Source organism: Prionailurus viverrinus, chromosome F2, assembly GCF_022837055.1.
Source record: "Prionailurus viverrinus isolate Anna chromosome F2, UM_Priviv_1.0, whole genome shotgun sequence".
Lineage (NCBI taxonomy): Eukaryota > Metazoa > Chordata > Mammalia > Carnivora > Felidae > Prionailurus > Prionailurus viverrinus.
The window spans coordinates 2,490,104-2,634,282 of record NC_062578.1 but is presented as its reverse complement, the minus strand read 5'-3'; the positions used below and the strand labels follow the sequence as shown (position 1 = coordinate 2,634,282).

The window sequence follows — 144,179 nt, the reverse complement described above, 5'->3', positions numbered from 1 at the left end:
TCCCAGGACCAATAGAGTTAGCCCAGAGGAGGACAGAGCAGTAATGGTGGGGCAAGTTCCCAGTTTGGTGATTACTTTTTCAACTTCAAATACCATGGTCTGTCCCAAGATCTTTCCTACTGGAAATCTGAAGTGATACCAAGGATCTGTCCTCTGGAAGACACACATCTTCACTGTCACTGCGGGCAATCTTAATTCCACTTCTTCATTTTAGTGTTGACAATGGATGCCATTTCTCTATAATAATCCACGCAAACTACAGGTAATCAATCCTACTCTCATGATACCTTCACAAGTTCTCAAGGAAAGAAAAGTTCAGTGGTTTAACTTCTGCAGAAATATTTTTAAGCACCTGCAGTCATTTATGGTTGTGCGTCCCTTCCAGTCATAGTTAACAGAATGGTGTGTGTGGAAGTATTACGAATAATGTATGGGTAGTAGAATAAATGGATCCTCCTCTGAAACCGTAAGTGATGTACTTGGAGAGGCATCTATTTTTTATAGCAGCTTTTCAGATAAATGCTATGAATACATGATCGTAAAGTATCAAATATTTATCACATAGTTGCTACCATTGCTTTTTAATGTAATTCCAGGAAAATGCCATGCTGATGGTATTAGGACATAAAGTGAGTGATATGCTCTGAATAGAGCAACTGCAATTAGAAGTGAAGACACTAAAATATCTGAGCAATAGTAAACAATGGTAGAACTAAAAATATCTTGTTACGATCTGGCTTGGCAGTGGATCAAAGAATTTAATTGTTTTATTTTTTCTTTTTGCAATTTTGCAGAATTGGAGGCATTTGCTCAAAATTTAGGATTTTAATGGAGCCATTTAAGCTAACAAAGGGAAGTTATATTCTTTTTCTCTAAACAGTGTCTAAGCCTCTCAAATTAGAGTAACGTAAATCCCGATAAACAGATTATATTGCTCACTTTTATTATTTTTTTTTTACCTGTGAAAGGAAATTCTTGAAATTTGGTAAACATTTCTCCAGTGGGAAGAGTGTATGGTCTTATCCTGTTTAATTTTTTATAAAACAAGTATTGAATATACCGTCTTACCTTTGGAAATCATTGCGGGGATTAAGACAAAACGCTTAATCTCTTAGTTGCAGAGTTTCATTTGTACATAGAGTTGTCACATGAAGAGGGTCATGGGATCCTCTTGGCCTTGAAAAGGCTGCAAGAGGGAACAAATGTGCTAAGCTTTGCAAGCTCCTATAAACCCTGATAACTTTTATAAATGAGTATTTCCTTGACACACGGTACATAGAAGCATTTTTTCCTGTCTTCTTCATAAAAATAAAACATTTAAATACATTTCTGACCAATTCAGAATGATGCATTAAGAAAATCCAACAGTGTGTTTTTGCATTTTGTTAAGAAGAGGCTGTGAAGCCTGGACAAGTAAGTAGTCATAGTTATATCTAATTTTTATTGACAAAATAGTGCGACTCATCAAAAAGTTGAAAAATTTATTAAGCCAAATATTTCATTTAAACAGCATCTAAGATCACAAAAACTCTAAATTAATTAAAGAGTTTTCCCCCTACCTGAGAAATTTTTTTCTGATTTAGCTGATAATGTCTTCCTTGAAACAGTACTGTTTCAAGTATTGTTCAAAGTGTGAGATAAGCCTCAGGATCTAGAAAATTAGGGCAAAAGACATATATGTAAAATTCTAATGGAATATAATGGATATCGCAGATATATATGGATTACAATGAAAGAGCACAAATAGTGGAGGAAACACCAGAGACCAACAGAGCAAATCAAGTAATCAGTGTGTGAAATGAAAGTGACAGAGAGGGAGTCATCTGGTGACACCTGTGACATGGGCCAGGAGTTCAGAGACTAAGTCACCACAGGGAACTCATATGTGATCAGTGTGATAAGGAACAAGTGAAGGAACAAGTGTGTGGAGACCGTCTACAAGTGCATCAGGTGACCTGCGTCAAAAACATAGCCTGATGCGCATGTTGGTCTAGGGGCTTCTTCCTTGTGTGGCCATGATGACAAGAAGGATAGAAGTTCTAGGTCTGCAAGTACAAGATAAAAGAGAAAATTGCCGAGTGAATCAAGATCTTCTGTATAATGAAATCATCAGACATAAGGACTAGCAGGATTACTATACTCTGAAATAATTTAAAAATATATTGACATGAGGAGACACTAATATGGAGGGATAATAAGGGAATAAATTTGAGACCCAAAACCATCTACTCTCACTCTCCGCTTGGACCCTAAATATCAAAAACCACATCTTATGCCTTACATTAACATGATTTTGTTGTTAAACTGCTTTTGGTAACACTTTTTGTCACAAAATGTGTAGCTCAAGCAAATGGTTTAATTGTTTATACCAGGGATTTCAGGGAAGACCCATAAACTCTTCAATGGAAAGCATCAATAGACAATTTGTTCTCTACGACTTCCAGAATTCGTCATATCAAAGTCCTGGCCTTGCTGTTTCCACCAATCCTGGGCATCATGACTTGTACCCAATCCTAATCAAGCCTTCACTTTGAAAGTTATGCTTTCAAGAACAAGCAAGAAAAAAAATGAATCATTGTATTCACCACATTAATATGTCAAAAGAGAAATTGACAAAGAGATGCTGAGAAAGTAGTTGATAAAGTTCAATAAATACTTACAATGAAACTTCTTAGCAAATGAGGAGCAGAAAAGGAATCTTAGTACTGTAAAGATTATATGCCAAAATCCTATACTGAGAATTTCAGTGAGGAAGATACTTTAGAAGCACCCCCTAACATCAGCCACAAGAAAAGTATGCCTGTTTACCATGGTCTGAGTGTCTTTGCCAATTAACATTGGCAATTGTAAAAAAAAAAAAAACTGCAAAACTAGTTTACAGAACTAGAAGGAAAAGCTATTGTGGCACTGATAACGATCCATGCAATATCATCTTTGTACTGCAAAAAAAGATCCTGAGTTACTTAGAGCTGTTTTTTTTTTTCCAGTTCTGAAAGGATGTTTGAGGAATATATGGTTAAAACAAAAAACTATGTTCCTGCCAGCCTAGTGGAACATCAAATTTCTAGTGCAATAGGTAGAAAAAGGCTCAGCAAACCTCTTCTCTAAAGGGCCAGCCAGTAAACGTTTTATGTTTTGAGGGTTACCTGTGCTCTTTTGTTTCATACCAAGCCTTAAAAATATAAAAACCATTTTTAACTCATGGGTTGTGCAAAGACCACAAGTCAAATCAGCAGGAGTATGTATGGAAATGCAAAAATACCAAACACCACCAAAAATTTAAATTGACAATATCCGGAATCCAAACAAAGACTAGTAAGCGTGCAAAGAAGCGAGAAAACACAATCAATAATAGGAAGGGAGATCAGTCAAAAGAAAATGATGATGAAAAGACACATGTAATAGAAATAATTGAAAAGTTAATTAAAAGAATTATTCTACCTGCTTCACATATTGAAGAAGTTAGAGGGAATAATGTTACTTACACACATGGCAGTTACATAAAAGACTAAACTGAACTTCTTGAGATAAATACTAAAATTTCTGAGATAAATAATAAAAAAGATGAATTGATAAAATAAATGGAATTGATAAAATAAAGAAAATGTCTAACTTTTAATATTTGTAGACCTTGCTCATGGGCCCTCAGGGAAGCCATACTTTACTAGAGCCAGCAAAACCTCAAAGCATGGGTTCTGTTTCTGCCCTGAGCACATATTGTACATTGCTTCATTAACAAATAACCTAAACAGAAGCGTTCCAAACATAAAGATAAGAGTAAAACCTTTGTAGTTCCCATAAGATTAGAGCCATGCATTCCTGCATATACTAAAGGCTTATGATAAGGTCTGTAATTTTTGGACTGTCTTTTGTCATGTTGATAAGCAACTTTTAATGTAAAAAATGTATATAATCCTGCACCAAATATTCCTTCCCCAGTGCACTCTCTTCTTGGTGAAGATTGTATATCCTGGACAGCTGTCCTAACTGGGACTCATATAAAATCCTCTGTTTTTATTTAAAATTAAAAAAAAAAAAAGAGTCTTGCCCATTTTTGTCAATAGGATTAAAAGAGTAGTCATTGTATAAGAAAAGAATAGTGAATGTGAAGACAGAATAGTAGAATCTATCCAAAATAAGAAAAACACTCTGGAAAAATAAACAGTATGAGTATGTTGTAGAAAGATCAAGAAAATTAATATTCGTATAAATGGAGTTTCAAAAGGAAGATAGAAAGAGAAAGAGATAGAAAATATATTTGAAAAAGTAATAAAACCAACATTTTCCCAAGTTGCTGAAAGGTATAAACCCACAGATTCAAGAAGCTGAATGCAATATAAGCCCAAGAAACATGGAGAAAAACTTATATAGCAAAGCAAACCATACTCACATTGCTTAAATAAGCAACAAAAATCTTAAAGTAGCCAGGGGAGTGGGGGGGGGGGAACACATTATATACAAAAGAACAAGGATAAGAATGGCAGTAGAGTATCATTAAGAAAAAAAAAAGTATAAGCTAGAAGGCGTTGGCGCATATCTGTGAAATAATGAATAGCAGACAAAAACAGTCTATTTAAAATCATATGCCTAACAAAATATCCTTGAAAAAAGAATGTGAATTAATTAAAGACTTTTTCAGGTATGCAAAACCTAAATGATTTCGTCACAGAATTGCATTTCATCAAGTAATAAAAGAAGCCATTTACACAGAAGAAAATGATATTTTGTGGAAATCTAGTTTGACACAAAGGAATGATGAGCAACCTAAATAGTGGTTACTTGGATGAAAATGAGTATTTAAAGCTGCTTAAAAGATAATTATCTGTTTAAAGCAAAATGTGACAACAGTGTAGTGTGAGGTTTATGATATAAGTAAGCATAAAGTCTATGACAATAAAAACACAAGGGCCAAAAGAGGAGAAAGTGTGCTTTTGTAAGCTACATTATATGTGAAATGATATAATATCATTGAATGTGTATGGTAATAGGATAAATGTGTACAAAGTAAATTCTAAAAAATTCTAAAATAACACAGAAAGAGTTATAGCAAATAAGCCAAAAAAAGGACATAAAGGGACATATAAAAAATACTTCATCCAAAACAAAGCAGAAAACTAACGAAAAAAGAAACAGAACAAACTAAACAAGCAAAACAAGGAGAAAATAAAGAGGTTTAAACATTCATTTATGAATAATGATATTGAATGTAAGTTATGTAAATATTCCAACTAAAAAAACACAGATGGTCAGGCTGGATACAAGTAAGACCCAACAATTAATTTCTTCCTACATAAAACCCATTTAAAGTATTAAGACAAAGTTAAGTTAAAGTGAAGAATGAAATCTGTACCATGCCACCATGAATCCAAATAGAGGCAGAGGGCCTATATTAATATGAAATATGTATATAATGAAATATGAATTAATAGGAAATAAAGTTGATTTCTGAGCAAAAAAAATGTTGCCAAGGATACTGGTGATCATTCCATAATGAAAGAAGAAGCCTAGCATGTATAGTGTCAACAACAGGTCTTTAAAAATTATGAAGCAAAATCAAACAGAACTTCAAGAGTAGATAAATCTTCAATTACAGTGAGTTTTCAACAACGTTTTCCAATAATTGATAGAAAACATAAAAAAACCCAACCCTCAGTAATGATGTAGACCCCTCGAACTGCATCATTCACCCACTGATGGAACAGAACACCAATTGGACAGAATGTGCTTTCCTCTCAAGCGTTTATGAACTTCCACCAGAAAGGCAATATTCTTGGCCATAAAACAAACCTTCATCAATGTAAACAGATTCAAGCTGTACAAAGTATGTTTTCTGCCCATAATGGAATAAGATTAGAAATCAATAACAAAAATGCACAGTTTTGGATTGTATAAAAAGGCTACTCAAAGAACTAACAAGTGTGTTTAGGAAGTTTGCAGTCTACATGATCACTACGCAAAACGCAATTATATTTCTATGTTTTAGAAGCATCCAGAAGAAATATAAATTTTAAAATAACACTACTTACACTATTATCAAATACTTAGACTAAATCTGACAAAAGTGCAAGACCTGTAGACTGAAAAATTTAACACATTGCTAACAGACAGAAAGGAGATATGATTAAATGGTGAGTCCTTTGTACTTAGGGGAAAAGACTTAATGTTGTTAAGTGGACGGTTCTCCACAAATTGACATATTTTCAATGTCATACCAATCAAAACGTCAACAGCATGTTTTGTAGAAGTTGAGAAGCTGATTTTTAAATCCATATAAATGCAGAAGACCTAGAATAACCATAACAACTTTGAATAAAAGATAAAAAAATCGAGAAATGATGATAATGGAAGAATTTCAAGACATTGTAAACCTACAATAATCAAGACCATATGGTACAGAATAAAGATAGACTAATCATTCAGCAAAACAGAATAGAGTCCTATGTAGGTAGCACACCAACAAGGTAGGTCACCAATATGACCACAGAGGCAGAGACTGGGGTGATGTGGACACAGATCAAGGAACACCGATAAATAGCAGAAGCCAGAAGAAGCAAGGAAGTTTTCTCCCTCAGGGCTTCTAGAGTGAGTGCAAGTTGGTTGACACCTTGACTTTCTTGGACTTCTGTCCTGACATCATGAGAGAATCATTTTTGTTGTTTTAAGGCACTGATTCTATGGTAATTGGTTCCAGGAGCCTTAGGAAAATCATGCATCTATCATATGACTCAGCCATGCTACTCCTGGATATTTTCCCAAGAGAAATGGAAGTGTATGTCCCTACAAAGCCTTGTATGTGAATGTTAATAGCAGCTTTATTCAAAATAATCAAGACATGAGAAGATTTGGAGGTGATTTACCTCCTAATTGTGATGGTGTTTACTTCTGTCGGCATTTATGAAATTGTCCAGTTTATCACATACCAAAATATCTCAATAAAACTGTTCCCAAAAGATTTTTTGAAACCTGAAAATACATCTTAGGCTTGTGAACAAATTATGCACAAAAAAGAGAGAGGAATGTAATGGGGATATGTGTCCTAGATTTGATAATTATATGTGGTATAAAATTTTCTGTTATGCTAAGAACTTAGTACATTAAGTTCTTTAGAGGCATATGACCCAGTTTTAGGTGCAAGAATCTTTGCTCTCCTCCCACGAAGCCATTACACTTTTATTCCAGCCTAGCTTATCTCTAATCTCTGTTGTAAGAAATAAAGAAGTAACAGACCTCTGAATTTTAATAAGGACACATTCAGGGCCACTGATAAAGAAATGCATAATGCTGGGGTACCTGGGTGACACAGTCAGTTAAGCATCTGACTTCAGCTCAGGTCATGATCTCATGGTTCATGGGTTTGATCCCCGCATTGGGTTCTGTGCTGACGGCTCAGAGCCTGGAGCCTGCTTCTGACTCTGTGTCTCCCTGCTCTCCCTGCCCCTCCCCTGCTTATGTTCTGTCCCTCTCTCTCTCAAAAATAAACATTAACAACATTTAAAGAAATGCATAATGCAAAATGTTTCATTAATATTTGTGTTGTTGTTAGTATACTACTCAACTACTGAATAATTGTTGTAGAGTATTTATGATAGAAAAGATACCTCAGATATTATACATCTTCAAATAACTAAACATCAATATTAATAAGTGTGTAACTGAATAAGGTATCATAAAAGTGTAAAATGAATCCATCTCATAGTGTATGAAACAAAAAAGACAAAATTAAACAGGAAAACAACTTTTGTATGACTAACCTTCAAGAATTACCCATGCTTAAATAAATTGGTATATATACATAGAAACTCCTCCTTGATTTCCTGTTTTTATAAACTCATCTTACTAATATTCTCTGCAATTGGAATTAGAAAGAGGTTTCAAAAAGATTAGGAGGTTGATATTTGCAAATCTCCTTAATGGCACAAAATGTCATATAAATGCTAATTTCCTTGGGTATTTACTAATTTTAAAGCAAATCTCAATAACTCTTTGCATTTTAAGAAAAGCTTCTTAACACAGAAATTCAATTCACATTTTCAACATTAATTGAATCTAAAAATGTGCCTAAGCATATAAAATGAGTATATTAAACCAGTTCTTTCAGTGCCTACAGCACTCAGTGTTAGTTAGTGAGACAGATTTGGAAATTATTAATCCCTATAAGCTATAAATGTTTCATTCAGTATGTTGAAAAATGAACTTACTCTAGAAAGTCAAAACAATTAATGAACCGTCTAAGAGTGTAGAACTAGACATTTCAGAATCTTGATTTATTATTATATCTATGATATTAATTTAGGCAGGCATTTAGACCATTAATTACAAGTCATTTCATTGGTGTTATTTTTATAGAATTACTTGTTTTTAATGTTTCACTGTTTAATTCATTAAGAAGTAAATGGATATATGTGTCTGTGTATTACATTGTGTACGTTATGAAGACACAGAAGACTGAAAATAAACATCACTGTTTCCTGTTTCCTAATCACTGGGTTTCTTTCTTCTGGGATGCCCCACACAAATGGTCATATGTTGAAAATTTGTTCACCGCTGGTTTTATCTCTGTCAATGTACCTTGTATATCTTCTGTTGGCATATACCCAACTGTCCAATTCTCTTTTAAGTGGCAATATGTGGATTGTAACAATTAGTCCCTGACTGGTGGACATTTATGTTGTTTCAAATAACTCGCCAGTATAAACAATGCTGCCAAGGATATTCCTATGTAGATGTGAATTTTCTGCATGCTTTAGCATTTCTGTGCTATAAATTCCTAGAAGTTCCGGTAGTTTGTAAATCTTGGATTTTGATAACTGTGGTCAACCCCCAGGAATAGAGAAGAAAAGGGAGTCAAAGAAAAACATAGGGAAATTGGAGATGCTTTGAACTGTGAATGTGTTATTGGCCTGAAAGAAAAGGCAGCCCAGGGCAGTAGGCAGATGACCAAACAGAAAGAAACAAGCCTATAGCACCACCAATCTCCCTCGCCTACAGGCCCTGGGAACAATCCGTTTTTTTCCTTGAATCCTATGTCTGAGTCTGTGTGTCCCCATAGTAATATCAAAGTACATCTGGGCTTGAGAAGAGCTGGGGAAAATAGCCCAAGACCTATTGACAAATGTCCAGGACCTGATAGACTCATAGGTATCCAAGTAGGACTCATTGACAAATATCCAGATTAGAACCAACTGACAAATTCTCAGAACAGGACTGACAAATACCCAGGGAAAGAAAATGACACTTTGTAAAGCACCATCTCCTCTGGGCTATCTCTCACTGGGACATGACATGTGGACGATGGGAGGATGGGAGAATCCTGAGGAGTGGTTTTGTCAGAGGCAGAGGGTCAAGTTATCCACTGAGCTGACTCAGATAGAGGTTGTCTGGATTTCCTGTTAATTGTTGCCTGACAAAGCAGCTGATAATTGCAATGCTTAAGGGCTCGCAGGAAAAATTAGAAAGATGCATTTTAAAGGAGCACACGTATTTAAAAGGAAATAACAACACTGTATTGCATGTTGTGATACGCCCCAGATGCCCCAGCAGAGCTGAGGTCTTCATTTCCCTAGCTGCTAGGAGGGCTGGTGGCCTACTGCCCCCCCCGCCCCCCCACCGAGGAACTTGCTCTCGGCCACAGTGAGTCACCTCGGCCAAGGTTACAACCCCTCCCCACAGGCAGCAAACCTAGTGCGTATTCCTGGAGGAGGGCATGATGTTCCAGCCCCTCTTGCCTCAAATTAGGGCATCTTAGACAGCAGCCACATCACAGTTCAACCTCTCCTCTAGTCAGTCCTACTTTCCTCACCCCTCCATGTGTTGTTCTTAAGAGCTCACCCCAGGAAAACTGTACTCAAGTTCTGGAGACTTAAGGTGCGTTTCCTCAGGAATCAGACCCAGCATATTCCACAAGAAACAATGTATTATAACAGATGGGCTGAGAAAAATTACCTGCTATCTAAAAGGTAAGGGAATACATTAGCAATAAAAAACAAGAACACCTACTAAAGAAAAAAGCACATATGTTAGGAATGGAACAATTAGTAATATGGATCCTAGAAAAACTAGAGCAATCAAAATTAGGTAAAAAAAACATGTTTGAGGAAAAAGGGCAAACATTTTATGGAAATGGAAAAAATAAAAGACCCCTTCCATCTCAAGCTACTGATGTTCTCCTGTTCCATCTTTCCATACCCACTATCCATCCCTCTGCCATATGATCTTCACCAATGTATTTTTGAAACTATAAAACAAGAAACAATGAAGGCAATAAAAAGAGCTCTCTCTCATTTTTGCACCAGCAAATTTATCCATAGGCATTTTTCTGTACCTATACTCCCTACCTTCCTCCCCCTATGATGCCTTCTCATATAAGATAGCTGCCAGGCATTCCACTTTGCCTCTGGATCCCACTGTTCCCTGTTTGTAAAGATTTTACTCCTGTGGTCATATCCTCTCCCTTCCATCAATTTTTCCTGTTAAGAGCATTGCCTTTAAAGCACACGATAAAACCAATCAAAACACAAGCTACATTTTTTTCCTTTGAACTAACTTCCCTTCCAACTCCAGTGCCGTTCGAGTTCCCTACTTTTTAAAATTTTTTTATCCAAGTTTTTTTGAAATAGAAGTCATTGCCTCCATTCAGTGCTCCGAGTAAGTATTATTCTAGGACCTGGGATATATACAAGATGAAAGACAGCAAAACAACTCTGCTTTCAAGCTGCTTATGCTCTGTGGGCATACTTGCCCCTCCCCATTTCATTCTTTCCTATATCAAGTTTTGAACTCTATTTCTCTCACTGAAATCGTCCTTCTCATGGTTGCCAGTGACTTCAATGCAACAAAATCTAAAAGTCACTCCTCTATCTCATCACCTATCTGTTCTCACTTGACTTAACAGTAATTGTCCTAAATGACCCTCCTCTTCCAGAGAGAATCTATACAGTACCAAAAGAAAAACCTACCTAGACACATTATAGTAAACTTCAAACATACCAGAAACAAAGAAAAAATTCTAAAACCTTATAGAAAAAAGGAGCAATTCACACACAAAGGGTAACAATCAGACTGTATACTTTTTAAAATGTTCATTGATTTATTTATTTTTGAGAGAGAGAGAGTACAAGTGAGGGAGGGGCAGAGAGAGATAGGGAGACACAGAATCTGAAACATGCCTCGGGCTTTGAGCCATCAGTGAAAACTTCATACACAGCCTGAACCCACAAACTGTGAGATCATGACCTGAGCTGAAGTCAGATGCTCAACCGATCTAGTCACCCAGGCACACCAAGACTATATCTTTTTTATCATCTTCCCCTGATTCAAGATTCTTCAGGGCAACCTATTATGTCATCAGGAAAGAATGGTAAAATTTTTTCCTGAAAATTATCTTTTATTTATATCTCTTATCTAATAGTAGTGAATAATACCTCCTAAAATATTAAATATAACAATGACAAAAATCCTTAATTTTAAGTATGAGAAAAAATAGAAATTAAAAAATTAAGAAATGTATAGAAAAGATCTCAAAGAGCCAAAGTAATGTTGGAAAAGAAAGCCAAAGCTGGAAGGATCACAATTCCGGACTTCAAGCTATATTGCAAAGTTGTAATCATCAAGACAGTGTGGTACTGGCACAAAAACAGACACTCAGATCAATGGAACAGAATAGAGAACCCAGAAATGACCCACAAACGTATGGCCAACTAATCTTTAACAAAGCAGGAAAGAATATCCAACGGAATAAAGACAGTCTCTTCAGCAAGTGGTGCTGGGAAAACTGGACAGTGACATGCAGAAGAATGAACCTGGACCACTTTCTTACACCATACACAAAAATAAACTCAAAATGGATGAAAGACCTCAATGTAAGACAGGAAGCGATCAGAATCCTCGAGGAGAAAGCAGGCAAAAACCTCTTTGATCTTGGCCACAGCAACTTCTTACTCAACACATCTCCAGAGACAAGGGAAACAAAAGCAAAAGTGAACTATTGGGACCTCATCAAGATAAAAAGCTTCTGCACAGCAAATGAAAAAATTAGCAAAACTAAAAAACAACCGATGGAATGGGAGAAGATATTTGCAAATGTCGTACCTGAGAAAGGGTTAGTATCTGAAACCTATAAAGAACTTATCAAACTCAACACCCCAAAAAGCTAATAATCCAGTGAAGAAATGGGCAAAAGAGATGAACAGACACTTTTCCAAAGAAGGCATCCAGATGGCTAATGGACTCATAAAAAGATGCTCAATAACATTCATCATCAGGGAAATACAAATTAAAACCACAATGAGATACCACCTCATACCTGTCAGAATGGCTACAATTAACAACTCATGAAAGAACAGATGTTGGTGAGGTTGTGGAGAAAGGGAAACTCTTTTGTGCTGTTGATAGGAATGAAAACTGGTACAGCCCCTCTGGAAAACAGTATGGAGATTCCTTAAAACAATTAAAAATATAATTAGCCTACAACTCAGCATTTGCATTACTAGGTATTTAACCAAAGGATACAAAAAGGCTGATTCTAAGGGGCATATGCACCCCAATGTTTATAGCAGCATTATCAGCAATAGACAAATTGGAAAGAACCCAAACATCCAACAGCTGACAAATGGATAAAGAAGATGTGGGTATATGTGTATTCACAGACACACACACACACACACACACACACACACACATATACAATGGAATTTTACTCGACAATCCAAAAGAATGAAATCTTGCCGTTTGCTAGACTGTGGATGGAACTAGAGTGTATTATGCTAAGTGAAACAAGGCAGTCAGAGAAAGACAAATATCATATGAATTCACTCATATGTGGAATTTAAGAAACAAAACAGAAGAACATAGAGGAAGGGAAGGAAAAATAAGGTAAAAACAGAGAGGAAGGCAAACCATGAGAGACTCCTAAATACAGGGAACAAACTAAAGGTTGCTGGAGGGGTGTTGGATGGGGGGGGGCAGGCCAAATGGGTGATGGGTGTTAAAGAGGGCACTTGACGGGATGAGGACTAAGTGTTATATGTAAGTGATGAATCACTAAATTCTACTTTTGAAATCATTATTACACTATATGTAATATAGTGTAACTTGGATTTAAATTAAAAAAAAATAAGTGTCTAGAATGCAATAAAGATATGGCAAAGGTTTGACCAGAACTAATCTCAGTTCAGTTTAAAATAGTTGAATTGTTTTCACACTACACTATGGTGCTTCACGTTGGCATTAAGGCCAAGGGCAGGTAGCCCCCAAATGTGCCACCTTGGCATATTGATTATTTAAACAATTTTCTTTATAAATAGCTAGTGTATGGATACTCAGACACTCCTCTGTCCTCCTGAAAGCAGAAAACAAAACTCCCATATGAAAAATACTCTCCCTGTCCTAAAAAGTAAATGATAACTTTGTATCACCAGAGAGAGGGACTTAAAACTGAGAAAGCTGTAGAAACATATTCTGTTACTTTTTTCTAATCTATTACCCTACCCCCAAAACTGCTTATAATTCTCTGCTAATTAAAGCTTTCATATATCCATTTTTTTTTTAGCCTGGCAATTTCTCATAATTTATTGTCTCTTTAAGATATATAAAAACTGTCTGCTTGGTCGTTTATTTAGGTCTGAATTTCAGTTTTGGGGCTCTGAGCATATGTAAGAAAACTTTGGTGTTTTTCTCCTGTTATTCTGACTTACATTAATTTAAGTTCTAAACCAGCTGGAAGAATTCTGGAGGGGAACCAGAAATTTCTTCCTCCCCAATACTGGCATTACTCCTCTAAATATTCAGGCTCCTGTGGTTGTTGTAATATTCTATTCTTCAAGCAGAGTTAGCATTGGAAGAAGAGAAAGGGCAATGAGAAAGCAGAGCGAAGGATCCCTCCGGTGCATTCCCTACAGCCAACGATATGCTATCCAACAGACACAAAGCAAGGTTGCCAAAAAGTGCTTGAAAAGAATAACTTTTCAGGGCCTAGTGTTTTGCTCCATGTCTGCCTGTTAATAAACGGTACCATTCATTTAATTGTCTATTGTTTTGCAGGTTCTTTCTTTACTTGTATTAGTTTATTCGATCCTCACAACACATTCCATGGATAAGTTAACTTTAGTAGTTAGAGAAACTAAAAATTTGTCCCAAATCACATAACTAGTAAGAATTCCTGGGCAGTGTTACTGAAAACTCTCTTCATTATTAAGCCGTAAGCTGCTGTCTTCTACTCTGCTACTGTCTGGGACCAATACCTGTCTGGCCTCGAAGGGACATTTTACATAGTTATGATGTGGCTTCATAAAATATTTAAATAGTAGACAATTTGTCACGGGCTCTGGGGCTGGAGTTCTCTCTTGTCCAGCAAGAGAGTGGATGCGGGATTGAAATGCAAGAGAGGCTAATATTCGGGAGGAGCCAAGAGCCCCGAGTAAGGGTCTTTGCTCTGTGTTCATTAGGATCAGAAAGCTCACGTACATGATGTACGTACACAGAGACAAGGAAACCATGAACATTAACTCATGGGCGTGGGGAAAAGGGGGTTTGGAAGACATGCAGTGTTAGGGGTTTGGGTAAATACAAAACAAAATCCTGGTGAGCAGAGGCAGCACCTCTGTTTACCTAAACTGTCCTAGGGGACAAGAAAGACAGCATGCTACCTCAGGGTCAACAAGGCATCTTTCTTTTGCTAATTAGCTCCCCTCTTGGCAACTTGGCCCACCGTGGTCCATAGCCCTTTTTACCTGTTTTTGTCCTTCCTTCCAGTGAAAGCAGCTTTCTGCTATTGCGCTAAATTGGAGGGTGCTTCTGCCCTGAATACCTAATCTTGTTTCCCTAATCTTGGATGTTTTCATTCTGAGATTTCCTGTCCCTAAACCTTCATCCTGTACTGGGGATCTTTGTCCTGTTTACCCAATCTTGGGTGTGTTCATCCTGTGGGTTTCTAATTCTTTATGCCTTGTTAACCCATCAGTGCAAGCTCAGGGAATTCCTAAGCTTATTCCCCACAACAATTCAAGGATTTCATAAGATATCATAGGAAATTAATACACATATTTCCAAGATTTGTATTGTATCTTGTATCCAAGATAAGATTTGTATTATAAATGCATATATTCTATCTAAATTTTAAACATATTTACTAAGTTGTGCTTCACTCACTTGATATATACATTTAAGGCCTATGATTTTAAGGCAGTGTTAGGGTAAATTGATTTCTACTTATTGTTATTATTGCAAGGAAAAATTTTAAGCACATAGTTCCTGAATATGTTCCTAGAATACATACTTTGACATATGTTCAATTTTTATTTATTTTTTTGATGAAGAAAAATATTTTTAATGTTTATATTTGAGGGAGGGAGACAGAGTGCGAGCAGGGGAGGGGCAGAGAGAGAGACACACACACACGGAATCCGAAGCAGGCTCCAGGTTCTGAGCTGTCAGCACAGAACCAGACACAGGGCTAGAACTCACAAACCAGGAGATCATGACCTGAGCCGAATTTGGACTCTCAACTGACAAAGCCATGCAGGTGCCCTGACACATTCTATTTTAAAATAAGAATTTCTCAAAAAAATTTCTATTTCCTTCAACCCCAATTAATTGTTCAAGCCTTCATATTTCTTTTTTTTAACTTTATTTATTTATATTTAGAGAGAGAGAGAGAGACAGAGAGAGACAGAGAGAGCACGAGCTCAGTCTCCTGACCATGAGATCATGACCTGAGCCAAAATCAAGAGCTGGACACAACCAAGCTAGCCACCCAGGCACCCCCAGGCCTCCATAATTCTATAACACAGGACAAAGTCCAACATCTCCCTTGAGATCACAAACAGCAGTTGGCATGAGTTCTAGCCCAGTAGCATCCCTTGCGTTTGAGTTTCCATGTGCAGCTATTGAAAACAAGTGCCTTACAAATAGTGCCTTTTTAAAACATTTTTATCATTTTTTAATGTTTATTTATTTTTGAGAGAGAGAGAGAACAGGAGAGGGACAGACACACATACACACACACACACACACACACACACACACACACACAGAGTCTGAAGCAGGCTCCAGGCTCTGAGCTGTCAGCACAGAGCCTCATATGGGGCTTGAACTCACGAACTGTGAGATCATGACCTGGGCTGAAGTTGGACTCTTAACAGTCTGAGCCACCCAGGTATCCCAATATGGTCTTAAATATCCACTGTTAGGGTAGTGTTTTTGCTCGCTTATGCATTTACAGGTGGTGGCGCTGCTTAATGATGAATGGGCAAGACCCATTCTTGCCAGCAAAACTCACATGTGTTCCGACACTATTGAACCTCAAAATGGAAAGAGTCAAGTCTCAATCTCTTTCCTACCGGGAAGGTTCCCAGGACCATCTTCAAATGTGCTGTTTCCACAGTCCCTATTCTGCAAACTAAGGGCTCTCGGGAAAAGCAGGTGGGAAGACCTGTGGTGTCCCATGACGAAGAATGCCTTCTGAATTTAAATTTGCAAAACTAAACATGAAAGCACAACTGTAACTCTTCTTGGGAAGAAGGAAATTAAGAAAGACAAAGAGACACAAAGAAGAGGAAGGAGAGGGTGGGGGAGAAGAAGGAAGGAAGAAAGGAAGATAGACTTCCAAGGTGTTTTTTCTCTAGTCAGGGAAATATAAGACCCCCTTTGTTCATGCTCATACTTAAAATGTACTTTTTCTTGTTTTCTTTCGTTTATTTTTATGCCCCGTAGTTTCAGTATTCACTTAATTACATATAAGATAGGTTCATAGTCAATTCAAACTTTTCCATACAAATACTATAACCCAAATTGAGAAATTCATAGAGAACTTCTCTCTCTCTCCACACAAAAAAATGACCCATCCGTGCATTTGATAGAGAGAGACATCATCCCTAAATATCTTTGTTCCAAGAATCATGGGAAAAGAAATACAGCCGGAAGAGTGGGAAGGGGGCCACTACTACCCCAAAGATAGCAGCTACCAACAGAGGACAAATAGAGCTGATGGCAACATTGGAGGAGAGATTCAGCAACGCCGCAACGGAGCCTATCTTATCTGACAGAGGTGAAGTGTGGAAACAAGCAAACGTGGAAATCTGTTCAGGTTGTTTTGCTAGTTTTTCACTGATGAATTGCCAGTGGAGGTGGGGGTGGCTGTTTTTTTCAGTGTCCAACTCCCTACTCTTCAATATTGCTTATGGCAGCTCCCAATCAATTGGCTCTACCAGATTCCTCTCCATTTTTCTGGTTTTACTATGGAACAGCTCTTGTACACAGTAAGGTTTTGCCTAAGCAAGTATCCATAGTTTATGATTCATCTTGCAAGTACCAGAGCTCTTCTCCAATTGAGGTACAATAAATCATTGTTGGCTGCTTGTTTGTACAAAGGATAAATATTATGGTCCCTGGCGATGTCTGACATTGATGTATAAACTTTTTAATGAAAGAGAACTACAGCGGCATTGCCTGGGGTGTCTGTGTGCAGAGAGAAAGACAAATCAAACCTAATGCTTACCATTCCGAACATCTCAGTAAACAGTGAGTTAAGCTGAAATCTGTATTTGAGTTGCAGATGGGAAATCTGAATTGGAAGATTAGCACTGGAGTGCAAACTCAAGCAGGAAATTGGTGGTGCGGATAAAATTCAAACCAAGGTCTCAATAAAGCCGCCCGGGATTCCCTAATAAGTTACATAAGCTAAGCAAGTACAAAGTAAGAGCTGTAGATAGACTGGATTAGACTGGGTGGGTAGATGAGTACTGTAACAAATTCAGCTGTGGGAGTCCTCATTAGTAATCTGCGTTAAAAAAAAAAGTGGATTTCGGGTAAAATGTTGGCCCACAATTTTCCTCTCCGTGGAATTAAATGTCTACTAAATAGCTATGTGCATGAATTTCTCAACCTCAGTACCTGCGATTATTTTCCTTTTTTGTTTTACCAAACATTGCAGCCCCAGTCCAAGCTCATTTCTACCTCCACGTGCATTTCCCCTTTCTTAAAAACAGAAACCAAAACAAACAAAAAAACGTATGAAAGCCTGTCTCATTTGGTGTAAGCAACGCAAAAAGTCTGTAATCAGACACCAAAGAAATTTTAAGAAAAAAGAGAGAGTCATCTGAATATATGCTGACAAATAATACCATCCTCCAGCGATATATAGCAGTAAAAACATGAAAAGTGTAAGCTGGTATTTTTTTTATTACTGAAAAGAAATCGATATTTTAGAAGTTATGAAAAAAGGACAAATCAAAAAGAAAAATTACTTAGAAACTAATTCATTAATGAATGGCAAAATCTGAAAAGAAGTAACTCGTGTAAAAGGTTTTAAAGATTAGAGAAAATGTGCAAATTAAATTATTAAATTAAACAAGCACAAAGTCTTTAGATAATATAAAAATTATGGTAAGTGAAATAGATGGAAATAAAAACAACTGAATAGCAATAAAAAAGAAATAAGAAGCTTTTCAGAGAAATTAGAAGGTATAGCAGAAAGGCAAAAAATCTCTAGCATCCATACATTTGCAGTTCACAGAGAAGAAAACGTACACAATGGAATAAAATGAGCTTAAACAGTATATACAGGAATTTTTTTTTGACAGAAAGGAAGACTTCAATCTATATTTGAAAGTGCCCACATTTTCTACGGAAAATCTTCAAGTGTAATCAACCTTGAGAAAAGTTCCAATAAGGTTATTTTTGTGTAAAAATAAAAAGAAAATCCTTTGGGGAACCAAGCTGAAACATTAACCGAGTCATTCATAAAGATGACAAAAGGAAGACAAAATGATTGGACACAGAAACAGCAAAATTTTATAGCAGAAGACAATGGATCATTATATTTAACATATTTCAGGAAACAAAATGTGTGGCATGGCTTTATATGTAGAAAAACCGATGAAAAGTATAAAAGCTGAAGACAAACAAAACGCAAGGACGCAGAATATGAATCTTTATTTAAAAAAAAATTTTTTTTGAGAGAGAGAGAGAGAGAGAGAGCTCACAAGCCAGTGGGGGAGGGGCATTGAGAGGGGGACAGAGGATGTGCCTGCCGGCAGAGAGCCAGATGTGGTGCTCGAACCTATGAACTGTGATGCCATGACCTGAGCCGAAGTCAGGTGCCCCCACAGAATACTAATCTTATGAGCAACAGCAGACTATCAAGGAACACAGCAGATTTTCCTAAACCGTCATGGGCTGGCAAAATTTGACAACTGGCTCTCGGGAGGAAAAAGTGCCAATTTGCAATATTTGCTTATATTCGTGGTGTAAATATTCCCACTGTGATTGTGATTGATTAGACGAGATTGACTATAACCTGTAAGAGATGCTAACGGATCAGCTGTCAACTGCCTGTACGCGGCGACCCACGTTACCATGGGAAGGATCGGTGATGGCAATTAAAAATACTCAGCTGCAGAACTAGATAAAATTATAGAGCTAAAAGTGGCAGAATGTAAGAATGTTGAGATGTTCTTTTATTTTACAAGGTTCAGTTGATTTTAAACGTAAAGAATCATTACTTGCTTTGTTACTTAATTTGACTTCTGAATAGTTCCTTTTCTTGCCTTGAAAAAAATTCCTAAGGTTTTTAATGGCTGACAACATTTAAATGCCACATTTTATTTACATGGTTGCTCTCAGGGGAGTCTAAATAAACTGGGTAATCAAGTAACAGTATTTCAGGTCCATGGGTATAAATTTGTCACTTGTCTTCCGTATATCAGGACTGTTCCAGACCCACCGGAACAAAAGCAAGCATGATGCAATCAGTTATATCTAGAAGCGAAAAGGATATTTCAATTCCTTCTATGTGCTTCAGACTATGTTGAATACTTTGGGAATATATACATGAAAGCTCATTTATATGCAGAGACATTTTAATTTTGTTAAAGATAGGAAACCAGAGATGCAAGGCAAAATTGAAAACAATCACAAAACATACATTCTTAATGGCGTTTTAAAAGTTCCTATGAAATAACAAAGAAGCTAGTGCAAACGCATTGATGAATACAACAAGGAAGTCATTGAAAACAACTTGAAAGAGGGGGGACAGGAAATGTAAAATTTGCCCTCAAATATAAAAATATTCTCTGCCTCCTGGAAGCCTCCTTTATTCCTTCTTCCAAACTCTATTCCAAGGTTGCCACTATTCTAACCGCTATCCTTACTACTATTCTATTAGATTTGCCATTTTTTTTGTACTTCATAAAATGACATAATACAATACAAACACTTTTGTGGTTAAATTTTGTGTCAGGGCACCTGCCTGGCTCAGTCAGTAGAGCATGTGACTCTTGATCTTGGTGTCGTGAGTTTGAGCCTCATGCTGGGTGTAAAGATTACTTAAGAAAAAAAAGAAAGAAAAATAAAAAAAATAAATTCATGTCAACACTGTGGTCAGCCATTCCATTGAGCCATAGAATTACACTGGTTGAGTATACCCCAACTTAGTTGTGCATTCTACTGTTAATGTGCATTTGCCTAGTTTCTAGCCTGAGGCTATTATGAACAGAAATGATATGAATATTGTAGATTGTGGATCTTCATTGTAATATATATGAATTTACCTATTCATGAATTGCTGGGTATAGTGACCACATATGTTCAGTTTTTTAAAACTTCATAGACGTAAAATGTGCATACAGCAAAATTAGGACAATTTAAGTACATTTCCACTGATTGTGACAAATATATACACCCTTGTGACCACCACTCATGCCCATTGTAATAAACGGCACCTGTGCCTAGCACATGGTGAGGTCTCGTCACTATGGGTTAGTTTGCCCGCTGCAGATGCCCCATAAACTGCGAAGTTGCTACGCGTTCTGTCGTGTCTGGCTTCTTCTGCGCTACGTGAAGTTTGAGAGTTATCGGTGCTGTGCATACAAGTGTTGTGTTACTTCTCATTGCTCAGCAGATGTTCGTGGTATTTCTATATCATTTCATGTTTATCACCTGCAAACACACCTGGGAGGTACTCCAACTTTGGATTTTAATGAAGTTGTTATGCACGTTCACGTACAAGTCTTTTTGTAGACATACACTTTTATTTATCTTGGGTCAATGCCTCAGAGAGGAGTTACCAGATCATCTGACACTGTGTGTTTAATTTTACAAGAAATCCTCCAGCCTATTTCCTTAAGAACACTCTATTGAATTACCTTGGCTCTTCTGAGAAAATTAAGGTCTGTATGTTCAGTTCTATCTCCGGGCTGTACATTTTGCTTCACTGAGAAGTTTATCTTTACATCCATACAACACTCTCTTAATTATTGTAGCTTTCAGGTTCTTGAAATTAGTAAGCGTAACTCTTCCAATTTTATTCCTTTCTTCAAGAATTGTTTTAGAGACCCATTTTAAAAACTGTACATTTCCATGCAAATTACAGAATCACAGGGTAAACTTCTACAAGAAATAAATCTGTAAGGATTTTGATCAATATTGCATTAATTTTTTCAATCAGGTTTGGGATAGCAGACGAACAGATTAACAATATTGAATCTTCCAATCCACCAACAAAATATACATCGTTTTTTATTAAATGCTATTTTTTTAAGTAGGCTTTGTGCCCACCACAGAGCCCAACACAGGGCTTGAACTCTCGACCCTGAGATCAAGACCTGAGCTGAGATCAAGAGTCAGACACTTAATCAACTGAGCCATCCAGGTGACTCTAGATGTTGTTTTTTATGACTTTTTCAGTGTAGAGATATTACAAAATTTTATTAAATTAGTTCCTAATTATTCTGTTTCATACTATAATGACTGGTACTTTTAAAAATTTAGTTTTCCAACTTTTGGCATTGAATTTTTATTTTGGCATTGTAATCTCTTACTTTGTTAAATCTATTTACTATTCTAGGTATTTTTTTGTCAATTCCTTAAGATTTTCTACTTAAATAATCATGTCATCTACCAATGGAATTTTACTTCCTCTTTTCCATCTTTAAATTGAACTGCACAAGATTTTAAAACTTTTATTATGAAAAATAGCCTGTTAACAGGATGAAAATTCAGGATAAATATTGGAGGGGGGGCAATATTCAGAAAGTGTCTGACAAAGTAGTCATATCAAGAACATATAAAGAACTCTCAGAACTCAACATTAAAAAATAAACAAAAAGTCCACTTACAAAATGGACCAAAGTGATGAACAGACACTTACCCAACTGGATATACAGAAGTGGATACACACATGGAAAGATATTCAAAATCATTAGCCATCAGGGAAATACAAATTAACACCACCACGAAGTATTGCCTATTAGAGCAGTTAAAATGAAAAAAAAAAAAAGAGCACTGACAATAAATGATGGTAACGCAAAGCGGAAAACCAAACTGGAGGACGGTCTGGCAATGTCTTGAGAAAGTGTAGGTACCAGATGATCCAACCATCACAGTACTGGTGATAAACGGAAACTTACTTCTGTACAGAACCCTCACGTGACTACCCATGTCAGCTTTGTTTGTAATAACCAAAAGTGGAATCAACCAAAATTTCTCTAATGGGTGAGTAGATAAGCAAGCTGTAGCACCTCCAGGCCACAGAACCTACTAGCAATGAAAAGTACCTAGATGTTCGTGCATACTAACTTGAATGCAGTTCAAGGACATTTAAGGTGAATGATAGGAGCCCCTGTGAAAATGTCACTTATGTGTGAAGAATCATGTTTATGCTAAACAGTCTTGAAATGTTTAGCTTATGCTAAACAGTCTTGAAATGACAAAATTATAAGAGGGAAGACTGAACAGTGGTTGTTGATGGTTAGGGATTAGGGGAAAAAGAGTCGTGGGAGATCTTGTGGTGACCGACTAGATACGTATCTTGATTGCGGAGGTAGTTCCACACATCTACACAAGTGACAGAAGGACATAGACTAAAGCACACACATTATACCAATTTCAAGTTCCTGGTTTTGAAATAACCATGTATAATGTAACCACACAGGGAACCAGGTAAAGGTCATGTGAGATCTCTCTGTACTATCTTGGCCGCTTCCTGTGAATCAAAAATTATTTAAAAATAAAACGTTAAATAATGCAGAGACGAATATATTCATTTTCGGTACAACATTTTCATTTTCTTTCTTTCTTCCCATGGCAGTCTCCTTAGATTAGGGCTGCATGCTCCTTCCTAAGCATAGCCTCCTATCTGCTCCTGTGCTCATGTTTAGGGGCCATGTCGTCACTGTGACTGGGGAGACCTACTGACCACTGGTGGGCCAGTACCAGGGTTGCTAAATGTCCTGCATCCAAAATTTCTGACTTTTACTTAATTCCACACCGCAACAAGCTCACACGACCAAAAGCACGGTGCTCAAAATGCACCTGCTGACTAGAGAACCATCTGCTGTATAATTTTTTCATCTTTGAACACAGAAACTATGCCTCGTTTCCGAAAGTTTCCATCCTTCTGGGATTGTCACAGCTGTGTGAACTAGCTCACCACCTTGAAATCTTTCCACCCACGTTTTCATCCTGATTTTCACCTTATGTTGTATTGATTTAAAAGTAGTGGGTAATTCAGTAACTCTCTGTTCCTTTCTAACGTTTTTTTTTTTTTTTGTGTGTGTGTACTACAAATTCTTCCTTCACAGTAGTGTTTTGATTAAAGTGTAGGAGAGAATGCTCTTATAATTTACACGTTTGATTCTCAGGTACCTTGAAATGAGACATCTCTTAAAGTATTCATATTGTGGCTTTCAATTTTCAGCCTATGGAATTTGTAATGTGACCTTTCATGTAATTAACTATTGTATATCTTTCTGAAGCCAAGGGTTAAAATGCCCCATAAAAGATGTTCACATCACTAGTTTCATTTTAGTAGTGCGGACCTGCAATTTTGTAACTACAGTGTACGTGCAGAATGTATTGTCAGCAATAAAACAATTCAAAACCTCTTCCTAGGGTGGTTTGTTTCCGATTATTTAAATTTGCATAATTTTGCAATTCTAATGCTACACTGACATTCAAAAGTCGTGTTTAATTTCGGCACATGTTGATTTTTCTCTCTTTCTCTTAACAGAGCCGTGTAATGTATTTCTAGATTTTAAAGGATGCGGAGTATAGTGCTTTGCGAACTGAATTACGATTGTGTGTTCATTATAGACAGCATAAGCCACAGATCAATATCAGCCTTATAGAAAGTCCTTGAATAGAATATACTATAAGCTCTTCCAGGAAGTAATGCTTTCATCTCTTTACTGTTTCCCCAAGGCAACAAACACTGATTTCATCAATGTTTCATGAAAAGATGAATATTAATATGTAGGAAAAAATGGTAATGATACAAAAAGTGACTCATGGTTTTCATCCCTCTGTCTTCTGGCCCACATTCCACATACTTTCTAAAATACACCCGATAGTAGTCTTTTGCCCAAGTGAAGGAATCTCCTGATGGGTTTTTGAATGGATTCCTATCGTTGGTGGACGATGAATGGCACATAGGTAATAGAGGAAAAGAAACTGAGACATTGGGCTTAATGAAATAACCTCAACTTTCGTACCAACCTTAGGTTATCGGTACGTAAAAAGGATGCTAATCTTTTGACGTCAGATAGAACATTTAATGAAAGTTAGAAAGAGTTATTTAAAGAATGATGGCCCTTATTTCAGGGACGCTTAAAATACACCAACCAGTTTCTACACGCAGTACATGCCCCAAACCTAACTCACACACATTTCTATATTTTTTAAAAAATTTCAATTAAAAATAAAATTATCTTGGGGCACCTGGGTGGCTCCGTTGGATGAGAATCCGACTTCGGCTCAGGTCATGATCTCGCGGTTCTTGAGTTCTAGTCCTGCGTTGGGCTCTGTGCTGACAGCTCAGAGCCTGGATCCTGCTTCCAATTCTGTGTATCCCTCTCTCTCTCTCTCTCTCTCTGCCCCTCTCCCGCACATACTCTGTCTCTCTCTCTCAAAAATAAATAAACATTAAAAAATTTTAACAAAAAATAAAAAAAATTAAATTATCTTCAATAAGTCCAAGATGCAGCATCTCATCTAAACTCCTGCAATGTTATCCTGCTGTAACTAAAGTAGAAAATCATGAAAAATTTTCCTTCACTCACATGTCAGAGAACATGTAATGTGCCTGATTACTCATCTTTCACAAAACTCAGAAAGAGAACAACACTATATTTATAAGATAGTCATTTTTAGTGTAGAGTGAATTGTTGGATGTATTTATTCTTTTTTTAAAAAACAGCACTTCAGGTTTCTATGACAGCAAATATGTTACAGTTACTGAGCACCAGTCCTTACTGAATTAGGACCAGCCTCTGCTCAACAGTTATGGCGATGAATTTTGTTAAGGCCATCCGTTTTACATGAATTCATTTGCCTTAAAAATTTTATGGACTATACTGTTCACTGTTGATTTTCGTCAGGTATGGAATATTTTCAACTTTCATGAAATGTCTGGTTTGGAAGAAAGTCTGTATGAAAATTAAAGAATATGTGTGTAATCTCTAATTCACATTGATAATCCCTCTGCATTTGATTGTGTGATATTCTGACTTTGTCATTTAATTGGCTTCTACCTAGGGAAATTCAACCTTACTTAAAAACAAAAACAAAAATAAAAAAAACCTCATACTACAGGGGTGGTTAGCTGCATAATATCAGAAACCTCACATTCTAGCAGAGAATATGAGTCTAGCAGAGCATCTACCCTTGTCTACATTTCAGTCACCACCTGACGCTTTGCAAAACCACAAACTGAATGTCAGAGATAGATCTTCATTGATAAATTCAGTGTTTTTTTTTTTACTCTCATGATAAGCGTTAGAATGAGTTTACATTGGAATTCAAGGTACCATGGATTATCGAAAGACATCCTCTACTTCTGCATGAACAAGGATAAAAACCCAGCAGGGGAGATTGTGGATACATGACGCTGCCTTTTTCAAAAGCCATAGAAATTCACAGCACAAAGTAGGAACCTTAATGTCTACAATTTTTAAAAAGCCATTTGGTTGCCGCGGAATTCCAGGATGGAAAGCAGGATGTGACATAGTCTAACTGTATGACAAATGTATGAACCTACCTCACCCAAGGGGGCTGGGGGCCTGACCTAAGTAATGAGTATAGTCTGGAAAACTGCAGTCAAAAGAAACTTATCTATACCCACTGTAGTAGAGTTGATAAAGTTTCTTCCGACGAGGGTGTAGATGAACTATTATTACCACTATAATACACATACGCTGGAGTAAAATGAATAAATGGATGGAAGATAGTGGAAGTCACGTTTTTCACTGTTGGAATGGGCCGTCCCAGACAAACAAGGAAGTCTGGAATGATCCATGTAGTCCGAGATTAGAGCTGTGCACGTCATCATGAACATATATGTTCATAATATAAACAGATGGATATAAGATATAAAAATAAATGGATACACATAAGAATATACACATGTATATATACACAAGTTAGGCAATCCACATGCATCTTTTTTCTTTCTTTTTTTTTTTTTTTCTGCTCTCTCAGCTGGAAAGACCTACAAACAGTGACACCGCAGTAGATGAGTACATTTGCTGACATATCTTGGTTTTTAATATCATTCACCAATAAAGGAAGCCAGGGCTCTTTGGAGAAATGGTTGACATGAGGTCTGGGACAGATTATATACAAGATGATTGTGGAGTCTTTTGTAATGTCAGAAAGTAAGGCAATAAGCCAACGAACAAAAGGTGGATTATGTCAAAGGAACATAGGAGCTAACAGAAAGAGCTCCTAATGGTGAAGCTGAAATATTTTGAGAACAAAAGCAAGAAAGAAAGAAAGAGAAGGAAGGAAAGAGGGGGGGAGGGAAAGAGAGAGAAAGAGAGAAAGGGAGGAAGGAAGAGAGAGAGAGTAGAAGGGAGCAAGGGAGGAAGGGAGGAAGGAAGAAAATAACAAAAAGAAAGAAGTATTGGATTATGGTACAATGTATACAATAAATATTTATTGGTCTATACTGACATAAATAAATAATTGAATAAATAAATACCAACAAAAAGACAAGTCTCTCATGCAGATGAATGCCAAATGATTTTCTCCACTATCATGAAGGGGATTATAATTCCTCACTCCTGAAGGTGGTGGCAAATAGAGACTCTTTCCAAAGACTCCAGCAGGGACAGAGAAAATCTGAGTAACTTACCAGTGGAGAGCCTGACAAACACTACCCCAGACAGCCGACCAAGGTCAGTATCAACAGAGACAAGTCAGGTCGATAGTAGGTGCCCTCGATGTGATGTGATGATAATGCACGTTATTGCTGTGTTCTTCATCTCAAAACATTAAGGCCCCGGGATGGTTTTGAAGAAATCATCAGACAAATCTCATTTGGGGAACATTCTACAAAATACTTTACCAGGACTCCTCAACATTGTTAACCTCAACAAGAATAAGGAAAGTCTAAGAAACCGCCAGTCTTGAGGAGTTCTAAGGAGACATTGTGACTCATGTAATGTGGAATCCTGGATGGGGTGCTGGAACATGCCAGTGACTCTCCATGCTTTATTCTCCTTTCCTCCGCTGTTTGCTTGTCTTTTTCATTGATTGTGGCAAATGTGCCTGCAATGTACATTTGGATGTTACAAATACCAGGAACTGGGTTTGGGGCATATGATACATTTAAATCCATTGTCACATAAAAAGTTTTAAAAAATGCCTATATGGCACAACCTCCAAGATTGTACCTGAGATTTGATCTCTGAATTTTTCCATACTAGTTCTTCCCATAAGACTGACTCTTACTGTCCAATGTCGACTGTTAAAATCACAGAATCCTGCCCTGTGGAAGTCTGTCCTGTCTACCTCAGGTGAGTCTTCTTGCAAGGGATGGTTGGAGCTGGTAAAAGAAAAGAGAACTTGGATTTCAGTAAAATTACACTGAAAATTTTATGAATGGCTTGTATGGAGGACTATTCACATAAACACGCAATAAACTGTTGCCTTCAGTCGCTGAAATTCTGGGGTTGTCTTTCCACAACATAGTCTGATAGGTCTTGCCCAACCCTTTGGATGCATTGCGTTATGTGAACCAGTCGACTACAGGAGCAAGAATACCTGGGTGGACAGGGGATGTTAAATCATGTCCATCTTGGACATTTTCTGGTTTTGTAGAACATGCAAGAAAATTTTTCCAATGGACAGGTGACCGTTCTGGTATGAAGTTTAGAGAGAGGTTTATATCGATGATAAAGGATTCAGGGGTCCTTGAATATATACATAGAAGTCGAAAGAAACACAATCTTCAGGAAAGGCAGTTTTCATCAGAACAAACCAGAGGGTTGTATATATAGGAGAGAAAAGAGATATGTGACAATGCTACGTCCCTCCTCCTCAAGAGTCACTTCAACATGGACAGTAGGCCCTTGCCATCCACCCAATGCACCAGGTCGTTGAATATATCAGCGGTGCTTATTTTCCAGAATTAGATGGGACGAGGGATACAAAACTCTGGTTTTCATTTTCTACTCGATTTTTCAATTTATCCTAGCAAATGGAGTCTCGCTTTTTCATAAATGCTTTTTTCTAAACCTCAACATTATCACCGCAGGCAGAGAAAGTTAAAGTGTTGAAGTAGTGAATTTCTGAGTACCTTATTAAAAGATAAAGAGTAAAACTCTGAAATTCTTCATGAAGCTTCTTGGTGGAGAAATTAGCCAGCAACACGGAAGAAGTTGGATGCAGTGTTTTCCCAAAACTTACCTTGTGTGTTTGTTATCGTTACAGAGCCTGCTGAACTAATACGGGACATACATCTCTCAGTTGGAAGTACTTTGCCTTCTATGGCAGAGTGGACGATCGTTTGAAGTTTTAGCCAGAAATTTTATAACCACAGATAAAATCATAGTCCTGTACCTTTTAGAAGATCTGAAATGAAATGAAATCTACGTGTAAATTCTTATATTTCAAATTTGTAGAACTGTTTTCCTAATAGTAATATTCGGTACATTTTTATTCACTCTACTTTTTTTTTTATTTTTATTTTTATTTTTTTTCAGTATATGAAGTTTATAGTCAAATTGGTTTCCAGACAACACCCGATGAATGGATAAAGAAATTGTGGTTTATATTCACTCTACTTCTAAAAGTCTAGTATAGTTTTTGTTTGTTTATAAATATTTTCATATTTTAGTAAAAGCCAACTACCAGTGTATATGATATAATTACCTTACATAAAGTATCTCATATTGTTCTATAAGATAGAAAGGCATTTTTATTTTACTCGTTTTCAGAATATTATCACAGGCTTTCTTTTCGAGCAGTATATGCTGGCGAAATGCTTACATGACACATACACTATCTGTATTCGTGGAAGGCAAGTGAAAAGGCTCATTCAGTTAAACATTCATATTAACCACTGATTTAGAACATGCACAGTGTAAGGGAGGACAAATAATTTTCCCTCTACCCTTATGAGTTCTCAGCTGAAATCTTCCTGTAATAAAAGACAGATTCACGGGAGAAAAAAATTTAATTACATATGTATGTATGAAGGCATCGCAAATATATGAGACTCAAAAGGCAGTAGGTGATTGAGATTTATAAACCATCCTGAGCCAAGGAAGGAGATAAGGGTCTGGGCTTCACAGCAGAGAAGGCAATTCACGAAGGCGAGAAGAGTGTTTGCTAAACAAATGTTGCAGTTCTTACAGTTAAGTACCTCAAATGAAAAATTTATCTCTGATGGTGGCTCTCTCCCTGGTACAGACCCCCTTTCTAATGTAAATTTCCTTTATAATTGTAGATTTCCCTTACAGAAAAGTAACTTCTCCTAGGTTTTCAGAGCTTTCCGGAGTTTGCAGTTTCTTACTTTTTTTTTTTTTTAATTTTTTAATGTTTATGTATTTTTGAGAGAAAGACAGAACGCGAGCGGGGAAGGGGCAGAGAGAGAGGAGACAGAATCCAAAGTGGACTCCAGGCTCTGAGCTGGGAGCACAGAGCCCTATGCAGAGCTCGAACTCGTAAGAGGTGAGATTGTGACCTGAGCTGAAGTCGGATGCTTAACAGACTGAGCCAACCCAGGTGCCCCTTGAGTTTGCAGATTCTCAAAAAATAATCTCAAAATAATTCTTATGCCAAACAGACAAATTTTGGTGTGGCACGTTCTGTCACCTTTCAACGGTGTATTGTCCTGTCTTTAGAATATCTTTTTCTTGAGTGTGCTAGTTGTGGATGGTACGGTTTGCCCTATGAAACTTTCATCATCTAATATTATTATATATTTTTAAAATATTATACTTTGGCTCACAATCCCATTAATTTCTATTAGTTCTATTTCTACTAATTCATAACTATGTGAGGAAATATTTGCTTGAGTAAGTAAACATTTTCAAATGATTATCAGAGAACAATTTTATGGGAAAGTTTGGAAGGCTCTACAGCCTAATTAAGAACAGATTTTATTAATATTTTCTTAGCTCCAGCCCATGTTTAGGTTATAAGAAAAGCACTGATATTTATTTCCTAAAATAATGTACTTTTCCATGTAATGCAAACTCAAGATAAAAATTCCTTTGTGTCTTAATACCTTCAGGCAGAAATGTTCAGAAGCTTTAAAGAATTGATCTCCCTCTTGCAATTTTATTTTTGGAATAGGTTGTCCTTAAGGAAAGGTGTCCTATTGATATTTTGTCTAAATATAGCCACCAGGAAAGAAAAGTGCTTTCATAGAAGTGTAATCAAGTATGTTATAAAAAAAGATCCTTCAGTCTCATTTAAATCATTTATCAGAATTATTTTCTTTTTACCTTTCATAAATCTTTTTTGCAATTAAATAATGAGTTTTAGACAACTACTTTGTCAGAAGCACCGACATGACTTACATCAAAGTCTGTAATAGATAAGTAATAAAATATACTTGAAATCCAATGTCCAGAGTGAGGATATAAATAGAAGAATGGCCTCTTATCTATATTTTTGGATGACATAATGGAAGATACAATAGATCCAGCATTTTTAGCTGAGAATTAAGTATCATTTGCACAATTAAATCTTGACTTTATTCTCTTTATTTTCTAAAATATTTCAAAGTTTCTGAAAAGCACATGACTACTGTATTTGTGTGTCATGAAATTGATTTCTGTATAAATGTATGGTTTTTTTTTCTTTGGAATTATAATAGGAAATCACCTGCTTAGCTTTTTTAGGAGACCGAGTTTGAAAAACATTTATATTCTACAGTAGATTATGCATGAGAAAAATTACAGAAACCAATTGGAAGGCATATAGGCAATGGGAAGATTTTTGACTCACTGAGCTAGTGAGCCCTGTAATGGCTTGAGAGATTATTCATATGTGGAGGTCAATATTGCTGTTAGAGCACTTTTTTCTTATGCCTATTCAGTTGTTTTTGCAGTTTCCAAAACTTCATTTGAACGTTTGAAAATCTGGGGGGCCTGCATGGTTAAACCTCTGGCTCTTGATTTTGGCTTAGGTCATATCTCACGTTCGGAAGGCTGAGCCCCGCATTGGGCTCTGTGCTGACAGCACAGACCCTGCTTGGAATTCTCTCTCTCCCTCTCTCTCTCTCTCTCTCTGCCTCTCTCCTGCTCATGTGGTCTTTCTCCCTGCCCTTCCCCCACTTGTTACCGTTGGTAGTATAGTCCTCAGAATCAGGAAGTGATGAAGGTCAGAGAATTCAGACCGTGTCACTCCATATTACAACTGGAAAAGAATTGTCTGAGCCTCCAAATCTAACCGGGTCAGGTTGAAGGAAAGAAGTCAAATTCCTGTTGGGATGGGCATGGTGGAAATTAATGAGAAGAATTTTAGAGGTCACCCTCTAAAGCTTCAGTGGGTTTGAGAGGTTACGACTTCACTCCACAAGCATGCTGGTGCTTGGTGTTTACTGTAGAAGTCCCACATCTGCTCCTAGGACTCTAGAGATTCCAGATTCCCTACTCCAGCAGGATTACCTCAGAAGGCAGTTCACCATCCTGCTCAACATTCATCTCCGGAGGTGTCTGGCCATTGCATAGGGAGCTCGAGCCATTTCTGCTTAGATGCTCCCTGACCCTAAAATGCCATGGAGACAGAAAAATAGGCTAGCTGTCCCTGAGCCTCAACAGACACTTAGGTCCTCTAGGTTGCTCTTGAGTGGCATGAGTTTTGATTCTGATAGGTTAACTTTCATGTTATTGGATAGATAAAATAATCTGGGCATAAGAGGAAAGAGCAGGGAAAATATTCTAGGAATATCTTTGGCATTTCCTCCAAATCGTATCTCTTATCCACTCTGACTTCTAAGTATGATGTGTGTGATGATCTAGGATAAAAGTCTCATAGAGTGTGTCTGCCAGTGATTATCTCCTCCCAGAGTTCCTCCCGCAGCAGAAAAGCTTAAGGCATAACAGAAATCATATATTGAGTATATCTTCAGAAACAAGGCAAATTGCATTTCAATACTGCCTTTAACATTAGCTAAAGTGCCTTATTAGAAAAATACTCTGTTCAAACATAATTTAAGATTTTAAAATATCATTAATCAAATTAATTTGCTCTAGTATTTGGCTTGAACGGGTTCTTAACTGATAGTAAAGACAATGTAAAAGCCATTTCTTGTCATCTCAAAATCTATTACCTGAAGTAGAAAGACAGTTGGAATTAACGTGTAAAATTCTTTTGAAACTGTTAGGTTAATCATGGCTGTCTGTGGCTTTATTAACCCATAATCTAATCTGATTAACATATAAATTAAAGTCTGCTCTAAATTGCTTTAGCAGCAGAACAGAACAACTGTTGGGGCAGAGGGAAGAAAGTAATCTCTGGAATCAGAAGTTCTCATCTATCCCTCCGAACATTGATTGAACCTGGTGCGGAACATAAAGCAACCTTGATTTGCTTTGTTCCCCGTAAAAGGAAAAGGAAAAATAAAACATAAAACCTAAATAGTTTAGGCAGCATTTTTCAAACTAATCGCACGGAACTCCTTTAGGGTTAATGTGAGGAAGCAAATAGGGAAGAACCAGATGGACACGGGCAGACTCACTTTTTCCTTCTGTTGAATAATTTGTTTTGGAATATTTTGTTTGGAAAAAACATCTATGTCTACTTTTTAAAAATCTACATCTATTTTTAAATTTTCGTTAGTGGCTGGTGGAAACCATTGTATTGTACCAAACGGAAAGATGTTCAGTTTCATTGGCCAAAAAGTATAACTAGATCTTTCCAAAAGTGAAGGAACTCGCTTAATGTCTTCAAAATAAATAACGATGCCTCACTTTTGAGTTTCAATCTTCCAAATAAAATGGTTGAAATGGGCCTCGAAGCCTTTTGCAAATTAAGGGGAATTAGTCGTGCCTTCTCATATCTCCTCTTTGGGAGCGGGTGTAGAGCACTGCGGTGATGGGCAAAACAGGCACTTTTCCGAATGGTATCTTTCCCTTTAAACATAGCTGGTCGTGAACATGTCGGTGGCAATGGTGATTTCAAGTGAAACATATCACCAGTCAGGGATTTTTGTTTCCAGGTAAGAAGTCATGAGATCAATGTTCCCACAAACACCAAAGAGAAACATGAGATGAATTTAAAGACCGCTTATTTGAAGGCTCAAAAGAGCTTGAGAAGTTATGAAGATAAGATAGACTAGATTATAGAAAAGGAGGGACTGTCCCAGGATAAGGTGAGGAGAGAACGTTACCAGTGCCAGCTGGTATCACCTGGACTGAATCACAAGGATCAAGAGCTGGCCCAGGGAAAAGGATCATTACTGGAGAGAAGACAAACCATCTGACTTTTTGAGGTTATGTGTCTGGGGGGTGAAGATTTGAGGGACCCCCAGCACAGCAACAAAACATTACTGCACTGGAAACTGCACAGAGATCTTCACCGCTGCCCTGAAAACTTCCAAGAATCAGAGGGAGCCTCCTGTGTTCTCTAGATTGTCAGAAAACGAAGACTTAGCACAAGCATTGTCCTGAAACAGAGCAGGTGTATTATAGGGAGAGTGGCGAATTGTACTGACTACCTACAGTCACTTTGACAAAGAGGAACTTAATGATTCTGGGTGCAGCTGGAAGATGCAAGATGGCTCTCAGCTCCTGGAAGAAGGCACCCCTGCAGGACAGAAAGAGGCCAAGGACACTGATATTCCTCTGGGCCAGAGTGAGAAACTCAGACACTTAAGGCGAGACAAAAATAGCCAATTTTCCACTCAAGACAATTGGGAAATTAAAGACTTTGTGAGATAGGAGCATCAAGAGCTAACTAAAATTTCTCTGAAAGGAAAAAACAGTTTCTTCTAGAGTCATCTTAGGCTCCTGAGGCAAAACTTGACAAACTGTCAACTAAAAGCCTCGGCAGGCTGCATTCTAGAGTCAAGAATCATTGTAGACAGAGTTTTAGAGAACCTGCTAGTGTCCCCATCCAACCAAGTCCATAGTTTGATTGAGGTGATCTGCCCTAATCTATGTTCACGAAAGAAGGAGGCAGGCATTAGCTACTTGAAACACCTATGGATATTACACACAGTCTAGCATATTAAAAAAAGAAGAAGAATAAGTAACAGGTATTAAAAGAAGCAAAACTGTGTGATCAATAGTAAGAGAACAAAACAGAAAGTAGGAGGAGTCACCATGATCTGGATATCAAAGTTAGCAAGAGCTTTAACTTTAATTAGTACCTTCAAGTAAGAAAAAAAAAAAAGATACACAAGATAGATATAAGAATGGAAAACTTACTCACGGAATTTGAATCCATAAAAAAATCTAGACGTGAAAAAATACTGTATCTGAAACTGATTTTGCTAACAGATGGATTTAATTACATATTGAACATATCAGACGCTTCTTTCCAAGAAGAATAAATCTATAATCATAGTGGTACCTGTCACAAAGCTAAAAGAAAGAACAGAAAAAATATAATTTTGTAAATAGAAAATATAAGTAACACAATAAACCTACAGCATTACCAAAAACAAAGAAAAAGATAAAACGTTAGCATCAATCAGAGAGAAAAGATACATTACATACAGAGAAACAATGATACATGTTTTAGTTGACTTTTCAGCAGAAATTGTAAAGGCCAGGCAATGGAGTAACATCTTTCAAATATTGAAGAAAAGAAGCTATCTGAATTCTATATCCGATGAAAATGCACTTCAAAAGTGAGGGGTAAATAAAGACAGTTTCTGATAACCAAGCGGAGATATCTTTTCCATGAATCTACACGACCAAAAAAAAAATCTTTTAGATTTTTTTAGGGCTGAAGGAAACGGATTTACAGGAAGAAAAATAGAGATCACAAGAAATAATAAATTTGTTAAGTGTCTAAGATATGGATCCCCTCCCCTTTTTTTTTCTTTCTTTAAAAATTTTTTTAAATGTTATTTATTTTTTTTTCAACATTTATTTATTTTTTGGGACAGAGAGAGACAGAGCATGAACGGGGGAGGGGCAGAGAGAGAGGGAGACACAGAATCGGAAGCAGGTTCCAGGCTCTGAGCCATCAGCCCAGAGCCCGATGCGGGGCTCGAACTCACGGACCGCGAGATCGTGACCTGGCTGAAGTCGGACGCTTAACCGACTGCGCCACCCAGGCGCCCCAAATGTTATTTATTTTTGACAGGGAGAGAGACAAAGCACTAGCAGGGGAGAGAGACACAGAATCCGAAGAGGGCTCCGGGCTCTGAGCTGTCAGCCCAGAGCCCCACACGGGGCTCGAACTCACAAACCGTGAGATCATGACCTGAGACAAAGCCAGATGCTTAACCAACTGAGCCACCCAAGTGCCCCCCTGCCATCTTTTCTAATTTCCTTAAAAGATATCTGACTATTGAAAGCACAAAACAATAGCATCGTACGCTTCTAGTTATAATGTATGCAGAAGTATAGGCATGCTTCATTTTATTACACTTTACTTTCTTGCCCTCGCAGATGTTGTGTGTTTTCCCACTGAAGGTTTTTTGGTAAACCTGCACTGAGCAAACCTATCAGCATCATTTTACAAGAGCATTTGCTCACTTATCTACCTCTCTGTTACATTTTGGCAATTCTCACAATATTTCCACCTTTTTCATCGTCATTATATTTGAGTTGCTTCAATCTCACAATGAAATTGTCATGGATGAGGAAAGAAAGTGGTTTCTTGAGACAGAATCTACTCCTGGTAAAGATGGTCTGAAGAGTACTGAAATGACAACAGAGGATTTAGCATATTACACAAATAGTTGATAAAGCAGCAGCAGGGTTTGAAAGGATTGACTTTCATTTGGAAAGTTGTACTGTGGTGAAGTGTTGTCGAACAGCAGCAAATACTACGGAGAAATAATTCATGGAAAGAAGAGTCAATTGGTGTGTAAAACTTCACTGTCATCTTATTTTTAAAAATTGCTACAGTCACCCCAAGCTTCAGAAACTACCACCTGTTCAGTCAGAAGCCATCAACATGGAGGCAAGACCCTCTACCAGCAAAAAGATTACACCTCCCTGAAAGCTCATATGGTGGTTGGCACTTTTTTAGCAATGAAATGTTTTTTTTTTTTGAATTTAGGTATGTACATTTGTTTTTTACTTAGACGTAGTGCTGTCGCACACTCGATAGACTACAGTAGAGTGTAAACATAACTTTTATACGCCCTAAGAAAAACAATTCATTTGACTTCCTTTATTGCTATATTCCCTTTATTGCGATGATCTGGAATTGAACCCACAATTGTCCAAGGTATGCCTGGAAAGGTTTGACAGATAGCACACAGCCTGAAGAATGGGTAAAAGGATTACATTACTGGAAAATTGTAATGGATGGTTATTTGGGGTGTGACGTGATAACACAAGGCAGGATGCACAGTTTGCAGGAGGCCTGTCTCCGGAGCAACAACTACTGGGCACCTGATCTGTGAATGCTGTACAATTAACAAAACACAGATGCTGCTGAGATAAGAGAGTTCTCTTTCAAATAGGCCCAGTATGGTGGGTAAACTCATTGCTGAGTGTAAGCATGGTACCAACATTGATAACCTCCCTGTGGAAATTTCAGAACAGAAAGTCTTTTTTTCGCTGATCATCGATGACCTAGTATACAAAGACTATCACAAAGCTGACTATAGTCACATCTCTGGTTGACTGTGCTTTCTGAGGTGGGTAGTTGCTGATGTTGGTCAACTTGAAGATCATCTCCCCAAGAACAGGCTGATCTGTGAGCATGCCCTTCTGGATTCCACAAAGGGTATAAAACAACTAATTGCTAAGGTTGACCAAGTGACTCCACTGGAGTCATAAAGAGATGAGTAAATTGTTATGGAAATCAGAATCAACATCAAGAAAATTGGTGACAGGGAGCTTGGGTGGCTCTGTCTGTTAAGTGTCATACTTGGGCTTGGGTCATGATCTCGTGGTCTGTGAGTCTGAGCCCCGCGTTGGGCTCTGTGCTGACAGCTTACAGCCTGGAGCCTGCTTCGGATTCCATGTCTCCCTCTCTCTCTGCCCCTCCCCACTCACTCTCTCTCTCTCTCTCTCAAAAATAAATAAACATTTAAATTATTAAAAAAAGAAAAAAAAGAAAAAAGAAAGAAAATCAACAGAGTAGAATCTGTGCTAATTTCAGGCTGAAATGGTAAAAACATGCACTTGTCAAAGCTAACATCCTTTGGTTTAAAGAATGGAAATTAAGCCACAAAGGGGACAGTGACAGTGAAACCACTCTGTATGTAGCTCTCTACTGTTTCCTGCCACTGGGTTGTCCACCTGCCAGCCCGAGTCAGCCTGTTTGGATATCTCCCAAACTGATGGTACCGGACCGTTCCTATGGGCTGAGTGGAAGCAAATCTGTGCTTTTCTGTGTCCAGCACTGAAACTCCTCATATCACACTGAGAATGAAAATGCAGCTTGTGGGGCACCTGGGTGACTCAGCTGGTTAAGCTTCCAACTTTGGCTCAGGTCGTGATCTCACGGTTCTTGGGTTCGAGCCCCGTGTTGGGCTCTGTGCTGATGGCTCAGATCCTGGAGCCTGCTTCAGATTGCCTCCCTCTCTCTTTGCCCCTCCCCCACTCACGCTCTGTCTCTCTGTCTCTAAAAAATAAATTAAAAATTAAAAGAAAAAATAAAATGCAGCTGGTTATACACCTATTCTTAAATACTTTTCAAGTCGTGATAAGTCCACTGTTCACATTATCTAAATATAAAATCCTGCTTCTAAATGTCTGTTTTAAAAATTTTTGATTGAATTTTATTATTCAAAATTTGTAACATTTATCAGTTAATGTTACTCTTTTCCACTTTCAACACATACAGAACATTAGATCATTTAAAAAATTTGTTTTTAATGTTTATTTTTGACAGACAGAGAGAGAGAGAGAGAGAGAGAGTGGGTGGGGGAGGGGCAGAGAGAGAGAGGGAGACACAGAATCCAAAGCAGGCTCCAGGCTCTGAGCTGTCAGCACAGAGCCCTATGTGGGGCTCGAACTCACAGACCACGAGATCATGATCTGAGCCGAAGTTGGACGCTCAACCGACTGAGCCACCCAGGCGCCCCAGAACATTTTTTAATGTAGGGATTTATTGGAGGTGACCACTAGTAAAACTTGGCACGTGCATAGTATTTGTTTATTTTTATTTTTTAATGTTTATTAATTTATTTCGAGAGAAAGAGAGAGGGGAGGGGGAATGAGAGAGAGAGAGAGAGAGAGAGAGAGAGGAGTCCAATGAGATCCAGAGCCTGATGTGGGGCTCAATCTCATCAGCTGTGAGATCATGACCTGAGCTGAAATCAAGAGTCTAATGCTTAACCACCTGAGCCACCCAGGGACCCCTGGTATGCACATTTTAGGATGTGAACACAAAATTCATGCTCTTAGTGTAAATAGCCATCTACCAAAAGACGATTCTAAGGTTTCATTTTCCTTGGCATCTGCACTTGGAACATTATCAGATAAAATTTAAGGAGCATTTCTTTCAATAGAGCTCGCTACTTCTATCACAATAGTAACTTCTATCAACAAAACTTATATTTCAAACTTTTACTGGTAACTAGTGTTGTAAATATCTTATAATTCTCAGACATTTCAAGAGAAATAAAGTTCGGTCTACATTATTCCACTTAGTGATAAAGCTGACATTATGCAACATAAGATTCAGACTAAGGCAGTTCTCTACTTACTTTTAGGTTAAGAATTTTGACTTTGGACTCAAAAGATCTGGCTTTATCTTTCAATGCAATTCCTTTTCAAGTTCTGTTCTGCCTGGAACATTACATAATCATTCAGAACTTTCATTACTGCTCTATAAAGGGGGGATTTGAATACGCAGTCAAGAGTATGACTAATAACCGAGATGATACCTTAAGTGTCACCGCCTCTGACAAGCAGTAAAGTAACAGAGCAGGGAGTTATCAGAGAACGTACTTGAACAGCCTTGACTCTGCCTTTTACTAACTGTGTGGCCTAAGAGTTACTTAATATTATCTCAGTTTACTTATCTGTGAGGTGGTTAAAGTGATAGCACTTTCTCACTGATATTTTTGTGAGAACGGGTAGAAAACTATATACATAAAGCCCTTTTCGATTATTTGGGAGACAACCAGTCTATAAACACTAGCCATCATGGGACTATTAGCTAAACAAAAGAAAGTATAAGCATTCTTTTCCTTATCAGAACAATGTGCTATATATCTGCCAAGTGCTATAGAGAATAACACAGTAAAAGAAGACATATTTTTCTTCATCCAACAACGAGTGATATTTTAAACACTCTTTCTTCAATATCAGTTGAACATATCCACGTAGTACATTATTGCTTATAGAAGGAAAACTCTAGTTGTTCTGAAACTGTAAATGTAAAATTTTAAATGTGATAATTAAGGCCCTTACACATCAATTCATACAATCGCCCGCTGTGGAGTTCATCAAGAAGTTGGCTAAATATTTTACATCACAGTTTAAGAACAGATAGATGATTTTCTTACTGGTAATTGTGGGGCAGGATTACTCACCAAAAGCAAAAGATTTTACTCAGTTGACTTTTATTCCCATATAATATAATTAGTCACACAGATCTATGGAAATGTTCCATACTTTCCTTATTATAAAACTTACTAAACAATATAAATGTATTTACATATTTATCTTATCCGACTTCAGCCAGGTCAGGATCTCGCGGTCCGTGAGTTCGAGCCCCGCGTCAGGCTCTGGGCTAATGGCTCAGAGCCTGGAGCCTGTTTCCGATTCTGTGTCTCCCTCTCTCTCTGCCCCTCCCCCGTTCATGCTCTGTCTCTCTCGGTCCCAAAAATAAATAAACATTGAAAAAAAAATAAAAATAAAAAATAAAAATTTACTCATAACCTAGAGAAAATGAAGCTAAGGTAGCTATCTTGGAAAGGAATTTAGAATGATAATATTTGCTCATTTTCTGAATAACTTATAATAATAATGATTTAATTCCAACCAGACTGTACAATGCTGTTATTTCTTTCTTTAAGAAGTACTATCCTTTAGGAATATATTTTCTTCATCATGGAAACCAGAAATATTAAACCGCAACAGATAGTGATATTAACATTCCAACTAAAGTGATCAGTATTTAAAGATTTGGATGATGTCAGCAATTATACATAAATGTCTCTCCCATTTTGAAGATTATCTGAGGAAACTAATCCATTAATATACTCAAACCTGTTTGAATCTTCCTTGAGGAAATTATCTTCAGAGCCTATGGAAAATTACGTGAATATTCTAAATAAGAGTAGTTTTTCATATTTTGCGGGTGATTATGTTTTTCAAAGGGTTTGCTTCAGAGGAAACTTGGTATCTTACTCTAATGATCAAGATAAATATATGTGAGCATCAAATAGAACACTGTGTTCTTTGTGTCACATATTAAGGACTGAAGGTAAGCTTATATGTGAAGTTAGTAAAATTATTTTATATGTTTCCTCAAACAAGTGTGCATTTACTGCCTACAATATGCTGAATAGTATTTGGTGTTGAATATGCATTGGAGAATAAATCAGGCATATTCAGGCCCTCACTGAGTTCATAGCCAAGTGGGGGGTATGAACTATTTAACAAATTAATCATGCAGCAGCAACTGTAAATGTACAAAATGGGACCATTGCTATGAAATTCAATTTAGATTGGGAAATCAGTAAGATGCTCTTTGAAGATATGACATATAGTCTGAAAGAAAAAATAGTGAAACTTCATTTTGTGTAAATGAAGGAAAAAATAATAGGGCATATGGAATCCCAAGGGTAAGAAAGAGCTTGCTATAGTCCGTGAAGCACGTGGCGGTCACTAACTAGCTGATGAGACATGAGATCAATTACAACTCCAGCATCATGATAGGAATCGCGGCCATTTATTCAATTCATTGAGAAATCAACACTATTGTAAATGCTTTCACCACATTCACAAATGTAAAGAAATATTTATTTTTTAGGTATTTGTTTAGGTATGTATATTTTTTCTTATATGAAATTGAAGAAACTATAATTCAACTCGACACACTAATATATATTTGTTCTATAAGATGAATTGGACTGCAGATAAATTCTTTGAAAACTTATAAGTAACTCATCTCAAGGGAACTGTCTCTGTTTCTCTGCTTGAAACTGTCTCAATAGATAGATAAATAAATATATGCAAACAAGTATATCTACTCATATAATTATACAAATGTATGCATAATTATATACATTACGTATGCACACATTCGTGTACATGTATGTGTGTTTATATATATGTGTGTGTGTGCAGAGTTAGACCATACGGCATTAGAGTATAAAGAAGTGTTTTGATTTTCGCCTTTAAAAATTTTAACATAATAAACTGCTTAAGATATTATGTAAGTGTGAATATATTTTGATTTTAATGATTGCAAGGTAGCCTATTACGCTTACTGTATACGGTTATTTAGTGAACAAATCCTCTTATTTTGAAATTGAGTTATTTTAAATTTACACTGTAAAAACAGTACTGTGATAAACACCTCTCCCTCCCTTTCTATTTATCTATTTATCTATCCACAATTGCATAAAATTTCTGGAGGATGATTCTTAAAGTAGAATTGGTTGATTAAGCAAATTTTTATTTTTAAAGCTTTTTCTAAATATTACCAAATTTCCCACAGATATTGTGATGATGTGTACTTTCTTCTCCAGTGAATGAAAATACCCATTTTGTTACTCCACACTTTTTCTTTTCAGCATATGATAATTTAACTTTAAAGTGTACAAGTCATTTAGTATACATGACACAGTTGTATATAATATAGAGACTTCAAACTATTTTGATATTAACAGCAAAGTAAAGTGTATATAGCTTTTAAACTGTGACTATATATGGAGATAATCCCACAATCGAATTTGGCACATTATATAGGCCTAGAACTGGTTAAAAGGAGAAGGCACTAGGAATAGTTGCCAAGATTCCTTTTTATGATATTACAAAGCATGTTTCATTTTTATTTTTATTTTTATTTTTTTTAATTTTTTTTCAACGTTTATTTATTTTTGGGACCGAGAGAGACAGAGCATGAACGGGGGAGGGGCAGAGAGAGAGGGAGACACAGAATCGGAAACAGGCTCCAGGCTCTGAGCCATCAGCCCAGAGCCCGACGCAGGGCTCGAACTAACGGACCGCGAGATCGTGACCTGGCTGAAGTCGGACGCTTAACCGACTGCGCCACCCAGGCGCCCCAGCATGTTTCATTTTTTAAAAAATGTTATTATTATAATGAAGAGCAAACCTGAGTCATCAAGTGTGTGTTCGATTAGTTGAAAAAAATATTGATCCAAATTCTATTGAAGAAATCAATATTAATTTTAATGTGTTATCTCCATAACTGTTTTGATATTCCTTTATGAGAATTTAAAATATATATGCAGAAAAAGATAAATTAGCATAAGATAAACATCCAGTACATCTGTACCACTATTTACATATTAGTTTGGGAATTTATACATCCTGGCTTCTAGCTATACCTAAAATATTTTGTAACATTCTCAGTCTGGAAAGGGCTCTCCACCTAATTGACCTTAGTTCAGATTTTGTGCATGTGCATATCATATACATATATTCACACATGGTCTTATACACACACATGTTTAATTTGTACATTTTTAATTTTAGCTTAAAATATGCCCATATCATGTTACGGCCATTGTGTACTCCCCAAATCCATACACTGAAGTCCTGACCCCTAATAGCTCAGAATTTGAAGACAGGGTCTTCAAAAAGATACTAATATTAAAATTAAGTCGTTAGAGTGAGTCTTAATCCAATATGGCTGGTGTCCTTATGAGAGGAGATTACGAAAGGCACACTCAGAGAGAAGACCTCTCCACAGGAGAAAATGACTATATACCAAGAATGGATATAGAAGAAAGTCCTTCTGGTACCTTGCTCTTGGACTTCTACCTTCCAGAATTGTGAAAAAATAAATTTCTTTTAAGTCTACCAGTCTGTGGTACATTGTTATGGAAGCCCAAGCAAACAAATACATCTTCTATTTCTTTAAAAAACAGTTTAAAGAAAATGAAAAACTGAAGAATCTACAATAAGAAATGAAGTAACTAGATACAAAATTATTCAAGAGTTATCATTTACACAGTAGTAGCATTTATACAGTAGTTCTATTTAAATCACCAAAATGTGCATACACATTTTAGGTATTTATACATGGATTTTTACCTTAATCACCATTTTCAATTTGCTTTATGGCTAAACACAATACAAAATTAAATAGACTCTCTGGCAATTACCTGTCTGTATATTCATTTCCTAAATCCACTTATTTATTAATATATCTCCAGAAAGGGCTAGATATGTTTAATCCTATAGATCTCATATAGGATATATCTCATATAGGATCTAATCTATGATTAGATTATGTTACAATGCAACATACCAAACTGATGACTTTGGATCATTACTCCATTCAACATATTTACACAACTGAGTTCCTTTGAAAGATGAATATATAACAATTATGTAATTGATAACATTATTCTGACCAAACTGAGTATGGGCAGGAAACACTAGTTGAAAGAATAAAACACACCACGATGATAATATGGCCAGTTTCCACTTGAATGCAGTTGAGTTGGGTGATATTGCTGCTCTCAGATGTGTTTCAGTGTGAGCCCCTTTGATTTATACCTTGGAGTTCATCCAGCTTCTTAAATTTTTATGTCTCTTTCCTCCCTTGAAGTTAGGAAATTTTCAGCCATTATCTCTTCAAATAGAACCTCCTCCCCTTTCTCTTTCTTCCCTCCATCTGTAACTCCCATGATGCATATAGTCATTTGTTTGCTAGCGACTCATAAATCCCTTAGGCTGTCTTCAATTATCTTCATTCTTTTCTCTTTTTGTTCTTCTTAATCAAGAATTTCAAATGTCTTTCTTTTTTAGGTTTGTTGATTCTTCTGCTTAATCAAGTCAGTTATTCCTAGTAAAATTTTGAATTTAGTCACTGTATTTGTCCCCGGTCATGTCATGCTGTTCCAGGGTAGAGGACTGGGTTGTAGCTGGCAAACACAACAAGCTTTCTTACCTACTTTGAGGTAGCTTTTGGTTTTTTGCTTGCTTGGGATGCTGCACATCCTATTCTGTTTTGTTTTTTTTTAAATGTCATAAAGACAATTTGCCCTACATATTGTTATTAACTTAGTTTCTCTGTGGGGGGTACCAGGGCCTGGGCTTCTCATCTGTCATCTTACTGATGTCACTCTCAGGTTGTTTTGTTTTTTAAGCATCAAGTCTTAACTATAAGACATTGACAAAAGTAATTTAAAAAGATACAAATGAATGAAAAGGTATTTTGAGCCCATAGATCAGAAAAATTAATAATACCCAAATTAGCCCACAAATTCAGTGCAACATCTACTGAAATTCCAATGGCATTTTCACAGGAAAATAATAATTCTAAAATTTGTATGGAGCCACTGAATACTTCAAAGAGTCAAAGAAATCTTGATAAAGAACAAAGATGGAGGTATCATGCTCTCTGATTTCAAACTATACTACAAAGCTATAATAATCAAACCAGTATGGTACTGGCCTTAAACACAGGTCAATAAAACAGAATTGAAAGTCCCAAAGTAAACCCATACATACAGGGCTATAATTTATGACAAAGGAGCCAAGAAGGTACAATGGAGAAAAAAAACAGTCTTCAATAAATGGTACTGGGAAAACCGGACAGCCAAATGAAAACTAATGAAACCAGAGCGCTCTCTCTCATCATACACAGAAATTAACTCAAAATAGGTAACAGACTTGAATGTAAGACCTAAAACCATAAAAATCCTGGAAGAAATTGTAGGCAATAAGCTCTTTGATGTCAGTCTTAGTGATGTGTTTGTGGATCTGACTTCAAAAGCAAGGGAAACAAAGGCAAAAATAAACACATGGGACTGCATCAAACTAAAAATCTTCTACAGAGTGAAGGGAATGATCACCAAAATTAAAAGATAACTTACTGAATTAGAAAAGTTACTTGTAAATCACATATCTAATAAGGACTTAATATCCAAAATATATACAAAGCTCACAAGAAAAACTCAACAATAAAAAAAATCACACAGCACAATTTAAAGATGGACAGAGAATCTGGATAGACATCTTTTCCTAAGAAGACACACAGATGTCCAACAGGCACATGAAAAGATGTTCACTGTCACTAATAATTAGGGAAAGGAAAATCAAAATCCCAATGCAACATTACCTTACAGGTGTTAGAACTGCTATTATCAAAAAGATAAAAAACACAAGAGTTGGTGAGGGTGTAGAGAAAATGGAACCCCCTTGGTGGGATTGGTGGAAATGTGAAACCATTATGGAAAACAGTACAAAATTGCTTCAAAAAATAGAAAAAGACAAATATTGTACCATCCACCATTTTCGTGTCTGATTGCTTATCCAAAGGATATGAAAATACTAATTTAAAAAGTTGTATGCACCCTTATCCTTCGTTGCAGCATTATTTACAATAGCCAAAATTTGGAAAACAACTCAGGTGTTTTGATGAATGACGTATGAAGAGGACGTGGTATATTCGACAGAATACTACCAAGTCACAAAGACGAATGAGATGTTGCCATTTGCAACAACATGTACGCACCTTGAAGGTACTATGCCAAGTGAACTTAAGTCAGACAGGGAATGACAATACCACACTATTTCACTCACATTTGGAATCTAAACACAAAACAAAAGAAAAGAACAAATAGTACAAAAACACACTTACAGACACGGAGACAGATTGCTCGAAACTAGAGAAGGGGGTGGGAGTGGATTAAAAATGGGTGAAGTGAGTCAATTCTATGGTGATGGATAGTAATTCGATTTTTGGTGGTGGGGATCACTTTGTAGTGTATACAGATGTCATATGTGGTACGTCTGAAACTTGTATGATGCTATATACCAATTTTATGTTCATAACAAAACAAAACTTAGAAAATAATGGTTATGACTGAAAGGAACAAAGCAATAGACCTTACATAGTAAATCGGAAGAGGAATCAACAAAGAAAAAATCAACATACATCTGTTGTAATTTATACATAAAACTGTCTTGAGAAGTTTTGTTAAATTCGCTTTTATCTTATCAATAGTTAGAAAAGCAAAAATAGATAAAAACAGATAAAATAAAATACCCACTTCAGGCAAACATCAAGTCATATGATATTATCTACATAATCAAGCTTTTTCTAACATTAATGAATTTAATGAATTTGGGATATAAGTCACAAAGAAAATAACATAATTTTAGAAGCAGAAGAAAGCCTAGGTCAGATCAAGTCCAATTTTGTTTCTTTAATGATGGGGAAACCCATTTCCAAAGAATGAAATGAAAGTGACAGAGACGCCCAAGGCTGGTGGTGCTCTTCGGACAATTCCGCAAACCCACAATTCCAGAATCATAAAATTACCAACTTTAAAGCATATGGATTATTTTGCTCCTCTAGGCAAATGATGTTCCATGAAATCACTTCACACCTTTGACTCACTAAAGTGCAGAGATTTTTTAAAAACTCTGTTTAAAGCTTCACATTTGAAGCATTACAAAACATAACTTTAAAGGTGGCATTTTGTAATTATAGAAGTTACCTTCTTGAAGGCCTTTTAAGTCTTATATTTAAGAATATCTTTTGGGGCACCTGGGTGGCTCGGTCGGTTGGGCGACCGACTTCCGCTCAGGTCAGGATCTGTTGGTCTGTGAGTTTGAGCCCCCAGTGGGGCTCTGCGCGGACAGCTCGGAGCCTGGAGGCTGCTTCGGCTTCTGTGTCTCCCCCTCTCTCTGCCCCTCCCCTGCTCACGCTCTGTGTCTCTTTGTCTCTCAATAATAAATAAATGTTAAAGAAAATAAAAATAAATAAAAATATGTTTTGTTTGTCGTAGGTTAGTCATACCCCGTCACTCGGGTGGAAAAGAGTGAGGTGAGAATTTCATGCTGTAAAAAAAGGTCTGATTAATAACCAGGTTTTTATTCTATGACCATCACTTTTATTTTTGTGGTTTTTTTTAAAATTTTTTAACGTTTTATTTATTTTTGAGACAGAGAGAGACAGAGCATGAGCAGGGGAGGAGCAGAGAGAGAGGGAGACACAGAATCTGAAACAGGCTCCAGGCTCTGAGCTGTCAACACAGAGCCCAACGCGGGGCTTGAACTCACAGCCTGTGAGATCATGACCTGAGCCGAAGTCAGACGCTTAACCGACCAAGCCACCCAGGCGCCCCTATTTTTGTGTTTTAAAAATGTTTTTGCCTTTATTTTTGAAAGAGAGAGAGAGAGACAAAGGGAGAGAGAATTTGTGAGTCAGGGAGGGGCAGAGAGATAGAATCCCAAGCAAGCCCTGAACAGTCAGCACAGAGCCTGATGCGGGGTTCGAACCCACAAGCTGTGAGATCATGACCTGAGCAAAATTAATAGGTGCTCAGCAGACTGAACCACGCAGACAGCCCTATGACCATTATTTTTAAGTGATGGCATGTGATAGAAGAATTAGCAGCTTACTTTAAAAACATCTGCCTCATTCGTGACTCCGTAAACAACATACATCAATAAACGTAGCTAGTAAAGACCCATCCGATAATGATGAGAATAAAAGCATAGTAACATTAGGTTAATTTCTGAAAGTGTCCAAGTTTACATTGTTATGGAAATGTAATGAAATCATTTGAGGATGGTAAATTTGAGGAATATTCACTTTAAAACGTTTTATTATGCATAAAATGATTTAAAAATTGTTACTAAGTCTAATGGGAAAGAGATTACAACTTAACTTTGGGACTTTCGTCGGACCTGTTAGACTCGTTAGCTTTATCTTGCACAAAAGTTATGCCCTTTTTCATGTATCTTTTGCTTGCCCCCTGGAAAGCAGAATCAATTCCCACTTCCATCAACTTAAAATTGGTTCAGATGTCAAAACAGATAATGTCACATCTAAACTGGAAGGTATGAACGTATTACTCACATCATGGGACACTCTGTGGAGAACATAGTGATACCCAAGCTCATCAAAACTGGCTTGAGTGAAGACAGGTGCTAGGAGCTCTCCTCTTACAGTGAGGGCTGGACTGACCCTTAGGATTCCCAAGCACAATATGCGTTATTTGTAGTTCCTATTCAGCATCGAGGGAAGGATCTCCTGGGCTTTCTAATCCATCTGATGAGTTATGGGGCAAAAGGGAATTGGGTAGAAATGGGGCTTGAAAGTGTCAATAGTCAAAGCATCAAAAACAGAGTTAGATTCTGTCTTGCATCTTGTATGCTATATATTTTACTCTCCACTGGCTAGATGTTTTTGGTCTGTCTTCCAATCCACTGTTTTGTTCTTCATTAGTGCCAAATTTCCGCTTAATTGCTTGTACATTCAGTCTCGCAAGTAATTATAGTTAAAAATTGTTTTCTAAACTATTTAGTGCTATCATTGGAAGATTTGTCCAATGTATTGTCCAAAGTATTTCATTCATAGCACTGTTGGATTTAAAGGCCATGTGACATTTCCATAGAAGCTTCTCCCTTAGGAAAACACAGGGTGGTTGTCCCACTTTGCCTGTAAAATACGCTAGGCTTTCCTAATTCTCAGGTATTTATTAGCAATCCTCACTGACTAAGAGACCTCAGTGTATATTCTCCTGTTTAGATGTCATCAGTTCTAGAAGTGACTTTTTGCTCTCTGTTTTATCTTTTTGTATTTCTCTATGTGTTGAGGCTCCAGGTTAAAACAGGGACTATTTATTGAGGACTCTTAATCTCCCAAAACTTGTGTGTGGGTTAGTTACACTAAATACAAGAAAAATACTGTCAGTTGGAAACACAATACATGTGGCTCCATAGCAGCTTCAGTTCAGCCAAGGTTAGTAATAATCTTTTCTCTTGATGCATGTGAGGAGGCCATGTATCAATGTATGACTGCAATCCATTTTCTCATTAGTATAATAACTACAAAAAAAGTTATTGTGAATGCCTCAAAACATAACAGAAAAGTTAAAGTAAATGCTAACTAAAGAAAAATGGAAGACAGGAACTTGTCTTTGAGTGCATTTATTCATTTGCACTCCTGATTTTTTTTCACTTCTAAAATTTATTTATTTATTTATTTGTTTGTTTGTTTGTTTGTTTGTTTATTTTTTAACGTTTATTTATTTTTGAGAGAGACAGAGCACAAGCGAGGGAGGGGCAGAGAGACAGAGGGAGACAGAGATCCAAAACAGGCCTCCAGGCTCTGGGGCTTGAATTTATGAACCACAAGATCATGAGCTGAGCCAAAGTCGGATGCTTAACCAACTGAGCCACCCAAGTGCCCCGATTTATTTTTTAAGTGTAAAACTCAGTAAATGTAGAAGTTGAAGGCTGACAATAAATTATTTAAATTGTCCTCTTTCCAAATATCTAAACCATCCCATGTACCACTGTTTCCAGTGTAGCTTGTGAAACCCAAAACTTCTGACTTCCATTCACTAGTCTGAAATAAGTCCAGTAGAGATCGTACTGGTGAGGTGCCAATTCTCTTTCCTTCTTGTATACCGAGAAGTTCAGTTCTTTCCATATCTAATACCACAGTTGGTTACATATTTTCTTATTTATTCCTAGTGTTTTAACTTTCTGATGAATCTTACCAAAAGGTAAACTATCCATATTCCCGATTGTCACATTCATTGGGCTCCTCAGGAGGACTTTGGGATGGAGTCTTTGCCGGAACTGTTAGGTGATCCTGTGAACTGTTCATTGCTAACAGATCAGAATCGCGACGAAAGGATGAAGATCCTTTTCCTTCAGATCCTTTGCTGGGAAAAGCACAGTATCTGACTTCTTCTTTGGTTGAGATGCAGTGTTACCTGTATTGACATTAGAAACTTGTACATACACCTGTAGCCTCCATGGACGGTGATCTATCGTTAATTCTTCTAAGTCATTTTTATTTATTATTAACTTATGTCCAGAAATGTCAAGAATACATCCTTATTTATTTTTATGTGGGCATAGATGTGTAAAATTTAGTTTTTTTGTCATTTTCAGCAGGGTTTAACATGTACCATTTACTAGCCATTTTCTCATCAAATCCTCTCAATTCACTTGAAGGGTCAAGGATGCATTCTGAAATAAACACAACTTTTATTCAGGTTCCTGAGTTTCTTTGTACATGAAACTCTGCTCAATTCCCTGTACACTATTTTCTCTGAAGTCTTTCTGAGAAATATGTTGCAATTCCAGCTTTTCTTTTGGTTCAGACTTTTTCAGGATAGTTGCAATAACAGGAGAAAAGGATTTCTATAAAACAGTGCATTTTATTATTTTCTTTTTGGTTATGTCCCTTTCATATTCCTCAAAGTGAAAAATTAACTTAGATACAGTATCATCAACAACTTGACAGAGATTGCTCTGGGCAGTTTCTGGGTTGCTTACTTAGAAGATGAGTTTTGAGATCTTCAAATTTCTGCAAGCAATATTCACCGTATCTTGTTTCTTCTTCTCTTTCAATTGGAGTTGAATTGGGATGCCATCTGCTTGGGTTTTTTAGTTTAAACTAAGCAATCAGCTTTTGGATGCTGGGGGGCTTATCTACATCAAATAGACTGGAATGCTTCTGAATAATTTATAAAAGGCATATTGGTCAACTGAAGACAAAATGGTCTATAAAGTTGGCTTGTATTTTCCATCTTCACAAAAGGTTTTTTGAGTCTACCTGTTCTTGCTTTCTGGGTGCCAATACCTACTCTTTTCCCCATAAATATGAGGAATTTTTACTCACCATGATATGGCATTTGATAGCACACTATAGGAAGGAATAACATCATGGTCCTTGATAGCTATTTCAACCAATGCTTTTCCTCTGCTCAAACGTGCTGAGTCTAGAGACCTAAAAGAATTTCCATCACGGCTGGGATGAGGTGAAGTGGTTTGTGCAGTATGGACTTGGTACAGAAGAAACTCTTACAACGTTTGTGCAAATTTAGCTTCTTTATTTATTTGAGTAACATAACTGATATCTTTGCTGGGAAAGTCTTCACTGCCCTCTCAGCTACCAGATACCAGATATAGTGACAGAAGTCAGTATAAAATGCTTTACCCAAAATGGCTTATATTTGGATTTTTAGAAAGTGCTTATGTTGCTGTGCTCTGATTTTTTTTTTTTAATTTTTTTCAACGTTTATTTATTTTTTTGGGGACAGAGAGAGACAGAGCATGAACGGGGGAGGGGCAGAGAGAGAGGGAGACACAGAATCGGAAACAGGCTCCAGGCTCTGTGCCATCAGCCCAGAGCCCGACGCGGGGCTCAAACTCACGGACCGTGAGATCGTGACCTGGCTGAAGCCGGACGCTTAACCGACTGTGCCACCCAGGAGCCCCTGTGCTCTGATTTTTAAAAAAGATTGTTTTTCAATCAATTTTTTCCAACATTATTAATTTATATAATGATGCAGAATGCAGTCAGGAATTTAACTTGAACAGATACGCTTAAATATTGCCTCTCCCATAATATCTCTAAGTTGAATGTTACCTAGTTTATTTTATTTCTTCTCTATTTTCACGTGCCATAGGCCATTGGTACTTCTTCAGAAAAAAGAAAAAAAATCAATTATATAACTTTAAAGGAATTAGCGCTTTCATATGGTTGTTTCCATTGAATTCAAATTTCTTATACTGTAAATCGTGTTAATTAGTTCATATATGATTTGAAATCAAATACACAATTGACGCTTTTGGAATCTCTGTCTCTGAAATTCTCTTCTTCGTGTATACCTTACCCTTCTAAAGGCAAAACTAAGTAACTCTCCAAAGGAAAGCTCTAGTAACGATCTCTTCCTTAATTTAGAAGTTAGTCCCTCTCTCTCTGCCCCTCCCCCATTCATGCTCTGTCTCTCTGTCCCAAAAATAAAAATAAAAACGTTGGAAAAAAAAATTAAAAAAAAAAAGAAGTTAGGCTGGAGTTAATGATAATTAAACCTTCATCACATATTGTCTAACTTATAATAGTTTTGTAATATAAAAGAGTAAATAATCTAGCAAATCTATTCATTACTAACTCATCTTGCTTTAAACAAGGTGTTTGATTATTGTAATTTGATTTTCATACAGAAAGAGCATGAAACATAGCTATAGGTATGTCTAGTCATATATTCATGGTTTTATTCTAAAAGAAATTGCAGGCCCCCTTGCTGAAATCTGACAGAAATAAGCCAATTATAAGGTTCAGATGTAAAATGTAGATATTGCATCTCTGCGAGACTCCTCACTGTGGTATTCAGTCACTGACATTAAGCAATCTGTCATTTTCCTCAATCATCAAAATCCCATCTGCAGGTGACAGTTGCTGTCAGAGAAGGCTAGAAACAGCTGCTCCCTAATTATGAGGAATACGAATAGAGGGATGTAAGAAAGTCCAAGCTGGATAATTCTTGAGGCTGGCAAAAATGATTGCTAGGGTAGAATGCAACAGCAAAGGAAAATTTGGGGGAGTATTTCTTACAGAGGCTCACCTACACACGAAGAATCTGCTGGCCATGCCCCCTATAGGGGTGTATTTAAATGCTCTTCTAAATGTTAGGTAGACATAAGCAGGTTGCAAGAGCTTTGATTTAAGAATGTTCATTTAACTAGAAATGAATGGTCTCCAAGAACAAGTTTCAGAAAGTTTTCTTCCTCTGGATTATTCATTTGTTTAATTTAAAAGCAAAGATTTGAGCACACTTCCTTTCAACACAGCAATGGCCACTAATGGATCCCACTGCCTGTAACTAATGAAAAAGAATTTTGGCAAGGCATTTCCTTCTTAATCTATAATTTGCCTTTTCACTATCTCTTTCAAAATAGAAATGGGCTTTCCGCAAAGTGTGTTTAACTCTTACACAATACTAGTGGGAATGCAAAATGGAACTGGTACTTCCAATGAAAGAGAATATGTCATTATAAAATTATATATATTACATAATATATATTATACATAACTTTACCTTTGGCTCAGCATTCTAAGAAATTATAGTGAAGATAAAATGCCAAAAAATCAATAAACAAATGTATGCATAATCTTCTTCTTCTTCTTCTTCTTCTTCTTCTTCTTCTTCTTCTTCCTCTTCAATTTACATCCAAGTTAGTTAGCATATGGTGTAGTAATGATTTCAGGAGTAGAATCCAGTAATTCATCCCCTATGTATAATGCCCAGTGCCCATCCCAACAAGTGTCTTCCTTAATGCTCCTTGCCCTTTAGCCTATCCCACCACAAACAACCCCTCCATCAACCCTCTGTTTGTTCTCTATGTTCAATAGTCTTTTATGTTTTGTACCCCTCCTTGCTTTTATATATATATTTTTGCTTCCCTTCCTTATGTTCTTCTGTTATGTATCTTAAATTCCACATATGAATGAAGTCATACGATATTTGTCTTTCACTGACGGACTAATTTCGCTCAGCATAATCCCCTCCAGTTCTATCCATGTTGTTGCAAATGGCAAGATGTCATTCTTTTTGATTGCCGAGTAATGCTCCATTGTATATATATACCACATCTTCTTTATCCGTTTATCTGTCGATGGACATTTGGGCTCTTTCCATTCATTGGCTATTGTTGATAGTGCTGCTATAAACTTGGGATGCCCTTCAAAAGGGCACACCTACATCCTTTGGATAAATACCTCGTATTGCAATTGCTGGGTCGTATGGTAGTTCTATTTTTAATTTTTTGAGGAACATCCATACTATTCTCCAGAGTGGCTGCACCAGTTTGCATTCCCACCAGCAGTGCAAAAGGGTTCCTTTTTCTCTGCATCCTTGCCAACATCTGTCGTTGCCCGAGTTGTTAATTTTAGCCATTCTGACTGGTATGAGGTGGTATCTCGTTGTGATTTTGATTTGTATTTCCCTGATGATGAGTGATGTTGAGCATATTTTCATGTGTCTGTTAGCCATCTGGATGTCTTCTTTGAAAAAAGTGTCTATTCACGTCTTTTGCCTATTTCTTTACAGGATTTTGTTTTTGAGTGTTGAGCTTGATAAGTTCTTTATAAATTTTGGATGCTAATACTTTATCTGATATGTCATTTGCAAATATCGTCTCCCATTTCATTGGCTGCTGTTTAGTTTTGCTGATTGTTTCCTTCGCTGTGTAGAAGGTTTTCATCTTGATGAGGTCTCAAAAGTTCATTTTTGCTTTAGTTTCCCTTGCCTCCAGAGATGTGTTGACTAAGAAGTTGCTGCGGCCAAGGTCAAAGAGGGTTTTGCCTGCTTTTCCCTCTAGGACTTTATGGTTTCCTGTCTCACATTTAGGTCTTTCATTCATTTTGAATTTAGTTTTGTGTCTGGTGTAAGAAAGTGGTCCAGGTTCATTCTTCTGCATGTCGCTGTCCAGTTTTCCCAGCACCATTTGCTAAAGAGACTGTCTTTATTCCACTAGATGTTCTTTCCTGCTTTGTCAAAGATTAGTTTGCCATACATTTGTGGGTCCATTTCTGGGTTCTCTACTCTGTTCCTTTGATCTGAGTGTCTGTTTTTATTCCAGTACCATACTGTGTTTATGATTACAGTTTGTAATACAGCTTGAAGTCCGGGATTGTGATGCCTCCAGCTTTAGTTTTCCTTTTGAGGATTGTTTTGGCTATTCAGGGTCTTTTATGGTTCCATACAAATTTTAGGATTGTTTATTCTAGCTCTGTGAAGAACGATGGTGTTATTTTGATAGGGATTACATAGAATATGTAGATTGCTTTGGGTACTATTGACATTTTAGCAATATTTGTTCTTCCTATCCAGGAGCATGGAATATTTTTCCATTTTTTGTGTCTTTTTCAATTTCTTTCATAAGCTGTCTATACTTTTCAGTGTATATATATTTTTCACCTCTTTGATTAAGTTTATTCCTAGGTATTTTATGGTTTTTGGTGCAACTGTGAATGGGATCAATACCTTGACTTCTCTTTCTGGTTCTTCGTTATTGGTGTGTAGAAATGCAACCAATTTCTGTGCATTGATTTTATATCCTGTGACTTTGCTGAATTCATGGATCAGTTCTAGGAATTTTTTTTGTGGAGTTTTTTGAGTTTTCCATATACAGTATCATGTCGCCTGCAAAAAATAAAAGTTTGACTTCCTCCTTGCTGATTTGGATACCTTTTATTTCTTTGTGTTGTCTGATTGCTGAGGCTAGGACTTTCAGGACTGTGTTGAATAACAGTGGTGAAACTGGACATCCTCTCATTTTCCTGATGGTAGGGGGAAGCACTCTGTTTACACCCATTGAAGATGATATTAGCGGTGGGTCTTTCATATATGGATTTTATGATATTTTTTTTTTAAAGGGAAATCTCCATTTGGGAGGATGCCTCCCTCTCCGAACCAGAAAGAGGATCATTCCACGTCCAGAAACTTATCAATGGGGAAGGCGCTGATTTATTTTATTTTATTTATTTTTGGGACAGAGAGAGACAGAGCATGAACGGGGGAGGGGCAGAGAGAGAGGGAGACACAGAATCAGAAACAGGCTCCAGGCTCTGAGCCATCAGCCCAGAGCCCGACGCGGGGCTCGAACTCACGGACCGCGAGATCGTGACCTGGCTGAAGTCGGACGACGCTTAACCGACTGCGCCACCCAGGCGCCCCTGGCTTTTATGATATTGAGGTATGATTCTTCTATTACTACTTTCTTGAGAGTTTTTTATCAAGAAAGAATAACTGTATTTTGTCAAATGCTTTCTCTGTATCTGTTAAGAGGATCATGTCATTCTTGTCCTTTCTTTTATTGATGTGATGTATCACATTGATTGATTTGTGGATATTGAACCAGCCCTGAAAACCAGGTATAAATCCCACTTAATCATGGTGAATAATTCTTTTAATGTATTGTTGGATCTGGTTGGCTATTATCTTGTTGAAAATTTTTGCATCCATGTTCATCAGGGAAATTGGTCTATGGTTCTCCTTTTTAGTGGGGTCTTTGTCAGGTTTTGGAATCAAGGTAATGTTGGACTCATCAAATGATTTTGGAAGTTTTCCTTCCATTTCTATTTTTTGGAGCAGTTTCAAAAGAATAGGTCTTAACTCTTCTTTAAATGTTTGGTGTAATTCCACATGGAAAGCCATCCGGACCTGGACTCTTGTTTGTTAGGACATTTTGATTACTGATTTAATTTCTTTACTGGTTATGGGTCTGTGGAAATTTTTTATTTCTTCCTGTTTCCGGTTTGGTAGTTTATATGTTTCTAGGAATTTTTCCATTTCTTCCAGATTTCCCAAATTAGAGGCATATAGTTGCTCATAATATTCTCTTTTTATTGTTTGTATTTCTGCTATGTCTGTTGTGATCTTTCCTCTTTCATTCTTGATTTTATTTATTTGGGTCCTTTCCTTTTTCTTTTTGGTCATACTGGCTAGATTATTTTATCTCTGCAAAAAGGGATTTTATGCTTTTTTCAAGTATAGTATTCTTATTATCATGATTCTAAATTCGAGTTGAGATATCTTGCTTCTATCATTGTTGATTAAGTCCTTGGCTGTCATTTCTTCCTTCTTTTTTGGGGGGTGAATTCTTTCAGTTTGTCGTTTTGGAAGAATAAAAATAACTAATAAAAATTCAAAATCAAAAAATTAAAAACAACACAAACAATCAAATAAAGGAAGCTAGATCCTAGATGTGTTTTGGTATGGTTGTTGAAAAAAGCTTGATAGAATGAGGAAAAACAGAAAAAAAAGAAAAGAAAACATATAAAAATTAAAAAGTGAATACAATAAAATAGAATAAAATGAAATGAAGTAAAATAGGATAAAAAATCTATAAAAAATTGAAAGAATATAGTAAAAATTTAAGAATTGGTAAAAGTGGAAAATAAAAATAAAATCTTTCTTCTTCTGTATCCAACAATAAAGAAAGAAAAAGAAAAATGAATAGATGGACCAGTAAGCAGAATGAAATCCTTATGAAATTACATCCGGTTTCCCCTAGAAGTCAAACTATGAAGAATTTTATAGTCCACACACTAAGCAGGAGAGATTGCCACTAGGTGGCAATGCTTGGCTTACTGGGGTGGATTATTGTGGCACGTGAGCACATGTATGGACATGTGTGGGGGGGTGAAAATGGGGTCACCCAGCATCCTAGTCTCTAGCGCCAGAACTCTGTGCCCTCACCGGCGACAATCAAGCACCCCTCCTTTGTCTCTGGCTTCTGACCATTCCCTGCTTCTACACTGTTGTGTCCAAGCTGTCTGCCTGCCGGGGGACACCTCCTTGCTGAATTTTCATCACAGATGGAGCTGTGATTCCAAACCCCTCACTTCTGAGGGCCCGGTGACATCGATTTACTCTGACCCGCTGGGGGAGGGTCTCCCTGAGCAATGGCTGGGTTTTGGCTTCTCCCTGGGAATGCTCCTGTGATTGCACAGCTACAGAGGCTAACAGATTGTGGCCGGGTGCCAGCTTGCCCCAGAAAGAGTTCATGTGATTGCATAGCGGCGGTAGTTCAGCGATTATAGCAAATCACAACACACAACTGATGCCAATCACCACACCCTGGCGTCTTTGTTCCAATACCAGCAATTGTCTGTCCTCTGAGGCCTGCTGGGACCTTTGCCTATGGGGTAGCCACATGACCTCTACCAAATGCCCTCCTAGCAGGGGAACCACTTCTCCCCATGTCGCCGATGGACCCCTTGGACCTTGCTGCCTTCTCCTGGGGATTTGCCCTTCCCACCAAAGCACTGCCAGGTATTGAGCTCCAGAATTTCTGGCTCTGGTCTCCCCTGTCTATAGAGTCCTAATGGTATTGAAACCTTCTCCTTCTCCTTTCTTCCTTTCTTGTTCAGTCACTTCCACTTTTTCTCTTTCGCTCCAGCTACTTTTGGGGAGAGTGTTTTTCCTGTACTCTCCCTTCTGTCTCCCTCCTCTCCACAAAAACATTTCCCTACCCTTTGTGGCTTATCTCTCCCCCAGTTTACCTCTCCATGCATGTACCTGCCAAGTTCTGTGGCTCAAGTTATGCAGATTGTTGTGTTAATCCTCAGATCGGTTTTCTAGGTGTGCAAAAGGGTTTGGTGCTGATCTAGCTGCATTTCAAGGATGAGAGATGCACAGAACTTCCATGCTGCTCTGCCATCTTGGCCCCTCTCCTGCATAATACTATTCTTAAACTCAATTTTAAATGATAAAGATCAGAAAGAATTTAAATGTCCATTAATAATTAATAAATTATGATATAGCCATACAATGTAGTACACAAAGCTCTATGGACTATTATGGCAAAATCTCCACGAGTCATTATGAGATTTAAAAAATAAGATTAAAGATATCCACATAATTTGAATATTATTGTTTTGAATACCTAAGAAGGAAGAAAGGTAAACATATGTATTCACACATGCATATACATGTATGTGTGTATATATATAAATATATATATATATATTTCAAGTTTATTTCAGATGACTTTATTAACAAGTGACTATGTTGAGTTTTCCTTCCAAGTAACTAGGATAGTTTGGAAGGACATGCATATCAGTGCAGGAAAACTGGTGAACCTGAATCACATGACTGGGCAGGATATCAAGCTCTCTTGTGAATTATCTTCTCTTTTATCTTTAAGTTTTCAATTATTTTATTTGAGTACAGTTGACACAAAGTGTTACATTAGTTTCAGGTATACGACATACTGATTCAACAAGTTTATGCGTTGTGCTATGTTCTCCATAAGTGTAGCCACCTTCTGTCCTCCTACATTGGTATTAAAGCATCATTGACAATGCTGTGCCTTTTATTCCCATGGCTTATTCATTCTGTGACCAGAAGCTTGTATCTCCCTCTCCCTTCACTCATTTTTCTCTATCTCCACCACCTTGCCTCTGGCAGCCTTCAGTTTGCTCTCTGCATTTATAGGACTGATTCTGCTTTTTATTTATTCATTTGTTTAGATTCCACTTATGAGTGAAATAATATGGTATTTTCCTTCTCAGTCTGACTTATTTCACTTAGCATAATACCCTGTAGTTCCACCTATGTTGTCTCAGCAAGCATGACCTCTTTTTTATGGCTGCATAATATTCTACTGCGTATATATACGGCATCTTCCTTATCTATTGATGGACCCTGAAGTTGTTTGCATATTTTGGCTATCGTAAATAATTCTGCAGTAAACATAGAGGTTCATATATCTTTTCAAATTATGTTTTCATTTTCTTGGTGTAAATATTCACTTATATGTTAAAAATGGTTATTTATACCTCCTTCTGTGATAGAATAACTGTACTAGAATTTCCCTGCAACTGAAAGTGAACTAACAAAATATACAAAGCATCGATGTTTAGACCTTACAAAATTAGAAGCACAGGACTATTTCTCAGAGCAGGGAAATCCATGAGTTGAGGCCAGTATATTCTTTGGATCTCCGCATAGATAAAATTTCCTGGAGTTGAAACAATGAACAGACGTGGAACACAAGGAGGTTGTCATGATCCAACTGTACTGAGGAGACAGAAATCATAAGTAGGGGCTCTGACACCTGGGTCTATTGGGGAAGTTCACTAGAGAAAGACCAGAGCTGGGAGAGGGAAAGATGGAATTCTCTATCAACATTCCACTAGGATCCTTGGCTGCGTCTTATCTGTCATACAGGTGCAGCAGCTTGGGTTGACAACAGAATGAAAATGGTAGAGATTGTGCACGCTAGGAAACACAGGAGTTTCAGACCAGCCAGAGTGGCAAAATCTTACCACGTGTCTGAAATATTCAAATAAGACAGTAGAATGGCTACACTGAAGACGAAGAAATGTACTAAAATAAGGATTCTTGAAGGCTGTAAGACATTCTAAAACCATGTCTCAACAAGATCATTTTAATCTGCAAGTAAACCAAAACTGGGGGGGGGGGATATTCATAATACCCATATTTGATCTTCAATCTGTCTCCAAAATAACAATGTTCACAAATATTTAGAAAACAAATTAAATTTAAAACAAGAAAAAAAGCAATAAAAATGTGCAAAGATGTGAAGAGAAACCTCACAGAAGATATACGAGCAGACAAAATACCCTTGAAAAAAATGCTCACCTTCCTTAGAGATCAGATAAATGAAAAGTAATCACATCACTTTCACTAGCATGGCTAACATTAAAAGTCTGGATCATTGAAAAGTTTTTTGACTGGGGCGCCTGGGTGGCGCAGTCGGTTGAGCGTCCGACTTCAGCCAGGTCACGATCTCGCGGTCCGGGAGTTCGAGCCCCGCGTCAGGCTCTGGGCTGATGGCTCAGAGCCTGGAGCCTGTTTCCAATTCTGTGTCTCCCTCTCTCTCTGCCCCTCCCCCGTTCATGCTCTGTCTCTCTCTGTCCCAAAAATAAATTAAAAAAAAAAAGTTTTTTGAGGACTTTGAACAACTGACGTTGCTAAAATTGTTGACTGGAGTGTAAATGGAATTTGGTAGCTTTTTTGGTAATCCCAAGCCTACGCCACCCCAGGAACTAGCAATTTAGGAACTCTGCTACTTGAACGGATCGAAAGGCAACGAAAGCACGTGTCCTCAAAAAGATGTGGGCAAGATTGCTCATGGCATTTTGTTCAGAATCACTTCAAACTGGAACCCCCTTGTTGGTCAATATGTATTCTGGATTGAATTGTATCCCCGAAGTTGGTTGAGGCCCTACCCCCCAGTGTGCCTGTACTTGTAGATAGGGCCAAAAAGGAGGTAGTTAAGGAAATACGGTCATTATGTGAGTGGGGCTTTTTCCTAAGATGATTAATATCCGTATAAGAAAAGGCACCAGAGGTGTCACTCTCTCTGCCATGTGAGAAAACAGTGAAAGAGCACCCCACCCGTCTGCAAGCCGGAAAGAAGGTCTACCAAGAGCTCACTATACTGGCACTCCGATCTTGGACTTCCAGCCTCCAGAATTCTGAGAAAATAAATTCCTGCTGTGTAGGCCACCTAATCTACAGTGTTGTGTTACAGCCCCTGGGCCAATACAAGATGTAGAAAGAAAAATAAACTGTTATAAATAAATAGAGAAGACAAAAATGTTTAAACGTATCTATAGGTAATGCAGGCATCAGCATAGTCTAATGTCAACGACGTCACATTGAGTAAAATCAACCAAACATTAAAGAATATGTGCAACAGAATTTCAGTTTCATTAATTTCTACAGGGACAGAGGCCAGCCCAGTGATTGAGACGAACGAGGGTGGGTGATTGACAATAAAGGGGAAATTTCCGGGATGATGAAATCCCTGTCTTCATTGGAGGACTAGTTACATGGATAATCTTTTTAGCGAATTTGGATTTCTATAAAGCTACATAATTTTCATGGGTCAAAGAAAGACAATCCTAAATTTTAAAGCTGGAGGAGACTTCAGACTTAATCTGGCCGCTTCTTTATTTTAATGAAGCGAAAGCAATGATTCCCCATCATGTTTTACTGGCTAAGTCAGAACAATTATCAAACATTTTTTTTGATTGCAGGGTAGTATTGTTTGTTTTTATTAGATTTTATTTGTTTTTACTTTGTTGTCTTTGATAAGAGGACATTTTACATATTTTTAATAGTCACCTGCAACACCATAAATAAAATAGCAAAATTTCTGGTTACTAAAAAAATCTGAAACTAAGAAAATAAAGTTATTTCTTTATTGCACTGTCATTCAGAGGATGTTCTCTTATTTACTGTCTATATGAGTTTGAACAGGTGGTGCTATTTATCAGTGACTTGTTTCTTTTATTTACGTTTTAAATTGTCATCTGCAAAATGAGAAAGGCCATACTCCCTTAACGGGTTGATTTTGAAAATTACATGAGATAAAACATTTAAATCTTATCAAATGATACTTGACATATTATAAACACTCAGTAAATGATACATAATAATGAAATACATAAATATTTGTGTATTTTGGATGTCTGTGCCAATTCTAATTTTTGTAATTCTCTCAAATATAAAAATGATAAAGCATCCTTTCATTCAAATAAAAAAAACTAATTCAGAGTTATGGAAAGAGTATTTTCTCTGGAGTAGAAACAAAAACAAACAAAAAAAAACCCACAAAAAACCAGTTCGTCAAATTATCCAGAAAAATTCAATTGTTGAATGGGAAAATATTTTGCAATGCCTAACGTATTAGCAAACCCACAAACTGTAGGTTTCTTCCCATTTGTTTGTGTTTTTTTTTCCAACCACAAACAAATGAAAGATAGTACTTACATGATAACATAAATATGGCAGCAGAAATACAAGTGAAAAAAAAAAGAAATTTGCCAAAAGACACATACTGGAACAGCCTCTAAAAGAAATGTTCTCAGTTGCACATTAGAAGACCACAAGGTGAAGGGATCTCACGCAATTTTTTATGGCCAGCAATGGGAATAATCTATGTCTGTAATAGTCCAACAAAAATGTGCTCAGTAGATCAGGGATGAAAAGCCAGGAAAAAAATAAGGAAAATTGAGGAGTAAAAAAATTGATATAAATTATTCAAAATGCTAATTTTTGTATGATATGAAAACTTTAATTTCAAAGTAATCTCAGCATTTGTTTAGGTATAAATACAACAGGTATTTATTGAGTGTCTCCCAACAACACTGGAAAGTAAGCATTTATAGATGAAGATATTGAAATTCAGAAAAGCTTAACAAATTGCTCTAAATTACACACTTGGTATTTACAAAGCCAGGGCTAGAATTTTAATTGACTGACATAAAAAATAGTGACGGATAACAACACAGTCATTAAAATTCCAACGCCTAAACAATCATTGCATCATTGTTAAATCTGTAAAGATGTAAAATCAATGAAATAAACATACACCTCCTGGATGGAGTCAGTTTCACTTACTATAATAATAGTTTGAAGCTTAGCTTACCGATTTAGCCAGTATTGTTATTTACCTTGACAACAGTTGTTATTTTGTGTAATTATTGCTGAGCTCTATAGTTAATTATTATTATTTTTTGTTTACAGCTGCAATCCAATAAACATTTCTGAATGGCTTTAGAGTAGAGCAGTGGCTAAACTGTTTTGAAGAAAGAGAACTTTCATCATTGGTAAAGTCTGCAAATAGATCAAATGATTTAAGGACTTGTTCAGATGATATATTTGTTTGATCTCTTGAAAAAGAGCTCCCATCAGGGGGCATATTTACTGACGAATTTTCCTTTGAGAAGTCAGTTATAAAGACAGAAGACAAGGCCGCTTTTATTTATCGTATGTGGTGGTGATGGAAGAGCGGGCATATTTGTAATTTATATCTCAAGATGGAAGTACTACACGTCCTATACTTCCACACCTCGATCCTACTGGTTGTGTCTGAGCTCTGGCAGGGAAAGAGTCTATTTATACACGTGGAGACTGGACGATAGAACAGCAAATGTGGAGGCATGCCGGGAAGGCCCGTGGCCGACCTAGTCTGCAAAGATGCTCTGCAGTGAGCGTAGAGAGATAACACTGGATTGGAACTGAGAGCCACGTGGATGTGCTCACAACCACATTCCAGTGCTAGGGATACAAAGCAAAGAGAGAGCGTCTCTTGGGTTTTTCTTTTTCCTTTTCTTTCTTGCTTTCCTTTTTTTTTTTTTTTTTTTTTTTGTAATTGGCACTAGATTGTGTTGCCCTTGACTTAAATGACAAAGGCTGATTGTGGGAGAAAACACAACATGTTGCTTTAGACTTATCAAAGTTGGGGTTGTCTGTTCCTTGACTGTCTGGGTATTGTCTTCCCAATGCTCAAATCCCTTGCTTTTATAAGCACCCTAACATTGGTCAGGTCCCTTCTTCCCTGACGCAGCTCATAGTGTTCCAGGAGGCTATTATGACTTCTGTCTCTAAGATGCAGCCCAGACTCACTCTAGCCAGAAACTCCTGTGTCTTGCTACCATTTATTCTTTCAGTGTTGGATATGATCCATTTTTAGCCAATGGACCTTGAGAAAACTTTTAATGAGGGTTTATGGGGAGTGAAACTTTTTTGTCTGGAAAACCTACCAAAAGCAACTCTGGATGAAGAAAAGTGTTATAAGAACTCCTCATGCTATTTAGTTAAATTCTGTCAGAGGAGGACTCTTTACATCTTTACCATCTCATGATATATTAACAAGAACTAAAAGAACAGGCTCAATGCCTCTCATGTAAACTATCTGAAAACTGTCAATATCAGCAAACGGGTGTCTACCGAAGGCATCTTCCTCTCCGTAACACAAAACCCTTCATTGGTCCAGGAAGCACATTTGTCTGCTGGCAGACTGGGAACCTGCCCAAAAGTCATCAAAATAGGACAAGACAAAGTCAAGTTGCAAAGACCTTAGCACTTTTACACTGCTGTGCAAGAGAATAAATGCAAAATTTTCTCCCCAAAGACAAAGTAGAAAGCCAAGGTAATTGCTACCATTCATCTTGTGACCATAAGAGGAAGCCAGTCTTAAGAAGAAAAGCTGAGTGAGAGATGAAAAGAAATTGGTCTCCATGTCACTGTTGAACTGCTGAATCAAACCAACCCTGAAGCTGTTCCTAACTCTGATGTGTAGTCCTTTATTGCCTAAGCCATCTGGAGTTGATGTTTCTGCAATTTATGAGAAAATAAAGCCTATTAAGCATATACAAAAGAAGATATCATGCAGACGATTGGATATATATATATATATATATGCGTATATATATGTACGCATATATATGTATGTATATATATATGTACGCATATATATGTATATATATGCGTATATATAGCCTAGAACCACTTAGGGGAGAAGCATAAGATGTTATAGTTACTCACTGTGAACTGACTCCAGCATGAAAGTCACGGGCTTGAAGAAGGATACCAAGAGACATACGTGGACAGCAGGACGCTCTTCTCTAATCAGTATGGGAGACTCATTTTGCTGCTTCCAAAGGCTACACAGTCCCCAAACCCACTGGCAAGTTAGTGGACAGAACAATTAGTTTGGGATTGGAACCCTTTATAGAAATGCGGCTAAAAATAAGTCACGAAGATGTTCTTAATTATCTTTTTTTTAATTGGGAAATTTAGCATACTGGCATTTATCTGTCTGAGAAGTTATTATTATGGTTGCAGACATATTTTATGCTTACTATTATTCAACCATAGTTCCACCAGAAGTTGGACAAGTACTCTATTTTTTGTAATCTGAATGAAACCCACTGTTTCTCGTACCTTGCACCTTCTCCTTTGTCATACTGTCAGTCATGATTAAAAGCATTAATTGCTCAAATGAGAAAACGTAATGTTCCTCACATTATTTTAGCCACCAGGGTATCTCCACTTCGCTTCCTGGATTTCCCAGGAGATCCGTCTCTTCTTCTCCATTTCCCTTACCCCTCTGTCTATTTTCCTACACAGGGGTTTTTCTGGTGTTCTCATTTCCCATCCTACTTTTTAGATGATCACCAGGATGATTATTCTAATTTATGTGATCCTCCTGCCTTAAAATATAAACGTCATTTTTATCACTTGCAATGTGAAATCTAACTTTCTCAGAACTGAAAAAAAAAATCATGCACGTACCCTAACTTAACAGGATGAGGTGATGTCACAAAATTGTATTTCAGGCATAGGAATACCTTCTGGGTAACAGATGCAGGAATGCTTTCAAAAACCTCTTATCTGCAACGGTGACAGCATTCATTAACAACACTTCCCCTGACACTTCCTTGCTGAGCAATCTTCTACAGTGACTCTGCAAGACCTTGTCCAGGTGTGCTATCCTCTGTGCAGGGGTGCCTCCTCTTGCTCCCTACAAACAAGAGAGATAAAGTGTTTTCTAGAGAAAACCTTACCAGAAATGCTAAAGGGAGTTCTTCAAGCTGAAACAAAAGAACGTAAGTCAGGAAGAGGAAAACATACACAAATATAAAAAACACTGGTAAGGTAAATACAGAGGTAACTTCAGAATACTCTAATGTGGCAATGGTGGTGGTTAAATCACTCATAACTCTACTGTGAACATTAAAAGGCAGATGTATTAAAAATAGCTAGAAAGATAATAAATTGTTAGTGTATACTAATGTAGAAAGAAAGTGTGATTTCAAAACTATAAAAGACGTGTGGGGAAGGTAACAATGTACAGCTTTCGTATGTGTTTGAAGCTAACTTGTTATAGCTTAGAATAGACTGTTATAAGATGTCTTATATAAGCCTCATGTTAACCACAAAGCAAAAACATATAGTCTCTACAAAAACATAAAGAGAAATGAATCAAAGCATGCCATTATGGAAAATCATGACATCACAGAGGAAGACAGCAAGAGAAGTACAGGGGGACAAAGAGATTAGAAAAAAAAAGACAAAATGGCAGTAGAAATTCAGACCTATCAGTAATGAACGTAAATGCAAATAACCTAATTCTCCAGTTAAAACACATACAGTGGCTGAATGAAACCCATCTACATGCTGTCTAGACACATCATCTTTAAGGACAAACATAGATTAAAAATGATGTGATGGAAAAAGACACTCCATATAAATGGAAACCAAAAGAAAGCAGGGACAGCTGTACTTGTGTCAGACAAAATAGACTTTATAATTTTGTTGCTGCTGTTTATTTATGTTTGAGAGCCAGAGAGAGAGAGAGAGAGAGCGGAGAGAGACTGAGACACAGAATCCGAAGTAGGCTCTAGGCTCCGAGCTGTCAGTACAGAGCCCAACCTGGGACCCCCAACTTACAGGCTGCAGGATCATGACCTGAGCCAAAGCCAAACACTTAACCGACTGGGCCACCCAAGCGTCCCAGACAGACTTTAAGCCAAAACAGTAATGAGAGACCAAGAAGTTCATCATACATTGGTAAAGGAGTCAATCCATCAAGGGGATATAACATTAGTAAATATTTATTCAACCAGCATGGAAGTAACTAAATATAAAAAAGAAATATTCATAGATCTGGACAGAGAAAATAGACTGTAATACAATGATATTAGAAGACTTAACTACCCCTTTTCAACAACAGATAGTCAGAAAATCAGTAAAAATTGGACTTAAACTATACATTGGACTAGATGGACCAAATAGACATTTACAAAATATTCCATCCAACAGGAGAAGAATAGATGTTTTTCTTTTTAAAGACATTTTTAATGTTTATTTATTTTGAGACAGAGAGAGACAGAGAGAGAGAGAGAGAGAGAGAGAGAGCAAGTGGGGGAGGGGCAGAGGGAAAAAGAGAGAGAATCCCAAGCAGGCTGTGCACTGTCAGAGCAGAGTCTGTCACAGGGTTTTATCCCACAAACTGTGAGTTCATGACCTGAGCCAATATCAAAAGTAGGATGTTTGACTGAGCCACCTAGGCACCCCAAGAATACACATTTTTCTTAAACATAAATGGAACGTTCTCCAGGCGAGATCCTATGTTAGGACACACACACACACACACACACACACACACACAAAGTCTAAGAAGTTTAAGTAGATTGAAATCATATAAGCATCTTTTCCAATTACAATGGTATAAAACCAGAATTAATTGTAAAAGGAAAACTGGAAATTCAAAATTATGTGGATATTAAAAACATGTTCTTAAACAACCGAGTCAAAGAAGAATCCAAGGAAAAAAATCAAAAAGTATCTTGAGACAAAAAATATGAAAATGCAAAATACCAATACTTATGTAGCAAACTGAGGTTTAAAATGATAAACACCTATATTGAGGAAAAAGATCTCCAATACACAACTTATTTTTCAAGAAGTTAGAAAAAAATAAAAAATTAAGCCCAAAATTATTAAAATGAAGGAAATAACAAATATCAGAGCAGAAGTAAAGGACATAGAGATCAGAAACAATAAAAAACAATCAGTGAAACTAAGAGCTGTTTTCTTTTTTAATTTTAGAAAAAAATTTAATATTTATTTATTTTTGAGAGAGACAGAGTGTGAAAGGGGGAGGGGCAGAGAGAGGGAAACACAGAATCTGCAGCAGGCTCCAGGTTTTGAGTAATCAGCACAGAGCCTAACGCAGGGCTCGAACTCATGAACTGTGAGATCATGACCTGAGCCAAAGTCGGACACTTAACCAACTGAGCCACCCAGGCGTCCCAAGAGCTGTTTTTATTAAATAGACAAAATAGACAAATCTTTAGCTAGACTTACCAAGAAAAAAAAAGAGAACTTGAATAAATAAAATCAAAAAAGAAAGAGGAGCTAAAAAGACTGACATCACACAAATGGAAAGGGTAGTAAGAGACGCTTAGGTGTCAATAATTGGATGTTAACAAAATGCACAACCGAGAAGAGATGGGCACGTTCTTAGGAACGTAAAGTGTACTAAGATTGAATCACGAGGAAATAGAAAATCTGAACAGAGTAATTAATAGTAAGAAAATTGAATCAGTAATTAAAAAGTTCAAGTCCAGATGCCTTCAACTGGTGAATTCTACCAGTCATTTAAAGAAGAAAGATACCAATCCTTCTTAAACTCTTCAAAATTATAAATAAATACAGGAGTTGAGAATACTTCCAAGCACTTTTTTTTGAGGCCAAATACAAATTCCTAAGGATACTTAGGAATAAATTTAACTAGAGAGGTAAAAGATGTGTACACTGAGAAATATAGATATTGATGAAAGAGGTTGACCCAGTAATCGGAAATATATTTCACACTCATGGATTGGAAGAATTAATATTGTTAAAATATCCATATTACCCAAAGTGATATAGAGATTCAGTGGAATACCTATGAAAATTATGCTGGCATATTCAACAGAAATTTTTAAGAAATTCTAAAATTTGTATGGAATCACAAAAGACCCAAATAACCAAAACGATCTTAAGAAAAAACCAAGTTGGAAGCATCACCAGTCTCTGATTTAAAGCCATATTACAAAGCTATAATAATATAGTGATGAAAATAGTAAGGTATTGACATAAAACCAGGCACAGAGATTAATGGAACAGAATAGAGAGTAGAGACATAAACCCACACATATATGGTGAGACAAGAGAGTCATATATGACATATATGACAAGAGAGTCAAGAATATACAATAAGAAGATGATAGTTTCTTTAATAAACTGTTGGGAAGACATGTAAATGAATGAAAGTGGATCATTATCTTACTTCTTACGCAAAATCAACTTCTAGATTAAACTTCTAGATTAACCTAGAACACTTCTAGATTAAAATACAAGGAGAAAGTTCCTTGACATTGATCTTAATAATGATTTTGGGGGGGATATTTAACACCAAAAGCAAAGGCAGAAAAAGCAAAAATAAACAGGTGGGACTACATTGAACTAAAGAGCTGCACAGCAAAAGAAACCATCAACAAAATGAAAAGACAACCTAAGGAATAGGAGAAAATATGTACAAATCATATCTGATAAGGGGTTAATGGGGGAATATAAAAGATCTTATACAACTCGATAGCAAAAAAATTTAAAAAAATCTCACCAAAAATGGACAGAGAAACTAAATGAACATCTTCCAAAGAACACATACAAATGACGAACAGGTACATGAAAAGGTGCTCAACGTCATGAGCGAAATGTAAATCATAACCCCAGTGGGGTATCACTTTACACCTATTAGAATAGCAATCATCCAAAGGACAGGAGAGAGCAAGTGTTGGCGATGATGTGGAGAAGGGGGAACCCTTGTGCCCTGTTGGTGGGAATGTCAATTAGTACGGCCACTATGAAAACAGTACGGAGGCTCTCCTAAAATCAATAAGAAAATTACTACATGATTCAGTAATCCCACTTTTGGGTACGTATCCAAAGAAAATGAAAGAGGGGCATGGAAAACATCTTCACCCCCATGTTTGTTGCAGTATTATTTACAACAGGCAACATATGGAAACCATCTAAACTCCAACAAGAGATGATTGGCTAAAGAGATAGATAGATAGATAGAAAGATAGACAGACAGATAGAGAAATATTATTCATTCAGAATTAAAGAAGGAAAATTTTCCATTTGCAACATGGTTGTACTTTTATTGAACCATACTAAGTGAAATAAGTCAGAAAGACAAATACTATATGATCTCAATAATATGTGGATTCTAAAACTTAACTCATAAAAGGACTAAAATGGAGGTTTTCAGGGGCTGGAAATTGAGGAATACTGGGAGTTATTTACAGGAAACAACCTTCCTATTACAAGATGAATAAGTTCTGGGGTTTTAATGCACAGAATGCTGATTTTACTTAACTGTACTCTGTTAATATACTTGAAAATTGCTGAAAGAGTAAATCTGAAATATTCTCAGCATGAAAAAGAAATGGTTATTACGTGACATGGTCATGGGGTTGGCAAACACTATTTGTGTATCAGATGAACAGCTTGTACATCTTAAGCCCAAGCAATTATCATATGTCACATGTATCTCAATGAAGCTAGGAAAAAGATAATAATAAATTACAAAGGAAAGATAAATCCTTATTTGTTTACAAAGATAAAATAATCAATTAATTATTAATTTTAAAATGTTCATTTTGGGACGCCCGGGTGGCTGTCAGTTGAGGGACCAACTTTTGATTTTGGCTGTGGTCATGATCCCAGGGTCATGGGATGGAGTCCTGTGTTGGGCTCCATGCTGGGCTGCTTGGGATTCTCTCTCTCTCCCTCTCTCTGCCCCTCTCCTCTGCTTGTGCTATCTAAAAATAAAATTAAAATATTTTTCGTTTTGCTGGAATTAGATAAAAGCAAATTTAAAAAGTGAGCTTTTTTTTAAAAAAAGGATAAAATTATAAGAGCTATGTAAGAAAAGTGAAGATTATTATAGACGTTCCCTGTGCTTATTCATTCAAAGTCTTTCCCCTTAGAATGGAATGTCTGTGAAAACGCAGGTCATATCTATTTTATTTCTGAATCTTGAGAATTTTGCAAATAGGCTTTAATTAATAATAATTAAAACCAATTAATTGATGAATAAGTGTTGACATGCCTACTAAATTAATATATGCTGCTCAGCATCTTTTAGGCTTCACGGAAATTATCTGAAGATTCCCATTCAATTCAACAATTGTTTGCGATCACCCTTTTTAAACTGAGATAAAATTGACAAGTAATTTTGTGTAAGTTTAAGGTGTACACAAATTGATTTCATACACGTCTGTTTTGCAACATGATTACCAACATATTGTTAAATAGATCGCCATCATGTCACATGATTACCAAGAATTACCGTATTAGCTCTTTTACAGTATATAACACAGTATTGTTAACTATAATCCCAATGTTGTGCATTAGATCCTCAGAGCTTATTCATCTTCTAAAAGCAAGTTTGTATCTTTTTTTTAAGTGTATTTATTTTGAGAGAGAGAGAGAGAGAGAGAGAGTGCTAGCAGGGGAGGGGCAGAGAGAGAGGGAGACAGAAAATCTGAAGCAGGCTCCATTCTGCCAACACGGAGCCTGATGTGGGGGTTGAACTCACGAACTGTGAGAACATGACCTGAGCTGAAATCCAGAGTCAGATGCTTGACCAGCTGAGCCAACCAGGTGCCCCTCAAGTTTGTATCTTTGGCCAATATTTCCCCGATACCCCAGTCACAAAATTTTTGGTAACTACCATTCTACTCTTTGTTTCTATCAGACTGTCTTTGCGGATTCCGCATGTAAGTGAGATAATACAGTATTTGTGTTTCTCTAATTTATATCACTTAGCGTAATAACATCAAGGTCCATCTATGTTGTTGCTAATGGTATGATTTCCCTTTTTTCTCATGGCTGAATAATATTCCATCATGTGTATGTATATGAGAGTGTGTGTGTGTGTGTGTGTGTACCCAAAACATTCCTTTTTGTTTCTGCTAAAGGACAGGTGAGGTTTTAATTGATTTAACAGCAAGCGGAGAAGGTCAAAGACTATAAAAGGAAAATAGTATCTTCTAGGGATAACGAAGACGGTGATTTGGTTGAAATAGCAGAGTTGTTCTGTGAAGTCATATCAGTCCAGATTGATAAATCAATTGAACACGTATAATGGCGGGCTTTAAACTTCAGTGTCATAATTTTGAGAACATTGTGAAAACAAGGGAGGATCAAAGAAAAGCATTTTGGAGCAGAAAAGAAACTCAGCCACCCAATTCAGCAAATGAAAAGAACTGTTTCTACCACGTGACAATTTCTGTTTTAAGTGCTGGAGTGAATACAAAGAGGAGCAAGAAACAGTTTCTAAATGAGAGCGTTAACACAACTTTCAGCGCCACGAATCTATGATAAGTAGCTCTAATTGGACAACTATTCTGAGTGCCAATGCTGGAGAGATGAAACATGAGAAAGGAAGTATACGTGACAACTATAAATGTACACAAATGGGACCTAAAGAAGAAGTGACAGTAACATTGGAGGGGCATGATAGAAAAAAGGATGTTTGAAGAAAGGCATTGTAGCTTTCCGCACGATTAATCATGCGTAGTTTACAGGCTGAGCATGAGTTTTTTATGTACATTTATTTTGCTTACTAGATCACAAGACTACCTGAAGGTTGGACTTCGTATGTTAAACATTGCCTCCCTTGAAAATGCTTACCAGAGTATCTTATGAATAGTAAGTATTGAAAAGCACTGCTGAATTCATATAAATAATATTTCAGTGCTTTGAGTTGATCAGGTTGGGATACATGTAGACTCTGAAAGAAAGTTTGTTATGAGAAGAAATATTTAGAGAACTGTTTAATTGGTGAGATTGCAGAAAGTTTTCATGTATCGAAAAAGGAAATATAAAATTTGGAGAAAAGATTATATAAATTTTATGCTTAATATCTATTTTGTTACATCAAAATCTGATTATAACTAATAGAATAATTAATTACTTCTTTCTTAATTGGCAATTTTAATTAATATTTAGTTATACCTTTAATTAATTTAATATTTTAATTGATTCTGAGATTAAATTTAATGAATCTTTAAATAATTTAATATAATTTTTAATATTGGCACCTTTACTTGATGAGTTGTATTTGAAAGAAAGACCCAGGCTCAGTCGGTTGAACGTCTGATTTTTGGCTCAGGTCATGGCCTCACGGTTCGTGAGTTTGAGCCCCACGTCAGACTCTGTGCTGACAGCTCAGAACCTGGAGCCTGCTTCGGATTCTGTCTCCCTCCCTCTCTGGCCCTCCCCGCTCATGCTCTATCTCTCCCTCTCTCTCAAAAATAAATAAACATTAAAAAAATTATACTGAAAGAAAGACCAAATTTCTTCCATATAACAACTTGAAAATTGTTAGTTTAAATGCCAAGTGACGGTAACAATCCATTTAGTGTCTTTCAAAATATACCCAAAACAATGTTAACTCCTAAGGTAGTTTCTCTTTACTCAATGTAGACTAGAGATATTCATAAAATTTCAGTAGTATATGTACATAGATCAGAGTCTTTTGGGGCTTGAAGTCTTCACATACTTATTCTGTTTTGGAGGTTGAGTTACCCCTTGGGCTTATAACAGCAGTTCTAGCCTTCTGAAGTCGGTGCCTCTATCACACACACTTTGAATTTGTACATAGAAAATGGGTGCAAAGGCGGTTGGTGAAAAGAGTTGTCAGGGACCAAGTATGAGATTTTCGTTCAAACAGATACTTAGGGAACGTGAACTGAAAGACACACATTTGTTGATCTTCATCGGATCAAACGGGTAGGAGTTGACAAAATCTCCTACATCATTTTGCTCGTGGGTGAAGCCCCCAATGAATCATGCACAGAGAGGCACACACTGTGCTGATAAAATTGTGTATTGCTCCTTCTTCAGGTCTGGAAAACAGCTATTACCCCTTTCAAGTAAATGACTTTGCTGAGAGTAAGAATACGCAGAGGCAGTAGATAGAAACTCTAATGGAAAATAAACCTCTTAGAGCAACCTCTCCCATCTTTACCGAGAGCTACATTTCCATTCAAACAGGTTGTCTTTAGAAAGAATAAAATTCACTCTGGAGTGAATGTGCAAAAATAAAAACAAGTAAATTTGGCTTTTACAGGGTGGCTGACAGCCTTGGGGATAAAATAAGGCTTCAGCTGCCAAGACATTCAGCTGATTTCCAAATTCGACCAAGGATATTGGGGCAAACTCCTTGTCTTACATTGAAGTCGTAGGATCCCAAGTGTATGCAGAGCAGACAGAATTATGGATTCAAACTTTTTCCAAAAGTGTAGAGTGAACAGCTCTATTTGTGTTTATATCTCTCAAGAGGATAAATAAATTAAGTGCCCTCGACAGGATTCTAACCCCCAAAGATAAGCTGGTTGAGCTAATCTTCTGCTTATATATGTAACTTTTATGAAATTAAAGAGGCTATTAGCATGAAAACAAAATTTTTAATTATTTTCCCCTTTACACTCCCATCCTATCCTTAAACTCTCATCTATTATCACAGTTATTACACATTGATAGAGCAAAGCTCCAGAATCAGACACAGCTAGATTTAAATATCTAGTCTGGAACATACAAACTCAAGATTGATGAGCTTCAGGAAGACACTTCTTTGTACTTTAATTTCTTTATATTTAAAATGTAATAAGAAAAAATACTAAAAACTTTGTGTTGAGCATTAAATAAATAGTACAACTGACACCCTCAAAAAGTAGCATGGCTATTATTACCCAATGGAGGACGACACATTTTTTTATTAATATGGAGTCAGTATAGAAATGCATAATGCTATCTATATCTATATCTATATCCCTTAAACACTTGAGGTCAGTCGCATTTATTGAACAATCCTCAAAAGGTTATACTGGGACATTTTCTTACAAAGAAGCAAATGTACTGGAAATGTGTGGCATTTCATTACTTACTCTTTAATATTATGCCTTCATATTAATAAATTATCATTGGCATTTGAGTGTGAATTAGTTTTATCGTTTCTCCCTTTTTTGTTGCTGTGAGAGAGAAAAATTATGTGTTAGAGGCGGTGCATGTGCTAAGAAGATACCAATAAAGGAGGTAGAAAGCAAAAGAAAGAAGGTGGAAATCAGACAAACAGACATTCTCAGCCTCTTCCTCTGGAGTCCCCCTAAAAGCATCCTGGGGTCCAGGAGAGCCACTGGGGCCCTGGGAGCATGGCCAGATACAGCTGGCCACAAGTACAGATGTCTGTGTACCCCTCCAAAGTGTCTAAAGTGATGCAAACTTTACATTTGCTCTTTTGATCCCGGATTACTTTAATAAAAATAACTTTTAATCATACGGCAATACATACACTTCAACATGTTTCCCAGAGTCAGAAACCACCATTCACACTGTAGAAACTACTCAAAATGGAAACAACAGGAAGGGAAAATGGTGTACAAGACTGACTTTCGCAACTCAAACTTGCAAAGTGACAAAAAACATTACAGCAGCATCCCATGTGCAGAAATTCTGGTGTTATGAGAAAACACAGTAATTGGGATATGGGCGAATTATTTCAGTCCATCAGGTTCCATGAAGCTGTCCTTAAAAATACGTTACAGAATGTGATGGTGTTTCTAATATTACATCTATAAAGTCCAGCTCTGAGGAAGCTCTGTGGTCAAAAGAGAAAAAGGGTCACACGCCAGACGAATTTTTTAAAGTTCTTTTTAGGATTGCCTCAGCTTGTTGCCAGCCTTGTGCTGCTGGTCAGTCTGTGTATAAAAACAGAAATCATTATAACATTTTTTTTTCTTTTGGAAAAAAAAAAGAGACAATGCATACTTAAGATTTTATTAGATATTTGAATTTATTGTTTAAAATAGTCTATGAATGAGAAGTTACTTTGCATACATAAAATATATATGACCCAGGTAATAATGTTGCTCAATGAGTCTGTTTTCTTTAGTAATAGTAGTTGATCTAATAGTAAATACAGCCCAGCTCCTTTGTCTATTAGGGGTAAATGAGTCAATTGCATTTATCTACACACTTTTTTTTTTTTTAATGCTTATTTATTTTTGAGAGAGAGAGAGAGAGAGAGACAGAGCGTGAGCAGGGGAGGGGCAGAGAGAGAGGGAAACACAAAATCTGAAGCAGGCTCCAGGCTCTGAGCTGTCAGCACAGAGCCCGATGCAGGGCTCAAACCCACCAGATGTGAGATAATGATCTGAGCCTAAGTCGAATGCATTCGGTGTACTGAGCCACCCAAGTGACCCTTATCTACAGTCTTCTAATGTCACTCACTTGGTGGAGGTGAGGCAGTCAGACATGGTTAGCCAATGGAAGATAAGAACCCTCCCTCCCTCTTCCTGTTCCTCCTCCCCCTCTTTTTTTGTTTATGATGCCGTTTGCTCAATATACTTGAATAGCATAAGTGCGTTGAAAGAACTCACAAGCTAACGGGGTTAAAGACGGCAGAGTCCTTCTTTTCTTAGGGTGGGATTGCAACACGCCCTGCCACAGATAATACCTCATTTTTAATCGCTTCCGTGATTCAAATAACTGACTTTTTATGAATTCTTCCCAACTTGTTCTTTTTGTAATTTTCAAAACCTAAGGTTTTTTGTTTATTTCCATAAGCTCCAAAATACATTTTCTCCAGTCCAAACCTGAAAAACATCCTCCTCACGGTAAAAAATTTACACTTTACTTTTTACTTCTAATCTGCACAATTCTTCGAGGATAGAAATTTCCAATTTTTTCTGATTTATACCAGACAGCCTAAAATACGTCTCTTTTCTTCTTGTTCAGTTAACAATACTTCTGTTACTGCATTTAGTCTATATTTTATTCTAACAAGAGCAATTACCCATTACTGATATTTTTCTTGCATAAATTCTCAAATATTCTAATTTTTAGTTTTAAATCATTTCTTCTTTATGTATACCCTAAAAATTCTTCTTCTCTATATTTGTATTTTATGCACAGTTGGTGGGTAGAATTAAATAGAATACATTTGTAGCAAAAAATATTATTTCTAATAATTTTTTATATTTATTTATTTTTGAGAGACAGAGAGAGACCGTGCATGAGCAGGGGAGGGGCAGAGGGAGAGCAAGACAGCTGTCAGCACAGAGCTCGATGCGGGGCTCAAACCGCATCCCTCAAACCGTGGGATCATGACCTGCTATCTTTCTTTCCATCTACATACCATTTATTTTTTTTCCCTTTTATATATATATTTTTTTTTCCACATTTATTCATTTTCGAGAGACAGAGAAACAGAGCATGAGTAGAGGAGGGACAGAGAGGGAGGGAGACACAGAATCCGAAGCAGGCTCCAGGCTCTGAGCTGTCAGCACAGAGCCTGACGCGGGGTCTCGAACCCACAGTGAGATCATGAACTGAGCTGAAGTCAGACGCCTAACAGACTGAGCCACCCAGGCGCCCCAGTTCCAATAATGTTTAAGCAATTTATTGTCAATCTTGATTCCCTGCTCCAAATTATTATGTCAAGTGTGTTACCCAAGCCATAGTAATTTACATATTTGCCCCGGTAAGAGATGATGCACCGGAGGTCGGCCAAGTTTCTATTTGTCTATGTTGTTTCCAGAATTCAAATTCCAGAATTAAATATGCTTTCAATTGTAGAGTTAGAGGTAATACAGAGTTCACACAGAAATGAAAATGCTTGGTCTGCAGGTCAGTAGCCTCCAGTCTAACCTACCCGTGTCCACTCAATGGCACAGAAACCGGCCAGACCTCTGAAATGATGATTGCTGCTACCTCAACTCTTACGACTGCTTTTATGTGTATTACCACTAAATACTACTAACTGCTTAGTAAATTAAGGGATTGTTTATTTTTGAGCACTATTCATTCTTAAAGAAAAATAAATGCTTTATTGATTATGCATTGAACTTCTAAGTCATTCTTCTGAAAGAAATTAGAATACTAGAAATTTTAAAGGCGTTCACAGTAATTAAATGTTAACGTTGTTTTGATTTTCTATGGTTTATTAAGATTTCTGTTTTTAAGTTTACTGTTGCGTAGCTTTTGTTTCTTGAATTACGTAATTACTGACAGCATGTTATTTCTCCTAGGTTTAAATTGCATTAAAGCACTTGTATGTCTTTATCGATATTCTGTTTCCAATACAAACTGAATATATTCTCCATAGGTACAAAGAAATCAACATGAGAATAAAGCCGGTTTCCCCCAATCACCGGAGTGATGTAAATGACTTTACTTCTGTCTTTCTGAGTAACTTTACAGAAGCACTTTGGCAACAGTAAGGAAGATGGTTGTACATGTTATGAAGTCTTTGGCGTCTAGAGTTATGTAAACTGATGTATGTGATGATACTCGGATGCTGTCCTCCATAGTCTAGCCTTCTGCCGGTGCAGAACATTTATTTGGCCAAACTGAAATGTATTTCTCAGAAGACAGAGAAGATTCTGGGCTTATACAGAACATCTCTAGGGACAGTACTGAAAATATTTCCAACCTATCTTGCCATGACTTTGGTTGTGGCCAGTTATAGATCCAATTGCTGGGATCCAATAATGGCTTTTTATTTAGAAAAAGGTTCTTTATTCCCATTTCCTAATATCTCATCCGTTCCAACTGCTTCTTAGATTTTCGTATCTTATATACTTGCAATGGCTCATTTAAAATTAGTTTTGTTTTCAAACTTCACATAAACTAGTTTAGAAATGTATCCTCACATATGATGTTATGTATAATACTGAAAATTGATAATTATATTCAGGTTCACCAGGCTAATATCAGCAAATTTTACAACTATAATTTTTGAAAAGCCTGTTCTAAACCCACCTGGCATGGTATGCAAATACATTTCTTCCACTGTGGGAGACAGCATATCCGTGGTCCACTAGGGCTAGAAGAAGATATTTATGATACAAATAGACAACATAAGTCTCATACATAGACTATGATTTATTTACAAGAAATTCTACAAATTAGTTAGAAAAACAGGATATTCACTTAAAAATGGCAGAAAAAGCTTGATTAGGAACTTCAAAAACAGCACATTAAGTTGTTTATTTAAAAAAGGTATTCAACGTTATTACACGTTGAAGAAAGCATATAAAAGCCTTAATGATTTCCTAGTATGAACCTAGAAGAATGGGCAAAATAGAGCAAAATATACTCTGCTTGTGGAAGACTCACTGTAAGAAAACCAACAGTTATGATTCAATTAATATGCTCAACAAAAATACATACATATATACATCAGAAATATGCATAATAATTATTGTTGAATTGTTGGTAAAAACCCAAGTGCAGAGACGATGCAAAGGTCAACATCGGAGTAGAATGCCTACATATACGGACCTATATAACTGTGGTTCTTAACATATATGGGAATACTCTGCCTGTGCCTCTGTGAAAGTGCAAACCCTCCCCTTATATGCATTGAAATGGGAGACACTCAGGAACACAATACTGAATGAAAGAAGGCAGACGCAAAAACATATACATTGATAATTGCATTTAATGTAACTTCAAAATAAGCACAATCAACCTAAGCTGCTGCAAGTCAGAAGGGAAAGTGTTCTCCTTGAGAAGTGAGGTGCCGAACATTGGGAGGGAGCATGATTTGAGATTCTGGGCAGTGGCCTGGCTTCACAGGTAGAAATTATTCCTTGGTGATAATTATTCATTGAGCTGGACATTTACATTTTGTGCACTTTTCTGCGTCATATTATAGTTTAATTTAATAAAGCCAAAACCCAACATTTATTTTTGCAATACAGCTGTGGATTTTCTTGAATCTCAATTTACATACAGCCAAACTTCTTACCTGAAATGTTTTCAGTGGCAGTTTTCTTTCCCGACTCATCTCTTTTTCAGACCTTCAGAACCTATCTCAAAATTATTATGAAGACCGAAATATAATTAAAATAATACTCTAAACATTTCTGTACAGCAAGAGGAAACAAATATACATTCCATAAGTAATGATGTTTCCTAAACTTTCCTTCCACACTTCCTTATCATAATGTTTCAATGTGATATTTTCATTTTCCTAAATTGCTGCACATGTCAGAGATATTATCTTCTCCTAAAGTGTGGATTTATTTCCAAGTGCTTTGTAAAATTTATGAGGAAATATAGTTCAATTTTATGAGGAGGCTCATAGAACTCTCTGCCTGAATATCACTTCTTAAGACAGTAATTAACTTGCATTGACAGCATGAACCCATCAAGATTACTGACATTTAGAATAAAAGTATCTGTACACTCACTTACACTCAGCCAGGACCTTTAAAGATACCTGCTTATCTAAGAATAATTGAATGACACGAACAGCAGTAATTTTGTTTCACATACTTACAGATTCTTCATCATTAGGCTAAATAAGCTTCTCAAGAAGTTGAGGAGAAATTACTGACTTAATATGTAAGCTTTTAGGGAGGGGGAAGATATTGTATTTTTTGTACTTAGTATGTAATGGATACTCAAGAGTATCCATTATTTATTATTTTTATTATTTTTGTATTAAAATATATTTATTTATTTTTGAGAGAAAGAGAGAGAGAGCAGAGAGGGGAAGAGAGAATCCCAAGAAGGCTCTGCACTGTCAGCAGGGAGCCCCACGCAGGGCTCTTGCCCTGAGTCCAAATTAAGAGTCAGACACTTAAACAACTGAGCCACCCAGGTGCCCTCAAAATGTTTTTAAAGACAACATAGCCTCCATGTTGTCCTTCAATAAACCCTGTTTATTTTATATTTCTAATTCCTATTAGCCCTTTTCTTCTTATTATAACATTTAAATCTGGAATGCTTTAGATGGTGGTGTTTAAGAGAAACCAATTGGAGAACCAGTTTTATAGCATCTAAAAATACAATGACATCTCCGCATTTCATAGGTAGCTTACTCTTTTGTTCTCATCAAATTCTGTTGACTGACATAAAATACCTTTCAAATATTTTCTAACATGAAGATTGGGGAAAAGAAAGCAGAGTGTTCATGAGTCTCCATCCTGGTTCCAGTATGGATGTTTACTAAATGATCCAAGGAGAAGACGGTGGCTTTCTCTTTTACTAGAGCAAGTAAAGGCTTGGGTCCAGCTGTGGAAACATGGCAGGAAGGTCACTTCCTCGCACATCCCCATCCTTTCTCTTTTCTGATGCCTTTCTGGTACCACTATTGGATCCAATGTTTTAATTATTGTTTAATCAAGACTAGCCTTAGATGAGCCTGGGCCTGGGCCTGGGTTGGCAGGGAGGGTAATGTGATTGGGACACTTCATGCTTAGAATATTCTGGGCTCCCCTCGCAGCTCAACAAGGACTAGCCAGTTTGTCTAGAACAGTTGTCAGTGACAGGAATATAAAAAATACTCTTGCAAAAGACAAACCAGAACAACTGACAAGATCCCATATTATTCTCATAGATGACTGAGACCAAGAACCTCTCGCCATGTTAGCTGGGCTTTGTGGGTCTCCAAAACTTTTCCATGTTGCAGGATTTTGTTGCGTCTCTGCTCTGAGGAGTCACACATAATATTTCACTGACTGTTTACTTGCGGTAAAGTAACGTACACCCTTTGCTGTGCATCTATAGTATTATGGTCACATTTGTAAAAATCCTGAGTTTAGCCAGGAGACAATTTTTAATACATTATACAATGTTTCCCATGTAGATCCTGTTTACTTATATATATTAATCAGATGATATACATAAGGTATCAGAGGCTTGAATATTAATTAAATCTCCAAGTATACTATGTATAATTTTGATCAGAGCTTTGCTCAAGGTTGTATTCCTAAAGGTTGTATTCATAAAGATGTACTCTATGTTATAAATTTTTAGATTTTGTCATATAAAGAAGCTAGGAATGTTAGGATTAACTTTTGGATTAAATCTTATATTCAAATTGGGTAAAACTTCACAACTTTACGATACTAGGGCATTTTTCTTCAGCAATTAAAATAAGAATGCTGAGAATACATGAATTGTCCATTAACTAATATCCTAAGTGACTGCTATAAATTTGAAAGATATTGGGAACCGCCATATGACAACCCTGGTCCAAGAAACTAAATAAATCATACAGGGCTTTCCAAAATTGTTTTTCATCAGGTGTTTCCAAGGAAGCCCAGCGGAAGGGAATCTGCATTCACCTTGTACTTGGGCCTTCATCTGGCTCTTCTGAGTGGGTTTGTTGTGCCTGTTTTTCTGAAGGAACTCTGTTCTTTCCTAGGCAAGTCAAGTGGCTGCACCATATGGTCCGTCGTGAGCAAGTTTGCTTCTCCTGAATATCAGAAGAAAAACATGACCTGCTGTTGTCACAAGGAAGGATTTCACCTGACACTTCCTGTCTGGATGCCTTACATGCTCAATTTTTTAAAATCTACTTATTTTTTAATTTACATCCAAGTTAGTTAGCACCTAGTGCTATAACGGTTTCAGGAGTAGATTCCAGTGATTCATCCCCTATGTGTAACACCCAGCGCTCATCCCAACAAGTGTCCTCTCTGACGCCCCTTACCCATTTAGCCCACCCCCCCAACAATCCCTCCAGCAACCCTGTTTGTTCTCTGTATTTAAGAGTCTCCTCTGTTTTGTTCCCCTCCTTGTTTTTATATTATTTTGCTTCCTTTCCCTTGTGTTCATCTGTTTTGTATCTTAAATTCCTCATATGAATGAAGTCATATGATATTTGTCTTTCTTTGACTGGCTAAGTTCGCTTAGCATAATACCCTCCAGTTCCATCCACGTAGTTGCAAATGGCAAGATTTCATTATTTTTGATTGCTGAGTAATGCTCCTATGTGTGTGAAATGTGTCTTCTTTATCCATTCATCCATTGATGGACATTTGGGATCTTTCCATACTTTGGCTAATGTCAGTAGTGCTGCTATAAACATTGGGGTGCATGTGCCCCTTCGAAACAGCATACCTGTATCCCTTGGTAAATACCTAGTAGTGCAAATTCTGGGTCATAGGGTAGTTCTATTTTTAATTTTTTGAGGAAACTCCATACTGTTTCCCAGAGTGGCTGCCTCAGTTTGTCTTCCCACCAGCAGTGCAAAAGAGATCCTCTTTCTCCACATTCTTGCCAACATCTGTTGTTGCCTGAATTGTTAATGTTAGCCATTCTGACAGGTGTAAGGTGGTATTTAACTGTGGTTTTGATTTGTATTTCCCTGATGATGAGTGATGTTGAGCAGTTTTTCATGTGTCGGTTGGCCATCTGGATGTCTTTGGAGAAGTGTCTATTCATGTCTTTTGCCCGTTTCTCCACTGGATTATTTGTTTTTCGGATGTTGAGTGTGATAAGTTCTTTGTAGATTTTGGATACTAACCCTTTATTTGATATGCCATTTGTAAACATCATCTCCCATTCTGGGGGTTGCCTTTTAGTTTCGCTGATTGTTTTTGTAGCTGTGAAGAAGCTTTTTATTTTGATGACGTCCCTAGTTCATTTTTGCTTTTGTTTCCCTTGCCTCCAGAGACATGTTCAGTAAGAAATTACTGTGGCTGAGGTCAAAGAGGTTTCTGCCTGCTTTCTCCTCTAGGATTTTGATGGCTTCCTATCTTACGTTTAGGTCTTTCATCCATTTTGACTTTATGTTTGTGTCTGGTGTAAGAAAGTGGTCCAGGTTTATTTTTCTGCATTTCGCTGTCCAGTTTTTGCAGCACCATTTGCTAAAGAGACTGTCTTTATTCCATTGGATGTTCGTCCCACTTTGTCAAAGGTAAGTTTGCCATATGATTGTGGGTCCGTTTCTGGTTTCTCTATTCTCTTCCATTGATCTGAGTATCTGTTTTTGTGCCAGTACAATAGTGTCTTGATGATTACAGCTTTGTAATACAGCTTGAAGTCTGGGATTTATGATGATTCCAGCTTTGGTTTTCTTTTTGAGGATTGTTTTGGCTATTCAGGGTCTTCTATGGTTCCATACAAATTTTAGGATTGTTTATTCTAGCTCCCTGAAGAATTCTGGTGTTATTTTGATAGGGGTTGCATTGAATATGTAGATTGTTTTGGGTAGTATCACCATTTTAACATTATTTGTTTTTGGAATTCAGGAGAATAGAATATTTTGCCTTTTTTTCTCTTCTTCAATTTCTATCATAAGCTTTCTATAGTTTTCAGTGTATAGATTTTTCACCTCTTTGATTAGGTTTATTCCTAGGTTTTTTATGGTTTTTGTTGCAATTGTAAATGGGATTGACTCCTTGATTTCTCTTTCTGTTGCTTCATTATTGGTGTATAGGAATGCAACTGATTTCTGTCCTTTGATTTTATATCTTGCGACTTTGCTGAATTCATGGATCAGTTCCAGCTGGTTTTTGGTGGAATCTTTTGGGTTTTCCATATAGAGTATCGTGTCATCTGCGAAGAGTGAAAGTTGGACTTCTTCATTGCCAATTTGGATGCCTTTTATTCCTTTGTGTTCTCTGACTACTGAGGCTAAGACTTCCAATGCTATGTCGAATAATAGTGGTGAGAGTGGACATCCCTGTTGTGTTCCTGACTTTCAGAAAAAATCTGTTTTTCTCCATTGAGGCTGATATTAGTGGTAGGTCTTTCATATATGGTTTTTATGATCTTGTGGTACTATCCTTCTGTCCCTACATTCTTGACAGTTCTTATCAAGAAAGGATGCTGTATTTTGTCAAATGCTTTCTCTAAATGTATTGAAAGGATCATGTGGTTCTTATCCTTTCTTTTGTTGATGTGATGTATCACATTGATTGTTTTGTGGATATTGAACCACCCTGCATCCCAGGTATAAATCCCACTTGGTCATGGTGAGTAATTCTGTTAATGTATTATTGGATCCAGTTGGCTAGGGCTAGTGTCTTGTTGAGGATTTTTGCATCCATGTTCATCAACAAAATTGTTCTATAGTTCTCCTTTTTAGTGGGGTCTTTGTCTGGTTTTGGAATCAAGGTAATGCTGCCTTCTTAGAATGATTCTGGAAGTTTTCCTTCCATTTCTATTTTTTGGAATGGCTTCAAAAGCTGTTCTTCTTTAAATATTTGGTGTAATTCCCCATGGAAAGCCATCTGGACCTGGTATCTTGTTTTTTTGGGAGATTTTGATTACTGATTCGATTTCTTTACTGGTTATGGGTTTGTCCAAATTTTCTGTTTTTCCTGCTTCAGTTTTGGTAGTTTATATGTTTCTAAGAATTTTCCCATTTCTCCCAGATTGACAATTTTATTGGCATATAATTACTCATAATATTCTCCTATTATTGTTTTTATTTCTGCTGTGTTGGTTGTGATCTCTCCTCTTTCATTCTTGATTTTATTTATTTGGGTCCTTTCCTTTGTCTTTTTGATCAAATTGGCTAGGGTTTATCGATTTTGTTAATTCTTTCAAAGAACAAGTACCTGGTTTCATTGATCTGTTCTACTGTTTTGTTTTGTTTTGTTTGGTTTGGTTTGGTCTTGATATCATTGATTTCTGCTCTAATCTTTATTATTTTCTGTCTTCTGCTGGTTTGGGGTTTTATTTGCTGTTCTTTTTCCAGCTCTTTAAGGTGTAAGTTTAATTTGTGTATCTGAGATCTTTCTTCCTTCTTTAGGAAGACCTGGATTGCTCTTATTACTGCCTTTGCTGCGTCCCAGAGGTTTTGAGTTATGGTCATTTTTGTTGGCTTCCATGTCCTTTTTAATTTCATCTTTAACTTCTTGGTTAGCCCATTCATTCTTTAGTAGGATGTTCTTTAGTCTCCAAGTACTTGTTATCTTTCCAAATTTTTTCTTGTGGTTGATTTCAAGTTTCATAGCGTAGTGGTCTAAAAATATGCAAGATAGGACCTCAATCTATTTTTACTTGTTTAGGGCTGATTTGTGTCCCAGTATGTGATCTATTGTGGAGAATGTTCCATGTGCACTTGGGAAAAATGTATATTCTGCTGCTTTAGGATGAAATGTTCTGAATATATCTGTCAAGTCCATCCAGTCCAGAGCCTCATTCAAAGCCATTGTTTCCTTGTTGATTTTCTGTTTAAATGATCCATCCATTGTTGTAAGTGGGGTGGTGAAATACCCTACTATTATGGTATTATTATCAATGAGTTTCTGTATCTTTGTGATTGGTTTACATATTTGGGTGCCTCATGTTTGGAGCGTAAATGTTTACAGTTGTTAGATACTCTTGGTGGATAGACCCTTTAGTTATGATATAATGTCTTTCTTCATCTCTTGTTACAGTCTTTATTTTAAAATCTAGCTTTAAAATAAAACTATTTTGTCTGGTATAAGTATGGCCACTCTGGGTTTTTTTTGTTATAATTGTAGTTGTTGTTGTTTGATAACTATTAGCATGATAGATGGTTCTCCATCCCCTTCCTTTCAATCTGAAAGCATTTTTAGGTCTAAAATGGGTCTCTTGTAAACAGCATATAGATGGATCTTGTTTTCTTATCCATTCTCTTACCCTATGTCTTTTTATTGAAACAATTAGTCTATTGAGTGAATACTGAAATATCTGAATTTATTGACATTATGTTGCCTGTAGAGTTGGAGTTTCTCATGGTGTTCTCTGGTCCTTTCTAGTCTTTGTTGCTTTTGGTCTTTTGGTGTTTTGTTTTGCTTTGTTTTGTTTTGTTTTTGTCTTTTCTCCCCTCAGAGAGTCCCCCTTAACATTTTTTTGTGAGGCTGGTTTAGTTTTTGTTTGTCTGGGAAACTTTCCATCTCTCCTTCTATTTTGAACGACAGTCTTGCTGGATAAAGAATTCTTGGCTGCATATTTTTCTGATTCAGCACATTGAATATATTCTGCCACTCCTTTATGGCCTTTCAAGTTCTGTGGATAGGTCTGCTGTGAACCTGATATTCCTTCCCTTGTAGGTTAAGGACTTTTTTCCCTTGCTGCTTTCATGATTCTTTCTTCCCTGAGTATTTTGCGAATTTGACTATGATATGCCTTGTTGGCCAATTTTTGTTGAATCTAATGGGAGTTCTCTGTGCTTCCTGGATTTTGATATCTGTGTCTTTCCCCAGGTTAGGAAAGTTTTCCACTATGATTTGCTCACATAAACCTTCTATCCCTTTTTCTCTTTCTTTGTCTTCTGGAACCCTATGATTTGGATGTTTTTTCCCCCTTTTTAATGAGTCACTGAGTTCTCTAGTTCTTATATTGTACTCTTTTGCCTTAGTCTCCCTCTTTTTTTCTGCTTCATTATTCTCCATAATTTTGTCCTCTGTATCGCTGATTCTCTGCTCTGCCCCATCCATCTTTGCTGCCATGGCATACATTTGAGATTGAAGCTCAGTTATAGCATTTTAAATTTCATCCTGACTAACTTTTACTTCTTTATCTCTACAGAAAGGGATTCTAATCTATATTAAATCCCAGCTAGTATTCTTATTATCATAATTCTAAACTCTGGTTCAAACATCTTGCTTTTATCTGTGTTGATTAAGTCCCTGGATGTCATTTATTCCTATTCTTTCTTTTGGGGTGAATCCTTTGTTTTGTCACTTTGAAGGAATAAAAGGAATTAATAAAGTAAAAAATATAAAAATTAAAAACTTAAAAACAATACAAAAAATCAAATTAAGGGTTCTAACCTCTAGATGTGTTTTGGTCTGGTTGTTGGAAGAAGCTTGATAGAATAGAGAAAAAAAAGTGAAAGAAAAAAGTGAAAGAAAAAAAAAAGGAAAACTTTTGCAAATTCGAAAAAATGAATACCATAAAATAGAATAAAATGAAACTATGAAAGTAAAATAGAATTTAAAACATTTACAAAAAAGTGAAAAATACAGTACAAAATACAGTACAAAAAAAATAAAGAAAACTCTTTCTTATAAAAACAGAAAATAAGGGGGCACCTGGGTGGCTCAGTCAGTTAAGCGTCCGACTTCAGCTCAGGTCATGATCTTACGGTTCATGGGTTCGAGCCCTACATCGGGATATGTGCTGACAGCTCAGAGCCTGAGTCTGCTTCGGATTCTGAGTCTCTATCTCTCTCTGTTCCTCCTCTGCTTGCTCTCTCTCAAAAGTAAATAAATATTAAAAAATTAAAAAAATGGAATATAAAAATATTTTTTTCTTTTTCTGTATTCAAGAATAAGAAAAAAAAGGAAAAGGAAAAAAATCAATAGATGGACGAGCTAACAGAATGAAATCCTACTGAAATTACATCCAGTTTCCCCTAAAAGTCAATCTATGAAGCACTTTATAGTCTGTAAACTAAGCAGGGGGAGAGACTTGTGGTGTTCCTCAAGAGTGCAGTTGGCCCAGTTGGGTGGGGCTTAGTGTAATGGTTCCATTCTCCACTAGATGGCACTGCTTAGCTTACTGGGGTGGATTGTTGTGTGTGTAGGCATGTATGCACATGTGCAGGAGGGGTGAAAATGGCATCACACAGCTACCCAGTCTCTAGTTTCAGAACTCTGTGCTCTCCCCCACTGGTATCCAAGCACCCCTCCTTTGTCTCAGTCTTCTGCCCACTCCCTGCTTCTACACAGTCTGTGACCAAGCCATCAGGCTGAGAGGCAACACCTCCCTCCTGAGTTTTATTTCAGATGGGGCTCTTTCACAAGCCCTCACTTCTGAGGGACTGGGGCTTTGACCTGCTCAGACCCTCTGGGGAATGGTCTCACTGAGCAATGCCCAGATGCCAGCCCACCCCAGAAAAAGTTTGTGTGATCATGTAGCAGCAGCATTTCAGGGATTATGGTAACTCACAACACACATCTGACACCAGGCTTGACTCTTAATGTCCTTGTTCCAACACCAGCAAATGTGGTTGTTCTCTGGAGTCCGCTGGGACTTTGCCTGCTAAGTTCTGTGGTTTAAATTGGGCAGATTGTTGTGTTATCCTCAAATCAGTTTTCTGGGTGTGCAAGATGATTGGGTGTTGATCTGGCTGCATTTCAGGGAGGAGAGATGCAAAAAACTTTCCATGGTCCCTTCCCACTTTTTATATTTTTAAATAAAGAGCTATATTCTTTGTGGAACTAATTACATTTAGAGGAAAGCATATAACATTTATATTCATACATACCCTACTCTTTGTGCATAATACTCAATGAATATGAAAATATTTCAGACAGAACATACTCATATCATGGCAGAAATCTAGGCATTTATCTCTCATTTGGGAAATATTATGCACAGGCAAACACAATATTTTCCATAATTATATTGTTTCCCAGGCAATGAGACAAGGAAAAACACTGTGTATGTAATGAATACACCAGCAATTTTTAGTACTAAGGAAAGAATTCATATATAATAGTGAGATTCATGTCCATTGTGAAATATATCAGAAAGGAAGTGTTTTGGTCAAGACTATTCTAAAGATAATTTGGCTCATTGACTTTTATTACAATATGTGTTCATAATAACAATCTATCATTTATTATTAGTATAAGTAAATGAGGCTCTGTTAAGAAAAAAAACTACTCAGTAATTTGATGACAAACAATTAAGAAGTAGACTAAATAAAACAGGGACAAATATACAGGTATGTTTCATTAAAAAAAAAAAAAACAACTCAGTAGAAAGGCAAAATGAAAATAGGATTACTCTAGTGTATTCAGAGAATGCAATGTGGTCTGATAATGGGATAACATTAAATAAAAAAAAATTAGAATAGTAAAAAAGGTATGTTAATAGCCAAAATGCTAGCATAAATTGCAAGTGATTGGTAACATGGACTTTATGTCTTAGGGCTTATTAAGAAAGTGAGAGCAAACTGAAAAGTCTAAGTCTTGCTTTTCAGCGCAGTATGGAAGTTTGGCTCTGCACTACAATTCTGGGGTGAATACCCAGGGGGTTTGACAAGGAGTATTAACCTTGCTGATCAGAACACTTTCCCTATGTCGTGCAAGCTGATGGAATTATTATACTTCTTTTCCCTTTATTGCCAGTCATGTGATGCTTCACTCTGTGCATGTGGGACTCAGTATTACCCCATACACGTTAGGGGTCCTTTATGCAGATTTTTGAGCTTGTTTGCAGGGTCCCTTCCTCTTTGTAACTCCAGCACTCAAATCCCATCCACCTGTTCCTCCCCTGACTCCTCCCCTAACAGTCCTGGACTCAGAGAGGCCTTGCCTCTCTGCTTGGGGTTGCCCCTGAATCTTCCTGCTCTGTCCCATGGTCCAGAGAAGCCTCTGAGAGGGAGTAAGCACTGTTGTGAGTTCCCTTTCTTTCTCTTACTTATAGCTCACAGTCCTGTGTGTGTGTGTGTGTGTGTGTGTGTATGTGTGTGTGTCTGGTCTGATATGTGGAAAAAGTTTGAATGTGTATTTCACCCAGTGTTTTCGTTGTTTACAGTGGGAAGACAGATAATGCCATCATATCTAGGACCACCCCATTAAAAATGAGAAAATCCAAACTGGAAGCATCTGTTTTTTTAAATTTATTTTTGTAGAAGTGTCTATTAATGTAACATTAGGTATGTTATGACAAAATGGATTAAAAGTTTCATACCGTCCAAAGTTGTTGTTTGTTTATTTTGCTCTGATCAAAGTAAAATAACTAAATCAGCTTTAGTAACTTCATGTAGTGTCAGTGTATGTTGTTAGCACTTCAACCATTCAGCAAACCTCTACCAATAACTTGGAAACAATTTTGTCTCCTAAAAATTACATTTTAAACATAAAAACATTGTGGTAATTGTTGGGCAATGTCATCGAAGAGAGGTGATTGATCTTTGGGCTGCCCCCAGGGAACTCAGAGGTTCTCCACCCCTTCCCCTGTCCTTGCAATGTGGGTTCCACTTGCCTTTCCCTCTCTCAGAAGCTTCTCTGGGACAGAGCCTCGAGATGCTGAACACACCTGCATGGTGTACCTGACTAAAACTAAGGCCTCTTTATAAACCTGAGATGCTGAGGGCAAGTGTGGGGATCTATTTATCTAGCTGCCCCCCAAGACAAGCCTCATGTGTAAGTTTTCTTGGTTTATTAAAACTTCCACCTATGAACCTGGAGCGGCTGCTTCTTTCCTCAGCCTCTACCTGCCTTGTCCTTATGTTGGCTGGTTTGAGATTACACCAAAGAAGCTTCTGAAAGGGTTGCAAACTAACACTAGTATGTCAAAATTATAGAATAAATTGCTGGCCTGATAATATTTATATATTCTGGTTAAGATTACTATAATTACGCTGGCCTGATAATCTTTATGTATTCTGATTAAGATTATTGACATTTCCAAAGAAAGAACAAGATATTTTGAAGGGGGACTGATTATTTGTAAAAAAAAAAAAAAAAAAATCAAAATAAAAGGTAAGAAATTTAGAAAAAATAAAGGAAGAAAGGAAAGAAAAAGAGAAAGAAAGGAAGGAAAGAGAAAGAGGAAGAGAGAGAAAGGAAGTAAGGGAGAAAGAAAAGAAGAAAGAAAAAGTATATGTAATCACGAAGGCAAAATGCACACTTTTTCAGGACAGGGAAAACTTTGCTGACTAGCTTCTTTCCTTATGGGAAAGACCATGTTTCCTGTAATTACTGATGTACCAGATTATTTTATCTGAAAACATGAAATGGTCCAGTCTGTCAGTCAAGTTTGTTACTGGTTTGCTTTCACAAAACTTTACAATCATGATTTAGCTTCCCATACATGTCTATGTGTATGAGACAAGCATATGGGTGCTCTTCCCAGAACCACTTGGCTTCCTTTTGAGCATTTTGTGCACCCCCAAAGCTTCTGTGAGAGTTTGCTCCCAGCAGCGAGTACCTGTAACTCGTTCTTTCTGGAACGCTACCCAAGGGGAATGAGAGGCTTCATCAGCTGTGTGAATGGAGAACAAAATTTACTTGGGAATTTGCATCCTTACAGGCATGAGGCTTAACTAGTAAGTGACAGGTTGCAATAACAGGTGCCCCAGATGCCTTATTCCTGGGCGGGACAATTCGGAGGTTGGGCACACTCCAAATTTCCTGCGAGTCTCTGACAGAGTACCAGTAGTCTCCCCACTTCTCTGTCCCATTTCCTCCTTGACTCATTTCTTCTGGGAAACTTTTGTAATCACAGATTATTATCTCTGGGGCCACGTCTGAGGAACTCAAGCTAACATATCCCTCTCTTTAGAGAGAGAGAGAAAAAAAGGACTATACCATAGCGAGACTTTGAGTCCATGCTATGTAAAACATCCATGTGAAATCAATAAATAGACATGTAGGTTTACTGTACCAGATTTACAAATTAGATTAAAATTAGTCCTAACCTGAAATATTTTCTAAATTTAGGTTCATAAGCCTCAAAACTATATAAAGGCAAGATCCTGGATAATGATATGTTCACAAGGGGAATAAATCCTCATGGGTGTTTTGGAGAAAATTCCCCAATCTAAGGATCTCTCTCAACCTTTTTGATTCTGTATAAGCCTTTTTTTGTTCTTTGATTTTCTAAAGAACGTTATTCTTTGGGTTTATATTCTACAAACTTCAGATGAGTAAACTGCTACATGTCTATAGAAAACTCAATATAATCTATCTGTTCAATAAGATTAAGGGAAATTATGCCTGTATTACATATTACATTGCAGCAGTTGTTTGCATATTATCAAAGTAGGTCCCATGTGTGTAAATCACCACAAATATCATCATCATCATCATCATCATTATCATCATCCATCTGTATTTTTATCATAATTGGTCAAATCACACATTATGGGAAATAGCAAATAAGAAAAACTTAAATATAGCTAATCAGTATTTGTATCTATTATTTAAGTATATTAATATTTAGAATTTTTTATACTTTCTGTGAAGAGTCAAATTCTGATATTTTCATTTTGGGTCTAACATCCAAGGTACAATCCCATCAGTTCCACAGAGTGGTCCCTAAGTCCTGGGGCCCATTTCAGTAATTTCTATCATATGATTTTGGAGCATTCAGTCAATTAGTAGCCTAGAAGACTCAAAAGAATATTTTGAAATCTATTGATTGTCTCTCATCATATATTTATAAATGCCTTCTAATTTCTAATTGGCCAGTGCTTGTTATCCCCATAGAAAATGTTGCTGGCAGAACATTAACCTTCCTTTACTCACTCAACAAATACTGACTGAATGTCCATTATGTGTCAGACATTACACAATGGGCTGTGGCACACACACACACACACACACACACACACTAAAAGTAAAAAAGAACAGGCAGAACTTGTCCTCAAATTGCTCGTGATCCTATGAAGGAAACAAAAATGTGAAACCAAAAGGCAATAAGATAAATGCTATGGCAGTGCTAGGGAGAAAATAATTTTCATTTCCACTTTGGTATTTCAACTTTATGTCACCCAATAGGTCTGTTTAGGGAGCCATTAGAAATCCTTCAATGTTCTCATTTTGACAGAGCATATTCTGATCACATTGTCACATTCTTCATGTTCCCAGATGTCCTGCTTAACTTTATTGTCCTGATTTTTAAGGAGTTCGTATCGTTCCTGAAGGGGCTCTAAAGATTCTCCATTTTGTGACAGACTGCAACTAAAAGAACCGTGGTATAAAGGCCATAAGATTCATTAATATGCAGATGCTACAAATAAGCTTCACATTTGTAATAAAAGTCTTCAATCCCGCAATTTTTCTGTCTCCAAAAACTCTTGCATAGTTTGCAAAGAAACATCTGCGTTATCTCCAAACTTGTTTTGTACACCGAAGGAACTTGAAGAGTCCAGCAGGGTCTAGCTTCCACAGACCAAGGTAGAAAGGGCTTGGACCCAATTTGACCCCTTTGGTGATTCTAAAATAAGGACACTTTATCAGAAATAGCGGAACTAAACTTGATTGATTTTTGTAAGTGCCATGAAAAATATAATGCTCTAATTTTCCCAGGTATGATAAGAATAATTCAGAGTACATTTTACACTGTTCCTGGTTATGCTCGGTAGTAAATTGTGCCAATCATTATTTAGTATAATTTCAAGGTCAGAATGTTTTGCATACATTTAATCAAGAGCATTACATAAGTCTACTGTAATTTAGTCATTAAAGACTATCATACACCAATATTTGAAGTGCACGGATATTTTAATATGTTCATGCTATGTTACCATCTATTGAATATAATTAATAGGATGAATCTTCAGCATTCAGTGAAGATTGTACAATTGCTGAGATTGTAAAATTTTGGTTAACATAGTGGGAGGGAGAAGAGTTGGAAAGAGTACATTCCCGTGGAAGACGGTGGAGTAAAAGGGGAAAGAGAAAATATTTATTGCTTATTTAGTACTTGTCAGTATTTTATTTAACAAAAAAAAATGAATGAGGTAACACTATATCGATTATAAATCTATATTTGAGAAGATATTTATAAAGTTTTTCAGTGTTTATATTTTAAGGTTTTATCTGTTTAAATTCACATTTTTGAATGTTAGCATGATCTTCTTTTCATAGAATGTACCTGTACACTTGCGGTTCTGGGTAGTGGGTGCTGTCATTATCAGCCCTGCCTAGTGAATCATCCCGAAAAATCTTCAATTGAAGACGGGGATTGGACTTTTGAGCATGGCCACAAAGTTTATGGGAACATAAAAGCGGATTATTCTGGAGTGGTGTCAAAAAGATGGCAGACAAGAAGTTCCAAGCCCTCACTGCTCACGGAAAGACTAAATAAAAAGCAACATACAGGTCACAATGGCTTTGTAAGAACTCCAGAAAGTAGTTAAGATGTGGCAGTAATCAAGCAAATACCTAACCAATAAAAAGCCTCAATCAAAATGCCAGGAAATTTCATGGCATTTTCGCTTGCCCTTGCCATATCCCACCTCTGGTGGACCATGGTGTAGTGGGGAATAAACTGCTCAGTTCCAAGTTCCTCTTAAGGATAGAAGGAAAAGGGGCATTCACTTTTGAATGTCCCCTCTCTGTAAAGACAGCTTTCCTACTAGTCTTACTTTCTAATCTTATACTCTAACAAACTTTTGCCTGCTGCTCAAAAAAAAAAAAAAAAAAAAAAAAGAAAAAAGTGGAACTTGCAATATGTTGGCTTCTCTGGGGGCTGTCTGGGTACTGGTTTGTACTTGACTTGGAGAGCGGAAGAGAACAGTCAGCATAGGTAGGATATTAGGTTGGAGGCTGTTGAAAGCAGTGGTGAATGCCATGAGGTAAAGAGCTTCAGATGACCCTTTCGAAGACTGGAAGAAATGGCTATTTTTTCCAAATTCTCAATTTTCAACAAAGAGCACAAGGCATACAAAGAGACAGAGAACAAGGACTATTTAAAAGAACAACATAAGTCTTTAGAAACTGACCCTAAAACAACCAGGTCTATGTATTAACTGGCAAAGACTTTTAAAACATCTGTCTTGAATAGCTTAATGAATACAGAAAGACATAATGAATAAAATCAGGAAAACAATACATGAACAAAATAAGAATATCAAACAAAGCTATGGAAATTATAAAAATGAACCAAGTAGAAATTCTGGAGCTAAAAAAAAAAAATACAACAACTGAATTGAAAAATTCACTAAAGAAGTTCAACAGCAGACTTGAGCAGGGAAAATTAAAAACTAGTGACCTAAAAGACAGTTTATTGGAAATTATGGAGTCTGAGAGTGAAAAGAAAATGAAGAAAAGTGAACAGAGTCAAAGGAAGTTTTGGGATGCCATCAGGCAGACAAACATATACATTATAAGAGACCCAGAAGGAGATAAGTTAGAAAAAGGGGCACAAAACTTGTCTGAAGAAATATGTTGAATTTGAAGAATACAGAGTATATACATTTGAGGAAAGACATGAATATGCAAATATAAGAATCTCAATGACCTCTAAATAGGAAACTCAAGAGACCCACAGTGAGGCACATCATAATCAAACTGTCAAGAGTCAAGACAAAGAGAAAATCTTGAAAGCAGCAATAGAAAGATAGTATGTAATGAATATGGAAGTCCTTATAACATGATCAGTGGATTTCTCAACAGAAACCTTGTAAGTAAGAAGGGCATTGATAGATAGATAGATAGATAGATAGATAGATGGGATGATATCTTCAAAGGGCTGAAAGAAAAAAAACTTTTCAACCAAAAATTCTATGTCTGGAAAAACTGTTGTTAAACAATGTGGAGGAAGTTAAGGCATTCTCAAATAAACAAAAGGTAGGGGAGTTCATTACTACTACTCATGCTCTCCATGAAATGCTAAAGGAAGTCTTAAAATTGAAATAAAAAGGTAACTGAGAGTAACTTGGAGCAATTAGAAAATATGAAGCTCTCAGCTCTAACTATACATACAAAAAAACCCATTATTTAATTTTGGTTTATAATCCCCCTTTTAATTATTTTATAAAATTAAAAAAATAAAAGACGTATAAAAATAACTGTAGATTTATTTTAATTGGTATGCAATACATAAAAATGTAATTTGTAACATTAACAACAAAAAATTAGTGGCAAAAGTGTAAAGTAGATTTTTATAAGTGATTGAAGTTAAGTTGTTATCACATCAAAATAGAGTGTTACAACATTGGAATGTTTTATGTGATCCTCATGATAAAGATACAAAAAAATCTATAAAACATACACAAAAGGAAACGAGAAATGAAAATGTGTCATTATAAAAAACTCAATTAAACACAAAACAAGTCAAGGGAGGAATTAAGGGACAAAAAGTTAGAGACATACAGAAAACAATTAACACAATAGTAAAAGTAAGCTCTTCTCTATTAGTAATTATATTAAATGTAAAGGGGATTAAAATTACCAGTCAAAAGAATTAGCAGAATGGATAAAACAGTAAGATTCAACTATGCTGTTTCATTTTAGACCTGAGGACATGAATAGGTTAACAGTGAAAGAATGAAAAAAGATATTCCATGCAAATAACAAGCAAAAGAGAGTAGGAGTGGCCATTCTAGTATAACAAAAATAAGCTTTAAGCTAAAAATTGTTACAAGAGGCAAAGAATATTATATAATTATAAAAGGTTCAATTGAAGAAAATCTGAAAATTATAAATATATATATATGCATCAGAGCTCCTACATATATGAAACAAACATAAACAGTATTAAAGGGAAATGTAGATAGCTTTATAATAATAGCAGGAAACTTTAATACCCCATTTCCAATAATGAAACAACTAGACAAATCAAAAAAGTAACAGAGGACTTAAAAACAGTACAGGACAATTGGCCCTAACAGACATATACAGAACATATACAGAACTCACATTTTTGTCAAGGACGTATAGAATATTCTCTAGGATGGAGCAAATGTTAGGCTACAGTTTTAAAACATTTAAAAAGATTGAAATCATATACAGTGTCTTTTATGAACACAATGGAAAGAAACTAGAAATAAATAGTAGAAGGAAAACTGAAAAATTCACAAAAAGTGGAAATAACATTCACTTAGAAAAACAATGAGCCAAAGAAAAATTACATGGGAAATTAGAAAAACCTTAAGACAAATGAAAACAAACAAAAAGATTTAAAATCAGAAACCTATCTTTATACTCAAGGAATCCAGAAAAAGAACAAACGAAACCCAAAGCTAAGAGAAGAAAGGAAATAATAAAGATTCGAGTAGAGATAAAAAAAATACAGAAGTGGAAAACAATAGACAATATCAGTGAAACCAATAATTTGTTGTTTGGAAGCTCAGCAAAATTAGCAAACCTTTAGCTAGATCGACTAAAAAAAAAGAAGATTCAATTAAAATCAGAATGAAAGAGAAAACAGTACAACTGATTTTACAGAAATGAATATAATTATAAGAGAATACTAGGAAAAATTATATGCCAAGAAGTCAGAAAACCTACATGAAATGAACAAATTCTTTGAAAGGTATAACAATCCACTAAAATTAGATTGTTAGAAAAAAATAGAAAATCTTAACAGATCTATAGCAAGTTAGGGTAAGTGAATCTATAATCAAAGCCCGACAAAGAAACGACCAGGACCAGATGGCTTCACTGGTGAATGCTATCAAACGTTTACTGAATAATTAACACCAAGCCTCAAACTCTTCAAAAATGTTTAAAAGAGGCACGTCCAAAGTCATTTTAAGAGGCCAGCATTATCCTGATACTAAAGTCAGACACTACAAGAAAACTATAGACCAATGAATGTCCCAGATGAAGATTGATGCAAAAATCTTCTAGAAAATCCTAGCAAAGAGAACTCAGTGACACATTTAAAAAATTATACACCATGATCAAGTGGGTTTATTCCTGGAATTCACAGAGAGTTCAGCATATAAACCAATAAATATAATATACCACAATAATAGAATAAAGAAGAAAAACCACATGATTATCTCAATTGATGTAGAAAAAAAAGTTGGCAAAATTTAATACCCTTTTATAATAAAAATACTCAGTGAACCAGGAGTAGACAAGCATGAACATAATAAAAGTCACTTACAAAAAGCTCAACGGCTGACATTATATTCAATGGTGAAAGACTGAAAATTTTGCTTTAAGATCAGGAACAAAACAAGGATTCCTGCTACTAATACTTCTATTTAATAAGTACTGGAAGTCCTAGCCTGAGTAATTATACACTAAATATACAGAAGGGTCAGCTGGACTGACCCCAACACCCAACACTCCCAACAGTTAACTTGGACAATTCTCCCATAGGGTTTTAGGGATAGCTTAACCACCTCTTTGGATAAGCACTGGCATCAGATTCCTCTAACCTTTCTCTTCCAAATAGTACCCTTATCCAACATGTGGATGACCTTCTCCTCTGTAGCTGTTCTTTGCCCACTTCCATTTCTTACGCCATCACTTTCCTCGCCTTCCCAACAAAGGTGATAATGTCTCCCTCTCCAAAGCTCAACTTAATCAACAATCTGTCTCATCCTTAGGATTTTTGCTTACACCAGGCCAACTCACCCTCTTGCCCTACATGGAGCCCAACTCTTACATCGATTTTCTCTATAAAACATAGGCCTTTGTCTGCTTACCCCCCACATGGAAGGAGCACTGAGCCCTCATATACCTAAGTTTTGACATCACTTGCCCAACTCACCAGTCCTCGTATACTTGGGGCAGAGTGTAACAGGCACTCGAGTAAAAACCCAGTCTTTATCCCACTGCTGCAGAACTGAGCCAATGTCTATCCTCTTCCTCCTTGCCATCTTTACAAAAATTGTGTTAGGCACAGGAGGAATAGCCCATTCTATCCATACACAGGAGCTGTCTCTTACCTTGAGTCAAAAAGAAGATGGCTTGGTTGGGGCACCTGGGTGGCTCAGTTGAGTAACCGACTTTGGCTCAGGTCATGATCTCACGGTTTGTGGGTTTGAGCCCCACGTAGGGCTCTGTGCTGACAGCTCAGAGCCTGGAGCCTGCTTCGGATTCTGTGTCTCCCTCTCTCTCTACCCCTCCCCTGCTCATGCTCTGTCTCTCTCTCTCTCTCTCTCTCTCTGTCAAAAGTAAATAAACATTAAAAAAAAAAAGTTAAAAAAAAAAAAAAAAAGAAGCTGGCTTGGCTTCCACACTCCAACCACTTGGAGAGACACACTGATTCCCCGGCAGAAGTAGATCTTCAAAACTGTTGAGCTTTAGACCTACTGACTGCTAATCAGGGGAGAACTTATGCTTTACTACGGAAATAATATTGCTTCTACTTAAATGAGTCAGGCCAGGTCTGAGACAGCCTTGACAAAAATCATCAACACAACTAGAAGCAGTCAAAAACCATGTAAGAACGGGGGTTCTGATTGGTTTTCCTGGAAACTAGATATCTGCCTCTTGGTTCTCATGCTTCTCTCCTTTCCTGGGACCTTTAGTGGTTATTGGACTAGCCCTTATTTTTGGGCCCCGTATCTTAAAATATCTAATCTCATTCAGGACCAAATCTCAGCTCTTGTTCGTTCTCTAAGGTCTCAACAAGCTCACGTTTAAGCCCTTGCTTTCAGAGCAGTCCACTATCAATCTTTCTCTCACTCTCAGTTCTCTTGCAGCTAAGTAGGGACAGCTAAGTAGGGCATAGGCCCTTACCCGGCAGGAAGTACTTACGGAAAAATGACTTCTCCCAATCAAAAATAGTTTTAAATAAAGAGAGGGGCAATGAAAGGATTCTATTCAAAGCCCCACCACACTTACAGACAAAACTCACAGATGTCTGCACTTGGCCCTCTTTGGTTTTCTGGGTCAAGGGGCCCTACATTCTCAGAGAATAAATCATAGCTATAAAACATAATCTTCTCTAGCCTGACCACAACCCACATCCCAGACAAGTCTTGGACAGAGGCCTTTGAAAAACCTGCCACCTCTTGCTTTTCCTGGCCATACCTCTCCATACCTGCCATGAGCTCAGCTTCAACACTGTCACATCCTTAACAAACAAACAAACAAATAAACAAACAACAACAAAACTTAAAAGGCCCAGCCTGACGGAAGCTCAGAGCTGACATTTCTCTAGATGTCCGGCCCCTCTTCTCCCTTGGAGAGCAAATAAACTCTGTCCTGTCCTGCTTGGTGCTCCATTCTGTGCAACTCTTTGCCACCTGTGTCACGGGCCACCCTAACAAAGGTCTTGACCATACAGCAAATATGGGGGTACCTGGATCTTGGACTTTCTGGAACTGTGAGAATCAAATTTCTATTGTTTAAGCTGCCTATTCCATGGTATTTTGTAATGCAAGCCAAACTGTCTAAGACACTAGTTAAAATATTAAGGGCAGATTTTAAATATTAATATGTTATTGCAATAGGGGATAAGGTCCATTATTTCTACTTCTTAGAAAGATTCTGAATATGCAATTAGTATAAATGTATATATATAAATATGTATAATATAGAATATACTTAATATAATATATTAAATATTTAATGCGCTTTTATATTTAATGATTTTATTTAACATTTTATACATGTTTAAGCATTTAATATTTTATAGTACTGTTAATTTATTAAACATTTAATAAAGCCAGTATTAACACATATCAATTAATGTATTAAATAATAGAGATATTTACTATATTAGTGTATAGTTTCAATATTTATTAATTAACAAAAACCAGAATGCTGATAAAAGGCATAAATGATATTATTGGGTTTTTTTTCGCACTAGGGGGAAGAGTAAGCAAATCCCAAGCAATTGTTCATAAGGGCTTGAAGCAGGAAATCATTTTTGAGTTCTGCTTTTATGAAAGAGAAGCAATGAATAGCAGAAATATTCCTATAGGCTGTTTGGAAAACCCATCTAGAATGGACATATTGGCAAGCTGGCGACATAGAGACAGACCGCTGTGTCTGTAAAGACAAGAGAATGAGGTGAGGTACTGAGAGGTGTTCGTGTAGGTGGTGTCCAGTTATAAACAACCCGAGTGCCTCGCTCAGGAAATTTGACTAGTGGAAGTTTTTGAGCCCAAACCATGAGAGTTTGAAAAGAAAAACTGTAGAAGCCCAAGAAGAAAAATTGGTTAGGATAGAACCTGAGGTCCAATGAGATTAACAGTCCAAATGAGAGACTGAAGCAAAGCAAAGCAAAACAAAGACAGGAGCACGGGCAGCAGAGGTAGAACGGATTTGGAAATCATTAGGCAGGAGCCGGTGCTGAGGCCGCTCTCATTCAGTGGCTTAGTTTCTCAGAATTGCTGCTGTCTGGGCCTCCACATTAAAATTTCATATGTAAAAAGGGAATTAGAAAGGTGACCTAGATCAATGTGTTAATTTAAATTACTGAGTCATTAGTGGTTCCATGGCTTGCTACAAAAATAGTTTTAAAATGCCCATTCTTAGTACATGTTGCTATTAGGGTAAGGGATTATAGAACATAAGTAAGACCATAATAGTGGGTATGTGTGGATTCCAGAAAACCCAATAAATAATTCTTCTCCAGACAGATTCAGAATCACTTGTGGGTTGGACGAGGAGATTGGGCAAGCAGAGATTAAAACAACACCTTTAATAATAATAGAGCTACAGACAAATACCTACTTCCCTAATTATAGACAGTATTGCACTCATGTCCCTTAGAGGAAGGGTCTGCCAGGAAAAACCTATAAATTGAAGGAACGGATCTTTTCTCTTTGTTTCTTTGTTTCTGTCTCTCTTACTCCCTCCCCTTTTCCTCTCGTCCTCTCGACTTCCTTTTTCCGTTTGCTTCCTACAGAGAGAAATATCTCAAACACAGAGTAAAAAAGGGAGTGTGCTGTGAGTATTGGTGGTTCTATTATACTCACTGGTCAGATAATTGACTGATACTTTTATGGACAAGAATGCATGGCAGAGTAAAGGCCAGAGTGTTTCTACGGCAGGATTCATGCATGTGGAAGGAAAGAACCTAACCCAGGAATGGGTATGCTGTACCGTCACTACGCCACAGAGGACTACAAAGGGAAAGCTGCAGAAGCAATACAAAGGTGACTGAAGATTGACATGGTAACTAACTAATGTTCTGTAGTTTATGGTCCCGGTTATCATGATGACACGTAAGCAGAATGAAAGTAAAAATGTTAATGCTGATATAAGCAGAGAGGTGCCATGATGGGTGCGAAACAAGAAGGGTGTTGGGGTAGGAAGGATGTAAGTAATTGGCACACAGCACCTTTCAGCATATTCCAACCACAGCAATACACAGACTTCAGAGACCAGAAGTCCAGATATCAACTTCTTATTACTGGGGAGTATATTTGAAGTTATTGAATGATTGGGAAAACATACAATGAACAAAATATTTCAGGGGGAAAAGACTAAACATTACAGGTGAGGGAAAAAAGATGGAAATGAAGCAATGAAGATTAAAGTTTTATGATAAAATAATTGGGATACTCACTAAATATTTAAATACTGATAGAATGATTATAGAATACTTATATAACTGAAACGTAATATATATTTATTAAATACTGATGTTCAATGTACAAGATGACTAACAACACTGACAATAGGAATTTTGCTTTACCTCTGCCCTTTTTGTTAAAACATATTTTTATTTTAGAATACTTTCATATTTATGTAGAACAGTCTTTATTTGTACACAAGTTGCAAATTCTGTAGAGTTCCCACCATACTCTTATTGTTTCCCTGATTATCATGTTAAGTTACCATGTTCCTTCCATTTGTCAAAACTCAGAAACTGATATGGTACACTATCACTTTCCTAAACTCTAGAATTTGTCACACTTCCTTCATTTTGGTCTAGTGCTCTGTTTCTGTTCCAGGATTCTATCCAGGGTCCCACATTATTCTTAGCCATCATGTCTCTTTAGGCACCTGTTGGCTGGGAGTTTCTCGGACTTTCCTGGTCTTCAATGACCTTAAGAATTTTGAGAAGTGCTGGTCAGGTATTTTGCAGAAATTTCCCTGAATTGTAGTTTGCGGGATGTTTTTCCCATGTTCAGACTGGAATATACCTTGTTTGTTACGAAGAACTCAGAGGTAAACAGTCATTACCATCACATCATGTCAAGGGTACATCCTCTCAAATTGAGTTATCGCTGTTGATACTCTTGACCACATGGCTGAGGGAGTATTTTCCAGGTTTTGCCACCTTAGTTACTCTCCTCTCCTTGTCATACTGTCCTTTTTGGATAAAGTCACAAGTAGCCTGTACTTACAGGAGGTATGCTGCCCTTTCTTGAGAGTGGGAGAATCTACATAAATTGTTTGGAATTCTTCAGAGAAGAGTTTTGTCCCTTCTCCCCTATTTTGTCATTCATTCACTTATTTATATCAGTATGTGCCTTAGCTTGGGCTGCCATAACAAAATACCACACACTGAGTGGCATAAACATCAAAAATTTGTTCCTTAAAATCTTGGCAGCTGTGAAGTTCAAGATCATGGTCCAGAAAGATTCAATTCCCTGGTGAGGTCTCTCTTCCTGACTTACTGACAGCCAGCCTTCTCTCTGTGTCTTCACCTGGCAGAGAGAGAGAGAGAGAGAGAGAGAGAGAGAGAGAGAGAAACCACTTCTCCTATCATAGCACTAATCCATTCACAAGGTCCCAATCTAAACCTGATTACCTCCCAAAGGCCCCATCTTCAACCACTATCATATTGGGGGTTAGAGTTTCAACATAAACATTTTATGGGAACACAATTAAGCCCATAGCAGTATGGCTATAGTCTATTTACTTTTATTTACTTTTTTTTGTTCTCTAATTAATTATTCCACCTTTGGCTCTTGGGAGCTGTTTCAGTTGGCTCTTGTGTCCCTTTGACATACTCTGTGGGTTTTTTGTTTGTTTGTTTTTTGTTTTGTTTTTAGAGGTGGGGGTTAAAGTGGAGGAGAAAGGCATAGGGAGAGAGAGAGAATCTTAAGCAGACTCATGCTCAGAACAGAACCAGAACCAAGGCTAGGTTCCACAACAACCCTGGGATCATGACTGAAGCCTGGGATCATGACCAAGAAGAGGCAGGCACTCAATCGACTGAGCCACCCAGGCACCCCTGGTTTTAGGTTTTGAGCACTCCCCTAATTTCTGACACTACAAGCTTTTCCAGGCTCACTTGTACATCTCCTGCCCCAGGTCTAGAGGCAGTCATCTTCCCAAAGATCCATTTTTGTTTTACTTGTGCTACGTAAAATATTACTTGGAATTACACAATTATATAATTAGACTTACTGCTCTAGAAACTATATTTTAAACAACTAACATAACAAAATTGAAAAAAAATTAAACATACAATCCTAAAACTGAAAATAACTTCCAGAAGTCATTAGCCTCGAGTTCGAATTCCACCTGAAAATTCATCCTAGATATTCACTTAAGGTCTTCTGTTTCAATACACAGCAAATATCTCAGATCTCTAAAGTTCCTAGTTTGTTGAATTAATACCATGATATTTCACCGTGCCTATTTCATACTCTTAGGAACTTCTTAGCAAGACATTTTAGCCATCCAGTGGTTTAGATTCAGCATATTTGAGCTTAAGTTTTGAGACACTTCCAATTTGTTACACTTGAATTAAAAAACATTTGGGGAAAAAACCATACGTATAGAGATTATTTCAAATAAACTTAATATTATAAATGATATAATTACTTTAGCACAGGAAATAATCTCATATTTCCAAAATATCCAAAGTAATGTTGAGTTTTCTTATCATTTGAGTCTAGTAATTCTATCAAGTCACTTGTTTTTAATTTTTAAAACATTTTTTAATGTTTATTTTTGAGAGAGAGAGAGAGAGAGAGACAGAGTGTGAGTAGAGAAGGGGTAGAGACAGAGGGAGACACAGAATCTGAAGCAGGCTCCAGGCTCTGAGGTGTCAACATAGGGCCTAATGTGGGGCTCGAAACCCACAAACCATGACATCATGACCTAAGCTGAAATCAGATACTTAACCAACTGAGCCACCCAGAAGACCCTAAGTCACTTTGGTTTTAGCATTGAGTTCAAATTATTTTAAAACTATTTGTCAATTATCTTTTCCCTCTTTTTTTCTTAAGATAAACATTAAAACCTTAACATTTCTCCTCGATCTATTTGCCAGAGAGATCATTTCTAAGATTAAACACCTGAACAAATTTTCTTTTAGTTATCTTTCCAAACAGTCTTAATATTTTCTATTGAGACAGCTTGTGTGTGTTTTTTATTAAAAATCTCTCCCAAAAATATAAAAGATAATAAACTTATACTGTTAGGTCCCTACAAGTATTAAAATGGCATCCATCAAAACTTTAAAAACATTATTTTCAGAAGAGATATTGAAATAATGGTTCATTACTTTCATTTAGATAACATTTCCATTCTAGTATTTTATTAATAATCCAAAGTAAAATGTTTTATGACACCTACTTTCTAATGAAGAAGAATGTAGTTTTAATTGGTTTAAAATTATTGAATTTGGCTCATGTGATTTTTTTATGGCATTTTTAAAACTACCTGTAAAATAAAACATACGCTATCTCTGCAAACATAGGAGATAAATGTAAACATTCTCTAATGCAAGGGAAAATATAATAAAATACGAAGTAAAACCACTTCTGTCTTTAACAACATAAGCTATAAAACTTACACATCTTACTATGGCCAGAGTGTCAGAGGGTAACAAGTTTCCTCTGTCCATCTTATGCAGTAAATCAAGCCATGAAAAGAGAAGGGCCTTGGGACACAGACTGTGAATCAGAGTTTCTGGTTTTCAGAGGGGTTAGGACTAGCCGAGAGCCTGTGGTCTATGGGCACTGAACAGAGCCTGGGTGAAGGTTAATTCTATTAATGTTGTTCTCTACCCTAAGAAACTATCATAGGGAGAGAACAATGACACATTTTATGTACCTTAATAAGACATAGATAAAGCAGGCATAAAAAAGCTAACCTAGGCAAGCTAAACCATATATATATATATATATATATATATATATATAATGCCTCTTGTATGGGAACTCATTGTCTGTCCTTATTTATTTTCACAGGCATCCTCTATTACCATTTCCATTTTTAATATCAAAACTTTCAAAACAGTTATCAAAGACTGAAAATCATATAGCTTCTCACTGAAGGATCACAACTCCTACTGCCTCTCATTTCATTTCATTTCTTGATGTTTTCATTTCTTCAATGTTTCAATTTATTTTTGAGAAAGAAAGAGAGAGGAGAGAGAGAGAGAGCATGAGCAGGGAAGGGGCAGAGAGAGAGGGAGACACAGAAACTGAAGCAGACTCCAGGCTCGGAGCTGCTAGCACAGAGCCTGATGCGGGGCTCAAACTCACGAACTGCGAGGTCATGACCTGAGCCGAAGTCGGATGCTCAACTGACTGAGCCACCCAGGCGCCCTACCCCCTGTGCATTCTTAATATCCCAGTTGTATTCAGCAGAGCCAGCTAAAGTCATTGTATTTTTATTGGTTATACATCTCTTTGTAAATGAGAAGTAAACTGAGTGTAAACAGAACTGGTTCATTATTATTATTATTTTTTACCACATTTTACCACATTGACAGATAATTGGCTAATTTTCTAGTATTCTTTGTCAATATGCTTTTCATCTATACAAATAAAAAGCAAGTGCCTTGAAGTCAAGAACTATATTGTCCCTCTTGTAGTACCAGGATAGACACTTCTAAGGTCACAAAGTGATTTTGGCATACCAAATAAAAGTTATGTATTCTTGCCAGCTCCCTGTAAACCCTGGCTGTCGGAAGATGAACCCCATATACCAGTGCTGTCTCAGTCTCCCAGAATTGCCACCCAACAGGTGTCATTAAGACTTTAAAAGGCCAAATAAATAATTAAAAGAATGTGAAAATAAGGAAATCTTAATAAAATATAGATTTTAGTTAAAAATAACATATTGATGTCGGTTCATTAATTATAACAAACATGCCATATTAACAGAAGATGTTAATAACGGGGGGAATTGAGTGTGGAGTCTATGGGAGATCTCCACACTACCTTCTCAATCTGATCGAAAAATAAATTACATTGAAGAAGTCAACGTATATTAAAGGAAAAAAAAAGGAACAGCACACGTTCCCCCATTCTAACTGGCCTAGCTGTGCCACAGAAATAAAGAACCCAGTGAATTCCGTTAGCATGTTTTCATGCTGCATTTCATTTGCTATAAAATAAATCCATGTTCAGAATCAGTCTGGTATGGATTACCATTACATTGAATAAGGTATTAGGTAAATTCACAGAGGAGGGTTTTGGCAGAAACACTTTTATCAGGGAAAGAAAGCAAAGTCCTATCCAGAGTAAGTGCCTATTTCAAAAAAGCCCCATTCCTTTCATGATGAAAGTGTCCAATGTAATCAACCTGCCAGGTAACTGGATTATCTCCTCAGACAATAGTGCCATTGAAGAGCTGTAATCTAGTCCTTGGTCAGCTGAGCAATCAGCAGTGGTACTCAGATTGGCCTTTGTGAGTGGAGGCTGGTACTTCTGTGTCCATTTGCAATGCCCATCTCTGTTGCCAGGCACAATTTTCTCATGAAAATTGCCCAAAATTCTCATTGGGCAAGTCTAGGAGCAGCTAAGGGGAGAAAGTGACTGGCATCCATTAAACACCTCATCTTGTCCGCCTGACCTTTGAGAACAGTTTACAGGGACACTGCTTCTTAATAAGCACTTACATAAATCAAATATTTTCATTCACTGTGCCCATTTGGAAAGGTTCATTCCATACCTTTTCCTAAGATCTGCTTTTAACTATAATTTTCTATGTTTCCTCAAGGTCCCTATTCACTGGGCCAGTGATCATGAATTTATCCATTGTTCAAAATTAGTGTGGATCCATATGGCTATCTCTCTAGCTGAAAAGAATGATCAGATGCCCTGCTCAAAAGTTTACTCATTGGATAAGAGTTGGGAGTAGGATTTCCCTTCATCACTGTCCTTCTGAATGACACCTGAGTGGGACTGTAGTTCCACAGCTGTCTGCTATTGGATGGTGCCAGCATATTCTGGTAAACGATCTGGAAACCATGAGAAACTTTGTTTTTTCCTTAGTTCACCAGTCACAAAGAATATTTGGTACAGGCTGTAAGAAGGAACCTGATGACCCACAAATGGATGTCCATAGGAATCGGAGTCATTTACTTATAAAAATTATTTATGCCCTATCTTGGTCATAATCTCTACTTGTCAATGAAATACTTGGTGAGTTGGAGAACATATGGACAGCTAAGGTTGCATAACAACATGGGGCCCATTTTCAAGCATTTGGCCTCTACCATGTCCAGGAGGAGAGCAGAAGTTCTTTCTGACCCCGAGAAAGTTGAAGTTGAATAGTTGAAGAGGATGAATAGTTTTCTCCAATCTTAAACAACCAAAGAATTTATTCTAACACAACAGAGAAATATAAGAAATATTGCAAAAAAAATCAGCTAGCTTTCTCAGAATGAAAGAAATTTATGACTGATAGGAGTTGTAGAGTGAAGAAATATGAAATTTGGTGAGAAGACAACGACCCAAATATTAGGTTTACAGTTTTAAGTAGGGGAAAAAAAACCTGAATGTCATATAGAAATGATGCAAAAAAGATATTGTTTAGTCCACACAATAAATATTTACTGAATTCGTACTATTTTCCATGCACTGTGAAAATACAGAGGTTATAGAAATAAGAGATATCTTCCCAATCTTCAAAGAGCATTTTTTGTAAATAAGAGAGATGAGAAAAAACAAAAATAAACATCTAGACAATGTAGGTGAAACGTTATGAGAGGTAAAAATACTAAAGCCTAAATAGATTGTAACAATCAATAATAATAACATTTTCACAAAATAGCTGTCAAAATATTTATAATCATACTATAATGACTATGAACCATATGAATATTAACAAAAGTAATTTAGATTTCCAAATTTGTCTTTATCTAGTGTTAATTTGTGAGTCTTTACAAATTATATTAGCAATCGTTTTAGATGCTATGGCTGCAAAACATGTTGCCAAAAAATTGATGTAAAACGATCACTTATTATCACAGTCTGTGAGTCAGGAATTGGCACAACAGGGATTATTTGTTTTCTTGCCACAATATCTGGGTCCCCAGATGAGAGTCTCCACCAAGGGATTGGAATCAGTTGAATATTTAGTCACTCACATGTTGGGTGGTTATTCTGGTTAACAGCTGAGAAGTTCACTAGAGTTGTCTCAAACACTTATATTTAGCTAGTCCTTGTAGTCTGAGCCTTCTCAGAGCATATATTTGGTAGGTTCTAAAGGTGAGTCCCCTTGACGGATTGCTGTGTTGCCCCAATCTAAAAAAGAACAAAATTTTGCCATGTGCAACAACATCGATGGACCTGGAAGGTATCATGTTAGGTGAAATAAATCAGACAAATACTATATGATTTTACTTATATGTGGAATCTGAAAAACAACACAAATGAGCAAACCAAATGCAACCAAAATCATAGGTACAGACCACGTAATAGTGGTTGCTAGAGGGGAGGAGTTGGTGAGGTTGGGGAGTGGGAGGAACAGGTGAAGGGAGTCCAAGAGGTACAAACTTCCAGTTATATATATATATATAAATATATATAATATATTATATTATATAATATATATTATATATTATATTACATATTATATTATTTATTATATTATAATATTATATTTCTATTATAAATATATATTATGTATTATATATAATATATAATATATTATATGTATTATATATAATATATAATATATTATATGTATTATATATTTATATTTATATTATATATATTTATTATATAATTTATTATATTATATATATTATATTATATATTATATACATATTATATATTATATATATTTATATATATATAAATATATATATAACTCCGGGAGACATAATGTATACCTTGGTGACTACAGTCAGCAATATTGTAGAGTGTATCTGAAAATTGCCAAATGTGTAAATAAATACGAAGTTAACTTTGTATGGTTATGGATGGAACTAGACTTATTTTGGTGTTTATTTCACAATATGTACACTTATCAAGTCATTATGTTGTGCAGATGAAACCAATATAATGTTATATGTCAATTATACCTCAATAAAATTTTTTTAAAGAAAATGTGTCAACCTATATGTATCGTCAGAACAATTTCTGTGTTAATGAACAACCAATTTCTTTGTTATTGTAAAATAGATGAGTCTAGTCTTTATCTTCTGAGAAGAGTTTAATTTTTTTTCTGCTATTTGAACCGAATTAAGATTGAGTTTCGAAAATGAATGCCACGATAATTTTACATCAACCCTAAGCTAGATGCTCTCCGTTCACTGAGAATTGACTGAAAGTATTACAAAGAAAAGGAATTTGTCCTTATTTGAAAAGTATCCGCAAATGGACCAAAGTAACTCAGGTTGAAACCCGATAATATAATGATAGTTATTTTCTTTCTGCTTTGAGAATTTGTTCTAATAATACACTGCTTTCCTTCCCATTTGAGCAACACTATTGACCGCAATTATTCTCTGTGTGAGGTGTTTATGGAAAGACCAGTGTGTGGTGATCATTTCATGGCATGCTGTGCATGTGTGAAAATAAATCCTTGATTTTCAAACTTAGTCATTTGTTGCTGTTAGTTTTTTTCATTCTTTCATCTTGAACTCATAATCTGACTGAGACATTAATTCAAAGGCATTTATCTCCAGCAATTTCTAAAGGCAGCAAACCCATCCCAGAGCTCTGTCAGCAATATCTCAGAGAGCTAACTTTCTGAAGTGACCTCGGTGGATGCCACTTTTGTCCTCATGAGCCACCAACAAAGTGTCTGGACATGAACACTGCTGTCTTCATTCTTTGTGAATATCAAGTCAAAAAACTTGTGATGTATTTGTGGTGGGCACATAGTCAACTCTGCCAGTATAGGTTTGTATGACTAGTACTTATTGCTGGCTCAGACATTTCTTCTATTGTTTAGAGAATATAAAAATAAGGTACAGAAATGGGCAGAAGACATGAATAGACACTTTTTCAAAGAAGACAACCAGATGGTCAACAGACACATGAAATGATGCTCAACGTCACTCCCCATCAGGGAAATACAAATCAAAGCCACACTCAGATATCATCTCACGCCAGAGTGGCTAAAATGAACAAATCAGGAGACTATAGATGCTGGCGAGGATGTGGAGAAACGGGAACCCTCTTGCACTGTCGGTAGGAATGCGAACTGGTGCAGCCGCTCTGGAAAACAGTGTGGAGGTCCCTCAAAATATTAAAACTAGATCTACCCTATGACCCATCAATAGCACTGCTATGAATTTACCCAAGGAATACAGGAGTGCTGATGCATAGGGACACTTGTACCCCAATGTTTATAGCAGCGCTTTCAACAATAGCCAAATTATGGAAAGAGCCTAAATGTCCATCAACTGATGAATGGATAAAGAAGATGTGGTTTATATATACAATGGGATACTACTTGGCAAAGAGAAAGAATAAAATCTGGCCATTTGTAGCAACATGGATGGAACTGGAGGGTATCATGCTAAGTGAAATAAGTCAGTCAGAGACAGATACCATATGTTTTCACTCATATGTGGATCCTGAGAAACTTAACGGGAAACCATGGGGGAGGGGAAGGGGAAAAAAGTTAACAGAGAGGGAGGGAGGCAAACCATAAGAGACTCTTAAATACAGAGAACAAACTGAGGTTTGATGAGGAGTGGGGGAGAGGGGAAAGTGGGTGATGGACATTGAGGAGGCCACTTGTTGGGATGAGCACTGGGTGTTGTATGGAAGCAATTTTGCAATAAAATATATTTAAAAATAAAATAAAAGCCCACAAAAAATAATACAATAAAAGTCCACAAAAAATAAATAAGAATAAAAATAAGGTATGGAGATATATAAATGGCAGATGAGCACCTGTAAAGATGGGTAACATCTTAGTATCAGGGAAATGCATTTCATACCAAAAGGATATACCACTTTTCACCACGTAGGATAGAAACAATAAAAAAAATATGGTCCATAACAAGGATTGATGAGTTTGTGGAATAATAGGAACATACTTACCTAAGGGTGAGATTGTTAAAACGATGAATCCACTTTCAAAAAGAGTTTTATTTCTTCAAAATGTTAAGAATAGAGTTATGCTATGACCCAGAAGTTCTGCTCCTAGGTATATTCCCCAGAGAATTGGACATATATGCTCATTTAAAAACTTATACATGAATATCTATAGCACCTTCATTCATAATAGTCAAAAAGTAAAAAAACCCAAATGTTCATGAGCTCATGAATAGGTAAATAAAATAGGATATATCCATGCAACTGGATATTCTTCAGCCATTAAACAAGGATAAAATACTGATACATGCTACAGGATGGGTAACTCTTGAAAATACTATGCCAGGTGAAAGAAGCCAGTCACAAAGACCACATATCATGTGAATCCATGTATATGAAAAGTCCAGAATATAGAGACTGAAAGTATGTGAATTGTTGGCTATTTGGCATGTTTCCTTGTCTTTCACTTTGTTTTAACATATGAATTATCAATTCAACCCCTTAATACCACTCTACATTAGTAATAGCTACTGATCTTTATATAGGGTTAGTAACATGAGCATACAGATGATGCCAGAGACTTCTAAAGTACGTTAAGTATGAACCCATTATATCTTCACAACTGCTGTAGGAAGTAGACACAGTCAGGTCAACATATAAGAAAACTATCGTACAAAATTATTGGGTGATGTTCTCAAGGTCACAGAGACAGTAAGTAGCAGATTGATACTGGTAATGAGGAAGTTTGATTCTAGGATCTTTCCATGGTATGTCTCTTGAAAGTTTAATTCCATTCTTATTTTACGGACGATTTTTACATACTGCCGGTAGTAACTTCTTTCCACTGAGATCTGTGAAGAAATGAAAAGCACTAGGCATTCTGTCATTAAGAAGTTGGTGGTGTGGATTTTTCCTAACGAAAATGAGATCCTTGAGTCTTCTTTGTTTTCTACCCTAAAGGGATCTATATTTTTTTCAACCTCATACATAAGTGTCAAACTTGTAACTTGGTATATGATTATAAAATCATGGCAGGTATTGTTATACTGTGAATGTGAATTATAAAGCCAATAAATAATCATAAAATACTTCTCATATAAGAAAAACCTGACTCACCAAGTATTTGACAAGCTATGCACTCACCTATGAGCAGCTCACATTATTCAAATGCTTAAGCATGAAATCTCTTTCCAAATGAACATATATAATTTCGTATTTGTTTCTAGTCCTCTTTCAGGAGTGGATTCTTTTTCACTCCTCCCTCAATCCTCAAATCGGTTCTCACTTTATTCTTTGGTAAATTGTTTATCTGTTACTCTGCCGCCTTTCAAGACCATTCTAGACATTCATTATTTTATTGCTACCACAGTTTGATCACTAATCCATGGTCTGTGGCTGTAAATTTAGAACTTCTTATGGTTAGTTTTATGTGTGAACTTGTTTAGGCTCTGGCACTTACTTGTTTAATCACACACTACTACAGGTGCTGCTGTGGAGGTCTGTTGTAGATGTGGTTAATATCCGCAATCCGTTGACATTAAATAAAAGACATTATCCTTCATTACGTGGGTGCACCTCCCCCATTGAGTTGAAAGGTCTTGGAAGCTAACAGTGAGGTTTCCCAAAGAAGATATTCTATGTCCTGACTGCACTATTCACCCTGCCTGAATTTCTCACCTGACCTATGGATTTCAAATTTGCCATCTTCACAGTCATGTGAGCCAACTTCTTACCATAAATCTCTCCTTTTTATCTAGATCCGTCTCGTATTGGTCTGTTTCTCCAGAAAGCCCTAAGACAGTACTCTTTTTGCTTCACTTAATTTTGTCCTTACACATTTCTGAAACCAGGAAAATATTTTCGTGACTCCAACTCTTGGTTAGCATTGCCTACATAATCTAATTGAAAAGCTCGGTTCTCTTCATTTTCTGTTAAAATAACCCCACCCGGAAAATAGTTATTCACAGTTATAAACTATCTTAGATGACACCGTAGACACAGGGCTGTTGGATTAAATTTTACTACAACTCTCACAACATTTTGGGTTCCATCTTTATAGTACAATAAACTACCATCGAGACACAGCTCCTGTTAACAAGTGGGTGTTTTCTGTCTTTGTTGTCTGGGCTTGAAACTACATCAGGGTAAATTCAAAGTTCCAATTCTGATGTTTAAGACTACGTTTTCTTATATAATGATAACAACATTCTAATGTATATTGTATATTTGGTTTTAATATTACTTCTCTTTTACTTCAAATGATTGTAACCATCATTTGTTGTATTTAGAAACAAACAAGAATGGTGTAATGTTGAGAGTGATTAATATAAAGTCAGGTTGCCTCATTTCAATCTTGGCTTATCCACTTATTATCTTTGTATTATTGAGTAAGCTTCTGAACTCTCTGGCATTTTTTTTTAATGTGCAAAATACAGATAAAAACAACCTATCATATAGGATTGTTGTGGAAGTTAGTCAATGTTTGAAAAACCTGTAGAATAGTGCCTGGTCCAAAATAATTTCTCAGTAAATATTAGTTACACTCATTATTGCTTTTGCTTTTCCTTAAAATATGTTATTTCTCTGTCACAGACTCTTAACTTTAGTTGGCTTGAGTGCAATTATCACTAAAAAACACTACACTAAAGCTCCAAACTTATACACTAAAATGTTACTGTCAACTCTTATTTATTCAGATTTCTACAGTATCTTTAAATTGAAAGAAAAATGTTGTTGTATATTATACTCTTATTTACATCGTGTAGGTAATAGATCTTTTTCAATGCAGACATAGTCTGTTAATTGATGTTATCCAAGCTGCTGTGTTAAGACTCACTGATCCAGTGGTATAATAAAACAAAATATAAATTGCCTTGGAGAAGCAGAGTTAGCTGAACAAAAGTATGAATACAAGATAATGATCAGCAATTATGTCATTATAATTGTATCTGATTTATAAAAATGCTCATGTGAAATACTTACACTGGGCTTTGAGAGAAATATGTATTTCCAAATAGTATAGCAAATTATAAAATTATGTAGTTTTTTCTATGTATTACTGAGAAGATATAACAGGGCTTGGGCAGTGTGTAAGAGAAGCAGTTAATAAGTTTAAATTACAACAAAATGCAAAGTCAGAAAAATGTGTTGTTTTCCCCCAGAAAAGTAGAGATTTTCCATATTAAGAGATTATTAGACAGTTAACAGTTTGTCTTTCATCTTCACTTCTCATATCATCCTTTGCTTTCTGTTTTGGCATCTGTGTTCCACGTAATAAAGCTTATGCAATTAACCCTTATGATTAAGACCACAGTGTGAAAGGGGGTCCGGGTATGATAGGAGTGATATCACTCAAACCTAGGACTTAAAATATTTGTTTCGTTTTTTCAAATTAGAATCAAAACATATAAACTGCAAAATAAAAGTTTTATATGACTATAGTCATTTCTCTTAATTAAGGGTATAATGATGGGGCGCCTGGGTGGCTCAGTCGGTTGAGCGTCGGACTTCGCTCAGGTCATGATTTCGCAGTCTGTGAGTTCAAGCCTCGCGTCTGGCTCTGGGCTGACAGCTCAGAGCCTGGAGCCTGTTTCAGATTCTGTGTCTCCCTCTCTCTCTGACCCTCCCCCGTTCATGCTCTGTCTCTCTCTGTCTCAAAAATGAATAAACGTTAAAAAAATAAAGGTGTAATGAGATATTTAACAAATATTGAACAACTGCAAAGTGCTGGCTGCAATTCTATTCAAATTAGTACCTTAGTTATTCTGGGCATTTTGCTTTTCCATGCAAACTTTAGAATCAGTTACTTGATATCCACAAAGTAATTTTCTGGGATTTTCACTGGTATTGCACTGAATCTTTAGGTTAGGTTGGGAATAACTGATATGTTGAAAATATTGAGACTTCCTATTTATGAAGTGGAATATCTGTTTAATTTAGATCATCCTGGATTTTTCATCAAAATTTTTAATTTCATCCTACAGATTCTGAGTGTATTTTGTTAGATTTACATGTAAGCATTTTTGGGTACTAATATAATATAAATTATGTGTGTGTGTTTAGTTTTTAAATTCAAATTGTTCTTTGCTGATGTACATAAAATTGATTTGTATATTAGCCTTGAATCTGGCAATCTTGCTACAATCGCTTATTAGTTTCAAGAGTGTTTTTGTAAATCTTGGGATTTTCTGCCTCGGCAATAATACCATGTGAACAGAGACACTTATACCTTCCTTTACAATCTCTGCACCTATCATTTATTTTCCTTGTCTCATTGAGTTATCTAAGAGTTGTAGTACAATGTTGAATAGGAATGGTGAGAAGGGACATCCTTGACCTGTTCCCCATCTTAGGGAGAAATTATCTTGTTTTTCACCATTAAGTCCGATTCACTTCTTTCAACCATTAAGTGTTCTGTAAGCTGGAGGTAGATGTCCTTTTTTCAAGTTGAGAGATTCCTCTGTATTCCTAGTTTGTTGAGTGATAAATTTTAAAAAGAAAACTAAAGTAAGCAAGAGGGAAAACTTAACAAAGATTTTTTTTTTTTTTAATTAGTGTATTTAGGAAGTAAAATTTGAGGAGAGCCTGGGTGGCTCAGTCGGTTAAGCATCTAACTTTGCCTCGGGTCACCATCTAGTGGTCCGTGAGTTCGAGCCCCGCGTCGGGCTCTGTGCTGACAGCTCAGAGCCTGGAGCCTGCTTTGGATTCTATATCTCCCCCTCTCTCTCTCTGCCCCTTCCCTGCTTGTACTCTGTCTCTCTCAAAAATAAATAAAAAATTATTTTTTTTTAAAAAAAGGAAGTAAAATGTGAAATCCAGATGAAATGAGAGAAAATGCTACATCAAGATATGGTAGAAGACGATTCCAGAAAAAAGAACACGGCCATACAAAAATCCTCGCATGTAACGAACTTAATTGTCATTGAGAATTTTTTATTTTATTTTCCTTTTCATTTATCTCCTTTGTTAATTCAGTTTTCTTTGAAATGAAACATTACGTGGATATGATGCTTCTCTTACATGTTGGTTGTTTTCTGGAGACACTGGTCAGGTCTAGGATCTATAGCCCGTGTTCAATCTAGATCTGTTACAAGAAAAACTCTGATATTTGGGCTCAAGTGCTACAACTGAATGGTTAAGTTGTTTTCTTGTAGTATAGGCAGGGTCTTCGTGTCTCTGGGGGAGGGGTGGGAGGGTGGATGTGCACCCAACTCAGAGTGCCAACAATGGGGTGTTACCTTTGGTACAGGCACCTCAGACATGCTCTTCAGAATAAGAAGAGAACTATCCTGCTTCTCTTATCTAACAAAGGAAACCAAAACTAAAACCTGTGGAACTCTTTGCGATTAGAACTTCAGCTTCAAGCATGGTTTTTTGTTGCCCAAGTGCAAAGATTGAAAATTCCTTTTTTGAGATTTGTATTAGTTTCTTGCTGCTGCTATAAAAATACTATAAATTAAGTGGCTTAAAGCAGCACTAATTTATTATCTTTTATTATTTTACAGTTCTGGAGGTCAGAGGTCTGAAATAGATTTTATGGAGTGAAAATCGAGGTGTTGGCAGAACTAAATTCCTTTTGCAGGCTGAGGGAAAATATGTTCTTTGCCCTTTCCAGTTTCTGGAGGCTACCCGAATTTATGGTCACATCACTACAATGTATGTTTTTGTCATCACCTCTCCTCTGACTCTCCTGCCTTTCTTCTTCCCCTGGAAGGACACATAATTATACTGGACCCATATGGATAATCTGGGGTAAACTCTTCATGCTTATGCCTGCCACAGGACTTGACAAACTTTTCAATTTGTTCCTTCAGCTATTAGCTGATTAACAACGCAGAATTGGCTTTTTCCCATGCTCTCTGCTGCTTCATATCTTGGTAACATTTCCAGACTTTACTTAAAGGTGAACTTATTTTTATGTCCTTTCTTTTTCACCTGCTTTATTGGGTCCATTAATTCCTCACTGCTCAGATCTGCTGGTAGCACATCTAGTGTTAAAATGGTGAAATAAATTAACTTGCATTTTTATATGTAGTCATTTATTCCAATAGAGCTTTGAAAGAGAAAAGTGCTAAAAATGTGTATATCATAAACCATTGTGAGTAGGAAGATAGTACATTTACTCTGGAAAAAAAGAAGAGAGCTTTCTTTAAAAAATCTTCTCAATTGTCTTGGATATGACATTGAAAAGATCTCAGAGCGATTAGGTAAAACTGTTATTTCAGAACTATGGATGGATTTACCTTAGATTAGAAGGATTTTTAAAAATCAGTCTTCCATTAGATAATATGTACAGTTTTTGTTCTTATAGCTTAGGATGACTTTAAATTACTGGTATGGATTTCCATATAACATTTGCTCTTTCTGATTTTGAAAGTAACATAGAAAAAGCATGATTCAGGGATACATTGCTGTAGTCTCTGATGTGTGAGCATTTCATATACACACCCACACCCGCAGAAAGCTCTATCATTTATACATAGTTTCATGGATGATCTTTCACTTTTATTGCCTATGGAATTCAATATCCTTAAATGAAGTCTATAACTCTATGTGGCGTGGACTGGTCTATCTCTATGAAATGTCTTGTTAGTCTATTAATTTAAACAACCACCACCAACTGACAGGAACTATTTTTCAAGAACACTGTTGCTTTGTGCCTTTGCCAAAATAGTAAAACAACAAATAATGAAAGGAAGACCAACCACAGTATGGATATCTTTGCAACATTTTTTATATATTATTGCTTTGAGAATGTGTATATCTTACTCTATCATAGCACTTTTTAATGGTGATGAATACAACAGCTATCATCATCAATTCAGCCTCTGTTTCTCCTCCATTCTTTTGATAGGACAATACATATTTACTGTTGAAAATTATTTCCATTGGGTTTACATGAAAATAACCTAATTTCCACATTATCTCAGGGTTCAACATATGATCCAGTCCTGGTCAACCAAATGACTCCATAACGCTCGATTTTGTCATTAGTTTGACATTCATTAGAAAACCTAATTAAAAACTGAGGGGAATGTCTAGGGTTTCTGTGGGACAACAAAGGAATGGTGGTTGGGAAGGCAATGTAAATCTATAGGAGAAATTGTCTTCTCTTTGTTTCATCAGATAGAGCATTTTGATAATAAGTCCAGGACTAAGTAATGCAGAGAGAAGAGATAATGAGACACAGATTCTTGGTTTTATCAACCCTAAATCCCTGTCTTCATGAAAATTCGCAACTTGAACCTCCTGATTTAATGATTTAATAAATTCCCCCCTTTTTTCTTGTGAGCTAGTTTGAAGATGAATTTCCCTCATTTGCATCTGAAATAGAATTGTCTAACAGAATTGATAGTAGCAATTGTGGTTATAAGATTGACACTAAAATTGAGAATCGATTGAGCTGAAATGTCATGGATGGCAATAAGGATTCCCTCACCCTGGCTATGAGTTGGACATCATTTTTAGGTGATGGCAAAGCAGCTGGTAAAACTATTGTCTAGTGAGTGTCTAGTGATCTTGTGACTGAGATAATGTGTAAACCTAGCCTAGAATTTTCATCCTAGATTCAGATTTTAATTTTATATTTAGATTCCAGCCTCTAGATTTGGGTTTTAATCCTAGATTCATATTCTAGCTTGACTTTAGGTTCGAGCTAATCCTAGCTTGGGGCAAAGGAAAAATTAGCCCCAATAATTTGTGGAACAGAATGGGTATTATTAAACTGGAAACAAAAGAGATTAATGTATATCCAGGAGCAGTACAACAAGACATAATGGTAAAAGACTAAAACCCTTAGGGCTTGGATCCATGGCAACACTTAAACTCAGTCTTTGCTATTAGATGACACAGAACCAGGTAGTTGTTTCAAATAAGCAACCTCAAAGCAGGGCTAAAGCAAAGAACCCACAAATGGCCATGTACTATTTATTCAACCTTCAAGCCAATTCTTCCCCTTACATTTCCCTAGTTTAGGTAAATTTTAATAGTCCACACAACCATGAATACGGAACTTTGGAGTTTGCCATTATTTTTCTATATTTCTCAGGTCTTAACTATAAAATGGATCAGATACAATGGTTATAGGGATTGCATAAGAAGGACTTGCAACTTTTTAACTATAAAATATGTCTCTTTCCAGATAATTAAATATTCTTTCTCTTCCTGTTTTGATTACTTTTTCCTCATTGTCCCTCAGTTTGTCCTCCCCATCTTTTGTCATGGAACAGAATTTGTTGAAAGGTTACTCAACAGCCATCACGTGGTCCTGATTTCTTAACTGCTTTCCATCAAAACAAATAAGCTGAATTCTGAGTTTCCAAGGCAGCTGTAAACAACTAACTATATGACCCAAATTTGGTCAATAAAAACAAACATGTCTGGAGCTTCGTAGGGAGTTTTGTTTTTTGTTTGTTTTTGTTTTTGTTTTTCCTGGATCAAAGGAGGGAGAAATGTAAAAAGTATCACTGTCTCTTTTTAACTTACCTGTCACCTGCTTTTCGCAACGAGGTTATGAAGAAATGATGCCTGAAACCTTAACCGTCAACTTGATACAAGGGAGCAATAAACTGGAGAATGAAAGACCACCTGCTTAGGATAGTGAAATTGTAGGATAGAGAGCCTGGATGTCTCTGAACCTACTTGAGCAACTTAATAGAGCCACAGTCTTAAAAAAAAAAAAAAAACATCTTCCTAATAAATAATGTGTTCTTATGGACAAATGTCTTTTTACCTGAATAAAAGGAATTATAATTGATCTCATGTTCCTTCCCATTTAAAAATTTTCTTGTACTAACAAAATATATTATTATTTTTTACATGCAAATAGTCATTTAAGGAGTATGTGCAAATATATGATTCTTCACTACACCTGTTTTTAGATAATATATTGAAAATGTGAACATTGAAACTAGACATAATTTTGCTCTTTTTTTTTTCTCATCTCCATGGTATATCTTCCAATTCTTGGGAGAATAATATGATTCCATTATCTCAGGTTGTATTACCACCCCTCTCCATGAAAAATTAGGTCCCCCAACGTCTCATCCTGACCAGGAATACCACTTAGAGTACCAGACTAAATCAGAAAGTGTATATAAATATAGAGTATAATATTTGAGAAATTTATAATCTTCCTAAAGTCGAGAAATCAGTGATACAGATAAGGCTTGATACCTAAAGCTTTAATTTAGGAAAGCTATTTTGATGTATGCCTATGTGATTCAAAATAGTCCATTTTTTTGGAAATTTTTTTTTTTTTTTGGACACAGGAAGAAAGGAAGCATTCAATATATTACTTCTAAAGACTTATCTTCTGTCTGGTATTTTTATGTGATGCATAACATTATCAATCTTATTTTCATTGTTATCTCATCCTTTTGAAATCAAGAGAGGAGCTTTGGTTTTCTAAATGTCAGACTATCTAAATTTTATATAGCAGAAAATTTGGGGTTATTATAAGAAGCTCATAAAATTCTATATGCATGTTTTGGAAAGTAGTAACATTTTCTGGAAATCTAAGAAAATTCTGAAAAATATAAGAAATATAATATAAGCTATTTATGCAAATAAATAGCTTTACTGCAAACAATTGAACTCTAAGTCTACACATATTTATATGTATTTATATTAATTTGTTTGTTACTAACAACTTGAATAGTTTACTCTAATTCTTTTAAAATATGTAGCATTTAGGACATTAAAACTCTATAACCATAACTTGGCAGCCATCCTCGTTTTGAGAGATCAATTTAAGTATTTTAATAAAAACACTTTGAAAGTTGTACACCAATTTTTCCTACAGATAAACACGACACAGGTCAAAAGAAAATTTCTTTATTTCACCACTTTTATGTGTTACTGGAAGTTTTCATTTTTGTTTAACAAATATTTACTTGGCACATACAATGATCAAAAAAGGCATTCCCCTAACATAACATTGCATGTCAACCATGCTTCAATAATAAAAGTTAAAAATAATGAAGTTAAATGTATACTCAAAGAAAGATATTAGCCATCGTGGGATATAAGAAGAGAGTATTTCTCCGCATATTTTACATGGAGATATCATAGGATAGTGGAAGGAGAGGAGACTTTGGGACCAGACAGACCTGGGTTGACATTTATTAGCTGCCTGACCTAAGGTAAAGGGGGAGAGTGGGTACTGTTTAAATTTTCTGTGCCATTTTTTCATTTATAAAATGCGAATAATGCCTATCTCACAGTGCTCTGATGAATCTTCAATGAGCCTTGTCCACAATGGACCCAGGATAGTGTTTTGCATGACATTTATCCCCCAAATGTGATTTTTTAAAAAAATGACTGCCTTTTTTTCCCATGAAAGGTAATATCTACCCTCCTGGATACAGTGTTCGTGGAAGAATGGTGTTGGGAAGGAATGTGACAGTGAGCAGCACTAGGGGGCGGCATGCAGTTTGATGCCTCGGGAAACTCTCAGACCACTGCTCTGCCAGGTGGATAGGTCTCTGCTTCAAATGAGCAGGACATATCCTTACCTTCGTAGATCACAGGAAAGCCATGGCTGATGATAATAACAAGAAATGTCAGAATTTGTTGTACTCCTACTGTTTCCCAAGCGTTGCCCTAAATAGTTTATATTTATTAATCAGATTGACACTCTGAGTTGGGAACTATTAATTATCACAATTATTGGTGAGTCAATGGAGGCAAAGAGAATTACAATAACTTTAACAATATTACACAGCTGTATCCAGGCAGTCTGGCTCAAAGCTTGTACCCTTTCTTTCTTTCTTTGGTTCTTTCTTTCATCTTTCTTTATTTTTATTTTTTGCATTTGCTTTGAAAATGTTTTTCTGATTACAAAATTTTCATTATACAAAATTTTAAATTAAAAATATTTTTTCAGCTTCAGTGAAATATGATCGACATACACCATTGTGTAAGCTTCAGATTTACAAAGTGTTGATTTGATAAAATTCTGTATTTACAAAATATTATCACCGTAGCATTAGCTAGCACTCCCGTTACGTCATAATCGCCATTTCTTTTTTTTGTGGGGAAAATATTTAAGATCTGATCTCTTAGCAAGTTTCGAGTATGGGGTCCAGTATTGTTAACTATAACTGCAGTGTTGTGCGTTTAGATAGATACCCAGCACGTGTTCATTTTGTAATTGGAAGCGTGTACTCTGAACCAGGTTCTTCCCGTTTCCCTCACCCCCCCCAAGCCCTGGTAACCACCATTCTACTCTGTTTCTATGCGGTTGGCTGTTTTAGATTCTGCATAGAGTATTTGTCTTTTTCTATCCGTCATATTACACAGAGCTTAATGTCATTACAGTCCATCCCTGTCATCACATGCAGCAGAATTACCTTGTTTCTTTGTGGCTGAATAATATTCCATGTGTATATATCTACCTCTTCTTTACGCATGTATCTGCTGATGGACACCTAGGCTGTTCCCATACCTTGGCTATTCACAGATAATGCTGCAACAAACAAGGGGGTGCAGGCAGCTCTTCAAGGCAGCTTTCACTTTTTTGGCTAGATACCCAGCAGTGGGATTGCTGGATCATATGGTAGTTCTATTTTTAATTTCTTGAGGAACACTCATACTGGTTTCCATAGTAGTTGCCCCACAAACACAGCACAAGTGTTTCTTTTTGTTCATATCCTTGCCAACACCTATTTATTGTCTTTTTTAATGGTAGCCATTTTAACAGATATGAGATGATACCTGCTTGTGATTTTGGTTTGCATTTCTCTGACGGTTAGTAATGATAAGCCTCTTTTCATATTTCTTTTGGCCATTTTATGTCTTCTTAGAAAGACAGTCACTCTGCCCATTTTTGATTGGATTGTTTGTTTTGCTATTGTGTTATAGGAGTTAGTTTTATATTTTGGATATTAACTCCTTATCAGACATAAGATTTGGAAATATTTTCTCCCATTCGGTAGATTGCCTTTTCATTTTGTGGATGATTACCTTTGCTGTACTTGCTTTTTAGTCTGTTGTAGTCCCAGATGTTAACTTGGCTTGTCGCCTTTGTTTTTGGTGTCAAACCCAAATAATCATTGTCAAAACCTGTCAAGGAGCTTATCACTTGTGTATTCTTCTAGGAGTTTTAGAGTTTTAAGTCTTATGTTCAAGACTTTAACCCATTTTGTGTTGATTTGTGTATAGTATAGGACAGGGATATAGCTTCTTTTTTAAATATTTTTCTGTTTGTTGTTGTTTTCATTGTTGTTTTGCATGTGGCTCTCCTATTTTCCTAACACCATTTATGAAAAGACCATCCTTTTCTCATTGTAATATTCTTGGCTTTTTTGCTGTGAATTAATTGACTATATATGTGTCAGTTTTTACGGGCTCTCTATTCTCTTCCATTAACCTATGTGTCTCCTTTTATGTCATTGTCATACTGTTTTGATTATTATAGCTTTGTAATGTGGTTTCAAATCAAGAATCGTGATTGCTCCAACTTCATTCTTTCTCAAGCATGCTTTGACTCTTTGGGATCTTTTGTGGTTGCATAATAATTTTAAGATGTTTTTCTATGTGAAAAATTGCATTGAAATTTTGATAGAGATTTCATTGAATCTGTAGATTGCTTTGGGTATTATGGACATCTTAACAATATCCATTCTTCCAGTCCACAGTCATGGAATATCTTTCCATTTATTTATGTCATTTTCAATTTCTTTCATCAATGTCATAGTTTTCAGTGCATAGGTCTTTCACCTTCTTGCTTAAATTTGTTCCAAAGTATTATTCACTTTCAATGCAATTATAAACGGAATTATTTTCTAAATTTTTCTTTCTGATTGGGGATTGTTCATGTGTTGAAATACAACTGATTTTGGTACACTGATTTTGTATTATGCAACTTTGCTGAATTTGCTTATTTGTTCTAACAGTTTTTTTTTGTGATTCTTATGATTTTTTATGTATCATGTCATCTGCAAGAAAAGACAACTTCCAGTTTGGATGACTTATTTATTTATTTTTCTTGTCTAATTCTTCTGGCTAAGACTTCCAGTACTATGTTGAATAAAAGTGGAGAAAGTGGGCATCCTTGCAATCTTTTAAGATTTAAGGATTTTTTTTTCAACTTTTCATTGAATATAATGCTGTGAATATAAGGCTTGTCATATATAGGCTTATTATGTTGAGGTTTTGAGAGTGTTTATCATGAAAAGATGTTGACTTTTGCCAAATGCTTTTTTTTGTGCATCTATTGAGATGATTATATGACTGTCATCCTTCATTTTGTTAATATGGCATATCTCATTGCTTGATTTATGGTTGATGAACCATTTGTGCATCCCTGGGATAAATCCCACTTGATAATGGTGTATAATTGTTTTAATGTATTGTTGAATTTGGCTTGCTAATAATTTGTTGAGAATTTTTAAATCTATGTTTATCAGAGATGTTGGAGTGTAGCAATCTCATCTTGTAGTGCCCTTGTCTGTTTTTAGTATCAAGGTGATGTTAGCTTTATAAAATGAGTCTACTCTCCCTCCTCTTCTCTTGGAAGCTTGCCTTTTATTTTTTGTAAGACTTTGAGAAATATTGATAGTAAATCTTGTTAGATGTTTGGTAGAATTCACCAGTGAAAATGGCTGGTTTGGGACTTTTGTTTGTTGGAAGGTTTTTGATTACTCATTCAATCTCCTTCATAGTAAGTAGTCTGTTCAGATTTTCTATTTCTTCATGATTCAGTCTTTGTAGGTTGTATGTTTTTATAAATTTATCCATTTCTTCTAGGTTTTGCTATTTTTTGCCATATGATTATTCATAGGGATCTCTTATACTTCTTTTATTTTTGTGGTGTTTTGTACACTGCCTCCTCTTTCATTTCTGATTTTATATATTTTAATACTCTCTTTTTTTCTTCTTTAATCTGATAGCTTGTCAATTCTTTTTTTTTATCTTTTCCACAAAACACCTCTCAGTTTCGTTGATTTTTCTATTGACTTTTCTAGTCTCTATTTTATTTGTTTCCATTCTGATCTTTGTCATTTCCTTCCTTCTACTAACTTTGGGCTTAGTTATTTGTTTGATTATATAGTTTCTTGAGGTATAAATAAGGTTTTTTATTTGATACTTTCTTTTTTATTAATTTAAACATGTATTACTGACTTTCCTCTTATATTGCTTTCACTGTATCCCATAATTTTTGCTATGTGTTTTCCATTTTAATTTGTCTCAACACATTTTTAAATTTCTCTTTTGATAAATTTTTTGATCATTAGTTGTTCAGGAGCATGTTGTTTAACCTCCTCATATTTGTGAATTTTCTACTTAGACTCTTTTTATTGTTTTCTATTTTCATATCACTGTGGCTAGAAATAATGCTTATATGATTTCAATCTTCTTAAGTTTATTAAGACTTGTTTTGTGGCTTAATTTATGATCTATCCTGGAGAATATTTCATGGGTACTTGAACAGAGTATTTATTCTGCTGCTGTTGTATGAAATGTTCTGTAAATTTCTATTAAGTTTACCTGGTCATGCTTGTCTAATACACGTCCAATATTTCTTTGTTGGTTCTCTATCTTCATAATCTATCCATTGTTGAAAGTGTGATATTGAAATATATTAGTATTGTATTGCCTATTTCTCTTTTTATGTCTGCCCTTATGTTGAGTGCATAAATATTTACAAATGTTATATCCTCTTGACAAATTGATCACTTTATCATTATATAATGACTTTCTTGGTCTCTTGTTATGGTCCTTGACTTAAGGTCTATTTTGGCTGATATAAATATAACTACTCCTGCTTTCTCCTGGTTTCTATTTAGATGAACCATCTTTCCCCATCCCATTATTTTCAGTCTGTGTGTGTCCTTAAAACTGAAATGAGCCTCATGTACATAGAATATAGTTGACTCTTGTTTTTTTAATCCATTCAACCATTCTATGTCTTTTGATTGGAGAATTTATTCCATTTACATGTAAAGTAATGTTTGATAGGTCTGAACTTACTATTACCATTTTGTTACTTGGTTTTTTGTTGTTTTTAATATTTTTTCTCCTTTCTTCCTCTCTTGTTCTCTTCCTTTGTGATTTGATGATTTTCTATAGTAGTATATTTAGATTCCTTACTCTTTTGTGTGTGTATCTACTATAGTTTTCTGCTTTGTGGTTACCAAGAAGATTATATAAAATATATTATATTTATAATAGTCTATTTTAAGCCAATAAAAACTTAATTTCAAACACATAAAAAGCTCTAATTTTTACCCTCTCCACTCACATTTCATGTATTTAATGTCAAAATTTACATTTTTTTACATTATGTATACATTAAGAAACTATTTTAGTTGCAGATATTTTCAATACTTTTGTCTTTTAACATTTATATTAGAATTATGAGCGATTTATCTACCTCCATTACAGCATTAGAGTATTCTGAATTTAATTAAATATTTTATACTTCCTTATATTTTCCTGTTACTAATTAGCATCTTTTTATTTCATCTTGAAGAAGCTCCTTTAACATTTCTTATAAGGCTGCTCTCATGGTGATGAATTCCTTCAGCTCTTGCTTATCTGGAAAACTTTATCTCTTCTTGAATTCTGAAGGACAGCTTTGCTGGATGGCGAATTCTGGATTAGTAGACTTTTCCTTCAGTATTTTGAATATGTCATGCTACTTCTTTCTGGCCAGCAAATTTGGGAAGAAAATCCTGCCGATAGTATTTTTTTTAATTGTTTAAATTTTTGTAAAAACTTTTAATGCTTATTCATTTTTGAGAGAGAGAGAGAGAATAAGAGACAGAACATGAGTGGAGGAGGGGCAGAAAGATAGGGAGACATGGAATCTTAAGCATGCTCCAGGCTCTGAGCTGTCAGCACAGAGCCCCCCATGGGGCTTACCCCTAGGAACCATGAGATCATGACCTGAGCCAATGTCAGAGCTTAACCAACTGAGCTACCCAGACACCCCTGCTGGTAGTCTTATTGGGATTTTCTTCTAAATGACAAGTTGTTTTTTCACTTACTACTTTTTTTTTATTAAAAAAAAATATTATTATTTTAACATTTATTTATTATTGAGAGACAGAGTGAGACAGAGAGTGAGTAGGGGAGGGGCAGAGAGAGAGGGAGACACCGAATCCGAAGCAGGCTCCAGGCTCTGAGCTGTCAGCACAGAGCCAAACACGGGGCTTGAACTCACAAACCGCGAGACCATTACCTGAGCCAAAGTTGGATGCTTAACCAACAGAGCCACCCAGGCGCCCCTCACTTACCACTTTTAAGATTGTTTCCTTGTTTTTAACTTTGGGCCATTTAATTATAACAGGCTTTAGCCTGGACCTCCTTAAATTTAATCTATTTGGACCCTTTTGGACATCCTGGATCTATATATGTATATCTGTTTCCTTCTCCCAGGTTAAGGAAGTTTCAGCCAGGACTTCTGAGAATAAGCTTTCTACCATTTTCTCTCTCTTCTCTTTCTGTTATCCCTATATGGCACAGATTGCTCCATTTGATAGTGTCCTATATTCCCTTAAGCTACTTTCCCCTTTTCTTTTTTTTTTTTGTCTTTCTTTTTTTTTTCTCGTTTTGCTCCTCTGATTAGAAGAATGCCACTGTCTTGCCTTCAAGTTCATCGATCCTTTTGCCACTTTCATCTTTCTATTGTTGAACTATTTAACTTTTTAGTTCAATTATTGTATTCTTCCACTCTGTGATTTTTGTTTGGTATTTTAAAAATATTTTCTATCTCTGTTGCAATTCTTACTTTGTGCTTACGTTATTCTGCTGATCTCAGTGAGCATTTTTATGACCATTATTTTGAATTCTCTATTAGGTAGATCTATTAGGTAGATCTCTTTTACTAAAGTCTGCTTCTGGATTTCTACATCGGTCTTTAATTTGGAAGTTTTTCCTCTGTTTCTTCGTTTTCCTCGACTCCCCATGTTGGTTTCTGTGCATAGATACGATCTCTCAGTCTTGACAGAGGGATTTCATGCAAGAGATAAAGCTAGACAACTGGAAGAGCCCCTGGTTCTTATTATCTCTCAAGCTGTTTTGATTTGCTGAGCCACCTTCTTTGCTCTTAGTGGCTCCCAGTAATTGCTTGCGTGGTATGCTCTGTCTGTGTCCTAAAGGGTAGGATTGTAGTCTGCACTTGGATGCTGGCCATTTGGAAGCCAGAACATCAGGCGGCAGCATCCGGGAAAGTATGTAATTTGGTCCCAGTCAGGGAAAAATAAAGGTGAACTTTTTGTCTGTTCCGTGTGTTCTGGGCCCAGGTGTAGAGCCATAGGGGGAGACGTGTCTCCTCAGTCCATTAAGAGGCACAGTCTTGTCAACTCCAGAATGCAAGTCCTGTTGGCTATCAGGGCGAGGCAATCTGAGAGCTTCTTCCTCAGGTGGCAGCTACAAAAGCTGGGGCTCCGGATGTGTGCGTAATCTCCTTCTATGGAAATACTAGTGGCTTGGAAAGAACAGGAAGGAGGGGGCAGAGGAAGTATCTGCAGACTTCCCAGATCGTACTCTGGAAAAGATTGCACTCATCCCCTAGATAGTTTAAGAGTGACCTGCAGGCAGCACTTTTGAAGCATGCAAATCGACCCCCTTCAGGGAAAGACGGGGAGCTGAGCATTTCTGCCTCATCCTTCTCTGCAGAGCTCTGAGGGGATGGCCAGTTGATAACTTCTTCATTGTTTACTACAGTCCTGTGTGACTCTTGAATGGGAGTTCTCTGTGCTCTCCAAAGCAGGTTATCCGAGGAACCTATCCCTTGTGCAGCAGCCACAAAAGCTGGGGTGCAGACATACGTACTAGCTCCTTGCAAGGAGATACTGGCAATATGGAGTGGCCTCGAGAGAGAGGACAGGGGAAGTGTCCCTTGGCTTCCCTGGTCTCTAGAGAGGATCACAGTCAGCCCCTGTTTCAATGTCAGTATTTTCTCATTTACACAATGTATGGGATTTGCTCAACTCGCTTCTGGATTTCTTTCAGAAGGAACTGCTCCAGGTGGATCTTCATTCCGGGTGCTTGTGAGGGGAGGAAGGTGAAGGTGCTTATTCTGTTATTATTTTTAAAGTCCTCTCAAAGCTTGCCCTCTTACCCACTATGTTTACAGAAGACTGTGTGTGTGTGTGTGTGTGTGTGCACGCACACACACACACGTGAGGATGTTGGTGTGAACTCCAGGTAACAAAGATTAGCAACAATTGTTTTACTTAGCACTGATGCTTTCTTTTCCTTCCTGCAATACTGACAACCTATAAAAATTGAAGAAAGAAAAAAGAGAAGGAAGAAAGAAAGAAAGAAAGAAAGAAAGAAAGAAAGTTTAGTCACGTGGAACAGAACAAAGGTTTAAACTATATTCAACTGAACACAAAGACGTTGAGAGTAAACCAAGCCGGTTTAAGGTGTATAGAATTTGTGTTCCTGAAGAAAAAAAAAAAATGGATCTAAATAGCATTTATATATACGATTCAAGAAGATGCTCTTGAAGTAAACTTTTAAATCAATAAACACGTGTTGGTCATACATCTGCCTTTCAGAATAATGAAAGAATTACTCGTCATCAGGGCAAAAACAATAAGGTCACTCCTTAAAACGATAAAAAAACGAGCTTAGCTTTTAATTTCTTCGCAACGACATTCCAAGCTGAAAAACAGAGGAAAGATCCCGTTGAAGTGTTCACGGAAAAAAGTGTGATTCCATAATGTCACATCCCTTTCTGGGAGGTCTCTTGGTGCTGATAGAGGGCAGGGTGTGCTCGGCGCGAGACTCCTTGTGGAAGGAGATCCAGGTTAGGTTGTGAGACCAGTGGTGACACGGACTCTTTTCTTCTGCATTTTCTCTTTTTCTGTTTCATCTTTCAAAAATCATTTTGCTGCTGCTTCTTGTCTCCAACCATCCTCCTCCCATCTTTAGCTGCTTGTCTGTCCATAACCATCGTCGCTTTCAGATTTACGTCCATCCTTTCTGCACAATTGTTCTCTTCTCCTCCTTGCTCACCAGCTCTTTCCTCCTCCTGGCATTCTTCCTCGTCAGTCCCCCATTCCAAGTTTTCTCTCTACCATTCACATTAGCTGGCACACCTCTTCCTTTCTTCCTCTGCCACTCTCCTGCCCTCCTTGCCTCAGATCCTTTGTTGGGATCTAGGGTGTGCGTGATTAAGGGGATTATCTGACATCACGCCAAGAGATCTGAAGCCATGCGCTGAAAACAAGTAGCAAGGTCTGAAGGCTCAGGCTAAAAATACACACTAATTATTGTAGAGGCTTCAGTAGAACTTAAAAGGAAGAGACTCAGTTAAGTATGAAGTCAAAGGGCAGTGTAAAGGAAAGAAACAATATGTAATGGCATCGATTGGAAGAGATATTATGAGAATAAATGTTTCTGTTGTAGTCTTCAATGATTTTGAAATTATTTTTGGCTAAATGGCCTGCATTTTAACTTCATATTGACACTAGAAATGGGCATAACCTTAAGAGTAATATACTTACAAAATTGCAATTTTAGAAGCTATCCGCTAGAATTTTTGGATGTGAAATGTGTGTTCAGATACCTCTTTTGATAAAGTAATTACCTTCCATCTGTTTCTAAAATGCATTTTAAACCAGACTGTCCAAGATTTGGGTTTATGGTGGAACACACACACACACACACACACACACACGACTGAGATATATTTTGCTATGTGACAGTGTCGAACCCTATAGCGAAACAGGAATTTTGCTTTTGGGAAAAATGCAGTGTGGCAGTTGTGGGACCAGAGTTATACAGTCTTATAATAATTTCTCTAAACTAAAGAGGTTTAGAAAAAATTCTACTAAAATTGCTAACAGAGAATCTTTTACTATTTAGTAAGCACACACAATAGATTGTGTGACATTTTGATGCTTAAAAGAGGTTAATGCCAGGGCTCCTGGGTCACCCAGTCGCTTAAGCAGCCGACTTCGACTCAGGTCATGACCTCACAGCTAGTGAGTTCGAGAGTCACGTCAGGCTCTGTGCTGACAGCTCAGAGCCTGGAGCCTACTTCAGATTCTGTGTCTCCCTCTCTCTCTCTGCTCCTCCTCTGTGTTCTGCTTCTCTCAAATATAAATAAACATTAAAAAATTAAAAATAAATAAGTAAATAAATAAATAAATGAGATTAACGTCAAGAACACAATTCATTCAAAAATGCTGACTAGTAGAATCATCTAAAAGTTTAATACGGTAATAGTAATTTGGAGGAACAGAAAAAGTAACTGATTCCATGTGCCCGGACAAAGCAGGGACCAGTAGCTCAGAACGGGAAGGCCAGATGTAAAGGACAGACCTGAGGGCGTGTAAGCCCACCTTGAACAGGATATTACCGAGCAGATTGCAGAATCTCAGTTCGTTGACCTTCTACCAGCAAGAGGTCCACTTTGGGCCTATGCTCCCAGTGTCCTGTCCTACCAAATCAGTGCGGTACATGTTAGGTAGGACCACGTGTCTCATTTGGATCTATGGCAATCCTCTGGAATCTCAAGAACTCCAACATGGGGGGACAATCACCCAATTTAGGGGACTGTTACCGTCCTAGTATGTTCCACGTGTGGCAGATATTCATTCGCCACTAGGCGGCAAATTGTCTTAGAAGTAGAAAAGGGTGTGCCTGGGTGACTCAGTTGAGCATCCAACTCTTGATTTCGGCCCAGCCACGAGCTCAGTTTTTGAGATCGAGCCCCATGTCAGGCTCTGCGCTGTCAATGCTTGGGATTGTCTCCTTCTCTCTGTCTCTCTTCCCCACCCCTCCTCTCTTTCTCTCTCAAAATAACTAAATACGCTTAAAAAAACCAAGAAGTAGAAAATAAATATGCTAATACTACTGTTTGATGTTGAAGAGATGTGCATTATTACTCAGGTATAGTCCATGCAAGAAGTGGGACTCCAGAGTCAAGGATGAAAAATTGTTATATCCCATTAGAGTGAATAAGCAAGGAGGCGTCAGTGAGCCTGATGTCACATTACGCTGTCAATAACAGCCTCTCCTACATGACACGGATTACTCCTGGCACCTTTGATAATGGAGAATTATGACATGGCAGGCCAGGAAGTGGGCAGGAAGCAGGAGAAAAAAAAAACATACTGGAATTAATCGCTCAGCTTCAAAATAATGAGTATAAAAATATAAGGAAAAAAGGAAAGAAACACTTCATGAGAAAGAAACACGTGTTTTGACTAAGTAGATGGGAGAGGAAACTGTTTTTTAAATTTCTGGGTAGGATGCTTCTCTTCCATGATGTTTGAGAAACAGAACTTCAAACTACTAACAATCAATATAATTTCAAATTAAAAACAATCAACTTGGACATATGTTTTGTGAAAATTAATAAAGAGAAACCTCATTAAACTGGACTGCGGAGGAAGAGAGGAGACCAGAATGGGAAGCCATACCTTTGATGTCAATTACAGAAAAAAATCGTCAGTTACAGATCCCCACAGAAGAATCCTCAACCCGAAAGAATCATCAAGAATTATCATGAAAGGCCCCAAGAGGGAAACATGTACATTGCATCTGTCCCTGAAACTCCGACAATGAGAAGGCATCATTACCCTGGGACTGGTCTGGTCCTGTGGCAGGTGGGAAACCTGGGTCAGCAGAAGCCCACCTTGAGCCTAGGACTGCTGGGGCTCCTCTGGCATTGGTGCAGACCAAGAGCCTCGAGATGGAAGAGTTTGCCTGGAGCTGGATACTGTGGAGGTGGGCCTGGTGTTGGGGTAGGCTGGGAGCTGGGTTCCCCAAAGCTGATCTGGAGGCTTGGCGTGAAGGCCAGCGTGCTGTTGGTGTGGGCCTGGTACTCGTGCTGTGGTGAATTCAGCTGTTTACTTCTCCTTCCTTCTCACATGGGGAGGATGTCTTCTTCTGCACGGGGCTGCCCGGGCTTGGGGAGGGGTGATAGCTAGGGTGAAACTGTCTTTCCCATGTTTGTAAATGTGTCTTTTGGTCTATTTTCCATAAAGGCTAAAATATTGGGAATAAAATCAGTTTTTTGACGATACTTTTTGGAGGAGCATAATAGCCCGATGAACTAGCATATGAAGAAAACATGAGAAAAAGAAACATGCATATTAGAAATATTAATAGCCCCATAAAATGAGAGACCTAAGATGGTACATGTTAAATAAAACTATGGTATCATTTCTAATAGATATAACCTGGTTTAGGGACATATAAAATGTGACATTTCGAATTCCTTTTTAAAGACGACTATAATGAACAGAAAGAAATATTGCATTCCTGAAAAAATAATGTATTCCTGAAATAATAACGTGTTTCTAAGGAAGGACTAAAAAAATTTAGGATTGAAAACTAGGCTGAGAAGAAGTCACGGAGGTGTATAATTCTTGGCTACAACAACGTACTTTTAGTAGAGGCCTTGGTTTATTTAAATTCAAGTGTAAGAGGAAGCAATAGAATTATAAATGAACACTGTAACAGGAACACCCTGAGACCCAAGCAACATAAATATTGATAGCACCTCTGGGTACCCAAGGAAATGCTTTTGGTCATCAAGTGTAAGGTTAAATGTTAGCTACAATATGATTTTAAATTGAGAAAGGAAAAGTTAATGTTCTGTATCAGCAGAATCAGACTGTATAGAACAAGAAACACTTTTAGCACAGAAAAAATAAATGAAGGGGTTTTCAATTCCATATGTAAAGAATTTGGAAGTCACCACTCCATACTAAGTGAAAAGCTGAAGAGAATGAAAAATACACAGCTCTTCTTGGATCTGCAAGAAAGGGAAGGACACAGGGCAAACAGGGGCCCCCCGACATTGGAGAGACCAGCAGGTGAGTGCAGGAAGTCAAGGGACTCACAAGAAGAAATCACTGTGGGAACCAGCACCAGTGTAAGAAAGTCCAAACTATAACTGACCAATTTCTGGAGGCTCAGGGAAGGGCAAGTTTGAGAGTTAAAAACTCCAGGATTACGAAATCAGTCATAGGAAAAACATTGATATTTTCTGGAAAGATATTCTATTCTAGGAATGGAGGGGAAAAAATCTAGTTTGTTGCCATATTATCCAGAAACTTTCTGCTCAGTTATGAACATAGCAGGGAGATAAAGACATTTTGACTTCAACGTAAAGAGTGAGCATATGTTTATAAATTTATTTGATGTTTGCAATTAATATAACATTCAAAATTAGTGAGTTTCAACTTATTTAATGCCTACTCTTTAGGCTTACATAACTTACCTCTTTAAGATAACTAGTTAATAGAGAAATGTATACAAATAGATTATTCATGGTATCCTTTTTGAATGAAAAAAAAATGGTTTTATTATGTATCAGGAAAAAATGAGGTTAATTAGGCCAAGACTCATAGTTTACTAGTTTTATGATCAGGTAGTTTGAGCCTGATGGAACCTTCATAATTTAAGAGCATAGTTATGCAGTACAAAATCCATTGTAAATCTACAATGAAATTGATCACATATTAGTACATATCAGCAGAATTAAACATAGATGAACACACACACACACACACACACACACACACACACACACATCCTTCCATATTCAGGAAACTTTAAAGTTTAGAAGATAATATTGGGCATGGCTAAAGAATTTTGGTCAGAATGTAAAGGCACAGTATAAAAAGCAGAATTTTTAAAGGTGTAATACCTTTCCATTTTAAAGGTATAATCAGTGACTTGTGACACAATTATGTCACCTTAGCCACTGACAACCTCCTTGAGATCATCTATTACAGGAAAATTTTAATAAACTGCTATCATTACCTTCTAACAATAAATAATGTCTATATTGTTGCAGTCCACAATCTTTGAAGTCAATTTTTTATGAGGAACCGTTCAAAGCATTGATAATCAAACCTAACTCACTTAAAAAATTAAATGTACATACTGTAATAAATGTAGAACACTTCATCAGAAGTTTTCTTCCCATGCTAACTAGTAGATAGAGGTTTTCCTGTGATGTGTTCATTTGAAGAGGGGAGGGGGAAGTTAATCTATCGAGTGTTCCCATCTTGAATTATGAGAACAGAATTCCTTAGCTGCAGTAGAGTAAAGAAATTAAATAAGATTTGTAAAAAGCAAATAAAATATTTCTAAAAGGAGTGCATTGTATGGAGCAAAGTCTAATGTTAATAGTGGAACACAGAGGCAAGTGTTAACATGTGGAATGAAGTTATAAGGCAGATGTAAGACACAACAGTAACCAGCTCAAAAGCATTCCTCAAAGGACAGGGCTCCTATTTTAAGACAGTGAGCCTTTAAATTCTCCTGAAACTATTTATTTAATGCTACGAAATTTTGTATGTAACTCTGAGTTTTTATGTGAAGACGCCCTTTCTAGATACTATTAGATTGGGTTATAATTTTGCGAAGAATTTCTTGGATAACCACAGAATACAAACAGACAAACAAAAGCAGATTTAATGGACATTATGGAGCAAATCAGTTTTCACTTTCTTATGTAGGCAGAGAAAATTAGAGAGAGTAACTTTTCAAAGATTCAGGGTGTCAGCTGGTTCATACCTTGGAGAGAAAGTTAAAACTGAATTGAAAGATGACATCTGTAATTAGAACTAGACATCGTTCTAGCAGGATAAATAATTCCAGGGCATTACGTACTTTGAATTATTTTTAATGTTGCAAATTACAAAATGAGGCTTTTACATGATGTCATACCACGTGCTAAAGAAAAGTTATTATGTTGAGTTCAAGTATATGTATATTAATTATTCAACACTTTAGTTATGGTTATTAAAGTGATCACATAAGAAAAAAATGTGTATGAAAAGGAAAGAAAAGTGAACGTGAAATACATTAAAAAGGCAAGTGCAGCACATCAGTGCTGGTGCCCCAACCATTATAATTCTCATGGAAACTAAATATATAATTAAAGAAACTGGGAAGGGGCGCCTGGGTGGCGCAGTCGGTTAAGCGTCCGACTTCAGCCAGGTCACGATCTAGCGGTCCGTGAGTTCGAGCCCCGCGTCAGGCTCTGGGCTGATAGCTCAGAGCCTGGAGCCTGTTTCCGATTCTGTGTCTTCCTCTCTCTCTGCCCCTCCCCTGTTCATGCTCTGTCTCTCTCTGTCCCAAAAATAAATAAACGTTGAAAAAAAAAATTTAAAGAAACTGGGAAGAAATGAGTATGAGTTTTTGAGTATGAGTATGAGTTTTTTCAAAAGAAGACAAAAAATGATTTCTACCACTTTGAGGCTTCCACCTCACCCCGAATATAGTGTTAAAACTTCCATGTTTCTAACACAGATTCCAAATAGCAAACCTATAACTTTTAGTAATTGAGGTATCTTGTATATGCCTTCCTTATGCAATTATTCCTTTCCTCTTTGGGCATTTTTGTTTGCCTGTCGTTACCTCGTGGGTCATTATGGAGCTGGACCCCTTAGGGATTCCTCCTCTGCCACTTGCTCAAGCTTAAGCTATCTTAGGAGTGAGTGGGCTCTGAAAGGACACCAGAGGGGAAAGGGTCTCTGCCAGGTTCTCGTGTGCTCCTCTTGGTGGCTTTTGCAGCACCAGATGGCCGCTAGCACTTGACTTCTCCTTGTGGGCACTTTCCATCAAGACCCAGAGAGGGTTTTCTCAGAAGTATCCATAGTGCAGCACCTCCCTGTGGAAAAACTCTCCCCACAACCCCCCAAGAAGCCTCCCGGAGGGCTTCCAGACATGGCTTCTCCCCAGGGGTGCCTTCCTCCTGGCATCCTGGAGAGCAACCCCCCCGACAAACTTCCTCGCCTTCCCGTGGCCACACCTGTGCCCTCTCTAGTGAGGCCTGGGTTCCATTCCTGGGGCCCTTCCTTCAGATGTGTCCTCCTTCAGGTGCTCTGCCCCACCGTGTGGGCAGTCACTGCTTCCTGCATCAACTACTCCCCATTCTTTAGAGTTCTCTTTACCTCTGGCAGCCAGTTCTCTTTCTTCAAACTTCATAGTTAGCAATTCTTTTCATTCACTATGCAGTGTCCACCTTGGGACTAGACTGACTGAAAAGGGAACATTGTGTAACATGACTTGGAAACACCTTGAAAAAAAAATGTTTTGGGGAGTTTAGGAGGGTCGTGAGCACGCTTTGAAGGCGCACACACGAGTTGTGTCTTCCCACCATGTCAGCTTTATTCAATCGTAAAGCGAAGTTAATCCCAGTTATAGAGCCATTTCAAGATTCCAAACCCAATGACATTTCACCACGTGATTACACTTGGCTTCTCACACAGCACACAGAGCAAAGCATCCAACAAACCACACAACAACACACAAGAAAACAGAAGGGTGTAGGAAGTTGAGGAACCAAAGGCAAAATTAGTCAGTGGGCCCGCAGTTGAGATGAGGCCTCGGTCGAGTCCGAGGTCGGCTGTCAGCACTTACTGCTTATTACGTTCAAGCAGGGAAGGATCTCGGTTCTGTTCCGAGATAATCAGGCAGAACTTTCAGCGGAAGTTACCTTTTTTGAAGTGGTCAGACATAGAGAAGTCCTGTCTGAAGAGTCTGACAGTTTGCTGCAAAAATCCCCCACCCCCACCCCATTAAGGAGAGTTAATCAGTGTTGGGCCCCGGCAGACGTCCTCTGGTTCTGCTTGCTGTCAGCTCTGGGGTGTCCGCGGGTGCCAGTCCCGGTGAGATCTACATAGCTGAGGTACCTTCACGTGCTTGGGTCATTGCTTGACACAGCTCCTGCTTGACGCAAGAGGCTCCATTTTTGTCTTTCCAAGGAGAAGGCACAGAAGGAATAAAAGAGGTATAAGTGGGGGAACAAAAGATGGCTTTGTATACGGTAAAAGAGGGTTTAGAAGTTTTAAGTCTGAATAAATATTTCTCTTTAGCTTTTGCTAAAGGAGAGAGAAGCTTGGTCAACTTTTGGTTTTAAGGCCTTACAAAATTCCAAAGAAAGATAACCTTTAAGTTTTTGGTGGTTTTGTCTCTCTTCTTTGCTGGAACTCCTATACACTGAATGATCTTGATATGTAAAAAAAGCCTTCATAATAGCCATTGTATTCTCGCTCACTAAAACATTTTCATTTTTCAAGATAAGCTCAAAATTTGGATTATTGTGAGATAATGAGGATGCAATCTTTCTTGCAGAAACAGATTATAGTGTTGGGACAAGCAAACCCGGACCCACTGGAAAAAGAGGCCACGACAGTAGATCCACAAGAGATGTTATAAAAGACCAAATAATCAGGAAGCCGATTTACTCAATTATGGCCTAATCACAGTGACTTTTTCACATATTGACAAAGCAAGGAGTGACTGCATGACGGATTTTTGGGAAAATGAAGGCAACAATTGACTAATCACCTTTACATGAATACATTGGAAGTCCCATCATCCTCTAGCATTAGCCATCAGGGCTGGCTTGGTTTGGGTTGGAGTCTTACTGGATGCCTTCCTCAGGTTGTTCCCTATGGAGCTTTCTTCACACGTTCAACTGGTAACAATACAATCCAGGACAAACAAAAATTCTTGAAACAAGATTTTGGGCATATAGACAAACAAAAGCACAAACAAAGCAAGCAGCAGAAGAATAAACAGATTAATGGCAAAATCATACCCTTGACTTCTATTAAGGGTATAGCCACAAACTAAATAGTAAAATGATGTTGTCTCATTATTTACCAAGTGAGCTACTTTTAAATTAAGGTAAACAGTTTCTTCATACAAAACCCAGGTCTAATTCCCTGATACACAGCTCTAAATCTAATGGCCTTATACGACAATATGATAATCTATGTGATTGCAAATATTAGGTTTATAAAATAATTTTGGCAAGCAGAACTCATGAAATTAATCAGTTATCTGATTTTTCTAACAGAATACATTCAGCAACCAGAGCTCATAAAATTAGAGCTTAGATTTTTTTCAAGCTGATGTATCTGGAAGCCAATCTAAAGGATAAAAATACAATTTGGGGCCACGGACCAGGGAACATCTCTTGGTCGAAAGAACTCTTAGAATGTTGTCAAATGGGGTCTGCAACATGAACTCTTGAAATCTCTAGACTTGTCAAAGAATGATGGGATTGCCACGTATCTTAAATAACAAGACAAAGCTGAAAATATCACTAATTATAGTAGATAAAAGCTATGCTGGTCTGGTCCATTCTTGCAGAAGAGGGCAGGGGTTTTAGGAAGTGTGAGGCTTCAGGACCGGCAGAATTTCAGAGACAGAGAAGCCTGATTACTCAGGTGAGACTCTTATTGGTTGTTGGCATTCAGACATGCTTATTAGAGAAAATCTGTTTGAACTTGCTGATTTGTAGAAGCAAGGAGTTGTCATCAGTTGGTTGACTTGCTACGGTCCTTGATGTGAGTCGTTGCTAAATTAAATGCATTAAAATCTAGCTCTAACTGCCACCTGCTACCATGATTACATGGCTACAAGACAATTAGTTGTTATTATTGTTGTTTCCCCCAAGGAGTGTGGAAATTCTTTCTTTGATTTTGTTTTGTTGATTCTCAGTAAGTTAAAACGTATTTATTCATTTGAAAATAAAGTTTGGGTGAGCAAAGGGCAAATTATTCCTTAAGTTAGGTATTGTCATTTCATTTCAGTTCATATGGAGTACACTCCACCCCAAACAAAACCAGCAAGTTTGATTTGAATGTACTTCACCTCATAAAAAAAAAACAAGTACATATTTGAACGAAAGTATGGAAGAATATTTAAGTCACATTTGAAAAAATAAAATTTTGAGTTCCAATATCATTCATTAAAAATGAATACAATCGGGGCGCCTGGGTGGCTCAGTTGGTTGTGCGTCCGACTTCGGCTCAGGTCATGATCTCACCGTCAGTGAGTTCGAGCCCTGCGTCGGGCTCTGTGCTGACAGCTCAGAGCCTGGAGCCTGTTTCAGATTCTGTGTCTCCCTCTCTCTGACCCTCCACCGTTCATGCTCTGTCTCTCTCTGTCTCAAAAATAAGCATTAAAAAATTAAAAAAAAAATGAATACAATCATAAATTTCTTTTACCAGGATGGCACCTCAAAAAATTCAATCCACAGCCTCGATGTGGAAAAGTGAACTCAATATTTATGAATGTTTTATGATGTACCCAAGTACCTGTGCTCTCATTGCCAGACATTTCCATGAGCCAGGAGGCATAAATATTGTTGGGCATTAGGAAGAAATTTTAGCTCATTTTATTATTCCATACATGCTTTGCAACAGTCCAAAGAATGGAGAATGGTTTGTCACAAAGTACTTTCACCATTCCTGAAGGTTGAAGACCTTTTATTTCCAAAACTACAGGTTTTTTCAATGACTTAGTAGGGTGTTCACCATGGGGTACAACTTAGTAAGTTGTCCAAAGTAATTCAGAGCACAGGAGATTGGGGCATAATAGTCATCCCAAGATTAAATCATGTTTTCCAGGTGTTGAATAAAATTAAATGCATCGTTATGAGTTTACAGATGGTCAACTGACATTGCCAATATTCTTAGATTTTGTTGGGAAAAGAAATGATTCCAGTCTTATTGCTGTTGTCAACAATCTTGCAGGCAACTTTGATACAACTGTGCATGGGAAAAGAGAAAAATATTGCTTCTCATACATGTTTATCTCTCTTGAATTGGAAATTCTGGTATATGAAGAGCCCTAATTCTACCTTCAAACCTTAAAATTCAGTATCATGACAATTTCAATTTATCATTCCCATGGTGATCCTTTTAAATTTCTGTCCATTGCTTTTACAACTTTCAGATATTTTGCTAGCGCTGTGATTGGAATATACAAAAATTGTTCAAATTTACAACGGACGTTTTTTGTAACAAATGTTAGTATGAGGAATAAGGGGCTAACGTTTATCATGCAGAGACTGTTTCATGCTAAGTATTATGCATTAAACAAACATACAAATGCACATATACTCAACATTGCCGTGGAGACATGGTAAAGAATATATTTTATTTGATATTCATAAACTCCTTCCACTTGGAATGATTTTAATACTGTGATATAGGTGTTCTAACTTACACATGTGGAGACATCTTCAACGTGTTTTGCTGGTCAACCTAATTTCACTCATTTAATCATCAGTAAATTTTTGAAAGCATGCTTGATATCAAACACAGTGACAATTATGATAGGTAACATTTTTTGAGCTTATTATCTATGCGAGATTGAGTACTCCATTAACATGGTTTTCATTTATAAATAACAATAGCCCTATGAGGGTGGTTTTATTATTATCATCCTCTCTTGATAGATGAAGAAACAGCACTAATACAGTATAGGCGGAAACTAATGAGAACCCAACTATCTAACCAATTTTTCCATGGACTACCCAGTACACAACATTGCTCATGTTCTCCTAAACCCAGGCTGCACAATTTATTTCTATGTGTGTGGGTTTGAGTATAAAACATTTGTCAGCATTCCTTTGCACAGCTACAATCCTTTCCTAAATCTTTCCAGAAAACGGGTCATAAATAGTTGTAAGAGACAGCGACTAAGACTTGTCATAGTATATTTAGAAGGAAATAAAAATATTCTCTTCCATGTATGCTATATCAGAATGAGAAAAATATATATAAAAAATTAAAAATAAAGGTCCGTAGCTAGGCCTTCGAGATTATTTAAATTTGATAATTGGCCTTTATAAACTCATATCACTTTTCCGCCCAACACCTATTTCATAAATGCTCCTAAAACATTTCCAGCTTCTGGCCACATTTTTTCAAAGTGGAATAACGGCTCTCCTAGAGCAGCAGTTACTTGTCCTGACAATAACTCTTTCGTGTCTAGATCTCAGGCATCCCAGTGGAGTGGCTTCTTTTTCAGTGTCTCTTTTTTCATCTGTCGCTGTGTATATGGGTTACCCAAACAGAAAGCATCACAAGACAATTCAGCCTCACCATCAGCTTTCATTATGAGCTGGGGAAACGTCAACAAATCAACATTTTACAATTTATAGGAGAACTCTTAGTAGGAGAAATGAGAAATTCAGTGAAGAGAATCTTTACCTTGAGATGGACGAGCCTAAGTAATTTAAGTGTATGATTTCTTCTCATTCACTGATACCGGACAAGATCTGGTGTTATGGTAAGGTGTATGCAACTCCAGCAAAGTATGTGGGGGGAATTTGCTTGCTTGCTTTTTTCTTCAAGCCACCTATTTTCCTTAGCAGTCATAAAGGGCACCGTCTTTTAGCTGCATCACAAAAAGTTGGCGACAAAAGTACTTTGGGAATAGCACAAATTCCAACCTAGACATCTTAACATTAAAAAAGAAGTTAATAGACATTTTCTATTGTGATATATTTCCTATCACATTATTTAGGTTAAGAATCACAGTTATTTGCTCCGATAATATACCAGCCTTATATTGAAATTGAAGAGATAGAATTTTGTTAACTTGCAAATGACTGAGAGGCATATATTTGAATACCAATTTAGCTCTATAGTTACAGCACACATAGGAGACCCTTACAGAAAATGTGACCACTTTCTGGGCTGAGTAATCTGAAGCATAAGCCCACTATTTACTGCAACCTTACAAGTAGCTATAGATTGAGAATTATAAACAAGGTAGCTGTTGCTTGGACAGGGACGGGATGTGTCTTGTGAGATGAAGGAACTGAGGGCCAGAGGGTCCAGATAAATGATGACAGGATTACGGAGGTTTCTCTGCATGACTCCTAAGTCAGAGGAGTATGAGACAAATAAATCTCATCTGCCACTGAGACACTTTCTGCCTCTAAACCTATGCTAGTCTTTATTTTTATCCAAAATTCTCTCTTCAAAGCTATTATTC

The 144,179-nt window shown here is 36.8% G+C and overlaps 1 pseudogene; it reads right to left on the bottom strand.

Annotated features, from left to right (window-relative positions):
• Window positions 1-49,727: 49,727 nt before the first annotated feature.
• LOC125156684 (protein DBF4 homolog A-like) lies at window positions 49,728-129,361 on the bottom strand (annotated as a pseudogene).
• Window positions 129,362-144,179: the final 14,818 nt, after the last annotated feature.